The sequence below is a fragment of the Aquarana catesbeiana genome, linkage group LG03, assembly GCF_042186555.1.
Source record: "Aquarana catesbeiana isolate 2022-GZ linkage group LG03, ASM4218655v1, whole genome shotgun sequence".
Taxonomy (NCBI): domain Eukaryota; kingdom Metazoa; phylum Chordata; class Amphibia; order Anura; family Ranidae; genus Aquarana; species Aquarana catesbeiana.
Genome location: NC_133326.1, coordinates 245,813,848 through 245,952,142, shown reverse-complemented (window position 1 = coordinate 245,952,142; position 138,295 = coordinate 245,813,848). Strand labels below are relative to the sequence as shown.

The 138,295-nt window shown below is 44.2% G+C and overlaps 1 protein-coding gene across 2 annotated transcripts; it reads left to right on the top strand.

The window, feature by feature from the left end:
- The first annotated feature begins 28,108 nt into the window (after positions 1-28,108).
- On the top strand, positions 28,109-119,484 carry GXYLT1 (glucoside xylosyltransferase 1). Of its 2 annotated transcripts, XM_073619933.1 has the most exons (8): positions 28,109-28,397; positions 35,761-35,853; positions 66,749-66,923; positions 69,902-70,027; positions 73,741-73,992; positions 79,910-80,033; positions 104,092-104,261; positions 113,950-119,484. In XM_073619933.1, the coding sequence occupies exons 1-8, from the start codon at positions 28,111-28,113 to the stop codon at positions 114,109-114,111; spliced, it is 1,389 nt and encodes a 462-aa protein (XP_073476034.1). In that variant the 5' UTR covers positions 28,109-28,110; the 3' UTR covers positions 114,112-119,484. The 2 variants fall into 2 exon arrangements, with proteins under 2 accessions (XP_073476034.1, XP_073476035.1); XM_073619934.1 differs by lacking the exon at positions 35,761-35,853 and having other exon boundaries at positions 28,111-28,397.
- The last annotated feature ends 18,811 nt before the right edge of the window (positions 119,485-138,295 follow it).

Below are 138,295 nucleotides of genomic sequence, written 5' to 3'. Positions count from 1 at the left end.
GAATTATAGCTAGAGCCAAGAGAAATGGTGTAGGTGTCACGTCGGACAAAGTTGAATACTGAGCTGTGATTAGGTTTCTCCATCTTCAAGGGAAATCTGCCCAAATAATCCATGAAGAGATGTCAGCTGTGTATGGAGAGGATTGTCCATCATATGAGACTGTGAAACGATGCCAGAGAGAATTTAAGTGTGGCCGTACAAATATACAGGAGGAACCAAGGGAAGGTCATCTGTCAACTGCCACAGAATCAAGTGCGGGGGCAAAAGTTGAGCAACTAGTGCTTTGAAGATAGACGTGTGACTATTAATTTCTTAGCTAGGGAGGTGAACATTAGTAGGGGGGTCAGTTTACAACATATTACATAACCTCTTACATATGAGCAAAGTGGCTGCACGTTGGGTTCCCAGGTTACTGACCTCTTTACAAAAACAGCAACGAGTGGAATGTGCACAAAGCATTTTGGACCTGTACCAACTGTCATTTTGTTTGCGATTGTGGCTATGAATCTCTGCCCCATCCACCTTACTCACCTGCCCTGGTACCTGTGGACTTCTTACTGTTTCCAAAGCTGAAGAAACATTTTGTGGAAGACGTTTCCACAATGATGAGGCAGTCATTACTGCGGTTGATAACTGGCTTTCCCTATTTCATCTTTCAGGACAGCACACGAGAGACCTTGGCTCCTCCCTTCTTAGGAAACACCGCCTCCACCAGATCTTTAAGTCGCCCCTTCCCTCCAGCCCATCAGTTTTGGTGTTTCCTCCAGCAAGGAGACATCGCTAGGAACCTGGGCTATTTCAACTGGGGAGGCTGAGGCCGGTATTATCTTGGAAGGGAGAGACAGAGGTCTCTCATACACAGCAGCAGGGCTGGGGAGTCTGTTACCTGCAGTGGCATTGCGCTCCCTGTCCTCCCTTGGGCAATGTGGAGGCCTGGGCGTTCTGTGCCGGGTGACGCCAGCACCAGCCACACAAAGGTAAGTGGAACCCTGGGGTTTTGTTCCCTTACCATTTTCCCACTTAGCTCCACGGGTGAACCCCCCTCTTAGTGGTCTGAGGGAGGAGAGGCAGGTCTGGGACCCTGGTGGTGGTTGGTCCTGGGGGGTGCACTCCTGGTGTTAGTCACATGATTTTTATTTTTTAAACTGTTGCTGATGCTGTGCGGGGCTTGTTTTGTCGTTTCAGGACAAATCGGCTGAAAAGACCAAGCCCTTACATGTGTCCAAAAGAAAGTGCCCATCGTGTAGGAGTACTTTTAGGGGAGTCCTGAGGGAAGGTTTTGTACAATAAGTGCATTGAGGGCTTAGTCAAGAACACTCTACGGAACAAAGCTCTGACCTGGCAGCTTCTGTTAAAGAGCTTTCCAGCACTTTTCAATCTTTTAAAGCACTGTTTGAAAATTTTCAGCCTATACAGCCCACAGCCAGTCCTCTGCCAGCGCAGCAAGATGTCGCACCTGGTCCTTCAGGTCCCTCCGTCAGTGAGGGGTTACCAGAGGGTACCAGAGAGGCTTTGGAGGATGAACCAGATAGTGCATCCTCACATTCCTCAAGAGAATCAGACGGAGAGAAGGTGGGTGGCGAGTCCACCAGAACCTCCCGATACAAACACTTGGAGGAAGTGGAAGAGCTCTTGGGAGCAATCCACACCACCCTAGGTATCCAAGAGGAGAAGAAATCTGTCTCTACATGATCGGATGTACGTGGGTCTTGGAGAGCAGAAGAAAAAGGTCTTTTCAGTACATGAGGTCCTAGTAGACACCATTTAAAAGGAATGGCGAAACCCAGAAAGGAAACCTTTCTTTTCTAGAGCATTAAAGCGCAGATTCCCTTTTTCAGAGGATGAAGCTGCTGTATGGAACAAGTCACCTAGACTGGATGCAGCCTTCTCTCAGGTATCCAGAAAAACAAACTTGGCATTTGAAGATATGGGGGTTCTAGCAGACCCCATTGACAAGCGGATGGATTCTCTACTTAGAAAGTCCTGGGATTCCTCTCTAGGCAACCTTAAGCCTGCCATGGCTGTCACAGTGGTGGCACGTAACATGGAGCACAGGCTAACACATATAAAAGCTCATATTGAAGCTGGGACCTCTAAAGAGACGATTCTCTCCTCCTTCCCAATGCTTTTAAAGGGGATCGCATACATTGTTGACGCCTCAGCGGAGTCGGTCCGCATGTCTGCTAGATCTTCTGCTTTGGCCAATTCAGCCAGGAGAGCTCTTTGGTTAAAAAGCTGGCAAGGGGACAATGCATCAAAAATCAAGCTTTGCGGAGTCCCTTTCACGGGGGATTTACTGTTCGGTCCGGATCTGGAGGCTGTCCTTGATCGAACAGTCGATAAAAAGAAGGCCTTCCCTTTAAAGAAAAAGTTGGGGGAACAGCCTAAAAAGAAGACTCGCTCGCAAAGGAAGTTTAATTTTCGGAGAGCAGAGTCTCAGAAAAAAGTTTGGACCAACAAGGGCAGAGGGTGCCGGGGAGCGATTTTTCGCCCTCCTGAAAACCCCAGTGGGAGGAAGACTGGGGACCTTCCTCCCACTGTAGGAGTCAGTTACCTCCAATCCGTTTATACTAGGGATTGTAAGGAGGGGGTACAGATTAGAGTTCTCAAGCTCCCCCCACACAGGCTGCTAGTTACGGACTTGCCAAAGTGTGCGGAGAAGGCGGCGGCGGCATTACTAGCCTCATTGGAGGATCTAGAAGAGCAGGATGTGATCTCACGTGTCCCACCCGGGGAGATAGGCAGGGGTTTCTATTCCCACATCTTTGTGGTTCGGAAACCTTCAGGGAAGTTCAGGCTCATCCTGAACTTGAAACCCCTGAATCTATCAATCTCCTACAAAAAGTTTCGGATGGATTCCATTTTTTATGTGAAAACGCTGCTTCCTCCGAATTGCTACATGGCGTCCATAGATCTAAAAGACGCCTATCTGCACATTCCGATCGCAGAGGACAGTCAGAGATTCCTCAGACTGGCAGTCAGGTCCGGGGAGGAAATAGTACATCTTCAGTTTCAAGCCCTCCCCTTTGGGCTATCCTCTTCGCCCCGGATATTCACCTAAGTTATGGTGGAGGCTCTGGCCTTTCTGCGACTTTGGGGAATATCAGTGATCGCATACCTGGACAACCTTCTCCTTTTTGCTCCTTCGCCGGAGCAGCTGGTCCAGGATTTGCAGATAGCAAGGAGTATGTTGGGACATCTGGGATGGCTCTTAAATTTGGAGAAATCCAGCCTGGTTCCATCCCAGAGGATTACTTTCCTAGGTTACATCCTGGACTCAAACCAACGGAGAGTTTTTCTTCCCGAAGAAAAAATTTGCAAAGTAGACAGAGCCTTGGCAGTTCTACAGGGCAATCAACAAATCTCCATAAGAAAGGCCATGTCAGCCTTGGGATTGCTGACAGCTGCCCTCCCAGCAGTAAGGTGGGGGGGGGGGGGGTTGCACTTCTGCCCTTTACAGTTGTTCATTCTGGAAGTTTTGGACAGCACTCAGAAGTCCCTGGACTCGGTGATTTTCATTCCAGTGTGGGTAAAAAGATCCCTGTGGTGGTGGAGGAAGGCAACAAATATATCGCAGGGTCTGGAATGGGTACTGCCAGTGTCCAAGATCGTTACAACAGATGCAAGCGGCACAGGTTGGGGAGCACACCTGGGGGTGAGTCTGGCGCAGGGTTTCTGGGGAGTCGAGGACGCAAGACAGTCCTCGAACTGGAAAGAACTGAGGGCCATTTTTCTGCCTCTCAGGGCTTTCCAACAGGAGCTCCAGGGACATCATGTGCAGATCCGCTCAGACAATTCCTCAGCAGTTGCTTACATCAACCGACGGGGGCACCAGAAGCGGTTCCCTTTGGGCTCTGACGGAAACAATTTTCAGTTGGGCCGAGGTCACGGTGCTCTCACTATCAGCAGTTCGCCTAAAGGGGGAGTTAAACCAGAGAGCAGACTTCCTCAGCCCGAGGAAGTTCAGGGAGAGAGCGACTGGGTCCTCAGTCAGGTCATCTACAAGATGATTATCCAGATGTGGGGGGTCCCGTGTTTGGACCTTTTTGCTTCAAGAGAGAACACAAAAGCTCCCCTCCTTCTTCTCCCTGAACCGGTGGGACGGGGCGATAGGGGTGGACGCTCTGTCTCAGAGCTGGCATTTTTCCAAATGCTATGACTTCCCTCCTCCCTGTTCTGTTGCCCGCAGTCTTGAGGAAATTCCAATCAGAGGACACGACCCTGATCTTGATAGCGCCAAACTGGCCCAGGAGGCCATGGTTCTTTGTCCTAAAGAAGCTGGCGGTGGAACCACCTTGGATATTGTCGGTCAGGGAAGACCTACTCTATCAAGGTCCAATCTGTTGCCCTCAGGTGGAGAGGTGGAATCTGGCAGTCTGGCTACTGAAAAGGACATGCTGAGAAGTAAGGGGTTTTCTGAAGGGTTGGTAACAACTCTTCTAAATTCTAGGAAGGAAGAGACGCGCAAGATCTATTTGAAGGTCTGGAAGGAATTCAATTCTTGGTGCGCAGAGCGCTCCTTTAGTGTTCACAGTCCAGTAGCAGTGCTAGAGTCCCTACAGAGTGGGGCAGACAAGGGTTTGGCCCTTAGTACCCTTAAAGGTCAGGTTTCGGCTTTAAGTGTATTCCTTGAACAAGAGTTAGCAGTAAATCCTTGGATATCCAGGTTTTTTAGAGCTTTAGATAGGCAGAGACCAGTTAGCTCTCACTACTTTCCGGTATGGGATCTATCCTTAGTATTGCAGGCTCTTACAGAGGATCCTTTTGAGCCTATTGAGTCTTGTACGGTGAAGTGTTTAACCCTCAAGACGGTTTTCTTAGTAGCTATCACTACTGCAAGGAGTGGGCTACAAGCCCTCTCTAGACCTTTCTTTCAAGTTTTTCCTGATCGGATTATTTTTAAAACCGATCCAGCCTTATTTCCAAAGGTGGTTTCTGAATTTCATAGAAGCAAGGAAATCTGTTTACCCACTTTTTGTTCAGATCCTGTGAAGGAATAGGAGCATGTCTTTCACAGGTTAGATGTCAGGAGATGTGCATTAAAATACCTGGAGATTACGGAACAGTTTAAGAAATCCAAATCCTTCTTTGTTTCTTTTTTCGGGGGCTAGGAAGGGTTCCAAAGCCTCTAGACACACTATAGCCAGATGGCTAAGGTTGGCTATCAGTCAGGCCTATATAGCAAAGGGGGTGGAAGTCCAGGAGGGTATTAGGGCTCATTCCACTAGGGCCATGGCAACGTCACAGGCAGAGTGGGCTGGTGCTACACCCGATCAGATCTGCAGAGCAGCAACGTGGCCAGGTTTTTTAAGACTTTCGTTAAGCACTACAGACTGGACTTATTGTCTGCCCTGGACCAGGCCTTTGGGCTTAATGTTCTACAGGCAGTAGTCCCACCCTAGCGTAAGTGCTCGCTTATCCTCTCAAGTGTGCTGTCCTGAAAGACGAAATAGGGAAAATCGAAGTTACTTACCGGTAACGTTTTTCAGGACGTCTTTCAGGACAGCACCGGCACCCACCCAAAAATTTGTCTTGCTACTAGGATGTGAGAACATCAGGAATATGAAGGTTGTTATGATGTGTTCTTATGTCTCCCTAGACTGGCTGGAGGTTCTCGTGCAAAAACTGACGGGCTGGAGGGAAGGGGCGACTTAAAGATCTGGTGGAGGTGGTGCTTCCTAAGAAGGGAGGTGCCGAGGTCTCTCAAGTGTGCTGTCCTGAAAGACTCTTGGAAAAAACGTTATCGGTAAGTAACTTCGATTTTCCTCCAAATCTGCATGCTTCTACGCAGATGATATGAAAGGTCTGTTCCACAGGTGTGAGAAGTGTGTAACCATAGGAGGTGGATATGTAATGAAGGAAGAGTCGGTGAACTACATTTCAGATCCCTAGCACATCTGGATTTTGGTGAGGGTAAGAACTTATTGGCCTCTCCTCGTATATATCTATCCTTAGGGACTCGATACACAAGTGTTTAAAGCTGCAACTACCTGCCTTGACCTTGCCAAAGGTCACTGGTATATTTGTTCCTTACAGAGACCTTGTTCTGAAAAATTTGATCCTATACACTCACTATATGTTGGCTATTCTCATCCTGATAAGATCTTTACCCCCATCAAATGTTTTGCTCAGCAATACCTTGTTGAGTGGTTCCTAGGCCTATTTTTCACATGGGCTTCAGCTTTTATAAGAGCAGTGTGAACAGTAAACTTTGACAAAGCATTTGCAGAGTTTTTAGCAAGCTTCGTTGAAGCTTTAAAAGTACCATTCAACTCAAATTTGTAAATGTTGAACACAGATCCTAATGGAGTGTTGATTGACACTTTAAGCAAACTGCTTGCAGGTTTTTAACAAGCTTCAAGAAGTTCTGAATCCTGCTAGCAGCTTGTTTAAAGTGGCAATTAATGCTCCCATAAGGATCTGTGTTTAACGTTTACATACTGGAGCAGAATAATTCTTTGCAAGCTTCAACAAAGCTTGCTGAAAGCTCTTCAAATGCTTTGTCAAAGCTTGCTGTTCACACTGCTCTTATATGAAGCCTGTGTGAAAAAAGGCTTTAAAGAGGTGGTCTGTTCCGACTGTAGACCCAGCTGTTTCCTACCATACAGTGACCTTGACAGTTCTTAATGCAGACTTTCCTGTTTATAAGGACTATGTAGACAAAGGGTTAGAAACTCTCTTTTAAGGGCCCTTTCACACTTGTGCGACTTTTCCTGCAGCTTGGGGCTGCAAAGTCACATGACAAGTCGTACTCCATGATTTCCAATGAGTACCGTTCATATCTGTGCGACTTCAAAGTAGACTCTGCACTACTTTGGTCCGACTTTGATGCGACTTGAGGGCCATAGACTTCAGGATTACACAGGCGTTGCTTCAAGTCACGTCAAAATAACTTGACTTTCAGGTTGCACAAGTGTTAAAGGGGCCTAAGGCCTTGCTTGCCACAAAAGAAGGCAAAACCTCTGACTAAAAGGTATACTCATGAATCAGCTCTGCCTCTGACCCATGCAAGGTCTGTGACATTCCCCTCTGCCCATTGGAATATCTCTGCTAAAATTTGAAGCAAAGAAAAACTCCTGGTCCCCCTTGGTTGGCTATGTATGAGACCACAGTCTTGTCCATAACAACTTTCACTTGCACATCCTTCAAAATGAGGAAAAAAGAACTCCAGCACTGTTAGCACAGCTTCAGCTCTAGGATGTTGGAATAATGTAAGAGCCTGTGTTGCCACCTTTTCTAGACCTGACAACGTCGGCAATGAGCGTGCTATCCTAGGAGACTGGCATCTGTCGTAGGGTGGTCCAAACATCAAGACTTATAGGTTTCCCTGTGATAAGTTTCAAGCAATTGTCCACCTCCAAAGATCGTGGCATACAATGAGGGGAAGAAGACTCTGCTGAAACCGTGATTTGTGATCCCACACGTGCCTAGCAAGGGCAGTGTGGGAAACGTGCATGGAAATGCTCCTTTCCCGCATCTGTGTTCTGTTGAGAACAGGCCCTAAGGGCATCCAGTTGCCTGGGTGAGTACGGCTCTCCCTGTAGTACATTGATGTGCTGCTGTGAGGGTCTGTTAGCACTTTCTGTACAGACAAATTGCTATGCATTATGGCAAGGCATGTCTCACCACATTACATAGGTCTGAAGGGGCCCTTAAAATGTAAGTAAACCCTAACAATGAGATTCTCTTATTTGTGCACTATTGGTCAATTAATAAAAACATTTTTTTAAATCTGTTTTGGATACACACTATACAACTTTTGTTGTTAGATTTCCTTTAGATATACCTTCAACTATGTAATGCAAGGGCCTGACTGATTGCACACAAAGTAAAAGTGTTCAGGTGTGACCTCACGAAAATTGTACAGTGTAGCCAGCTTAAGAAGTGCAAAAAGATATTGAATCTACCAGAAATCCACTGAAATCCTAAATTATAAAATAACGTTATGAGTCCTAAAATGTCGATGTGGACTCATGACTCCATGATATGAAGAAGTGAAGAGGGAAAAGTGTTGTGTAGCTCTTGCGCCCCCCCCCCCCCCCCCCCCATGCCCGCCCTAGGGTAGCAATGCTGCTTTTCCATAGAAGAAGTACAATGAGTGACCATTGTTGGCCTAGGACAGGGGGTGTGTCACTAGCAGGATCAGCAGGTGGAAAAAAAAAAGCCTGCAAACAGAAAACCAATGCAGCTACCACATCTAAGGACTGGCAAACTGCAATATGTTTCATTCCACTTCTTGTATTTAGATATGCTTTAAAGTAGCATTCAGCCCCCATTCACACCGAAACGACTTGTCATATGATTTGACAGTTCCAAATCGCATGACAAGTCGTACCCCATTGCGGGCGATGGAACTGTTCAGATTGGCACGACTTTATCTTTTAGGCCTCATGCACATAGGGCATCTGTTTAAGCCTCACTGAATGCCAGAACTCTAGCCATTCGATTGCATTAACATTCAAACATTAGACTTGCCTAAATGTGTCTAGCATTTTTTTAAGCTGTGTGCCTGAGGTCTAAGGCTGGGTTCACACTATTGTGAATTGGATGCGGGTTGCCTTTGCATCCAATTCGCATGTCAGGAGATTGTGACTGGCTCTCTATGGAACTGGTTCACACATCTCTGGAGCGAATTGCACAGGAGTCCTGTGCGTCTTCTGGTCTGTTTCAGGTTTGAATTTAGCCAAAAATTTGGACTGAAGACGGAACCTGAAACGGTGAATGGGGGCACACCAGACCCCTGCTTTGAACAGCTCTGTGCGGCAGTGTGAACTCTGCCTAAATCCTTGCCTATGTTCCAGTATAAGCTGGTGCCATGACCGATGCCCAGTTTCCTGTTTCAGGGTGGCTCCTTTCTCTTGCAGCATCTTGCATTAGAAACGCACAACCTGTAGCCTAGGGTGGTAAGGCATTTTCCTCCTCCTTTCTCTACCCTTTTCCAAGCTAAGAGACTGGCTGAAACTGCACTTTCCACCATAAATTTTCCCTGTGAAGACGGGAACGGGAGACACTTTGGGGGGGGCATGGAACCCAGAATCCCTCCATCTAAGTCACCCTGTGTCGCTAATAGGTGCACAGGGTGACTGAGAAATCCAGCTTGATCTCTACTAATCAGATTTACTGTACAATCATACTGGAATGTTGTGTGTGTGTGTGTATATATATATATGTATGTATGTATGTATATGTGTGTGTATATATATATATATATATATATATATATATATATATATATATATATATATATATATACATGTGTGTGTGTGTGTGTATATATATATATGTGTGTGTGTGTGTGTATGTATATATATATATGTATATATATATATATATATATATTGTGTGTGTGTGTATATATATATATATATATATATATATATATATATATATATATAATGTGTATGTATGTATATGTGTGTGTGTGTATATATATATATATATATATATATATATATGTGTGTGTGTGTGTGTGTGTGTGTGTGTGTGTGTGTGTGTGTGTGTGTGTGTGCATATATACATCACCCACAGTTATTACCTCTTGTATCTTTTGACCTTAGATTGTAAGCTCTAAGGAGCAGGGCCCTCTGATTCCTACTGTATCAAAGTGTATTGCATTTGTACTGTCTACCCTCAAGTTGTAAAGCGCTACGTAAACTGTTGGCGCTATATAAATCCTGTATAATAATAATAATAATGTATATATGTATATATATATATATATATGTATGTATGCATGTACATATATATGTATGTATGTATGTATGTGTGTGTATAATATTTTTTCCAAATCAATTTTATTGTCAATAGAAATCATGTTATACAGAAGCAATACAGAGTGAAGATATATAAGAAGTAATAAAATGAATTGCATTGAAATTCATGGAGCATTGAACATTTAAGCAATACTTATACAGCCAGTGCAATTTCTTTGTTAATGTATAGAGGTGTGACATAACCGTAAGTAACCAAACTCAAACAGTAAACAATCAAACAGGAAAGTCTGCGCCCAGAATTAAGTCAGTGAGTGTGTTTTGTTTTGGGGATCCAGCAAGGTCTTTGAGTGTAGTGTGCGGTGACTTAAAGCTACGGGAGAGTGGATCAATCCAGGGGCTTATGTGTTATTGTTTGTCTCAATCAGGTATCTTATAGGTGGTGTGGGCAGTGACAAGTGTTCATCAGGTATGTGTGTATGTGATTGCGTGAATGCTCCATTGAGTGTTTAATTGTTATTTAGTGGTGTGGTGTCCTGGAAATGTCTTTGTGTGCAATGTCGTTATTCATTGTATATTGTTTCTGGGCGAGTTAACTTGAGGTAGGATTGCGGTCTCCGGACCACAAGCAATCCTACCACCAGTTGGGTATGGGGTGATGAACGTTGTTAACGTGTGGAGAGGGAGGAAGAAGTTTCAAATTAGTAGGTGGGCAAGGAAAGGGTGGAGCGGATATAGTATAATGATTGTGGTGTGGGTATTATCAAGTGTAGGCCTATGTATGGGATGGGGTGATGAGACGGGTGGTGTAAAAGAAGGGGAGATTAACTGAGATATAAGGGAAAAAGAGAGTATATCGAGTATATCAAGTCCGCCTCCGACAGAGTCCCACACGACCGAGAAGGATCTTAGGACAACAGGTCTACATATTCTGCTGTCGTTTGGAAGTGTTGCCAGCACGACCATATGGTTCTGAATTTAGAGGGCGTATCTTTGGCTTGATGAATCAGTTCTTCCATTTCGGCTATTCTTGATATTCGTTTGAGCCAGTCTGCTATAGTAGGGGGTTGGGATGACTTCCATAGAGTCGGGATGCACATTTTTGCCGCGTTTATCATGTGTATGGCAAGGGAGCGGTGGTAGTCTTTTTTTGGGATGGAGGAGTGATGCAGCAACATTTGGGCAGGGGTGAATTCAATCTGGTATGTGGTAATGTAAGCGGTAATACGTTGGACTTCTTTCCAAAAGGGTTGAATGAGTGGGCAGGACCACCATATATGGACCATAGAGCCTTCTCCTTCTGAGCATCTCCAACATGTGGGGGGAATTGCCGGGGAAATTTTGTGTAGTTTAAGGGGTGTTTTGTACCATTTAGAGAAGATTTTGAAACCGTTTTCCTGTACTGATACGTTAATGGAGCCTTTGTGAATGTAGGAGTATATGTTTTCCCATTCTTGGTCTGATAGATCCAATGCTAATTCTCTTTCCCAACTTTGAGTGGCTATGTTGGATTTGGGGCTGTGGTCAGAGAAAAGGAGAGCATAAATTTCTGAAATCATATGTCTCTGTGGTTCCGTCTTGGAGCACAAGGCTTCAAAAGGTGTGAGTCGTCTGGAGTAATCGGTAGATTTTTGGGAGTGGTTAAGAAAGTGCCTTATTTGGTTGTATGTCCACGACGGAAGGGGAATTCCGGACGTGTGTGTAGGTAGACTAGTAAGAGCTAGGAAAGCATTTCCCGAGAAAAAATGTTTTGCTCTAATGTCATCTTGGGGCCAGTAACCCTTAAGGAATGTATTGTGAATTCCCGGTGGGAAATCCGTGTTATTACGGATTGGAGTTAAGGGTCCTGGGACAGAGGAAATGTGGTGTTTTTGGCACATTTTCATAAATGAATGGAGAGTGGAAGAGATCAAGGGGTGTTGCGTGCATTCCATAGGTATCTGTCTCGAGGGAGTCCACGGTAATTGTTTAATTGGAACTTTTGAGAATTCCGTTTCGATTTGCGTCCAGGCTTTAGTGTGGGAGTGGACATTCCAGTCAATTATTCTAGATAGTTGGCATGCCTCGTGATATTTGGCAATGTCTGGGAGAGCTAAGCCACCTTTCGATTTTGGCAAAGAAAGTCTTTCAAAACTAAGCCTAGGGCGTTTTTTACCCCATATAAATTCACTGCACGCCTTGCGGTATGATGCAAAAAAAGCTTGCGGTAAGCGGATGGGGACTGTTTGCAAGACATAAAGTATTCTTGGGAGAATGTTAATTTTAATTATCGACGCCCTCCCGAACCAGGAGAAGATACCCGTTGACCAAGACTTAAGGTCTTTTTGAATTTGTTGGAGGATTGGTATGTAATTTTTGATATATAGATCAGATAGGCGGGCTGGTATACGGATCCCTAGGTAGGTAATTGCCTCTCGGGTCCACTTGAAGGGGAAGTTGGACTGACAGGATGCTAGGGTCTCCTTCTGTAAGGAGACATTCAAGGCTTCGGATTTTGTGAAGTTGATTTGTAAATTGGTTAGGGAGCGGAGTGTGTCGAGGTCTTTAAGTAAATTAGGCAGTGTAGTGTGGGGGTCAGTCAGGAACAGGAGAATGTCATCTGCGAAGGCAGATAGCTTATATGTAGTTTTTGAGATGTAGACTCCTTTGATGTCTGGATTAGAGCGCAGGCGTTGAAGAAGTGGTTCCAGGGTAAGGATGAAAATCAATGGTGAAAGCGGACATCCCTGACGTGTCCCGTTTGACACGGAGAAGGCATCCGACAGGTGTCCATTAACACGGACCCATGCGGTAGGAGAGGCGTAGAGTGCCATTATAAGTTGTAGCATACGGTCTTGTATGCCTATCATTCTGAGTGCTGCTGACATATAGTCCCACGCCACCCTGTCGAATGCCTTCTCCGCGTCAAGAGACAAGAAGAACCCCTGTTGTTGAGTAGAAGTTAGCCATCTGTGGATGTTAATCGCCTTAGTTGTATTGTCTCTAGCCTCCCTGCCAGGTATAAAACCTACCTGGTCTAGTGCGATGAGGTGTGGCAGGAGGGGCAGAAGACGGTTAGCCAATATCTTGGCGTAAATTTTTAGATCAACATTCAGTAATGATATTGGGCGGTAGTTCGATACTTGAGATGCATCCTTATTGGGCTTGGGTATTACAGTTATGTGTGCTGTTAATAGGTCTCTAGGTGGGGGATTGTCTGAGGACAGGGAGTTGAATGCCTTCAGGAAATGTGGTTTGAGGGTTTCAGAGTAGGTTTTATAATAACCAGTCGTCAGGCCATCAGGGCCGGGACTCTTGCCGGTCTTTAATTGTTTTAGAACCACATCTATTTCAGCTGGGGATATGGGTTGTTCCAGGTCAGCAGCTTCTGCCTTGGATATATGCGTGGGACTGTATTTTGTGAGAAAATCGTGGATGGCTTTGGTTCGGTGCGTGTCTGTCTTCTGTGTGGTGGGGGTGTGGAGGTTGTACAGCTGGGAGTAATAGTGTACAAATTGCTGGGCTATTTGGTCATTGGCTGCTATTTTTTTCCCAGTAGCGTCCCTTATAGAGTGGATCATTGTGCTGGCTTTCTTGGCTCGAAGAGCTCTTGCTAAAAGTTTGCCTGATTTATTGCCATATTCATAAAATATTTTTTGGGCTAGTATATAATTTCGTTTCGTTTGCTTGTTTAGGGCCTCTAGGAGGTCAGTTCTAGCTCTAAGCAGTTCCGGGAGGGATGTCAGTGCTTGGGAGGTTTTGTGTGCTTTTTCCAATGATTGTATACGGGAGGTCAATATATTTATGTGTTCTTGTCTTTGCTTCCTGCGTTTAGCCGCGAGTGCTATTAGTTCTCCCCGTATGGTGCTTTTATGTGCTTCCCAACGCATCATATGCGGGATATCAGGAGTGTCGTTTTCCTTGAAGTAAAGCACGAGTCGTTCTTGTATGGCCGTCATTATGGCAGTGTCAGTGAGAAGCGAGGGGTCTAAACGCCAAATTTGGGGCCGGGGATCCGCGTTTGAGAGCGTTATCGTCATGGATATAGGGTGGTGGTCTGAGAGATACATGGGTTCGATTGTGGCTTTACTTAGCAGTGGCAAATCCCTCTGTGAAAGGAATAAGTAATCTAGTCTGGAGTATCTGGAATGGGGGGATGAATAAAATGTGAAATCTTTCACGTTTGGGTGAAGTGTACGCCACGAGTCATGTAGGGACAGTTCTTTCAATTGAGATTTAATTGCACGTAAGGCTTTATACGGTAGGGTTGAGGAGCCAGACGAGGTATCCTGTAAGGGATTCAGAGGAACGTTGAAGTCTCCTCCTAGGATGAGAAGGCCGTCTTGGAATAGGGCTAGTTGTTGTAAGGTGGACCGGAAGAAGGGAACTTGTTTCGTGTTGGGTGCGTATATGTTGGCCAGGGTTATCCGTTTTCCGTGTAGCGTGCCTTTGACAAAAAGGTATCGCGCTTCTGCGTCTATGCAAGTTGCTTTAACATGGAATGGGCAATTTTTAGCGAATAGGATAGAGACCCCTTTTGATTTTGTGGAGTTATTAGTAGCGTGAATGAAGGTTGGAAAGCGGTAATTAGAGAGTTTGGGGATGGAGCCTGTTCTAAAATGGGTCTCTTGAAGAAAGACAATGTCCGCTTTATTTTTTTGTAAGGAGAGTAGTAGTTGGGAGCGTTTTTCAGGGATGTTAAGTCCCCGTATATTTAGGGATATTACTTTAATTGTTTTATGTTTGATAGGTGATGGTTGCGGCATATTGAAGGAGTGGTTAAAGTTTTAGAGTTGCTGGTAAGTGGGGTTAGGTGTGTTTTGTGGAATTATGAGACTCTGTCGGAGGAGGGATAGCAGAGAATGAGAAGGGGGATTAGAATGCGACAGTAAAGATTCTGAGTTGTTCTGAGAGGGGTGTAGGAGGTGCTTATGGGATTGGGTACGTGGATGGGGGATGAACGGTACAATACTTTTGTAATTCAGTCTCGTGTGTCCGTATGTGACAAATTTCTGGGGGTTAGCGTGAGCGTGTGATTGTTTCCGGTGATTAGCGAGAACCTGCTCGCTTATCCGTAGAAAGTAGATACCTGTAATTCGGTATGACCGGAGAAAATCAGTGGCAGGTGGCTGAGTTTGGTATAAATGTCAGGGTATGCGGGTAAGAGTGCCACTGAGGTGAGGAGCGGCTAAAATCGGTAAGAAGAGGTAAGGTTCAGAGAGGAGTGGCTGCCCGCTGAACCGAGAGAAGGTGCAAGCTCATGGAGGAGGTTAAAATTGATGACAAACTAATGTTGAGGTGCAGCCTGAGAAGTACATTGATAGGTGAATGGGACATATCTAGTGGGGATCTAATCGATATTTGGGAGGACAGTAGAGTGTAACTAGGGGAGGTTCTGTGATGTGGAGTAAAAGAGCCTTCCGTGTGTTTGGACCGTGATTCCCTGGTATCTGACCCTATAATCAGTGTACCGTCTAGGCAAGTGTTATTGTAAATATGTTAAGTATTGCATTGAAGGCAGTACGTATTATTTAGAATTTAGTATAATATAGTGGAGCATTGCAGACGATCCTTAAACATGAGAAAAGACTAACGTACTAGTGCTAAACCAAATTCAAAACAGTGGTTTCCAAGTACGTCATGCTGTTAACCGTGTTCTATCTATTACGTGTCGAAATTGCTACAACCCTTTGTGCAAGGTGGTTATGTCAGTACCAGACACCATTACTTGTCATGGGCTAATACGATGCACACAGTATCTGCGGCTTGGTTATCCGGCGTGTCGAGCATTCATTAAGTGAGTATGGACCGGAGATTGAGGGATAGTGGAAACAAGGTCTGCACATTAAGTGTGTCCGGGGCTACCTTGAGATAGATCAGTAAGCTAGGTGACGTTTAATCCCCTATTGTGCCGAGGGAGTAGTAGGAGTTTAGTGATGCAGCTGTCACATGTGTCATAGCTCTGCGGAGGGTGCGTCACGTCGTTAATTCTGTGTTTCTGAGGAGATGATCTGTGCTTTGGTAGTTTCAGGAGTCACTGCTCCGTACCAGAGAGGTGATAGAGGTTTCTTCCTGGTCAAGTGAGGGGATGTTTTCAGCTGAGAAAAGTGCGTTATCCTAATCAGGTGGAGCTAGAATAGAGTAGTGGGACCCGAGCGCCCTTCTGCCTCCCATGGGGAGTGGAGCCTTGGGGAAGGTTCCCAAGTCCACTCGGGCCTGGGTGTCAGTGCCCCAGCGTACTGGGGAATGATCTTGTTATAACAGGAAAGTATATATTCAATAGTGTTATAATAGGGTGGTGGAGAGTGTGGGCACTGTGCAGCACCATGGGCGACACGCGTCGCATGTGGGTATATGATAAATCGGTTAGTCGCCTGTCTGTACAGTATTAAGTGTAGCGATTGTGACGTTTAGTAGTAGTACCCCTTTCTTTAAGTATGTACATTGAAATACGTGGTCTAGAGGTAGAGATGGCGACGATCCGTAGGAGCCCAGTTTCCCTTGCTGTGAAGTCGGAAGTGTGGCAGCCAATTTAGTGGTTGAATTGTGTGTTACATTGCGGTGTGTCATTATGCTAAAAACCAGCTGCGTGTCGGGCAGGAGCCACGTTGAATCGGGCTTGCCTTTATCGCTATGATCTGGCAGATTTGTTCGGGACCTCAGTTGAGGTTTGTACCTTTTGTGGTATTATATCGTGTAGTGCTTTTTTCTATGTGCCCCCACGGATCATCGCCCCCCCCCCCCCTCATTGCATTCATAAGCCCAGCGCGATGATAGTAAGCAGAAAGGAAAAACAAAGAGTATTAGAATTTGGAAGTGTAGAGTATATACATGCATGTGTATACCTACACTCACCCGCACACATACACATGCACACATACATACACATGCATGCATATATACATACTTGCCCATACACATACACACCCACACATACATACACACACACATGCATATACACACACACACACACACACATATATACTTATATGCACATACATACACACATACATACATACACACATACACATACACACACATATATACAGTACACACTATTTCTTGTAAATATGAGCAAATAACTTCCTCCCCTGTCCTTATTAGCAAGCGAGGGGGATAAGGTATTCAGTACCAAGAAGGATACATGGGTGGCGGGACCAAGATCGCCAAAGATGACCATCGTTCTTTAAGCTGAAATGACAGTTCTTGTCAGGGTTTGTGGATACTCCCGGTCTCGAAGAGAATATTGATCTGCAGCTGTCGTGCTTCTCTTACGTCATATTACAGTGTGTTGTCGCTCTTACCGTTCTTGTTGTGGTGTCTGGAGTAAGGTGGGGGAGGTAAGTGTATACACCAAGGGTTGAGGGATGTCCGGTTGATCGCAGATAGAGTATGCGCAGCATGTAGTAGCCAAGGAGAACTCAGAACAGAACCTAGTGAAACCTGTGGAATGAATGGGAGAGAGAGATAGGAATTTCCGGGTACTGCATGTTTTGGCGCTGCTGCTCAGCGGTCTCGGCGTGCTCTCCTGGTCTGGGGAGTATTCAGCGGACTGGAGCCGCCATCCATTCCTGTGTGTGTATAATATATATATATATATATATATATATATGTGTGTGTGTGTATATATATATGTGTATATATGTGTATATATATATATATATATATATATATGTATGCATGTATATATATATATGTATGTGTGTGTGTGTGTGTATATGTGTATATATATATATGTGTGTGTGTGTGTGTGTGTGCATGTATATATATATTTCTTAATTTCTTCCGTCACAAGATTCTTGAAGACTTCTATGTGGGTATTGTCCTTCGGCTTCGGGTTGTAAATCGATCTATTTCTCAGATTACTGTGTAAGAAGAATAAGAATTTAACCTACAAAATAAGAGAAGAACCAAGAAATATCAGGATTGGCATTCAAAAACTCACCAAAAGAAAGAATCTTGTTATTAGGCCCTCAGACAAAGGCGGTGGAATCGTGATTCTTACCACCGAACAATATCATAATGGCATGATGAAATTACTAGAAGGTCAGAATACATATTGTACACTTCCCAATAATCCCATATTTAAATGGAAAAAAGAACTTGAACAAGTAGTTCAACTGGGCCTTAAAAAAGGCATTCTTAATAAAAAAGAATCCAAGTACCTGGTCCCAGAGGCCTGTAGAACTCCGATTATCTACGCATTACCTAAAATCCATAAGGACAGAACAGATCCCCCTCTAAGACCGATTGTTAATGGCATAGAATCAATCACGGCGAGATTGGGTGAATATATTGATAAATACCTCCAACCGGCAGTACAAAGTACAAAGGCTTATCTACGCGACACGAAACAAATGCTCCAGACACTTGAACATAGAGTAGACATCGGCACTGTATGGATGGCAACAGCTGACGTTTCGTCACTGTATATGATCATACCCCTCCCCTCCAGAGGAAATTTCTCGTTAAGTGCCTCGATTTCTGTCTGAAACACAGCCATTTTTGGTACTGTAAACAATTTTACCATCAGAAAACAGGAGTAGCTATGGGGGCTAAATTTGCCCCCAGTGTCGCAGGGCTATTCATGTCCCAATGGGAAGAGGAAGCGGTGTTTACAGGTCCCCCCCCGAAGAACTACGACTGTATAAAAGATACATGGACAACATTTTTATTATATGGGTAGGAGATCGTGATCTCCTAACCTCCTTTTTTCTTCAAACTAAACAATAACATCAAAAACATCGTATTAACCTGGCAGATTGAGGAACAGTCCATTTCTTTCCTCGATCTAGAGATCTCACGTACTAACAATCAATACACCACTAAAACATTCTTTAAAAATGTCGATCGCAACAGTTATTTACCTCTAAGTAGTTGCCATCACAGTAACTGGCTATTTAACATCCCTAAAGGCCAGTTAATGCGACTAAGACGCAATTGTACTTTAGAAGAAGACCTTTATATGCAAGCCAGAATGATTGGAGAGAGATTAACCAGCAAAGGATACGATCAAGAGTTTATAAAAGATAAAATAGTAGAAGTTGGACAAATGCAAAGAAAAGAACTGCTTGAAGATAAAACACCCATGTGCCAGCAAGACCAGGTACCCCTGGTGTTTGATTACAACTTTCAACACAAAAAGATTGAAAGCATTATATCTCACCATTGGCATATTCTAAAATCCGATACTGGCCTAAGAGAGGTACTACCAGATAGACCAATGTTCATCTATAAAAGAGCACCCACCCTGAGAGATCGGCTAGTGAAAAGTGTGATTGATCCCCCAAAAAAACAATTTTCTTTCTTTACGGGTAAAGGGTTTTACCCTTGTAAACGCTGTTATGCCTGTACCCGCACCAAACGTCCGAATGAAAAAGTATTCTCTTTTAAATCAAACAGTAATGGCACCCAATATGATGTCAACGAGTTCATCGGGTGCAACACCGAGGGAGCGGTGTATGTATTGGAGTGCAGCAGTGGCCTCCAGTATGTGGGCCGCACCAAAAGGCTATTGAGAATCCGTATAAAGGAGCATGTGCAAAACATCCAAAAGGGTTTCGACAAACACAATGTGTCCAGGCATTTCGACAAATACCATAAAAGGGACCCCAGTCATTTGAAATTTTGGGGTATCGTACCCTACGCCAGACCATGGCGTGGGGGACACAAAGTAAGGATTTTGAGTCAACTCGAGTCCAAATGGATTTTTTCCATGAACACCCTTGTGCCGAAGGGACTCAACATCGAGTTTGACGTAAATTGTTTCCTTAGTGACTTTTAGGCTTCAATATTCTTCTTAGTGTTCTTCCTCGTTTAGTGGTTTCTTTCCTTTCATCAAGTCAGCCACTCTCTGCTTCTAGTTGCACTAGTTTACTAGATCACATTGGTTGTAATGTTATATGTTTATACATATTTTTATATTTGTATTTTTGTACATTTTTATTATTCATTTAGTAGGTCTGTGACACGTCCCGAGCTCCAGCTTCCTCTTTTTTTCTTTTTTCTTTTTTCTTGCAGTTTTTCCGTCTTCCCCGTCGTGCTACTTTCATTCTTTATTCCTACTTTATTTTTTCTTTTTCCTTTTACTCATTCTTTTTTTTTTTTTTTTTCTATTTTTATCTTTACTTCATTTTTATTTTTAATTTTATTTTTATTTTTAATTTTATTTGTATATGTAATTTTATTTTATTATTTTCATTGTTTTTTTTTTTTTTTTTTTTATATTTTTATTGTTTTCTATTCTTATTCTTGCTTCCCCCCTCCCTTTATTTTATTTTCCTATCTTCAGCTTTTTTCTACTTTACTATCTATTATTTATTCCTATTTTTTTTTTTTTTTTTTTTATTAAGATCCATTTTTATTTACGTTTTTGTGTTTTCCGCATACCTCACATGTTATGCAATTTCAGTACAATTCCATATATGTGATAGTGCGTCTCGGTAGGGCGTTGCATTGTGGTTTTTATTTTTCGGTTTCTAAAATCCAGTTTGAGATTATGTTCTAGCTGATCTGGTCTGTGGCTAAGTACATTTGTTCCAACCTGACCTGTTAGAGCCATCCTGACAACAGGCAACAGCACTGTGTGCTATCCTTTGTATTGATGGGCTTTGAAAAAATGCCCGCCGGGAACCCATTAACATTAGAGCGGGCTTCGAGAAAATGGCCGCCGTGCACCCATTACAAGGGGACTATATATAAGCATTGGCTTTCTATCCCGTGTTATCCTCTGAAGAAGTCACGTGACGTGACGATATGCATTAGGATTGGAGCACGGGACGCTGTCACAGACAAACAGGAGACGAGCTTGGCGCTCGTAGTTACTACACACTGCAGCATTGTTTTAAATGTAAGTTGATTGGACTTGTTTTATTAAATAAATATACCTTTTATATGGGTTCACACTATGTGCGTCTCTTTCCCCCTTACACTGTACATCACTACTCTACCTGACGAACACTGAGGAGAGAGGCACGGGGACATATTCCAGTTTCCAGGCACGGGACAGATTCCAGATTGGTGATACCCCTGGAGGCATACGAGCTCGGTGCTCGTGGATTGATGCCCACACTCACTTCATGAAAATTTCGCTTGGCATGTTCATCATTGTCACTACCTTATACACGGAACGTCTACACCTGCGGGTCATTTGCAACACAGGCTGTACACCTTACAGCTGTAAGGTAAGCGGCTTGCAAACACGGAGGTGTCCTCACTGAAGATCCCCCTTCCCTTTACGATTGGAATTGTTTTGTGTCTCTCATCACGAGTTTTTGTTTTTTGGACTGGATGATAGAACTAATATTCATGTTTGTCCTAGGGATTTGTCACTTGTAGTTCACCAGGATTTGGCACGTTTTTGCTAATGGGGCACTAGCCCACACACACACACACACACACACACACACACACACACACACACACACATATATATATATATATATAAAATATATAAATTTTTATTTTTTTTTTATTGCAGTGTCATTATTCATCCTTTTTGTGTTAGTATATGCATTTTTGCTTTGCTATATTTAAGCAGTCACTGTTTCACAATTACTTTTATATATTAGGCTTTGTCTGCCTGCAACATTATAGTCATGTTGATCAGCTACGTTGCACTGCATCCCCACCATGTTCTTTTAGCATGTAGGATCCATTCATGCATTGGCCCATTTCTGCTTTTTTAGTTCACTTTGCCACTGTAGTCATCTCTGTAGCTCCCCCCCCCCCTTCATCACAGCCCAACTACCATCTTCCTCCAATTTTAATAAACAGTTTATGTTGCGCAACCAAATGAGTACTGCCTAGTTTGTGGTGGTCAGCGGTTGAAATATCTGATATCTATATTCAAACTGAGGAAGTGGTATATGACGAAAGCACTCAAGCAGAGTGTGGGACGTTTCATTACATTGGTGGCAAGCAGTGGGACGCTTCCTGCAGTCTGGGACATCCAAACCTCCACCTGGATCCAAGATCAGGACAGCAGACTTTGGTCACCGCAGTGCAGATATGGATCTGGCATCAGAGTTCCCAGGGCTGCTGCGGATCATCCTTTCAGCATACTCCAGGACTGTATCTGAGGATGAATACCTGGAGCTCAGGCAGCAGATTCAGGTAGGACTCTGGATTAGAGCCCTCCAGGTCGCTGGTATGCAACAGGGCAAATGCTTTCCAACCCCAGAGCAATGGGCCAGTGACCAGTGGGCGTTGCGGATGGCATTCCTGGGAGAGCGGTCCCAGGAGCAATGGGTGACAGGCTGGTCCAGCAGGAGATAGAGCTGGACAATCATTATCGGGCTCTGCAATGGCAAGCAGAGCAGGAATATTTAGAGGAGACAACAAAATGCTCTCCGGAGGGATATGACTTTGGCAGCCCTGGATTGCTGTGGGAGAGCCTTACAGATCGGTTTGTGTTTGGCCATGAAGGAAAACCTATCCTTGAGGACCTGCGAGAATACAGAGAGGCTATGCTCAGTCTTGCAAGGGTCTCAGAGCTTAAACCTGATCTGAAATATTTGCTAAGGAAAGAACAGCATCTGGAAAGGGCATACAGGGATCTGCTAGAACACGTTCAGCAGCATGCCCCAGAATCGACAGTGGAAAATCCGGAGATGGCCGTCCCCAAAGCTGAAGTGCTGACAACAGGGCATCTCTGCTAACCTCCTGCCCAACACCGATAACATCTTCTGGGTTCCACGGACAGGAGTTGGTGAACCTCTATCCCCAGACACCAGTTCCAGAGACTGGGGATTTAATGGACTTGTCTGCTGAGGAAGAACAACCTGGTGAGCCTCCAGCAGAAGAGCTGGTATCAGGGCCAAACTTCACTGAGCTCTACCCAGCACCAACAGCTGCATCTGTGGAGTTACAAGGAACTTCCCCAGCTAAAGCGCTGGCCACCGGACAGAGGGTCCAAGATCTCTGCCCCACATCTGTGGCAGTTTCAGAGGCTCAGGTTGAGAAGGTGCAGTCACTTCCCAGCAGCCAGATGAGGATAAGGGAGATGGAGCAGCCGCCTCACCTTCTCAGCGGCAGACTGCACCACAGCATGATGCTACCAACCCAGCAGAAGAGCTAGCAACCCAGCAGAATGTTACCAACTGCCCAGCACCGGCAACGACTGTGGAGTTCCAGGGTGCCAGGGCAGTCGGTCCCTCTCCTCAGCGCCAAGCTGATGTAGTGAAGCTTCTACTCCCAGCTGAATCGCTGGCAACAGGGCAGAGTGCCCCTGGCTTCTGCCTAGCACAGTGCCTTCACAGCTTCAGGAAGCTGGGGCAATCAGCCCCTCTCCCCAGAAGCAGACCGGGCCCCGGATTGTTAAAAACCACCCAGCTGAAGCACTGGCAGCCGGACAGAGAGTCGATGACCTCTGCCCCACACCTACTGATGACTATTCCTTGCAGCCAAGAATGGGGATCATGCGGACTGACTATGTTCACTCTGCCCGACTAACACATGTCCAGACTAGGTGAAGGTCTGGGATCTTGTTAGTCGACTTTTGATGGGGGAGAAATGTGATAGATTCACCCGGACATAGGTGGAGGGGACTGAATGCTAGACTCTTGCCTACTGATTAATGGCCCTGGATTTTAAAGGAACAATACTCTGTGAGGTGTATGCCTGGGGACCCTTGAAGTAATGTTACTTTGGATTCAAGTCCATGTCCCCCCAAGACACACGGACTCTGAGAAGCCTGTATATGCCCTATTAGAAATAATGACTGCTTCACACTGTTGGGACTCATAGCAGATGCTGATGTCATCAACTCTAGCCACCTGTCTGCCTGTTGTCTGCCATAATGTGTTCATTGTAAATAAGCCTAGTGTGGGGCTCTAAGAGTCTTTCACCCATTGTTATTTGTGCTAATTATCGCTGCTATTGTTTGAAGGAGTCCTGTATTGATATTTATGATAATGTGTATTGTATAGTCAGTGAGCTAGGAGAAGACAAGGCTGCCCTGAAAGGTCATATCTCTGAGTCACCTAGTCTGGTTAAATGATTAGTTAATTAGCTCATGTTAATTAGGATTCTGGTTACAGTTTGTATTGTCATCCTGGTGTATATATTTGTGTTTCCCAAAACAGTTCATGTTGAGCAACCAAACGAGTACTGCCTAGTTTGTGGTTGTCAGCGGTTGAAATATCTGATATCTATATTCAGACTGGGAGGAAGCGGTATATGACGAAAGCACTCAAGCAGAGATTAGGACGTTTTGTTACATTGGTGGCAAGCAGTGGGACGCTTCCTGCAGTCAGGGACATCCAAACCTCCCACCTGGATCCAAGATCAGGACAGCAGACTTTGGTCACCCCAGCAGAGCTATGGATCTGGCATCAGAGTTCCCAGCTTCTGCTTATCTTATGGAAGGTGTCCCATGAGCAACTTTTTGTCCTTCTTTTAGGGCTGCCATTATCCATGTTATATTACTATGATATCATTTTCTTATTTTCTTTATTAAAAAAATCTATGATTACATATTCTCCTATCCAATACCACTGCTGAAGGGCTTGAACCAGAAACGCGTCGGGTAGCGGAGATTTTCAATCGTCGGAGAGTATTTATGATACAACTCTATGCTTGCTATGCAATTTTGTTATGTTTTTGTTCTTTTTGTTTTTTTCTTATGTCCTGTTTTTAACTGATCATTATGTGTTTTTGATCAAATTTTATGTGTAATAAATGCTTTTTTACTCTATACTTGTGTTGTTGCCTTAAAAGTCCCAAGCAAGAGGGTTTCCTTTTTTCCTATGCACATGTACACGACCCGGCATTTCCAGGTACACCTCCCCACCTGCGCTATCATTTGATACAGCGCAAGTCAGTTAGCGGGTTCTGGACAATAATTTATTGCCGGGACCTGCTGATAGGCTTAGCGAATGACAGAACCCTGTGTTTACTAACAACATAGGGCTCTGTACACAGAGCAGAGATGTGGCTGTTTTTTTCGCCCATCAAAGCAAGGCGATAAAACAGTTACATCTCTTAGAAAAATCAGTACATAATACACACATTACACATTTTAGGCACACAGGTAACCCTTTGCCCCTAGATGTTAACCCTTCCCAGCCAGTGTCATTAGTACAGTAACAATGTATAGCATTAGCACTGATCACTGTATTCGGATCAGTGGCAGTTAGTCAATTTCCACTCAGTGTCAGATTGGCAGCTGCACTATCACAGTCTCATTATAAGTCGCTGATCACCACCAAAGGTAGGGGGGGGGAAATTTAGTATATATACCATAGTTTGTAGACACTAAAACTTTCACACAATCCAATCAATATACATTTCTTGGGATTTTTGGTTTATCAAAGACATGTAGCAAAATACATTTTGGCCTAAATTTACCATTACCAACAAAAGTGAAGGAATATTCCAGATTTTGAGTTGTCACCAGAACAGGAATTAGAGGGGAAATCTTCCAATGGGGACACTGTTTCTGATAACACCTGGGTATTATGTCACTTTGGGGAATTTCTCTCACTTCTTTTTTGACTATGGGAAAGGAAGTGAAGGGAAATCCCCCCAATGGGGTCACAGATGGCAAAGAAAACCTTACAGGGGTTAAAGCCCTCCCTTACTCAGTCTAAAAGATGGTGCAGCATATTACACATGGGGCTATGGGGGGGGGGGGGGGGGTGTAGTGTCTGCAGACACGAACAACTGCCACTGCAAGACGGGGAGGGGTGAGCACTCAGTCATTTTGAGGGTCATTTGAACCCTTTCACTGTTGGACATTTTTGCACATGTTCTAATTTCTGATTTCTGCTCTCCGAGCATTCCATAGTGTGTGAAACAATGAAGGCCCCAGTCACACCTCTGACATACACCTGGATGACAAACACCACACAAGCACAGAGCAGCCCATTGATTTCAGTGCGCTGCCATATGCGCCACTAGCGTGGCAAAGTAGCTCATGGTGCGTTACGGTTTGGCAGGGATATTGTCCATAGTCAGTACAGGCAGCAGGCAGGGATACTGTCCAGATTGGCCATTATAAGTCGCTGATCACCACCAAAGGTAGGGGGAAAAAAAATTTCAGTATATAGACCATAGTTTGTAGACACTAAAACTTTCACACAATCCAATCAATATACACTTATTGTGATTTTTGGTTTATCAAAAACATGTAGCAGAATTCATTTTGGCCTAAATTTTTGCCATTACCAACAAAAGTGAAGAAAAATGACAGATTTTGGGTTGTCACCAGAACAGGAATTAGAGAGGAAATCTTCCAATGGGGACACTAGTTCTGGTGACACCCAGGGATTATGTCACTTTGGGGAATTTCTCGCACTTCTTTTTTGGCTATGGGAAAGGAAGTGAAGGGAAATCCCAGGCAGCGATATTGTCGAGAGTGCCAAAATATTGGTCCTGGTAGTAGGCAGGAATATTGTCCATAGTACAGGTAGCAGGCAGAGGTGTGGTCAGTTCATGAAGCAGGCAAAGCATGGTGGCAGTAAGTCAGCAGCAGGCAGAAGTATCAGGCGTAGGGCCTCGGCCAGGAAAGAACAGGGACAGGGGTAGAGGCTTCTCCCACCCAAATTTGTTTGAAGCATCTGGTCTCCAAACCCTAATCCAGGGATAAGAAAACCAAAAAATGTGTTTTCTCCATCCAGCCAAACAATTCTGAAGCCCCTCACATATGTGAGACCACAGTGTGTTATCATTAACCCCACTACTACAGTAGCAGGGTAAAAGATGTGGTCAATAAACAGTTCAGGGTCAGAGCAGGGTCCAGAGCAGGCAGAGGTATGTACAATTTAGGCGGTTGGCAGAAGCGTGGTCGTATAACAGGCCAGGGTCAGTTCCAGAACAAGCAGAGGTATGTACAGTTTGGGCAGTGGGCAGAAGCATGGTCATATAACAGTTCAGGGTCAGTTCCAGAGCAGGCAGAGGTATGTACAGTTTAGGCAGTGGGCAGAAGCGTGGTTGTATAACAGGCCAGGGTCAGTTCCAGAACAGGCAGAGGTATGTACAGTTTGGGCAGTGGGCAGAAGCATGGTCATATAACAGTTCAGGGTCAGTTCCAGAGCAGGCAGAGGTATGTACAGTTTAGGCAGTGGGCAGAAGCATGGTTGTATAACAGGCCAGGGTCAGTTCCAAAGCAGGCAGAGGTATGTACAGTTTGGGCAGTGGGCAGAAGCGTGGTCGTATAACAGACCAGGGTCAGTTCCATAGCAGGCGAGGTATGTAGTTTAGACGTTGGGCAGAAGCGTGGTCGTATAACAGGCCAGGGCCAGGGTCAGTTTCAGAGCAGGCGGAGGTATGTACAGTTTAGGCGGTTGGCAGAAGCGTGGTCGTATAACAGGCCAGGGTCAGTTCTGGAGCAGGCAGAGGTATGTAGAGTTTAGGCAGTTGGCAGAAGCGTGGTCGTATAACAGGCCAGGGTCAGTTCTGGACCAGGCAGAGGTATGTACAGTTTAGGTGGTGGGCAGAAGCGTGGTCGTATAACAGGCCAGGGTCAGTTCCAGAGCAAGCAGTGGCATAAGGGGTGTGAAGGTAAATGGAAAGAATTGAGAATTACATTTACCATACTTCACTAATAATGTAGAGAAGTATGGTAATGGCAGAAACAGTCACCTATGCAGAGGCCTGGTTAGGAAGGACACTGGGGACAATAATAAGTGGTGTGTCTTCTAACTCCTCCTCTGGAACACACACTACATTTTTTTTTTATGTCTTTGATCTGGTTGTCTGGGAGGGATTTTCTCGGGAAAGTGGCGTTCGTGGAGTCTGTTTATCACATCTGTTTGAATGTTTTCTTGTGGGCCGTTCGGGTATATAAGGGCAGTGATGATTTCCTCCTGATGGCCAAAGAAGGATACGGGTCTCTCAGTGGATGTACGGTATATTACGTAAGTACTGTATATGGCAAAATTAAAAAGATAAATTGAGACTTTTTTATACCAATAATGGGTTCTTTTTGTGGCAAAGTAGGGTTGGATAATTTGATCATTGAAGTCGCCTACCTAGGTGAAACTGGTTCTGGTGACACCCATCCAGGGCATTCTGTCACTTTGAAAGGGATTTCCTCTCACTTCCTGTTTTGGTTGTAGGACAGGAAATGATGAGAAATCTTTCCAATGGGACATGAATGGTGAGAAAAAAAACTGACAATGGTTAGTTTACTTTATTAAAAACAAATAAAAGTTTTGCCTTTAGTTCTAAGTTAGTGAGGAGAGCGTCTCCATTAAAAAGCTTGCATCTTCACAAACTTTGTTTTTTAAGTTTCACTTTACAGGAGTTGTCTTTGGAATTAATTCTCCGATTTGTAGCATTAATGGAGGTCATTGCACTGTTGGCATACCGAGTTCCCGTCCAGCACAGAAGCTGAAGATCTTCAGTAGATCGCCAGAGGGCAGCCGAGAGAAGGGAGCGCTACACGATGTTGTCTCCGCGCTTGCCCCGGAAGTGGTGGATGCTGGTATCTCCCGGAAGTGGTGGATGCTGGCATCTCCCGGAAGTGGTGGATGCTGGGATCTCCCGGAAGGAAGCGGCTCGGCTTTGGGCTGAGGCCGGGGAGCAGCCTAGACGGAAGGAATGTGTGATGAGGCGCTCGGTGTCCCGGCTGGTATGGCTCTGCTTGGTGTGCGGGTTCTGCTCTCTCCTCTACGCCCTCACACAGAGGGGGAGCGGAGACACCGAGACCCGGCAGCCGCTCATCTCCCCTCCCCGCTGGCGGCCGGAGCAACCCCAGAGAGCCAGGTACGTGGACCTATCCCAGTCTGCTGCCAGAGCTGTGCGCCTAGTCCTCTCCGGAGAGGGCCTTATGTTGTAGACATTCAGTGATGTGTGTGAGGGGGATGGAGGACCTCATGGTGCTGAGATCTGATCATTGCAGTTTATTATGTGGAGGATCTTCACCAGAACAAATCATCAGCCTCAGGTACAAGCCCACTTGCCCGTCGTCGGCCTCAGGCACGCGCCCACTTGCCCGTCGTCGGCCTCAGGCACGCGCCCACTTGCCCGTCGTCGGCCTCAGGCACGCGCCCACTTGCCCGTCGCCGGCCTCAGGCACGCGCCCACTTGCCCGTCGCCGGCCTCAGGCACGCGCCCACTTGCCCGTCGCCGGCCTCAGGCACGCGCCCACTTGCCCGTCGCCGGCCTCAGGCACGCGCCCGTCGCCGGCCTCAGGCACGCGCCCGTCGCCGGCCTCAGGCACGCGCCCGTCGCCGGCCTCAGGCACGCGCCCGTCGCCGGCCTCAGGCACGCGCCCGTCGCCGGCCTCAGGCACGCGCCCGTCGCCGGCCTCAGGCACGCGCCCGTCGCCGCCCTCAGGCACGCGCCCGTCGCCGCCCTCAGGCACGCGCCCGTCGCCGCCCTCAGGCACGCGCCCACGTGCCCGTCGCCGCCCTCAGGCACGCGCCCACGTGCCCGTCGCCGGCCTCAGGCACGCGCCCGTCGTCAGCCTCAGGCATGCACGCCTTACCTATCGGAGCCCAGCAGAGGCCTCCTGGCACTTTAACCAAGTTTCATCACTGTTTCCTTCCCAAGTCATCATCTTGTAGTTGGGTGCCCACTGTCACTTCCTGGTCACTCAGCCTTCACTTCCACTTTAAAGCCCAATTCCTGCCTTGAAACTCTTCACACTACTGCAACTTGTCCTGTGACTTTGGACACAAAACGTCTCATGACAAGTCGCAGTCCATTGTTTTCAGTGGCACCTGTTCCAATCTGTGTGACTTAGAAAAGGTTCCTGCACTACTTTGATACAGCTTGAGTGCCAGAGAGTGTAAAGTCGCACAACTTTGGTGTTGCACTAATGTGAACCGACCCTTAAAGTGATACTAAACACAAACACTGTTTAATTTACATTGTCCCTTCTATTTCTTTATGTGGATGATGGCACTGTAAGTATTTCAATAAAAATAAATACATCTAAGTACCTTTTTCCTAATCGATATACAGCTGTCATATGACCCAGATCTTTCCCAGCCTGTCTACAGGGAAACAGTGGCAGGAGGAGCTTCTAGTCCTCTGCGCTGGTCCCATGTTTAAAAAAAAAAAAAAAAAAAAAAAAAAAAAAAAACAGCCTTTGGAATACAGAGTAAAAATAAAATATCAAACTGTTTTAAATTGTCGTACAAATTTTTTTTTATATCATTTAAAAAAAAATATATTTTTACAATAACATGGTGTGACCAGATTTCTGCCACTTTAGCTAGCCTGTGCTTAGAATAACAGGGAGGTGAAGCCTCCAACAATCTACAAGTAATATCCCACCCTCATTGTGTTTAGCTGGTTTGTGAGCATGGAGGGGAGGTAGTGGGCTGTTATTTACCACTGTGTATACACTCACGTGTGACTCTATAGTCACATGGGATGCACAGAAGTGATGGGAGGAAATGCTTAGCATAGAAACTCACTGAAAACTGAGCACGTGCAGAGTTGCCACCACAGCTACACAATCCCTAGCTGAATTGGGGACACAAATGCTGTAGCTGCTGACTTTTAATATACGGACACTAAGGCCCCATACACACTATTAGATTTTCTGCAGATTTTTGTCTTCAGATTTATCAAAGCCATATAATATGAGGTCAAACCTTAAGGCCCCTTTCACACTGAGGCGGTTTGCAGTAGAGGTCGACCGATATATCGGCCGATATTTGGCGTTTTTTACTTAATCGGCATCCGATTGTGCTGATAAAAAAGGCCGATTATAACTTCAGCTGTGACTTGCAAATGACTTCTGTAATAGAAGTTAATGCAAGTTTCCTTAAGTTATCTGTGGAGAGGATTCTCTCCTCCTCTGGGCAGCCTGCCAAGTCTGATAAGAAGATACATTGTATCTTTCAGGTTCTTTTATCAATAGACTGAACTCCGTGTGTAGAAGTTCTCAGTTTAACCATTTAAAGACTAAATCTTTTCTGACACTTGTTGCTTACAAGTAAAAATCCTGTATTTTCTGCTAGAAAATCACTTAGAACCCCCAAACATTATATATATTTTTTTAGCAGAGACCCTAGGGAATAAAATGGTGATTGTTGCAATATTTTATGTCACACGGTATTTGCGCAGCGGTCTTTCAAACGCAATTAAAAAAAAAAAAAATACAGTAATGAATTAAAAAAAAAAAAACCTAAGCAGTAAAGTTAGCCCATTTTTTTTTCGTCCAAAAGTTTTGATTACCTGTTTTTGTGTATTTATTATTTAAGATATTTTTTTGTTTTGTTTTTTTTGTTTTTTTTTTTGTTTTTTTTTCTAAATTATACATACAAGTGAACTGATTGAAGGTTTGTTTTGTTTAATGTTTAAATGAAAAAAAATTTCTGTATTACTTAAGGCTGCTTTCACACTGGAGCAGGCATGCGTTGATGGTAAAACGCTGCTAGTTTTAGCGGCGCTTTACCGTCATTTTAGAGGCGCTATTCGGCTGCTAGCGGGGCGCTTATAACCCAGCTAGCGGCCGAGGAAGGGGTTAAATGCGCCCCTGAAGCGCCGCTGCCAAAACGCTTTGCAGGCGCTTCGGCAGTGGTGCGCATTCATTTCAATGGGCAGGAGTGGTGGAGCAGCGGTATACACCGCTCCAAAGATGCCGTTTGCAGGACTTTTTTTTACATCCTGCCAGCGCATCGCCTCAGTGTGAAAGCACTCGGGATATCACACTGAGACTGCAGGGGAGCCGTTTTACAGGCGCTATTTTTAGCCCAAAAGCGCCTGAAAAACGCCCCAGTGTGAAAGGGGTCTAACTGTTAGATTTTATGAGATGAAGGGAAAAAAGAAAGGAAAAAAAAAAATCGGCCAAATATATCGGCCCAAAAAAATCGGCATCACATATCGGCCATCGGCCACCGCGATTTCTAAATATCGGCATCGGCCAGAGAAAAACCCATATCGGTCGACCTCTAGTTTGCAGGCGATTTTGCGCTAAAAATAGCACCTGCAAACCTCCCTGAAACTGCCGCTGCTAGGAGGGAAAAAAACTCCTGCAAACAGCATCTTTGGAGCTGTGAAGAAGTGGTGTATACACCGCTCCTTCACTCCTCCTGCCCATTGAAATCAATGGGGCAGTGCCGGCATAGCGGCGCTTTGCGGGCAGTTTTAACTTTTTTTCAGCCACTAGCGGCCGAATACCACCGCTAAAACTACGGTAAAGCACCTCTAAAAATAGCAGCGTTTTACCGCAGACGCCCCCACCGCCCCAGTGTGAAAGGGCCTAAAAGTTTTAATTTGTATGCATTCAGGCAGGCCCTTGCACTACATGCTTTTGGTAAATCTGAAGACCAAAATCTGCAGAAAATCTAATAGTGTGTATGGGGTCTTAGCTGTCCATGGATCCAGTGCTGTCCTCAGCCAGGCCGTTAATTCATTCGACTTTTGGGGGAAGGTACAGGTATCTTAACTAAGGGATACCAGCCGTAAAGCCTTGCAGCTTCACAGCTGGCTTCCCACTGCTCATGTGCAAACTGCTCTTTGTGAATGGTCCCACAGTCTTTTGGGACTTGTGATGTGACCCAGAAGGCTGCGGGGGAAGGAGAAGGGGGCCGAACATCCACTCAGACTGCCATGGTGTTCCAACTGGAAATGTGTCAAATGTTCAGGAGGAGTGGCAGGAGGAAGAGCAAAACTTTCCCTTTTGGGTGACATTCTGCTTTAAAGCAATATTTAATCCAATACCAAAAATGGAATATTTTGCAGCTTACCAAATGATTGGATGCGGTGGCTGTTTCCACCTGGTGATCTGACCAGTAACACACGTCCTGTATTAGAACGCCCCCACTCTTTCAGGTCCTGTACACAACACTGGGATTGGCACCCACTTTCTTTGCCGTCCCTTGCCTGTTGCCAAGGCCAGAGAGATTTTCTTTGTGAGGCTGTTGGCTCTAATGTTCCTCCATAGTCCACAGTACCTACCTACACTTTGTGAGTGCAGTTTTACTGTTCAATAAATGCATATGCTTTTATTACTGCACTATGGCGTGTTTACACTGGTTTTTTCACATTGATTCCATACCAGATAGAGCGTTCTTTTCTGTACTGAAAGCAGCCTTACATAGTTTGTGTAATTGGGTGTTCGTTTTGGGCTACCCGCTTTTATCATTGTGGTTCTTTTTTTGTGTTTAAATTGTCACAGTTCATAGTTTAGGTTCTTTTTTTGTGTTCAAATTGTCGCAGTTGATAGTTTAGGTTTATTTTTACTTTTATTCTTGTCTTGGGGCCCTCACTCCTTGCCACATGCATTGGGGGCAACTAAGGTTGAGTGCTGTGGTCCCTGGGGGAATCCTTCAGGTTTTTTTCCCTCGTCTATTTGCAATAGTTGCAAACACTTGCCAGGATAATAGCATCAGCGGTTGAAGGAAAATGTAACCATAATTTTATTGGATGCAGTTTAAGTGGTCATAAAGCTAGATGCTTTAAATTAAAGCTTAATCCGTATGGATTAAGGTAAAAAAAAAAATTCTGTGATCTGTTCCCTTCCCTACCCCCTCCCATACCTACCTGAGCTTGAGAGCAGAAGCTCTCTCAGCATAGGCTCAAAGACAGCAGCGGGAGCCATTGGCTTTTGCTGCTGTCAATCACAGGCAGTGAGGAGAGGGCGAGGCAGGGCAGAACCATGCTCTGTCAGTGGACACACACACAGCACACTTCGGAAGCAAGCCTGCGACTTGCTATGGGGGCACTCGGCAGGGGGGAGGAGCTAGGGGCTGCACTATACAAAACCTGCACAGAGCAGGTAAGTATGATTTGTTTGTTTATAAAAAATAAAATAAAAAATTATAGGTTTGTAATCACTTGATATTGGTTGTAAAGGCTCAAGGTTTCTTACCTTCATGCATTCTTTGATTCATACTGGCTGCTGCCTGTGGCTGTACGGAAAAGCAGTTGTGACTCGTGCCGAAATGCGCTCTGTGTGTGAATGAGATCTTGGGGCTCATTCACAAGGGTGCTGTGGCCTGTAAACTGTGATGAGACAGTTGTGCGTTCAGTGTCACACCTGTCAAATTGGGATCTGTAGCTTTGTTTGTACAGCTGCTATATCCCCATAGATTGACATAGGCTACCTGCATACAGCTCCAGGCAATTCTGGCTACATAAACAAACCACGTATTAAGGCTGTATGGACCAGCACTTGTATGAATGAGCACTTAAGCCTTGTTAACACAGGCATACTGTAGCGCATGTGTGTGTGAGGGCCGTGTTTGCTGCACTGTCCCCATGCATGCAATCCCATTCATGTCAATTGAGATGCAGTGACTGCATGGCCTCTGCTCACAGTCTGACAGCCGTGCGTGTGCACGACCCTGAACACAGACTGTGTGCGTACAAAACGTACACTTCATTCAAAGCAATGTCAGGTGGCACGATGTGCTGCCCCAAATTGCAGTGCCATTTGAGCTGGTGCGCTGTGATAAAATGCAGCACTAGGCTGCATTGCAGTGTGAATGAGACCCATAGGAAACCATTATTTCCTTGTGTGTCCCTGCGGTGACAGACGTTTTACAATGCAGTAAAATGTCTATCACAGTATATAGGGTGAATTGATTTGATATGGGATTTGTATTGCGCCGAATGCGCTCTGTTAGGAGCGAGTCTAGGCGCACCAAGAACCTAGAATCAAGTGAGATTTCCAAAAGAAAGTTAAGCTTTCTTTTGGAAGCTGCTGCACCCCAATTGACATAAATGGGACTCCCTGCAGGGATGCACCTGTCCAAACTTGGCCCTCACATGGGTGTATGTCCGAGTGCATGAGACCTCCTCTTCCTTTTTTTTTTTTTTTTTTTTATCTTTTAAATGATCTTTTACTATTTTATTTGTTTTTTTAACAGCACTATAGAGACAGGTGGTGTGCTGCAGGAAAAATTATACTTTTTTCCTGGCGTGTAGTACTGCTGCCAAGTGTAGAGAAGGATTCCCGCTCAAAGTCCACACTCCTGTACCCCCTGAAATGCGATCCTCAGTGAATTACTTTTCAAAAACTGCTGCAAGTGTAAACGAGTCATTACAGTGCATGATTACCTTGGCCTTGCTCCATTCTATCCTCTTCCCCAAAATACATTTTAAATGTAGTAGCCATTGAACAATTGGATGGTTTGTGAAGAGGGAGAGCCAACTTTGATTGTTACAAGAGAAGCCAAAATTTGCATATAACGTCAACTGCCTATTTCTCTGGATCTACTGACCGACTGTACACATCAGGAGTCTGCCAGCAAGGCCCAGCCAATGATTCATAGCCGGGATCTACTGATCGGCTGTGTCTTATCACAGCCCAGAGTTGACAATCAACACAGGGCTCTGTACAGAGGGAATTTCTCTCTGTTTCTTATCCCTGCAGAGCAGGGATAAGAAACAAATAGATCTGTTAGTAAAAGTAGCACATAATACACACATTACACATTGGTAGGCACACATTTAACCCAATTGATTGCCATGTTAACCCCTTCTTAGCCAGTGTCAGTACAGTGACAGTGTATAGTATTATCACTGATCACTATATTCGTGTCAGTGGCTGTTAGTCAGTACCCGCCCAGCTCCAGTGTCAGATTGACCTCCACATTATTGCAGGCCCATTAGTAGTATAAAAAATTCCAGTATATATATATATATATATATATACACACACCATAATTTTCAGAAGCTATAACTTTCACTTTTCACACAAACCATCAATTTATTTACACTTATTTGGATTTTTAAATCAAAATCATGTAGCAGAATAAATTGTGGCCAAAATTAAGAAATTCAATTTCTTTTTTTTAATTATTACATATGTTTTAAAGGCAGAAAGTAAAAATGATTGGGTTTTATTTTCATCATGTTTGTTCTTTTTTTCTTTTATATCTAAAAATAAATAAAAAAAACAGTGGTGACCAAATACCACCAAAAGAAAACTCTATTTATACAGTGTTGCATGACCACACAATTACCAGTTAAATTAGTGCAGTGCGGTATAGCAACAAATGGCCTGGTCTGGGAGGGGATGAAACCTTCTGGAGCTCAAGTGGTTAAAGAAGGGGACTAGTCTTCACTTTTTGTTGCATGGTGGGATTTACATCCTTTTTTTTTTTCTTTTAAAAGCACTACATACTAATAATAGCTGGAAAACTTTTGTGTTTCATTCTGTCAGGTGTAAGAATTTCTCTGTTTCTTTCTGGAATCCCTATTGGATGCTACCCTCTGGTGTGTGTGGAAAGGACTGCTTTTGGGAAGCTGCTTTTAGGTAGGACTTGTTTTATGGAATGGATCTGTTAAATAGAGGAAAGCTAGCTGTTAAATGACTTCATTTTCAGAGGAGCACATTTTCTAAAGAATCTATAACTGTCTATAAATATGGAATTTTTAGTAGAATCAAAAGTTGTGCATTAAAGCGGATCTTCACCCTCAGTATAATAATTCCTCCTCTCCACCCCTCCTCCAGTCTGCTGTGCAAGCAGTTTTTTTTTTTTTAAATAAGAAACCCCTGACCTGCACTTTACATATCCCAGGAGGCATAGTCTTTCGCTGAGAAAGGAGTGACGCAGGCCTAGTGGTGGTGTGTCATCAGAGTGACCAGCTGAACGCGGAAGCGCCGGCAGTTTCCAGATGACATCATGCTAGAAAATGTCAGCATGTGGGGGGCAAAAGAGAATCAGCAGGACAACACTGGGATCCGTTGGGTGGATTAGTACCTTATGTGCAGGACCCAGAACCAGGTATGCCGGGGTTAAAAAAACAAAATGGGGTGGGGAAGGGTGGCGAAGGTGTGAAGATCCACTTGCTTCATCATAATCTAGTTACAACCTTGCTTTTTAAACCCCTCGCCAACCACAATACATATATATAAGTTGCGGTTTGCAAGTGGTTTACGGGGGTTATTAAAGACAGAGTAAAAATAAAATTAAAATGTTTAAAGCATCCCCTTTTCCTCCATGCTTTTGCGCAAAAGCGGATGCACATGTAAGTCGCGTGCGCATATGTAAGCGGTGTTTGCACCACACATGTGAGGTTTTGCAACAAATGTTTGAGCGAGAGCAGTAATTATAGTGCTAAACCAGTAACCTGTAAACAATTTTAAAGTGTCGCCTATAGATATTTTTAAGTACCATAGTTTGACGCCATTCCATGAGGGTGCGCAATTATAAAGAGTGACATGTTGGGTATTTACTCGGAGTAACATCATCTTTAATATTTTACAAAAAAGAATTAGGGTAGATTTTGTGTTTTTTTTTTTTTTTTTGTATTATTATTATTCATTAAAATGTGTTTTTTGCCAAAAAATTACATTTGAAAAACCGATGCACAAATACCGTGTGACATAAAAATTGCAAAGATCGCCATTTTATTCCCTGGGGTCTTTGCTTAAAAAAAAAAAGACACACCACAAATGTCTCCCGCTGCTATATCTCCACCATTAAGGTGGAAGAGACCCCAGAGAGCTGTGCTGTCTTCCATGCAGTTTTTTATTGAGATGGGACACGGGTAAATATTAGGGGAGTTGCGGGGGCAGCTGCACATTGAAGTAGAGCTGCACGATTCTGGGAAAAATGAGAATCGCTATTCTTTTGCTTAGTATAAATATCACGATTCTTTAAAATGGTTAATTTAAAAAAGAAAAATCAGCTGTTGACGGCGCATGCGCAATCAACACGCCGCTCGCTCCCGATGCTAGGTTCTGGTTATTCTTTTAATACAGCAAGGGGCGGATGCTTTTCTCAAAGGGGCGGATGTATGGTTATAAAGACAGCAAGAGGAGGATGCTTTTCTAAAAGGGGCGGATGTATGGTTATACATTGAACACAATCAACACGATGCTCGGGGCTGGTTATTTTGAGAAAAGGGGCGGATGTAATATGGGAGCGAGTGGCGTGTTGATTGCGCTTGCGCAGTCCAGGCCGGGCACTATGCTCTCTGCTGACTGACGTCAGTTCCGATATCGGTGTCATTTGCGTTCCACGCTGGTTCCGTGGTTCCGACAGGGAGATCCGGAAAATCAAGCTAATCCAGCCTGGAGATAGCGGGGGAGGGGGTGAATCGTGATTGCGATCTTTATACGATTAATCGTGCAGCTCTACATTGAAGGTAAAAAAAACCTTCGCTATTTTACATCCACTTTAATTGGGGAAAAAATAACTGTATTGAGAAATATATGCATGATACATACATAAAGTATTAATAAACTGATACAAAACAAAGTACATACAAAGGCACGACGTCCTTGGTTGTTTGACATATCAAACTCATATAGTCTCAAATACCAGGCGTGATTACAACATAAAAACACCAAGAAGAGAGAGACCACGGGCTATGTAGTCTGTTATTGTGAAACATAAAGGAGATTGTCAGGTCAAGTACACGTTTTCCCCATCTGCCAACCATCTATCCCATACTTTCTCATATTTGAGAGGACATCCTCTGTGTGTATAAATCAATTTTTTGTATGGAAGAGTGTCATTGATCTCTTTTTTCCAGCCCTGAAGTACAGGGGGCAGGGCCTGCATCCATGTCCGAGCTACGGTCTTCCTAGCCAGAAATAATGTTTCATGCAGAAAGGTGGCTAGGGACTTGTCTATGTTTGGGTCTGGCAATAGTCCAAGTAAACATAGTTTTGGCTCTAGAGTGCTTGGTGAGCCCATTTGATCATGGAGTAAGTGGATCACTTGAGTCCAGAATGCCTGGATAACTGGGCAGGTCTAGATTAGATGATAGATCCAGGCATCTTACCACATAACCAGCACCCTGGGTTATATGTAGGCTGAAAATGGGCAATTTTCTGGGGTGTTAGATATGTCCTGTGTATAATATATAGTTGTGTTATGCGGTCTGATAGCTTAGAGGATACCTTTTTAACTTCCTCCAAGATTTCCTCCCAATCCTCTCTTCTATCGCTCCAATGTCCGCTTCCCATCTAGTTTTAGCTTTATAGGCTAAGGTTGTGGTGCTAGGGAGGCGAATGGCAGAGTAAAGAGTGGAGATTAACTTGGATGGTTCAGCGCCCTGCACAATTTCCACTATGGAAGGAGTGCTTAGAGGGGGGTTTGTGATGGAGAACTGGGCCTGCACGGCTTGATGGAATTGAAGATATCTAAACAGGAGATGATTAGGGAGAGAGCATTCGTCTTTTAATACTTAAACTGTTTTAAGTCCTGCAGGGGTCATAATTTGGTACAAGTGCAAAATATCATATTTTATCCAAACAGCGGGGTCCGGAATGGTCAATAGTTCAGGTAATTGTGTGTTGAACCACAGAGGGGTGTGGGAGTGAATCTGGGGGGCTCTAAATTTACGCAATGCCATTCTCCATACACGTTGGTGATGTGTAAGCATGCCGTCTTTGTGTCGGGATGGTCTCTGGGTGGATGGGTCTCTAAATACAGATTGTAACGGGATATGGGCTGGGTTACCAGAACTAGCACAAAGCATAGATTGGTACCTTGGGAGTTTATTTTTGTCAAAGTAATAAAAGTGGGATAATTGGGAGGCTAGGTAATAGTCTTGAAAATCTGGGAAGGCTTTACCTCCAAGTGTCGCTGGGTTCTTTAAGACTATCCAAGACAGTTTGTGTCAACTGTGGCCCCATACAAAAGAGATCAGAATAGAGTCTATTGTTTTAAAGAATTTTAGGGAGATATATAAGGGGGCATGCTGCACTAGATGCAGTATCTTGGAAAGGAGTATCATTTTAACAAGGCTCATACGCCCCATGACACCCAGAGGCAGTCTAGCCCATGTCTGTGTTTTAGTTTTGATCATGGCTGTATAAAGGTTCAATGGTATATAATCCTTAAGTGACCTAGTGACCATCACTCCCAAGTATTTAATAAGGAACACTCTAGGGAGGGGAGGGGGTAAATGATCAATAGGTAAAATTTGGGATTTAGACCAATTAATTCTTATACCAGAGTGGCTACCTATGCATTCTATAGAGTGCAAGGCTGTTATTAGAGAGGGTCCTGCATCTGCTAAATATAGAATCGTATCATCAGCCAACATGCCGATCTTTTCTTCTATATTCCCTATCTGTAGACTCCGAATATTAACGTCCGAGCAAATAGAAATTCCCACCGGTTCAGCCACCGAGGCGTAGAGGGGAGAGGGGGCAACCCTGCTGAATGCCTCTCTCTAAATGGAACTGTTCTGACAGCCATCTATTAACCAAGACCCTGGCTTTTGGAGATTGATAGAGGAGATGGACCCAGCTAATAAAGTTGGGGCCGAACCAGTATCTAGAGAGGCACTCCCACAGGTAATTCCATTCTTTGGAATCAAAGGCCTTGGCGGCATCCAAAGCCACTACAACACGTGTGCCAAAGCCTGTTTGGTCCGGGTGGATAAGGGACAGGATAACCTAATTCAAACGGGAGGCCAAGATTTTGGCAAAAATTTTGATTTCCACCTGCATTAATGAAATTGGGCGGTACGATTCCGGGTACCTAGGGTCCTTCCCTGGTTTGGGAATTACTATAATTTGGGGCTTCTCGCATGTAGGGAGGCATAACTCCCAAGTCAAATATAAATTGGTAAAGGTCGCGTAGTCTGGGAATACGGATTTCAGAGTAGGTGGCATAGAATTCAAGTGGTAGGCCATCCGATTCCGGGGCCTTAGATGTAGCTAGACATGATACAGCCATGGAGATGTCATCTACAAATATGGGCGCTTCTAAGATTGCTACCTGCTCATCTGATAATCGGGGAAATCGAATACTCGACAGTCCCTAGTAGCTTGCAAGGGTTGGGTAACCTGAGAGGAGTATAACATGCAATAAAATTTCCCAAATTCGTCAGCCACCCGTTGGGGATCATTTATATCATTCCCGTCCGGACCCGCCAGTGAAACCACTACTGGAGGGTTCGAATCCAAGTGAGCCAAGTATGCAAGCAGTTTCCCTGATCTTTCTCCATACACGAACACTCTTTGTTTACGTAAAAAAACGTTGCTTAGCTTTTTCAATATGCAGTTGTGTAACCTGAAGTGTCTGTATTTTAAGATTATTAGCGGTGTTAGGTTAGAGGTTTCTATGGAATGCATCCTCTAGTTCATGTAAACGTTCTGTAGCTTGTTGGACTATGGCTTTGGAGGATTTTTTAAGTCTGTTTATGTGGGTAGATAGCAGTGTAAGAACATGTAGCTTGAACATCTCTCACACCATCTCATATGAGGACAAATCTTGATTAACTGTAAAATAGTGTTGTATTTCATTTGGTGTATCATCCTGATCTTCCAGGGCCGACAACCAAAATGGATTCAGTCTCCACGTTGGAGCGGGAGATGCCACAAGCAGTTGTACAGTGTTCCAATAAGGAGCATGGTCTGATTATTCTAGATGCAAAACCCACGTCAATTAGTTTGGGTATCAGGGTCAGTGACAGGAGGATAAAATCAATGCGTGACATGGTATTGTGACTAGCTGAGAAGCATGAGAAAGCTTTAACAGTCGGGTGCTTATATCTCCACATATCTATCAAGGCAAAATCAGTAAGTATACGATGCAATCTGGTATGTGTGAGGGGGTCCAGAGCAGGGTCTGACTGCCCCATCCAATCTAATGCAGGGGTTAGGGTCATGTTGAAGTCCCCCATCTATACAACCGGTATTGTAGGATGTTCAGACATGAAGACGAGACCTTCCTTAACTACGTTCGAGTTGTACGGAGGAGGGATATAACAGGCCAAGATTAAAATAGGAGAACCATCAACAGTGGCGTGTAAAAATGCATATCTGCTTTGCTGGTCTGTCTGTAGTGATACCAGGTCAAAAGGAACCTTTTTGGCAGTAAGGATGGACACTCCCCTAGATTAAGAGGTGTGGGTTGCATGGTATGCCCAACCAATCCAGGGCCGTTTCAGGGTTGATTGTAGGTGACCGGTTACATGTGTTTCAACTAACATAATGACATCAGCCCGTTGAGATTTAAGGAACGTTAAAATAGCAGTACGTTTGAGTTTGTTACGCAGGCCTCTAACATTCCACGGGTTTTGTTCATTAGGATATGGTAGGATTTGGACCAGCAAGGCAGGTCTAATCATACCAAATAACATGCGTAAAGTCCTAAGTTGGAATATTAACTTTTTCTCTGGTCAAGCGCAGTTTCTTGTCACGGTCTTTGAAGTTCAGGAACATCACAATAGCCCCATACACACTATCAGATTTTCTGCTGATTTTTTCCTTCAGATTTACCAAAACCATATAATATGAGGTCAAACCTTAGGAGTTTCAATTTGTATGCAATCAGACAGGCCCTTGCACTACATGGTTTTGGTAAATCTGAAGAAAAAAATCAGCAGAAAATCTTATAGTGTGTATGGGGGCTAAAGGTACGAGGTGGGGCCCCTTGAGGTGGAAGACGTGCAGGGATGCGATGTGCTCATTCCATAGTAAACATCACTGAGAATGCCTTTCTGATGTAGGTGGAAATTAGTAGGTTCTCGAAGAAGCCTGCTGAATTGATGCCCTCTGTGGATTCCGGGAGACCGATGAATCTGAGATTACATCTGCGGAGACGGTTTTCCATGTCATCTTGTTTTGCACTGAGTTGCTGTAGTTGCCGCTGTACATTTTCTGTGGTGTGCTGGAGGAGATGCAGAATATCTTCCGTCCTACTGATACGGATCTCAGCTTCGGTCACATGGTCTTGGAGGATAGACAGATCTTGTCTGATTAGGGAAACGTCTATATTTACCTCCTCTATTTTCGTTGTAAGCGTACTTTGGCACAGGGCGATGGCTTCCAGTACGTTATTTGCGAGCTTGTCACTGGCCTCTGTGGCTTTTTTTGGTGGAGACATATCCCGAAGGTAGGGTATCCCCCGGGGAGAAACAGGTGTGAAAAATTCACCAGGATAGTGTCAGGATATGGAGTACAGGAGTATCAGAATGCCCCCCATTTGCATCCACTTTAATTTGTACTCAGTTTTCTACCCTGTACTAGTACACCTAACTAGAAGAGAGTAAAGTGAATGTTTTACAGGTTTCATATTATGATGACTTTCTAGCGACCTTCCAGTTTTTCATTATCCGGTACAAAACCAGAAATGGAATACTGTATCGAATTTAACTCCGTATTTTTGTAGCTCTTATTAGCAGAGCCTAGAATAAGAATATTCCTGCTTCTAGTCAAGAGGCTATTGCCTGCTTTTGTCCTGTATATCAAGTAGTCATTGTCTTAGTTTGTGGCAGTGGCACAACAAGAAAGTCAGGAGCTTAATCTCTGCCTACCTTGGTAACTGGTTTGTAAGCTAGCAGATCCAGATATTCTGTTTGTGCATAGGCTGGTGGCTGTAAGGAAAGCCAAAAAAATTCATTTGAAATGTGCTCAACACTTTGAAGTGACTTTACACTACGTTAATGCGGTATAGCATGTGCTACATGATAAACTAGTGTGTTAGGTTGCTGTAAATGAAAGATGATTGCCATATTTTGTTGAAGTCCGCATCTGTGGCAACATTATGTAAGATGGCGAATGAGGATGGTGGTACTGTTTAGACCCCTTTCACACAGGCATTTTTCAGGCGCTTTTGGGCTAAAACTAGAGCCTGTAAAGCGCCTGAAAAACACCTCCCCTGCAGTCCCAGTGTGAAAGCCCGAGTGCTTTCACACTGGGGCGGTGCGCTGGCAGGATGTTAAAAAAAAAAAAAAAGTCCGCCAAGCAGCATCTTTGGGGCGATGGAGGAGCGGTGTATACACTGCTCCTGCCCATTGAAATGAATGGGCACCGCTGTCGAAGCACCTGCAAAGCACTTTGGCAGCGGTGCTACACGAGCGCTTTTAACCCTTTATTCGTCCGCTAGTGGGGGCTAAAAGCGCCGCGCTAGTGGCTGAATAGCACTGCTAAAACTAGCAGCGTTTTACCGTCAACTCCCGCCCCAGTGTGAAACCAGCCTTAGAGTCAGATGTTTAAACATAGTGCTACTAATGAACACATGAAGGATAATACCTATTTGTACAAGCTCCTCTCCTTTGTGTTGGGGAAGTATGCTGTATGCTTTATATTTACAAATACTTTTAACTATAGAGAAATACAGACGAGAGAAAGGTCTTTCATGAACTATAGCGATTAAGCTAACTCCTCTCAAAATCCTCTTCATACCTTTTCCCCCTGTAGGTCATTTGATAAATTTAGCCTCAATGGTTCAGAGATGGCTAGAGGACTTATAAAAAATCATAATCTGTAAATTTTTCTGCCTCACCCAGTAAATTGTTTTTAAAGTTACATGTAAAAATTATAGCTAACAAGTGAAAACCAGAATCCAGTAATGCTACATTTCATATACATTGGTTGTTGCCCTCAGTAGACGGATTAAGGAGTTAGCAGATTACATTTTTGCGATGTTGCCTACTTCACTTTAAAAGATTCCCTGTTAGTCTATTAGAAAGAAGAAGAGAGCAATGCTGCAAAAAAGTGGGGGTAGACCGAAAGCCAGAGCTGTCAGTTTCCTTAGGGTAATATGTGGTGTTGCAGTGTGATGCCTTGATCAATTTATACTATTGAGAAGTCAGTAGAATAAAGGTGTCGCTACAAAATAGTAGCACAATAGTACAAAGTACTAAACAAATAGTACAAAATAATGTACAGTTTCATTAATCATGGGTCCAGAAGGTGGTTGAGAGAGGGGTAGAGAAGGAAACGCCACCTGAGTGTACTAAAATAAAAGAATTATTCCCGCGCTAACAGGTATATGTTCAAATAATAATCTTAAGGACCAGCTGCATGCACCGAATACAGGTGCAAACCAAACCTTAAAGTGACATAGAAATATTAAATGGTGCTGCGCTAATCCTAGACACCCTTATTAAGAGGCTAAGAGTGATAATAAATAATTAAAAGGTGATGTAAACAGCAAGGAGGTGTTATCATTAATCATAAAAAATCGCACTAATAAATAAATAAACGTTAGCGGTGCTAAACACAGATAAATGTGAAAGATAAAATCGCTAGAAATTCACTCATCATAAAATAGTGCCATACAGTAAATCATCAGTCCATAACTGTAATCATGTGCAAAAAAAAAAAAAAAAAACAGTGGTGTTCGCAATCATCACATAGTAACAGCAAATCTATGTGATCCAAATTGAGTAACAATCAGATTAGCACACAAAGTGACCAGGTGCAAGGTGAAAAAAAAAAAAAAAAATATATAAAGGGAATAAGTAAATAAATAAGTGTAAACCAGTGCAATGTTCAGGGATTGTCCGGAACTATAGCAGGCAATATTAATAAACGATGTGACTTGGATAATTTAACATGCACCAGATGTGACAATAAAATAAGTCCTTTTTAAAAAATAGTGATAGCGTCCTAACATGCAACAGTCTCTCCGTGGTGCATGATGTAAATCACACGGTGCTCAACTTCGTGTAAACACACTCATGTAAGAGATGGCCCCTTACCTGAAGGCAACAGGGCAAGCGCATATAACCAGGGGTCTTTAACCACTTAAGGACCGCCTAACGCCGATTTACGTCGGCAAGGCGGCACGGGCAGGCAAAATCACGTACATGTACGTGATTTGCCTCTCGCGGGTGGGGGGTCCGATCGGACCCCCCCCCCGGTGCCCGAAGCGGTCCCGTTCTGTTCCCCGGCGATCCGAGATGAGGGGGAGGCCATCCGTTCGTGGCCCCCCCCTCGCGATCGCCGCCGGCCAATGGGAACACTCCTTTGCTGCTGTATGCTAAACAGCAGCAAAGGAAATGATGTCATCTCCCCTCGGCTCGGTATTTTCCGTTCCAGCGCCGAGGGGAGAAGACATCAATGTGAGTGCACAACACACACACACACAGTAGAACATGCCAGGCATACAAAACACCCCGATCCCCCCCCCGATCGCCCCCCGATCCCCCCCCAATCACCCCCCCCCCCCCTGTCACAAACTGACACCAGCAGGTTTTTTTTTTTTTTTTTTTTTTTTTTTTTTTTTTTTCTGATTACTGCATAGTGTCAGTTTGTGACAGTTACAGTGTTGGGACAGTGAGTATTACCCCCCTTTAGGTCTAGGGTACCCCCCTAACCCCCCCTAATAAAGTTTTAACCCCTTGATCACCCCCTGTCACCAGTGTTGCTAAGCGATCATTTTTCTGATCGCTGTATTAGTGTCGCTGGTGACGCTAGTTAGTGAGGTAAATATTTAGGTTCGCCGTCAGCGTTTTATAGTGACAGGGACCCCCATATACTACCTAATAAATGTTTTAACCCCTTGATTGCCCCCTAGTTAACCCTTTCACCACTGATCACCGTATAACCGTTACGGGTGACGCAGGTTAGTTCGTTTATTTTTTATAGTGTCAGGGCACCCGCCGTTTATTACCTAATAAAGGTTTAGCCCCCTGATCGCCCGGCGGTGATATGCGTCGCCCCAGGCAGCGTCAGATTAGCGCCAGTACCGCTAACACCCACGCACGCAGCATGCGCCTCCCTTAGTGGTATAGTATCTGATCGGATCAATATCTGATCTGATCAGATCTATACTAGCGTCCCCAGCAGTTTAGGGTTCCCAAAAACACAGTGTTAGCGGGATCAGCCCAGATACCCGCTAGCACCTGCGTTTTGCCCCTCCGCCCAGCCCACCCAAGTGCAGTATCGATCGATCACTGTCACTTACAAAACACTAAACGCATAACTGCAGCGTTCGCAGAGTCAGGCCTGATCCCTGCGATCGCTAACAGTTTTTTTGGTAGCATTTTGGTGAACTGGCAAGCAAGCACCAGGCAGCGTCAGGTTAGCGCCAGTACCGCTAACACCCACGCACGCACCGTACACCTCCCTTAGTGGTATAGTATCTGATCGGATCAATATCTGATCCGATCAGATCTATACTAGCGTCCCCAGCAGTTTAGGGTTCCCAAAAACGCAGTGTTAGCGGGATCAGCCCAGATACCTGCTAGCACCTGCGTTGTGCCCCTCCGCCCGGCCCAGCCCAGCCCACCCAAGTGCAGTATCGATCGATCACTGACACTTACAAGGCACTAAACGCATAACTGCAGCGTTCGCAGAGTCAGGCCTGATCCCTGCGATCGCTAACAGTTTTTTTGGTAGCATTTTGGTGAACTAGCAAGCACCGGCCCCAGGCAGCGTCAGGTTAGCGCCAGTACCGCTAACACCCACGCACGCAGCATACGCCTCCTTTAGTGGTATAGTATCTGAACGGATCAATATCTGATCCGATCAGATCAGATCTATACTAGCGTCCCCAGCAGTTTAGGGTTCCCAAAAACGCAGTGTTAGCGGGATCAACCCAGATACCTGCTAGCACCTGCGTTTTGCCCCTCCGCCCGGCCCAGTCCAGCCCACCCAAGTGCAGTATCGATCGATCACTGTCACTTACAAAACACTAAACGCATAACTGCAGCGTTCGCAGAGTCAGGCCTGATCCCTGCGATCGCTAACAGTTTTTTTGGAAGCTTTTTATTGAACTGGCAAGCACCAGCGGCCTAGTACACCCCGGTCGTAGTCAAACCAGCACTGCAGTAACACTTGGTGACGTGGCGAGTCCCATAAGTGCAGTTCAAGCTGGTGAGGTGACAAGCACAAGTAGTGTCCCGCTGCCACCAAAAAGACAAACACAGGCCCGTCGTGCCCATAGTGCCCTTCCTGCTGCATTCGCCAATCCTAATTGGGAACCCACCACTTCTGCAGCGCCCGTACTTCCCCCATTCACATCCCCCAACGAAATGCAGTCGGCTGCATGAGAGGCATTTTTATGTGCTCCCGAGTACCCCTACCCAACGAACCCCCCCCAAAAAGATGTTGTGTCTGCAGCAAGCGCGGATATAGGCGTGACACCCGCTATTATTGTCCCTCCTGTCCTGACAATCCTGGTCTTTGCATTGGTGAATGTTTTGAACGCTACCATACACTAGTTGAGTATTAGCGTAGGGTACAGCATTGCACAGACTAGGCACACTTTCACAGGGTCTCCCAAGATGCCATCGCATTTTGAGAGACCCGAACCTGGAACCGGTTACAGTTATAAAAGTTAGTTACAAAAAAAGTGTAAAAAAAAAAAAAAATATATAAAATAAAAAAAAATAGTTGTCGTTTTATTGTTCTCTCTCTCTATTCTCTCTCTCTATTGTTCTGCTCTTTTTTTACTGTATTCTATTCTGCAGTGTTTTATTGTTATTGTTATTGTTATTGTTATTATGTTTTATCATGTTTGTTTTTCAGGTATGTAATTATTTATACTTTATTGTTTACTGTGCTTTATTGTTAACCATTTTTTTGTCTTCAGGTACGCCATTCACAACTTTGAGTGGTTATACCAGAATGATGCCTGCAGGTTTAGGTATCATCTTGGTATCATTCTTTTCAGCCAGCGGTCGGCTTTCATGTAAAAGCAATCCTAGCGGCTAATTAGCCTCTAGACTGCCTTTACAAGCCGTGGGAGGGAATGCCCCCCCCCCCCCCCCCCACCGTCTTCCGTGTTTTTCTCTGGCTCTCCTGTCTCAACAGGGAACCTGAGAATGCAGCCGGTGATTCAGCCAGCTGACCATAGAGCTGATCAGAGACAAGAGTGGCTCCAAACATCTCTATGGCCTAAGAAACCGGAAGCTACGAGCATTTTATGACTTAGATTTCGCCGGATGTAAATAGCGCCATTGGGAAATTGGGGAAGCATTTTATCACACCGATCTTGGTGTGGTCAGATGCTTTGAGGGCAGAGGAGAGATCTAGGGTCTAATAGACCCCAATTTTTTCAAAAAAGAGTACCTGTCACTACCTATTGCTATCATAGGGGATATTTACATTCCCCGAGATAACAATAAAAATGATTTAAAAAAAAAAAAAATGAAAGGAACAGTTTAAAAATAAGATAAAAAAGCAAAAAAATAATAAAGAAAAAAAAAAAAAAAAGCACCCCTGTCGCCCCCTGCTCTTGCGCTAAGGCGAACGCAAGCGGCGGTCTGTCGTCAAACGTAAACAGCAATTGCACCATGCATGTGAGGTATCGCCGCGAAGGTCAGATCGAGGGCAGTAATTTTTGCAGTAGACCTCCTCTGTAGATCTAAAGTGGTAACCTGTAAAGGCTTTTAAAGGCTTTTAAAAATGTATTTATTTTGTTGCCACTGCACGTTTGTGCGCAATTGTAAAGCATGTCATGTTTGGTATCCATGTACTCGGTCTAAGATCATCTTTTTTATTTCATCAAACATTTGGGCAATATAGTGTGTTTTAGTGCATTAAAATTTAAAAAAGTGTGTTTTTTCCCCAAAAAATGCGTTTGAAAAATCGCTGCGCAAATACTGTGTGAAAAAAAAAATGAAACACCCACCATTTTAATCTGTAGGGCATTTGCTTTAAAAAAATATATAATGTTTGGGGGTTCAAAGTAATTTTCTTGCAAAAAAAAAAAAACTTTTTCATGTAAAAAAATAAGTGTCAGAAAGGGCTTTGTCTTCAAGTGGTTAGAAGAGTGGGTGATGTGTGACATAAGCTTCTAAATGTTGTGCATAAAATGCCAGGACAGTTCAAAACCCCCCCAAATGACCCCATTTTGGAAAGTAGACACCCCAAGCTATTTGCTGAGAGGCATGTCGAGTCCATGGAATATTTTATATTGCGACACAAGTTGCGGGAAAGAGACAAATTTTTTTTTTTTTTTTTTTTTTTTTGCACAAAGTTGTCACTAAATGATATATTGCTCAAACATGCCATGGGAATATGTGAAATTACACCCCAAAATACATTCTGCTGCTTCTCCTGAGTACGGGGATACCACATGTGTGAGACTTTTTGGGAGCCTAGCCGTGTACGGGACCCCGAAAACCAAGCACCGCCTTCAGGCTTTCTAAGGGGCGTGAATTTTTGATTTCACTCTTCACTGCCTATCACAGTTTCGGAGGCCATGGAATGCCCAGGTGGCACAAAACCCCCCCAAATGACCCCATTTTGGAAAGTAGACACCCCAAGCTATTTGCTGAGAGGTATAGTGAGTATTTTGCAGACCTCACTTTTTGTCACAAAGTTTTGAAATTTGAAAAAAGAAAAAAAAAAAAAGTTTTTTCTTGTCTTTCTTCATTTTCAAAAACAAATGAGAGCTGCAAAATACTCACCATGCCTCTCAGCAAATAGCTTGGGGTGTCTACTTTCCAAAATGGGGTCATTTGGGGGGGGGTTTGTGCCACCTGGGCATTCCATGGCCTCCGAAACGGTGTTAGGCAGTGAAGAGTAAAATCAAAAATTCACGCCCTTAAAAACGCTGAAGGCGGTGATTGGTTTTCGGGGCCCCGTACGCGGCTAGGCTCCCAAAAAGTCCCACACATGTGGTATCCCCATACTCAGGAGAAGCAGCTAAATGTATTTTGGGGTGCAATTCCACATAGGCCCATGGCCTGTGTGAGCAATATATCATTTAGTGACAACTTTGTGCAAAAAAAAAAAAAAAAAAAAAAAAAAGTGTCACTTTCCCGCAACTTGTGTCAAAATATAAAATATTCCATGGACTCAATATGCCTCTCAGCAAATAGCTTGGGGTGTCTACTTTCCAAAATGGGGTCATTTGGGGGGGGGTTGTGCCACCTGGGCATTCCATGGCCTCCGAAACTGTGATAGGCAGTGAAGAGTGAAATCAAAAAGTTACACCCTTAGAAATCCTGAAGGCGGTGATTGGTTTTCGGGGTCCCATACGCGGCTAGGCTCCCAAAAAGTCCCACACATGTGGTATCCCCGTACTCAGGAGAAGTAGCTGAATATATTTTGGGGTGCAATTCCACATAGGCCCATGGCCTGTGTGAGCAATATATCATTTAGTGACAACTTTTTGTAAATATTTTTTTTTTTTTTTTTTTTTGTCATTATTCAATCACTTGGGACAAAAAAAATAAATATTCAATGGGTTCAACATGCCTATCAGCAATTTCCTTGGGGTGTCTACTTTCCAAAATGGGGTCATTTGGGGGGGGTTTTGTACTGCCCTGCCATTTTAGCACCTCAAGAAATGACATAGGCAGTCATAAACTAAAAGCTGTGTAAATTCCAGAAAATGTACCCTAGTTTGTAGACGCTATAACTTTTGCGCAAACCAATAAATATACGCTTATTGACATTTTTTTTACCAAAGACATGTGGCCGAATACATTTTGGCCTAAATGTATGACTAAAATTGAGTTTATTGGATTTTTTTTATAACAAAAAGTAGAAAATATCATTTTTTTTCAAAATTTTCGGTCTTTTTCCGTTTATAGCGCAAAAAATAAAAACTGCAGAAGTGATCAAATACCATCAAAAGAAAGCTCTATTTGTGGGAAGAAAAGGACGCAAATTTCGTTTGGGTACAGCATTGCATAACCGCGCAATTAGCAGTTAAAGCGACGCAGTGCCAAATTGGAAAAAGACCTCTGGTCCTTAGGCAGCATAATGGTCCGGGGCTCAAGTGGTTAAAAGGGTCCTCCTTAGAGCAATGAAGCAAGCACATATGGCCCAGAATCTTTCAAAGGGGGTCCTCCCAGGTGCAGAGACCTCTCCTCGCGGTCCTAGTTATGGGGGGAGGTTCCCTCGGTAATACAGGGGGATAAAAAACACGGGGAGCCCCAATAGTGTAATACTATTCAAACAGATGCTTTTATTAGGTAAAACAAGGGTACTCACATAGATATCAACAGTAATATTCCTATCTCCGACGAGCGGCGAGCTCGTAACTCTATTGCAGTATGTAGAGCCTGTCCCGTCCGGGACAGGCTCTACATACTGCAATAGAGTTACGAGCTCGCCGCTCGTCGGAGATAGGAATATTACTGTTGATATCTATGTGAGTACCCTTGTTTTACCTAATAAAAGCATCTGTTTGAATAGTATTACACTATTGGGGCTCCCCGTGTTTTTTATCCCCCTGTATTACTGAGGGAACCTCCCCCCGTAACTAGGACCGCGAGGAGAGGTCTCTGCACCTGGGAGGACCCCCTTTGAAAGATTCTGGGCCATATGTGCTTGCTTCATTGCTCTAAGGAGGACCCTTTTAAAGACCCCTGGTTATATGCGCTTGCCCTGTTGCCTTCAGGTAAGGGGCCATCTCTTACATGAGTGTGTTTACACGAAGTTGAGCACCGTGTGATTTACATCATGCACCACGGAGAGACTGTTGCATGTTAGGACGCTATCACTATTTTTTAAAAAGGACTTATTTTATTGTCACATCTGGTGCATGTTAAATTATCCAAGTCACATCGTTTATTAATATTGCCTGCTATAGTTCCGGACAATCCCTGAACATTGCACTGGTTTACACTTATTTATTTACTTATTCCCTTTATATATTTTTTTTTTTTTTTCACCTTGCACCTGGTCACTTTGTGTGCTAATCTGATTGTTACTCAATTTGGATCACATAGATTTGCTGTTACTATGTGATGATTGCGAACACCACTGTTTTTTTTTTTTTTTTTTGCACATGATTACAGTTATGGACTGATGATTTACTGTATGGCACTATTTTATGATGAGTGAATTTCTAGCGATTTTATCTTTCACATTTATCTGTGTTTAGCACCGCTAACGTTTATTTATTTATTAGTGCGATTTTTTTATGATTAATGATAACACCTCCTTGCTGTTTACATCGCCACCTGAGTGTAGTAGCAACAAGTGATGTTTAATGGCACCAGGTAAAAACACACTTACAGGATAAAAACATATAAAAGGCTCATCTGTATAGGTATGTGGTCCTCGGTGTTCCCTCTGATCCTGTGGTGCTGACGCTACCAGCTCCCGGCTGGTAATCCACCTTCTGCAGCCCAGCATCCCTGCAGCGTCACCACCACAGGATCAGAGGGAACACCGAGGACCACATACCTATACAGATGAGCCTTTTATATGTTTTTATCCTGTAAGTGTGTTTTTACCTGGTGCCATTAAACATCATTTGTTAATACTACACTCAGGTGGCGCTTCCTTCTCTACCCCTCTCTCATCCATCACAGAGCCAGCTCTCTGAGGACAGCAGCAGCCGCCTAGCCTACCAGCCTACTTTAACCATTACATTACCGGTTACCACTTAACCCTTGAACTTCCAGCCTGTCCCCTATGGACTAATTTGCTCAGCCCTTCATATCTCCTGTTATATATGGACTTGTGTGTTTGCGCTTACAGTTACCTATACTCTGTTGGTCCAGAAGGTGGTGTCAGGGGCAGGGAGCATGGAAATGACATCACTGGAGAGTAAATCTGAAGGCAAGTATGATGTACACACTAGTACATTACAGGAAGTATCCACCCTGCTCACCAGAGTTTTAGCTCCACCTTAAAGTGGTGTATATCTGCTGTCAGTGGAACAGACATGTAATTTTACCAGTTATTTAAAGCCCATTTGAAACCTCATTTTAAATGCCGGTAATTTCTAGGTTAAATCACTCCCAATCTTGCTTAATTTGGGTGCCACTTGTGAAAAGAATGCTGGTAATTTTGAGGGAAACCCCATGCCAAAAAAAAAAGGTGTTGGGTCCCCCCAAAAACTATACCAGACCCTTATCCAAGCACGCAGCCTGGCAGGTCAGGAAAGGGGGACCCCAGATCCCCCCCACATGTGAATTAGTATGGGGTAGTTTTTGACAAGTCCTTTATTTAAAAAATAAACTGTCCCCCAATGTAGATCCAGCGTCATTCATGCCGCCCACTGCCAACCCGGAAAAAAAAAAACCCTCTGGCCCTGACGAAGGCTGTGTCACCTCCCCCAAAGCCCCCCCCCCCCTTTTTGCAAGCATGTGGCCTGGTATGGATCGGGGGAAGGAGAAAGGGCATGCTCGCTCGTCTGCCCCCCTCCCCCCCTTTTCTGGCCTGCCGGGCTGCATGCTCGGATAAGGGTCTGGTATGGATTTTGGCTGGAACCCCAAATTTTCATTTTCACACGAGGTTCCTTAATATCCATCCCAGACCCGAAGGGCCTGGTATGCATGGGGGGAGGGTACCCCACATCATTTTTTTTTTTCATTGCGAGCATTTTTCTTTCTTTTTTTTTTTTTTTTAAGTTCAGCTGTCAGTGGGGAAACTCGCTGACTACTGATGAGTCAGTAGTTGTTAAGGATGCGGCAGCCGGCTTACCAGCCCGCTCCTTGACAACCAGCTATTCTTCACACAGAAATCGAATCCGTCTATCAATTTTTGACCGATGCAAATTCAAATCGTTATGAAAATTTGGAATTTGTTAGAAAATAGAGATGTTAAACAAAAATTTTCTGCTCTGCATATGTCTAACGACTTTGTAGAGCACAAACAAAACGATCACATTGGTCAAAGCTCAAGTCGCAGGTTAAAGTCGAAATGGAAATCGCACGATTTTTAAGTCTCACAAGTGTGAATGGGCTCTTATTGCGAAAGCTTAATTGAATAAGCTGAAGTTAGAAGCTGATTGGTTGCCATGCACAGCCGCACCAGATCCAAATCACAGGATACTGTTGGTTGGAGATCTGGTAGGGGGTCAGTGATCATGTGAACAATGCTTGGCATAAAAATTTGAATTAAGTAGAGGGGAATTTTATAAATAAAAAAAAAAACAAATACTATACGAAGGGAACAGGAGGGAAAAAGATTCTTTTTTTTTTTTATTGGGCTTTAAAACTTCTCATTTGATAATCCTGGCAATTTTAAAGCACCACAAATGTTAATATGCGGTATATTGTAAGTTTTTAAGCAGACCTAACTTCTATTAATAGTTTTTCTGAGATGGATAATAGGTTAAATAGTTCAAAATGCAACTCCTGGATCCCTACTGTGCCACTCACGTGACCAAAACCTGATAAGAAGGGTCAGGTAGTCAATTGCCATTGATGCTTCTTTCAATCAAAAATCACATGTCCAACTTTGGTAAAATGACTTGGCAGCAGAGAAGGGGAACCCAGTGCAGAATTTTCTTAAAGCTGACCTTTTAGCAAAAATAAAAGTTTCGCCTCTACTTTGTCCTTCTCCCCCTTATTAAAACGCTTAGTTTTGGGTTTTTTAATCCGTTTTAATACATCTTTTTATCAATTACAATTTTTGGATTGTTTAGTAGTAGGGATGCACGATACCATTTTTTAATGTACAAGTGCAAATACTCGCCGATACCCATGTTGCCCTTAGATGGATTTATTTTTTACGGGATCACACTAGAGCTGCATGATTTTTTTGTTAAAGATCTTCCCCCACCGCGATCTTAAAGCATTTTCCTGGTTCTATGCAGAGTTCTCTGCTTACAGCTTACAAAAAAAAAAAAAAGTTTATGACAACATCCCTTAGATGGAGATAAGGAGAAACATTGTAACAATTTGCCTATTTAGACCAAAGGAATGAACTTCGCTCTGTAAATGAGGGACATTTAACCACTTAAAGACTAAACCTTTTTCTGTCACTTGTTTACAAGTTAAAATCAGTATTTTTTGCTAGAAAATTATTTAGAGCCCCTTAATATTTTATATATATATATATATATATATATATATATATATATATATATATATTTATTAGCATAGACCCTAGAGAATAAAATGGCGGTTGTTGCAATATTTTATTTTACACTGTATCTGCGCAGCAGTCTTTCAAACACAATTTTTTAGGGGAAAAACACACTTTAATAAAAGGATCAGGAAGGATAAGGATCAGGAAGAGACAGCCAGCTGCCAATGACCTGAAAACAAAGATGGTAGTGTGCAATGGGATCTACTAGGGGTGTTGAATATTATCGCATCATCGCAATTCAGACGTTCGCAGTGCTGCAAGTTGCCTGAATCGATCTCTGATGACGTCATCCGTCGCTCCGTGCAGTGCTCTGCTTCTCCGGGAGAAACAGAGGCAGAGCCTGCCTGGTGGATAAAGCCCCCTCCCCTTTACTGAAGCAGAAAGTCAGCTGAGGCTTTATTGGAGGCACCAGAAGGGGGAAAACAAACTGAGCAGCATGGAGGAGGGGGAATCCACTGACACCGAGAGCTGGTGAGTGCCAATGTCACTGATCCCATCCCTCCACTACCCCTCTGCCTAAACCCATCTATCCCTCTGCCACTGATCCTGCCACCCCTCTGCCACTGATTCTGCCACTGATCCCATCGGATCCCCATCCATCCCTCTGCCTCGGATCCCCATCCATCCCTCCCTCTGCCTCGGATCCCCATCCATCCCTCCCTCTGCCTCGGATCCCCATCCATCCCTCCCTCTGCCTCGGATCCCCATTCATCCATCCCTCTGCCTCGGATCCCCATTCATCCATCCCTCTGCCTCGGATCCCCATTCATCCATCCCTCTGCCTCGGATCCCCATCCATCCCTCTGCCTCGGATCCCCATTCATCCATCCCTCTGCCTCGGATCCCCATCCATCCATCCCTCTGCCTCGGATCCCCATCCATCCATCCCTCTGCCTCGGATCCCCATCCATCCCTCTGCCTCGGATCCCCATCCATCCCTCTGCCTCGGATCCCCATCCATCCATCCCTCTGCCTCGGATCCCCATCCATCCATCCCTCTGCCTCGGATCCCCATCCATCCATCCTTCTGCCTCGGATCCCCATCCATCCATCCCTCTGCCTCGGATCCCCATCCATCCATCCCTCTGCTTCGGATCCCCATCCATCCATCCCTCTGCTTCGGATCCCCATCCATCCCTCCCTCTGCCTCGGATCCCCATTCATCCATCCCTCTGCCTCGGATCCCCATCCATCCCTCTGCTTCGGATCCCCATCCATCCCTCCCTCTGCCTCGGATCCCCATTCATCCATCCCTCTGCCTCGGATCCCCATCCATCCATCCCTCTGCCTCGGATCCCCATCCATCCCTCTGCCTCGAATCCCCATCCATCCCTCTGCCTCGGATCCCCATCCATCCCTCTGCCTCGGATCCCCATCCATCCCTCTGCCTCGGATCCCCATCCATCCCTCTGCCTCGGATCCCCATCCATCCATCCCTCTGCTTCGGATCCCCATCCATCCCTCCCTCTGCCTCGGATCCCCATTCATCCATCCCTCTGCCTCAAATCCCCATCCATCCCTCTGCCTCGGATCCCCATCCATCCCTCTGCCTCGGATCCCCATCCATCCCTCTGCCTCGGATCCCCATCCATCCCTCTGCCTCGGATCCCCATCCATCCCTCTGCCTCGGATCCCCATCCATCCCTCTGCCTCGGATCCCCATCCATCCCTCTGCCTCGGATCCCCATCCATCCCTCTGCCTCGGATCCCCATCCATCCCTCTGCCTCGGATCCCCATCCATCCCTCTGCCTCGGATCCCCATCCATCCATCCCTCTGCCTCGGATCCCCATCCATCCATCCCTCTGCCTCGGATCCCCATCCATCCCTCTGCCTCGGATCCCCATCCATCCCTCTGCCTCGGATCCCCATCCATCCCTCTGCCCCTGCAGTGCTCTGCTTCTCCGGGAGAAACAGAGGCAGAGCCTGCCTGGTGGATAAAGCCCCCTCCCCTTTACTGAAGCAGAAAGTCAGCTGAGGCTTTATTGGAGGCACCAGAAGGGGGAAAACAAACTGAGCAGCATGGAGGAGGGGGAATCCACTGACACTGAGAGCTGGTGAGTGCCAATGTCACTGATCCCATCCCTCCACTACCCCTCTGCCTAAACCCATCTATCCCTCTGCCACTGATCCTGCCACCCCTCTGCCACTGATTCTGCCACTGATCCCATCGGATCCCCATCCATCCCTCTGCCTCGGATCCCCATCCATCCCTCCCTCTGCCTCGGATCCCCATCCATCCCTCCCTCTGCCTCGGATCCCCATCCATCCCTCCCTCTGCCTCGGATCCCCATTCATCCATCCCTCTGCCTCGGATCCCCATTCATCCATCCCTCTGCCTCGGATCCCCATTCATCCATCCCTCTGCCTCGGATCCCCATCCATCCCTCTGCCTCGGATCCCCATTCATCCATCCCTCTGCCTCGGATCCCCATCCATCCATCCCTCTGCCTCGGATCCCCATCCATCCCTCTGCCTCGGATCCCCATCCATCCCTCTGCCTCGGATCCCCATCCATCCCTCTGCCTCGGATCCCCATCCATCCATCCCTCTGCCTCGGATCCCCATCCATCCATCCCTCTGCCTCGGATCCCCATCCATCCATCCCTCTGCCTCGGATCCCCATCCATCCATCCCTCTGCCTCGGATCCCCATCCATCCATCCCTCTGCTTCGGATCCCCATCCATCCCTCCCTCTGCCTCGGATCCCCATTCATCCATCCCTCTGCCTCGGATCCCCATCCATCCATCCCTCTGCTTCGGATCCCCATCCATCCCTCCCTCTGCCTCGGATCCCCATTCATCCATCCCTCTGCCTCGGATCCCCATCCATCCATCCCTCTGCCTCGGATCCCCATCCATCCCTCTGCCTCGAATCCCCATCCATCCCTCTGCCTCGGATCCCCATCCATCCCTCTGCCTCGGATCCCCATCCATCCCTCTGCCTCGGATCCCCATCCATCCCTCTGCCTCGGATCCCCATCCATCCATCCCTCTGCCTCGGATCCCCATCCATCCATCCCTCTGCCTCGGATCCCCATCCATCCATCCCTCTGCCTCGGATCCCCATCCATCCATCCCTCTGCCTCGGATCCCCATCCATCCATCCCTCTGCTTCGGATCCCCATCCATCCCTCCCTCTGCCTCGGATCCCCATTCATCCATCCCTCTGCCTCGGATCCCCATCCATCCATCCCTCTGCTTCGGATCCCCATCCATCCCTCCCTCTGCCTCGGATCCCCATTCATCCATCCCTCTGCCTCGGATCCCCATCCATCCATCCCTCTGCCTCGGATCCCCATCCATCCCTCTGCCTCGAATCCCCATCCATCCCTCTGCCTCGGATCCCCATCCATCCCTCTGCCTCGGATCCCCATCCATCCCTCTGCCTCGGATCCCCATCCATCCCTCTGCCTCGGATCCCCATCCATCCATCCCTCTGCCTCGGATCCCCATCCATCCATCCCTCTGCCTCGGATCCCCATCCATCCATCCCTCTGCCTCGGATCCCCATCCATCCATCCCTCTGCCTCGGATCCCCATCCATCCATCCCTCTGCTTCGGATCCCCATCCATCCCTCCCTCTGCCTCGGATCCCCATTCATCCATCCCTCTGCCTCGGATCCCCATCCATCCATCCCTCTGCTTCGGATCCCCATCCATCCCTCCCTCTGCCTCGGATCCCCATTCATCCATCCCTCTGCCTCGGATCCCCATCCATCCATCCCTCTGCCTCGGATCCCCATCCATCCCTCTGCCTCGAATCCCCATCCATCCCTCTGCCTCGGATCCCCATCCATCCCTCTGCCTCGGATCCCCATCCATCCCTCTGCCTCGGATCCCCATCCATCCCTCTGCCTCGGATCCCCATCCATCCATCCCTCTGCTTCGGATCCCCATCCATCCCTCCCTCTGCCTCGGATCCCCATTCATCCATCCCTCTGCCTCAAATCCCCATCCATCCCTCTGCCTCGGATCCCCATCCATCCCTCTGCCTCGGATCCCCATCCATCCCTCTGCCTCGGATCCCCATCCATCCCTCTGCCTCGGATCCCCATCCATCCCTCTGCCTCGGATCCCCATCCATCCCTCTGCCTCGGATCCCCATCCATCCCTCTGCCTCGGATCCCCATCCATCCCTCTGCCTCGGATCCCCATCCATCCCTCTGCCTCGGATCCCCATCCATCCCTCTGCCTCGGATCCCCATCCATCCCTCTGCCTCGGATCCCCATCCATCCCTCTGCCTCGGATCCCCATCCATCCCTCTGCCTCGGATCCCCATCCATCCCTCTGCCTCGGATCCCCATCCATCCCTCTGCCTCGGATCCCCATCCATCCATCCCTCTGCCTCGGATCCCCATCCATCCCTCTGCCTCGGATCCCCATCCATCCCTCTGCCTCGGATCCCCATCCATCCCTCTGCCTCGGATCCCCATCCATCCCTCTGCCCCTGCAGTGCTCTGCTTCTCCGGGAGAAACAGAGGCAGAGCCTGCCTGGTGGATAAAGCCCCCTCCCCTTTACTGAAGCAGAAAGTCAGCTGAGGCTTTATTGGAGGCACCAGAAGGGGGAAAACAAACTGAGCAGCATGGAGGAGGGGGAATCCACTGACACTGAGAGCTGGTGAGTGCCAATGTCACTGATCCCATCCCTCCACTACCCCTCTGCCTAAACCCATCTATCCCTCTGCCACTGATCCTGCCACCCCTCTGCCACTGATTCTGCCACTGATCCCATCAGATCCCCATCCATCCCTCTGCCTCGGATCCCCATCCATCCCTCTGCCTCGGATCCCCATCCATCCCTCTGCCTCGGATCCCCATCCATCCATCCATCCCTCTGCCTCGGATCCCCATCCATCCATCCCTCTGCTTCGGATCCCCATCCATCCATCCCTCTGCTTCGGATCCCCATTCATCCATCCCTCTGCCTCGGATCCCCATTCATCCATCCCTCTGCCTCGGATCCCCATCCATCCATCCCTCTGCCTCGGATCCCCATCCATCCATCCCTCTGCCTCGGATCCCCATCCATCCATCCCTCTGCCTCGGATCCCCATCCATCCATCCCTCTGCCTCGGATCCCCATCCATCCATCCCTCTGCCTCGGATCCCCATCCATCCATCCCTCTGCCTCGGATCCCCATCCATCCCTCCCTCTGCCTCGGATCCCCATCCATCCCTCCCTCTGCCTCGGATCCCCATTCATCCATCCCTCTGCCTCGGATCCCCATCCATCCATCCATCCCTCTGCCTCGTATCCCCATCCATCCCTCTGCCTCGGATCCCCATCCATCCCTCTGCCTCGGATCCCCATCCATCCCTCTGCCTCGGATCCCCATCCATCCCTCTGCCCCTGCAGTGCTCTGCTTCTCCGGGAGAAACAGAGGCAGAGCCTGCCTGGTGGATAAAGCCCCCTCCCCTTTACTGAAGCAGAAAGTCAGCTGAGGCTTTATTGGAGGCACCAGAAGGGGGAAAACAAACTGAGCAGCATGGAGGAGGGGGAATCCACTGACACTGAGAGCTGGTGAGTGCCAATGTCACTGATCCCATCCCTCCACTACCCCTCTGCCTAAACCCATCTATCCCTCTGCCACTGATCCTGCCACCCCTCTGCCACTGATTCTGCCACTGATCCCATCAGATCCCCATCCATCCCTCTGCCTCGGATCCCCATCCATCCCTCTGCCTCGGATCCCCATCCATCCCTCTGCCTCGGATCCCCATCCATCCCTCTGCCTCGGATCCCCATCCATCCATCCCTCTGCTTCGGATCCCCATTCATCCATCCCTCTGCCTCGGATCCCCATTCATCCATCCCTCTGCCTCGGATCCCCATCCATCCCTCCCTCTGCCTCGGATCCCCATCCATCCATCCCTCTGCCTCGGATCCCCATCCATCCATCCCTCTGCCTCGGATCCCCATCCATCCATCCCTCTGCCTCGGATCCCCATCCATCCCTCTGCCTCGGATCCCCATCCATCCCTCCCTCTGCCTCGGATCCCCATTCATCCATCCCTCTGCCTCGGATCCCCATCCATCCATCCCTCTGCCTCGTATCCCCATCCATCCCTCTGCCTCGGATCCCCATCCATCCCTCTGCCTCGGATCCCCATCCATCCCTCTGCCTCGGATCCCCATCCATCCCTCTGCCCCTGCAGTGCTCTGCTTCTCCGGGAGAAACAGAGGCAGAGCCTGCCTGGTGGATAAAGCCCCCTCCCCTTTACTGAAGCAGAAAGTCAGCTGAGGCTTTATTGGAGGCACCAGAAGGGGGAAAACAAACTGAGCAGCATGGAGGAGGGGGAATCCACTGACACTGAGAGCTGGTGAGTGCCAATGTCACTGATCCCATCCCTCCACTACCCCTCTGCCTAAACCCATCTATTCCTCTGCCACTGATCCTGCCACCCCTCTGCCACTGATTCTGCCACTGATCCCATCGGATCCCCATCCATCCCTCTGCCTCGGATCCCCATCCATCCCTCTGCCTCGGATCCCCATCCATCCATCCCTCTGCCTCGGATCCCCATTCATCCATCCCTCTGCCTCGGATCCCCATCCATCCCTCTGCCTCGGATCCCCATCCATCCCTCTGCCTCGGATCCCCATCCATCCCTCTGCCTCGGATCCCCATCCATCCCTCTGCCTCGGATCGCCATCCATCCCTCTGCCTCGGATCGCCATCCATCCCTCTGCCTCGGATCGCCATCCATCCCTCTGCCTCGGATCGCCATCCATCCCTCTGCCTCGGATCGCCATCCATCCCTCTGCCTCGGATCCCCATCCATCCCTCTGCCTCGGATCCCCATCCATCCCTCTGCCTCGGATCCCCATCCATCCCTCTGCCTCGGATCCCCATCCATCCCTCTGCCTCGGATCCCCATCCATCCCTCTGCCTCGGATCCCCATCCATCCCTCTGCCTCGGATCCCCATCCATCCCTCTGCCTCGGATCCCCATCCATCCCTCTGCCTCGGATCCCCATCCATCCCTCTGCCTCGGATCCCCATCCATCCCTCTGCCTCGGATCCCCATCCATCCCTCTGCCCCTGGAGAAAAATTTAGTTTTTCTGACAGCTTGATTTAATTTTTGTATAAAAAGTTCTTCGCTATGTGCACTTGCGCAGTAATCAAGATGCTTCCTGATGCATCGCGGAATCAAATCGAATCCTGGACAGGATAATCCTAATTGAATCATGAGACCAGTGAAGATGCACACCCCTGAGATCTACAAAAGATAAGCAGTGGGATGTGTAATTCACTGCTGCATAAACAAGCACTACAAGTGGGAAATTATTTTCTTGGGGAGGTGCAAGGTTTGCTTTGAGGAAAAGCGTATATTACAGCCCTTCTGGTAAAGTGATACTAAACACACACTTTTTAATTTATGTTGTCCCTTCTATTTCTGTATATGGATGATGGCCCTGTAATTATTTTAATAAAAGAAACATCCAAGTACCTTTTTCCTAATCAATATACAGCTGTCACATGACCCAGATCTTTCCCAGCCTGTCTGCAGAGAAACATAACGAGCTTCTAGTCTTCTGCTGTTAGTAACAAGTTCAGAATGGAAAAAAAATATCAATAAACGGTTTTAAAGGGGTTGTAAAGGTAAATTTTTTTTTTTTTTTTAAAATAACAAACATGTTATACTTACCTTCACTGTGCAGCTCGTTCTGCACAGAGTGGCACCGAACCTGGTCTTCTGGGGTCCCTCGGCGGCTGTCTCAGCTCCTCCCCGCAATAACTAACCACCTTAATGCGAGCTCTCTCGCATGGTGGTTAGTTATTGCGGGCGCGCTCCCGTGATAAAGCCGGCGGCTATAGCCGCTCGCTGTATCACTCGGCCCCGCCCCCGGCGCGCCGCGTCATTGGCTGTGATTGACAGCAGCGCGAGCCAATGGCTGCGCTGCTTTCAATCCATCCACTATAGCCAATCAGCGACCAGGCTGATCGGCTGAATGGAGGTCGGGAGCGAGCGGCCGAGTTTCAAGGTGTCAGGTAAGTAAAACGGGGGGGCTGGGGGCGGCGGTATTTTCAAAAGTTTTTTCACCTTAATGCATAGAATGCATTAAGGTGAAAAAATTTATACCTTTACAACCCCTTTAAGTTGTCATACAAATATATATTTAAAATCAAATCTTGATTAATTTTTGGCAATAACATGGTGTGGGCGGATTTCGGCCAGTCACAGGACATGTCACGCCCCTTCAGCCTGTATCTTAGAAGAGGTCGGTGAAGCCTCCAATAATCTTCATGTAATTTTCTACCCCCATTGTGTTTAGCTGGTTAGTGGGCTTGGAGGAGGAGGGAGAGAGTGGGTTGTCATTTACCACTGTTTATACACCCACATGTGTGACTCTATAGTCACATGGGCTGCTCAGACGTAATAGGGAGGAAATGCTTAGCATAGAAACCCACTGAAATGCGTAGCGTTGCCACCCCAGATGCAAAATCCGTAGCTGAATTGGGGACATGAACAGAAGGTGGCGATCTCATGAGTATGAGTATCACTGAGTATGAACAGCATGTAATACAGCATTTATTGAGAGGGTTTTTTTTTTTTATATATGCTGTGGTTTTAGTGACACTTTAACCACTTCTGGACCGCCGCACGCCAATATACATCCTAACTTTGAAGAGGAATATCGTTGTTATGGCAGCAGCTAGCTGCCATAACCCTGGTATCCTCTTCTTCGACCGGCGGTCCGGTTTCTGGTAATAGTGGTCTCTGCGGTGGATTTTCCGCAAGATCACTTTTATCGCGGCGGGAAAAGGACCCGCCGCGCTCTGGTGCCCTCCGCCGCTTACTGGAGCCATTGGCACTGGCAGTGGTGATCGGATGCTCTTCCTTGCTGGGTATGGAGTCAAGTGAGGATAAGATGGCCCCCACCCGTCTCCATACCATTGCAGGGCGAAGCGACGTCAAAACGTCACTTCCGCCCATAGTTCTTAAAGGGCCATTTTTTTTATTTTTTTTTTTTAAATGACAGAATTATTATTATTATTTTTTTTATTATTGCATTTTAGTGTAAATATGAGATCTGAAGTCTTTTTGACCCCAGATCTCATATTTAAGAGGTCCTTGTCATGCTTTTTTTCTATTACAAGGGATGTTTATATTCCTTGTAATAGGAATAAAAGTGACACAATTTTTTTTTTTTTTTTTTAAAGAACAGTGTAAAAATAATAGGTAAAATAAGACAAAAAAAAATTTAAAGCATGCCCCGTCCCGCCGAGCTCGCATGCATAAGCGAACGCATACGCGAGTAGCGCCCGTATATGAAAACTGTGTTCAAACCACACATGTGAGGTATCGCCATGATCGATAGAGCGAGAGCAATAATTCTAGCCCTAGACCTCCTCTAACTCAAAACATGCAACCTGTAGAATTTTTTAAACTTCGCCTATGGACATTTTTAAGGGTTAAAGTTTGTCGCCATTCCACGAGCAGGCGCAATTTTGAAGCGTGACATGTTGGGTATCAGTTTACTCGGTGTAACATTATCTTTCACAATATAAAAAAAAATTGGGCTAACTTTACTGTTGTCTTATTTTTTAATTCAAAAAAGTGTATTTTTTTCCCAAAAAAGGGTGCTTCACACTACGATGTGAAAAAAAAGTATTGCAACGACCTTTTATTCTCTAGGGTGTTGGGGAAATGTGTAATGTTTGGGGGTTTTAAGTAATTTTCTGGCAAAAAAAAAACTGCTTTTAACTTGTAAACAACAAATCTCAAAAAGAGGCTCGGTCCTTAATGTCTAGTAATCCATTCCAGCATAATTACATAGCTTAACATTAACCTTGGAATATTGGACCACTTTGAAAAATTTCTCTTGCTATGAAATAATCAAACATGATCCGGGTTGACCATCATTGCTGCACATAGTCCACATTCCTAAAATTGTAAGCTATTGGATCTATGGACTGCGCATTGGAAGAAGCCGGGATGAGCTGCAAAAAAATCTGGCGAAAAATCTAGTTGCTGTTTTTCTGAATATTTTAGACTACTGTTCGTGGTAACTTTTTTTTATTTGCTCTAACATACAATATTTCAGAACAAGCTTTTGGGGTATGTCCCCTTCTTCAAGGTCCAAGCAGTACTAATTCACAAACATTTGTTGTGAATTAGTACTTTAAGAATATTTTAAGAATCCGGGATTGAATCAACAGAATCCACTCAAGCGGAGTTAATTTTCTTTAGACTTTTTTTTGTAAACTACAATGTAATGAGAAGTCCAGCCTGAGCTTTGGGTCACAGGAGTGCAATTTGTTTTGCACTCCTGTGACCCGTTTTCAGTGAAGAGTGGTCTGAAGTCCGCTCTCCGCTGACGCCGCTGCAATCAGTCGAGGCACCACGTCTTAGGAAGTCGGGATCCGCCAGCTGCCTGGACTGATGGCAGTCTTAGCCTCTCAGCGAGTCGCTGAGACGGCCACTCCCCGCCCCTCCACAGATCAGTGCTCCAGTGAGCGTGGAGGAGCAGAGCAGGGGAGCTGCTGACTGACAGGCAGCATCTCTCCGCTCAGGGAGGTGAGCGAAAACCCGAGCTGGCGATGTTCGGTGGCTCGGCTCTCAGTGCAGAGGCGGCGGGGGACAGATGCAGCATTGCTGCATCCACCTAGGTAAGTATGAATTTGGGAAAAAAAGAAAAAAGCATACTTCTCTTTTAATGCTGCCTCTTCTGTTTACTACTGCTATGTTTTGGTTTGTAATCAATAACATTTGGAAAACAATGCAAATATATAGGCAGGGCATATTTACAAGGTTAGAGGTCAATCTAACTGTTTATATTGCTTGTTAGAAAATCATTGATCAATACAGATAGAGCCCTTTCACACTGGGGCGGTTTGCAGGCGCTATTGCGCTAATAATAGCGCCTGCAAACCGACCCGAAAGTGCCGCTGCTTGCATTTCAGTGTGAAAGCCCCGAGGGCTTTCACACTGGAGCGATGCGCTGGCAGGACGGTAAAAAAAGTCCTGCCAGCAGCATCTTCGGAGCGGTGAAGGAGCGGTGTGTATACCGCTCCTGCCCATTGAAATCAATGGGACGGCAGAGGCGCTTTGCGGTGGTATTTGACCCTTTCTCGGCCGCTAGCGGGGGGTAAAACCTCCCCACTAGCGGCCGCATACCGACGGTAAAACTCCGCTAATAATAGCTGCGTTTTACCGCCGACGCCGCCCCCCGCCCCAGTGTGAAAGGGCTCATATAGTAATTTACATTGTGTGACCGTTTTTTTGTTGTGATGGGCAGATAATCGTGTCATTTTTTTAAACTTCTGGATCTCGGTGCCTAGGCTTCCACTTATACAAACTAAAAGTCAGTCACTAGGAGTTATGTGTCTGTACAGGTCATGAGTCGTTGCTTATAATTCTCTATTTCAGCCATTCTCAACCAGGTTTTCTCCAGAGATTGCCAGGGGTTCCTTGAGCTTTGGCTGATTTACTACCTGTTTTATGGTGCCTGCATGGGTCCGGGGGGCCAACACCACTTGGCATAGCCAGATGTTTGACACCAGTAATCTTTTTAGCTGTCTGTAACAGGGGCATTTTCCCACTGAGTCTCAATGAATTGGTTTTAACAGGGGTTCCTCAAGATCTGTAAATTATTTCAGAGGTACTTGAAAAAGTAAAAAGGTTGAGAAAGGCTGGTCTATTTGTATTTTTAAAAGATTTCTTACACTCAGCTTATATTATAAGGTGGCATTTGTTGTTTTTGTCTTACAGATACAGTCTTCCTGTAAAACGTGGCCTGGACACTATGCACTTAGCAGTTGTGGCTTGTGGTAGTAGACTGGAAGAGACTGTTACGATGCTGAAATCTGCACTTCTGTTTAGTAGAAAACCTCTTCAGTTTCACATCTTTGCTGAGGACCAGTTGCAAAGTGACTTCACTATTATTGTAAGTGATCATCCTAAATGGAAAATTTGAGTATGTATTGATCAACCTAGCAATGTAGTGCAAAACATGAACACTGTAGCCCTCTTCGAGACAAACTTTCCATGAAGGCCCGTACACACGTTACGAAAATCAGATGAAAAAATGTGTACAACGAGCTGTCTGATCGTTAGTACAGTGCTTTTGATTTCGCTTTTTCTTCAGACAAAAACTGGATGTGCAGACTATAAAATTTTTGTCGGTTGTGAACTTAACGTCCGATTTTTAATTTCATTAGTATGGTTTTTGTATGAAAAAAAACTTAAGAGCAAGACTACGCATGCTCAGAAATGAAAAAATACATACAGAACTATTACGTCACTTCTGAAGTTGTATTCTGTCAAACGAAAATTTTTGTATTGTGAGTAACCTCTTCACTTTCGACATGAGACTAGCATGCCACAAAAAAAAAGGGCATTCGGTCATCCGAAAATTTAAGCGTGTGTACAAGGCTTTAGAGTTTCATTCATTACTTTTGCCACCATGCTCAAACATAGCTGTGCATCCATATCATAACAGCTGTCAAAAATGCAGTGACAGATCTAGCTGTCAAGGACTGCGGCAATGAGGGTAAGAAACAGTTATAATAATTCTGTTAGGTAATGGAGATGACTTCGATCCCCTGCCAAATCTTTATGCTGTATGCGTCCCCATTTGGTAATTTTTTTTTTTCACTAGTTTATATGATGGGTATCTAATTTCTTGTTTAACCAAAGACATTATTAACGCCAAAGACGTGCTGGTATGGTAATTTGTCTAAATTGGCCCTAGTATGTGTATGTATGCATGTAAGATTGTAAGCTCCTTGAGATCATGGACTAATTTGAATGTACAGTATGTAAAGTGTGGCATAAATGGTGCTATGCAAATACCTGTAAAGGAGTCATCTAGAAATGATGTAAAGTCAATCCACCTCCCATTAATTCCCCTCAATGGGTCACACAGCAATAAAAACACAATAACTAGTAGAGTGATATGTTTAGAACCTGTCAGATGTATTGCTCTCTGTGTCCCTATGAGGGATTTTTCCTTTTTATTGTTGGACAGAACAGGAAGAGAAGCAAAATCTCCGCTATGAGGAAACTTTTATGACATTTAAAACTTGACAGAGATTTTAAACCTTTCCTGCTCTAAATTAAATGTTTTCGCTGGATTTGGACTTGTAAAATAGTTACAATTTACTTATACCTAAGACCCCTTAGGCTGCTTGTGTGTTAGCTGTAAAGCACCGCTAAAAGTAGCGGCGCTTTACCGCTGTTTAAGTGGCGCTTTTCAGCCGCTAGCGCCAAAAGAAGGGGTTAAAAACGCCCCTGGTGCGGCGCTTCGGAAGTGCTGCCCATTCATTGCAGTGGGCAGGGGCGTTTTGGGAGTGCTGTATACAGCGCTCCCAAACCGCCCCAAAGATGCTGCTTGCAGGACTTTTTATAACGTCCCGCAAGCGCACCACCCCAGTGTGAAAGCTCTTAGGCTTTCACACTCGGGCAGCATGGGAGGCAGTTTTCAGGCGCTTTACAGGCTATTTCTAGCGCTAAAACGCCTGAAAGCTGCCTCAATGTGAAAGGGGTCCTAAAGTGGATGTAAACCCAATTCATTAAATTTTAGCTGGGCTCATAAATCTGCAGTGTTTTGTTATTTTTCATCAAAGCATAGCTGTCTTCTGTTCTTCTGTTATTATTAGCGTGATAACTCCTGACAAGCTCTCCACCACATATGATAAAAGCAGCAGCAGTTTTGTGTTGGGGAGGTTGCTATAAATAGATTAGCAAAACCATGAACTATTAAACGATCAGCTCTGAAAGTCTCCACCTTGGAGACTTTCCCTTCCTAAGAGCCTTAGGAGCATGTTACACCCACGTTTAACCTGTAACATGCTCCTATACACCAACCTCCCGCCACCAGCGCTTGCCACTCTGTGACAGTGGGCGGGAATCTTCTTCCCACATCCACTATCATTTTTTGAAAACCGAATGGCTGTGTGGGATCCCGCTCCCACATCTAGCGTCATTCATTCACAGTTTTCTATGAATGAATGAACTACAGGTACCATCATCAACAGCGGCAGATGGCTTGTAGTTCTCAGTGAGCTGTTGAGGCTGCTATTGTGCGGTCTTTTTCATTGATTCTTCCTGCAGTTCAATAATGGTCTGCCCGTGCGGGAGATACGGGCAGACAGTTGTCTAATGCCCTGTACACGCGACCGTTTTTGCTGTCGAAATAAACTCCAAAGGTTTTTCCTTGACGGAATTCCGCTCAAGCGGTCTTGTCTACACATGGTCACACCAAAGTCCGACCGTCCAGAACGCGGTGACGTACAACACGTACGACGGGACTAGAAAAAGTAAGTGCAATAGCCATTAGCCAATAGCTTCCGTCTTGTACTTGCTTCAGAGCATGCGTCGTTTCTGGTCCATAGAACAGCATACAGATGAGCAGATTTCCCAATAGGAATTGGTTCCATCAGAAATATTTATAACATGTTCCATTTCTAGGTCCGTCAGAATTTTCAAAAAAAAAAAAAAAAAAGGCCGATGAGGCCTACACACGATCGGAATAGACAATGAAAAGCTTCTGTGGGACATTTCGCTCGTGTGTACGCAGCATAAGAGTCTGAAGGATCCTGGCTGATCTGCTGATCACGGGTGCAGTGTAACAATAAAAAAATGCACGTTTTGTACCTGCAAAAATGTTACTTTTTTTTTTTTTTTTGTGGAAAGGTGAACTTACTGGTTAATCTTGAACATTGTCCTGCATAGTAATTTACTGGGATATACATTTCATTGTTTTGTGTTTTTTTTTTTTTTTTGTTTTTTTTTGTTTTTTATTCATATTGGATTAATTGCAATGGGTCACTGTGCCTTGCAGACATCTTTGCTATCAGCACCTGTTTGTTGAATAAGCCTGATAAGTTTTGCTCAAGTTCAAATACTCTTTTTGTCTTTCAGTTAAACAGCTGGGGGAATGCAAAGAAATTTAAATATACTTTGTACCCGATATCTTTTCCCCCTGAAAATGCAGCAGAATGGAGAAAACTCTTCAAGCCCTGTGCATCACAAAGACTGTTCCTGCCGGTAATCTCCAGTTTATTTCTGTATCCAGAATTCAGTTAAAGTGTAATTTTGCTTAAAAGATATAACTGGAAGTGTGGGGAAACCCTCAGATCACCAGAACACGTTTTCCCATTGGAAGATTTTCTCACCTCCTGTTTAGTGACTATAAAATATCAGAGTTCCCATTACTTGATAATGGTCACCAAGATAGAGACGTTGACTATACCCTGTGAAACACACAGCAATATAAACCTTCACCTTCTCCACTCCAATCCAGAACTGAAAAAAAAAGTTTGACTATAGATGTACAAATACAGTATATGAGGTGGGAGATTTTCCTTGAGATTGTGTTTGTTTCCAAAAAATTGGAAAGATGCTTGTGCCTGTAACCCTAAAGTAACCGAAGTTAGTTAAAGTTGAACTCTAGGCAAAACTTTTTTTTTTCATTTTGGATAGAGCAAAGGAAGGTTATAACCTCTGCCTGTGGTTTTTTTTTTTTTTTTTTTTTTCATTTATTTATTTATTTATTTTTTGCCATCTGTGTCCCATTGCGGAGATTTTCCTTCACCTCCTGTCCCATAGCAAAACAGGAAGTGAGAGGAAATCACTCCAAATTAAGGGAAATCCTTGGGGACCCCAAAGTCACCAGAACTAGTGTCCCAAATTTCTCCTCCTATTACTTTTCTGGGGACAACCCAAAATCTGGGTTTTCTTTTACTTTTACGTTCAATTATAATTTTAAACAGGACAAATAGAGAGGATGAATCTCCCTAATGGGGGGCACAGACTACAATACAAACTGACAATTTTGTTTTCATTTTTTTTTTTTTTTTACAAATATGTGAAAATTGTGGCGTGCATTTGTATTCAGCCCCCCTTATTCAATACTTTGTAGAACCACCTTTTGCTGCAATTACAGCTACAAGTCTTTTTGGGGATGTCTCTACCAGCTTTGCACATCTAGAGTGACATTTTTGTCCATTCTTCTTTGCAAAATAGCTCAAGCTTTGTCAGATTGGATGGAGAGCATCTGTGAACAGCAATTTTAAAGTCTTGCCACAGATTCTCAATTGGATTTAGGTCTGGACTTTGACTGGATCATTCTAACACATGAATATGCTTTGATCTAAACCATTTCATTGTAGCTCTGGCTGTAAGTTTAGGGTCGTTCTCCTGCTGGAAGGTGAACTTCTGCCACAGACTTTTGCAGACTCTTACAGGTTTTCTTCTAAGATTGCCTTGTATTTGGGTCCATTAATCTTCCCATCAACTCTGACCAGCTTCCCTATCCCTGCTGAGGAAAAGCATCCCCACAACATGATGTGCACACCACCATGTTTCACGGTGGGGATGGTGTGTTCAGAGTGATGTGCAGTGTTAGTTTTCCACCAGACATAGTGTTTTGCTTTTAGGCAAAAAAGTTAAATTTTGGTCTCATCTTTCCAGAGCATCTCCTTCCACGTGTTTGCTGTGTCTCCCACAAGGCTTCTCGCAAACTGCAAAACGGGACTTCTTATGGCTTTCTTTTAACATTGGCTTTCTTCTTGCCACTCTTCATAAAGGCCAGATTTGTAGAGTGCATGACTATTAGTTCTCTTGTGAACAGATTCTCCCACCTGAGCTGTGGATCTCTGCAGCTCCTCCAGAGTTACCATGGGCCTCCTGGCTGCTTCACTGAATAATGCTCTCCTTGCCCGGCCTGTCAGTTTAGGTGGATGGCCATGTCTTGGTAGGTTTGCAGTTGTGCCATACTCTTTCCATTTTCGGTTGACGGATTGAACAGTGCTCCGTGAGATGTTCAAAGTTTGGGATATATTTTTAGACCCTAACCCTGCTTTAAACTTCTCCACATCTTTATCTCTGACCTGCCTGGTGTGTTCCTTGGCTTTCACGGTGCTGTTTGTTCACTAAGGTTCTCTAACAAACCTCTGAGGTCTTCACAAAACAGCTGTATTTATACTGAGATTAAGTTACACACAGGTGGTCTCTATTTACTAATTAGGTGACTTCTGAAGGCAATTGTTTCCACTAGATTTTAGTTAGGGGTATCAGAGTAAAGGGGGCTAAATACAAATGCACGCCACACTTTTCAGATATTTATGTGTAAGAAATTTTGAAAACCATTTATCATTTTCCTTCCACTTCACAATTATGTGCCACTTTGTGTTGGTCTATCACATACAATCCCAATAAAATACATTTGCATTTTTGATTGTAACATGTGTAAAATTTCAAGTGGTATGAATACTTTTTCAAGGCAATGGTAGGTATATGATCTGATTGTACAGTCTTCTTTAGATGTACCATCTACTATGTAATACAAGGACCTGCCTGCTTTTTGCTTAATTGTATGGATTTTTCTCACATTACATAATTTTGGTAAAGCTAAAGGAGATTTTACAGAGACGTTTTATTTCCTGATTTTATAGTGTATGGCAAGCTTGTCCCAGAGCAAGAGGTGAGGGTTAATTACCAAATTGGGACAAATGTGATAACCGTGTAACATGGAAGCTGCCCTCATTTTTGGGAAATTTCCTAATTTCCTGTTGTGTCTGCACAACAGGAAATTAAGGGAAATCGCCCCATTGTGACAGAGACTGCAAAAAAAAATACCCTGATACTGTTTGCCCATCCCTACTGTATTCAAAAATTAAAAATGTTTTGGTTGTGCTTACTTTATTTTCCAGTTGTAGTTAATAGTTAATAATGTAATACTTTAAAGCATAGTTCCACCCAAAAATGGAGCTTCCGCTTTAAGGAAAGGTGACCCCTGACATGCCACATTTGGCATTTCATTCTTTTTTTGGGGGGGCGCGGATCCCCACTTTCTAGAGGGTTCCAGCTCCCACTTCCTCCTGGCACACCGCGGCACCGGAAGGGAGATCACCTCTCCCCCTCCCTCTCAGCAATCATCTGGGACTTGCGACGTGTCCCAGATGATTGCTGAGAGGGAGGGGGAGAGGTGTCCAGTCACGGCGTGTGGTTCGCGCATGCGCAGTGCGTGCCCAGATGTGAAGCCACAGCCAGGCACCCACAGTGACTATGATGTGGGATCCTCCGCTCAAAGAGGGGCTTGTGTCTCATTACCTCCAGGAAGAGAAGAGCCCCAGGTGCTGGCTAAATGCTGATGCAAGTAGAAGAGAACAAGAAGACCTGGACAGCCGCACACCGGAATAGATAAATCCGTCTTTTTATTCAAAATACAGGATCATGGGGTACACAACACGACTGTGGGGTGGTACAAGAATAACTGGCGCGTTTCGCACTTACATCATGAGTAAGCACTTGGTGTAAGTGCAAAACGCGTCATTTATTCTTGTACCACCCCACAGTCGTGTTGTGTACCCCATGATCCTGTATTTTGAATAAAAAGACGGATTTATCTATTCCGGTGTGCGGCTGTCCAGGTCGTCTTGTTCTCTTCTACCCACAGTGACTATGCCAAGCCGCAGAGAGGAGGAAGAGAGGAGCGGAGCTTCGTATGCTCGCATCGCTGGACCCTGGGACAGGTAAGTGTCCGATTATTATATTATTTACAGTATTTGTAGCTGCTGCCTTTTATTTATTTTTATTTTTTTAAGCGGAACTCCGCTTTAAGTATTATGATGCAGACTTGCCTAAGAAAAGGTTTTCCCTTTTTATATTTTTTATTTGGTTTCTCTTTCTTACTTGGATAACTCTTTTCGTAGTGGTTTTAAAACATTTCTGTTAACGGTGTTTCTTTTGCATTGCAGTTAATACTAAAGGATGTGGATTCGTTATTGTATGTTGACACAGACATACTGTTCTTGCGTCCTATGGATGATATTTGGTCTTTCTTGAATGAATTTAATTCTACGCAGATTGCTGCTATGGCTCCTGAACATGAAGAGCCCCGCATAGGATGGTATAACCGCTTTGCTCGGCATCCTTATTATGGAAAGACTGGCATTAACTCTGGAGTTATGTTAATGAACATGACTCGTATTCGAATGAAACACTTTAAGGCAAGTATATATGCTGTTTCTGACATTTCTCCCGAACTGAAATAAGTAATCCTGTTCTAAGTTTCATTAAAGCAATTTTTTTATTTATTTTTTTGTTACTGGAACTTGCTGAAAAGGTAACTTGCTTAGAAAACCAAAAAGTGATTTGAAGCCTAGGAATTGTAAAATAGGAGACACATACGGACACATGGGTGTATACAAGGTGTATAGGAAGGTTGTATACCCATCAGTGTTCTAGGAAGTACAACTAAAAATCGGATATTAGAATCCAGACAGTAAGAATGGCATGCACACACAAGTCTTACTGTCTGTTTACAGTTCTTCAATCTGTTTCATTACAAGCAGTCCTTTGAGTGATAGAATTTTCCATCAGAAAACAGCTTTTGGCAAAGTTTTGGGCATGTAACATCTTTTCTGGATGTAGGTGGATGTTTTTTCCTGTCCGTATTGAACAACTGCATAGACTTGTTGGTGGATTAATCTCTTTTCCTTCCACTCAGAAAAGTGAAATGTATTTGTTTAGTGTTTTCCGTGTCCCTACTATGTTGTATAGAAAAGGCAAGTGCGTTTATAAAGCCAAATTTTGTTTTGATTTTTAGTATGGAATTTTCCAAAACTCCTGTCTCTTTTTACTTGCTGTCTGTGTGCCCACTGGGGAAATTCATACTTGTCACTTGTACAGAGGACGACAGTGATATTTATAACAATGCAAATTTTTATTCAATGAAGTTAACCACTTAAGGACTGGGCCTCTTTTTTCAATGTGTTTACAAGTTATAAACAGGTTTTTTTTGCTAGAAAATTACTTGGAACCCCCCGAACATTATACATTTTTTTTCTAACACCCTAGAGAATATAATGGCGGTCGTTGCAATACTTTCTGTCACACCGTATTTGCGCAGCGGTCTTACAATCGCTCTTTTTTTTTGGAAAAAATACACTTTTTTGAAAAATAAGACAACAGTAAAGTTAACCCAATTTTTTTCATATTGTGAAAGATAATGTTACGCTGAGTAAACTGATACCCAACATGTCACACTTCAAAATTGCACCCGCTCTTGGAATGGTGACAAACTTTTACCCTTAAAAATCTCCATAGGCGAATTTAAAAAATTCTATAGGTTGCATGTTTTGAGTTACAGAGGAGGTCTAGGGCTAGAATTATTGCTCTCGCTCTATCGATCGCGGGGATACCTTACATGTGTGGTCGCTACTCACATATGCGTTCGCTTCTGCACGTGAGCTCGGTGGGATAGGGAGCGTTTAAAAAAAATTAGTTTTTATTTTTTATTTTTACACTGTTTTAAAAAATAAAATAAAATTGTGTCACTTTTATTCCTATTACAAGGAATGTAAACATCCCTTGTAATAAAAAAAAAAAAGCATGACAAGGACCTCTTAAATATGAGATCTGGGGTCATAAAGACTTCAGATCTCATATTTACATTAAAATGCAATAAAAAAAGTCATTTAAAAAAAGATTTAAAAAAAAATCCCTTTAAGAGCTATGGGCAGAAGTGATGTTTTGACGTCGCTTCCACCCTGCAATGTCATGGAGTCGAGTGGGGGCCATCTTCCCCTCACTCGTCTCCATGCACAGCCACCGAGAGTACCGGATCGCCTCCACCGCTGCCGACGGCTCTGGTAAGCGGTGGAGGGCATCGGAGCACGGCGAGAGGGGGGGTCCCTCTCTCGACTTCGATAAAAGTAATCTTGCAGCGAATCCACCACAGAGACCACTTCTATCTTGTAGCCGGCCGAACACGAGGATACCGGGGTTATGGCAGCTAGCTGCTGCCATAACAATATCTGTCCTCAAATTAAGGACGTATTTCGGCGGTCGGAAAGTGGTTAAAACTACATTTATAAAAGAAAAGGGGCATATGTGCAAAAACCTCCTATAAATCTGCATCTCTCAAAGTTTGTCAGTACCACATTACATAGTATGCAAGATTTCACCTATCATATGGTCCACAAGGTCGACGCGCCTTGTGTAAAGATTTTTCAGGAACTTTTCATTGGGATCCGGTGAGGGGCAGACATACTAGACAGAAAATCACTAAAGTTACATAATTCTGTATATCAGTATCTCCTTTTTTTAAGTGTCTGCAATATCTTGGTAGGATATGGTATACAGGTACATCTCAAAAAATTTGAATATCATCAAAAAGTTAATTTATTTCAGTAATTCAATTCAAAAAGTGAAACCCAAATATTATATAGATTCATTACACACAGAGTGATAATATTTCAAGCATTTTTTTTCTTTTAATTTTGATTATGGCTTAAAGCTAGTGAAAACCCAAAATTCAGTATCTCAGAAAGTTAGAATATTGTGAAAAAGTTTAATATTTTAGACTCATGGTGTCACACTCTAATCCAGCTAATTAACTCAAAACATCAATAAAGGTTTCCTCAGCCTTTAAATGGTCTCTGTCTGGTTCAGCAGGTTATACAATCATGGGGAAGACTTCTGACTTGACAGCTGTTCACAAGGAGGGTAAGTCACAAAAGGTAATCGCTAAAGAAGCTGGCTGTTCAGAGTGCTGTATCCAAGCATATTAATAGAAAGTTGAGTGGAAGGAAAAGGTGTGGTTGAAAAAGGTGCACATGTAACAGGGATAACTGCAAACTTGAGAGTATTGTAAGCAAAGGCCATTTAAAAATTGGGGGGGAGATTCACAAGGAGTTGATTACGGCTGGTGTCAGTGCTTCAAGAGCCACCACACACACGACATATCAAGGACATGGGCTACAACTGTCGCATTCCTTCTGTCAAGCCACTCCTGAACCAGAGATCACATCAAAAGTGTCTTATCTGGGCTAAGGAGAAAAAGGACTGGACTGTTGCTCAGTGGTCCAAAGGCCTCTTTTTCGGGTGAAAGTAAATTTTGCATTGCATTTGGAAATCAGAGTCTGGAGGAAGAGTGGAGAGGCCACAGGATCCAAGTTGCATGAGGTGCAGTGTGACGTTTCCACAGTCAGTGATGATTTTGGGAGCCATGTCATCTGCTGGTGTTGGTCCACTGTGTTTTATCAAGTCCAAAGTCAGCGCAGCCCTCTAGCAGGAAATTCTAGATCACTTCATGCTTCCCTCTGCTGACCAGCTTTATGGAGATGCTGATTTCATTTTCCAGCAGGACCTGGTACATGCCCACACTGCCAAAAGTACCAATACCTGGTTTAATGATCATGGTACCACTGTGCTTGATTGGTCAGCAAACTCGCCTGACCTAAACCCTATAGAGAATCTGTGGGGTATTGTCAAGAGGAAGATGAGAGACACCAGACCCAACAATGCAGACAAGCTTAAGGCTGCTATCAAAGCAACCTGGGCTTCCATAACACCTCAGTAGTTCCACAGGCTGATCGCCTCCATGCCACGCCACATTGATGCAGTAATTCATGCAAAAAGAGCCCCGACCAAGTATTGAGTGCATACTATACTGTACATGGACATACTTCTCTGTAAGCCAACATTTCTATATTAAAAATCTTTTTTTTATTGGTCTTATGTAATATTCTAATTTTTCTGACACACTAAATTTTGAGATTTCACTGACTAAGCCAAAATCATCAAAGTAAAAGGAAAATGCTTGAATTATATAACTCTTAATGAATCTATATGAATCTATATAATATAGGAGTTTCACTTTTTGAATTTAATTACTGAAATAAAATTTTTGATGATATTCTAATCTGTTGAGATGCACCTGTGTAACGTTGGTAGCAATTACCTAATATTCTTTATGGAATGCTTCAGAGTGCGGTTATATGATTCTTTTTTGATACATGTTTCAGGTGGTGGGGACACACACAATACTTTAGTGCTAGCATCCGTAGTGGAGAGGTGGAGCTGATTAGAGACCTACAGTGGAGCATTGTGGGATGAAGTTTAAAAGCAACTAGTGTGAAAATTATGCATATGACATGCCTTTCAATCAATTGACTGACTTGTGACTGGCAGGTACTACATATCCATGAAACTAGGAGAGACAATAAGTTTTTTCATTAACAGTAGACCTCTGCTTATAATGGACTGCCTTTTTATTAAAAAAAAATTATATATATATATATATTTATATATATATATATATATATATATATATATATATATATATATATATCATACTAGTGTGCTTGACAATCTTTGTTCTTGCCACAGTTCACTTTTCACAGTAGTTCTGTAGATGTTTTATAGTCAACATATCCTCACAGTGCCTTTCCAGCACAGGCAAAATGTTTAAGGCTGGGTTCACACCATTGCGAATTGAATGTGGGATCCCCGCATCCAATCCGTAATAACAGGAGATTTTGACCGGCCCTCTATGGAGCCGGTTCACATATCTCCGCAGCGGGTCTCTGTGTCTTTTGGTCCATTTCAGGCCTGAATTCAGCCCAAAATTCAGGCTGAAATCGGACCTGTAATGGTGAACCAGCATGCACCAGACCCCTGCTGTGAGCCGCATGCAGCTCATATGTGTACCGAACCTAAAGAAAAGACAAACCAATGATTTTCGGTAGAATCTTTTCACACCGATTTATGACGTTACATTTGAAAGAATTTTCACATGCTGTGCTTTGCGCTTGACTGCAGTTTACCATTCCAATCGGCACAATTCCTTCATAAATGCAGCACATGTAAAACACACGGATGCACCTCAATTTAGGTGTTTCATTGAGAGTAAACTTTCAGTTTTGTAGTTAAAGACACTGATTTTTGATTCACCTTGCAGTTGTAAGAACTGTAGCTAAATATTCAACTGTGTAGTTTATAGGAATGTCCAGAAGGTGGTGCTGTGAGAGCATGTCATGATTCATGTTCTTGCTGCCATTATGAACACTGCATGTTTCATTTTCACTAGCATTGTAATAATGTAAGGTTGGTAGATGGAGGCCTAATATGCTTGATGAACATTGTATTACATTGGCTGTAAGTGAACGCACTGCTACGTACAAATATAGTCCAGCCTTTTTATTTAACTGCATTCAATTATTATAGTGATACCTTTTGAAGTGCTTAGGCACACTGGGCTGGTAGGTTCACAGAAGCGCTTGTAGCTTAATATACATTTACTATTTATATAAAGCTCCATGCACACTGGCTTAAAAATTTATACTTTTGCCTGTAGAAGCAGCTCAGTGTATTCCTATATGTCCATACACATTAGGACGATTAGAGGCATATTTCGAGCTCAGCGTATAGTGGCAGGAAAAACCCCTTCTGGTTTTCGCTTCCGATTGAAGCTTTCTGTAAAAAAAAAAAATAAATAAATAATAGATAAAAAAAACACTAAACTCGCTTAAAAGTGTACAAAAATGTTTGTGTTTTTTATTCTGCCAAGGGAACTGGCATTTTTTAAGCCCAGTGTGCACGGAGCCTAAATGTGCAGATATCTGTCAGTTTCATTGGAAAAACATTCAGCTATTGCTTGACATGGCAATGAGAAAGGTGTGTAATTGTTCCCATCGTTCAGTAGTCACAGAAAAGCGCATTTTGGTTTTGCTGATCAGTGAAGCTGGTTCAGCCTCTTCAGGAGGTGCCACAGTTTAGACTTAACTTCTGTAGGAAACTGTAATGTGCTTCGCTATATAGTTTAATATATTTTCATATAATGTAGACAATGGGGGTTATTTACGAAAGGCAAATCCACTTTGCACTACAAGTGCACTTTCAAGTGCAGTCACTGTAGATCTGACGAGGACATGCAAGGAAAATAAAAAACAGCATTTTTGCTTGCACATGATTGGATGATAAAATCAGCAGAGCTTCCCCTCAGATCTTCGGCATTCTACAGCGACTGCACTTACAAGTGCACTTGTAATGCAGAGTGGATTTCCCTTTAGTAAATCAACCCAATTATCTAATACAAAAATAAATCTTTATACAGATGTCTCTTTTAATTTTCATCTACAGAATGACATGACAACCATTCGTCTGCATTGGGGAGAAATCCTGATGCCATTGCTGAAAAAGTACAAGCTAAATATAACTTGGGGGGATCAGGATCTGCTCAATATTATCTTCTCTCACAACCCAGGTACTATTTTTAGATTTTTCTCTGAAAATCAATTTTTACATTTGTATTTCCTGTTTAAATCTAATGCATTCCTTTTACTCAGCTCTCCAATTCTTTATTTTTGAGATACGTTCTCTGCTACTGGTACCATACACATATTTGATGTTTTGTTTAATTCCACACAGATCAAGAATTAAGATTTGATTAACAAATAAAGTCTAATTCAGTCAGATTTTTTGTTTTAGAGCCGGTTCACACTGGGACGACTTGTCATGCGACTTAGCTGCCGGACAAGTCGCGTTCCGTTCTGTACAATGGAACCCTTCTAATAGGAGCGACTCAAATTGCTCCGACTTAGAAAAAGGTTCCTGTACTACTTTGGGGGCGACTTGAGGCGACTTGCATTGACTTCTATATAAAAGTCATTTTGTAAGTCGCCGCTGCTGTCGTGTGCAGGTCGCCTGAGGCAGTCGCGCTGCAAGTCGTGCTGCCTCAGTGTGAACCGGCTCTTAAACAGTCATTTGCTTTGATGGGATCTGCAATTGAATGTAGATTTACCCTAGGTTCACATCTATGTGGCTGTGGTTGATGCCTTTTACTGGTGTGTTTTGCAATGCCTTTTGCCTTATTGCATGCAGTTTTCATACGTTTTGCATTCGTGTTTTTTTGTTGTTTCTCTTTAACAAACTGTGAATAGCTGGTTGTTAACCAACTCAATACAGGGCACTTTCACCCACTTCCTGCCCAAGCCATTTTTCAGCTTTCAGCGCTGTCGCATTTTGAATGACAATTGCGCGGTCATGTTACACTGCACCCTAATGAAATTTTTATCATTTTTTCCCCCACAAATAGAGCTTTCTTTTGGTGGTATTTGATCACCTCTGCGGTTTTTATTTATTGCGCTATAAACAAAAGAAGAGGGACAAGTTTAAAAAAAACACAATATTTTTTACTTTTTGCTATAATAAATATCCATTTTTTAATTTTTTTTTTTTTTTTTCCCTCAGTTTAGGCCGATACGTATTCTTCTACATATTTTTGGTAAAAAAATCGCAATAAGCGTATATTGATTGGTTTGCGCAAAATTATAGCGTCTCCAAATAGGGGATAGATTTATAGTATTGTTATGATTTTTTTTATTTTTTTTTTACTAGTAATGGCGGCGATCTGCGATTTTTATTGTGACTGCAATATTGCGGCGGACATAACGGACACTTTTGACACATTTTTGAGACCATTCACATTTATACAGCAATCCGTGCTATAAAAATGCATTGATTACTGTGTAAATGTGACTGGCAAGGAAGGGGTTAACACTAGGGGGTGATCGAGGGGTTAATGTGTGTCCTAGGGAGGTGATTCTAACTGTGGGGGGAGGGGACTGACTGGGGGAGGTGACCGATCGGTGTCCCTATGTACAAGGGACACATATCGGTCTCCTCTCCTCTCTGACAGGACGTGGATCTGTGTGTTTACACACAGATCCACGGTTCTGCTCGGTTGCTGGGCAATCGCGGGTGCCCAGCGGACATCGCGGCCGCCGGGCACGCGCATCGAGTCCCCAGTGACGCGGCGCGCTCCCCCCCTAGTGGCTCAGGAAGGCGGTCATGTCATATGACGTCCGCCCAGAACGAGAGCTGCCTCGTCCCGCGGTCATATGACAGTGGGCGGGCAGCTAGTAGTTAAAGAGCGGGCAGGGAAGCTGGCCCGCCGTGTTCTTTAAAGTGGATGTAAACCCTCACATATACACAGTGAATTGAACAGCCTCAGGTGATACACAGAGATGAACCCAATCTCCCTACATTCGTTTTATTTGTATATCTGCTGTCTTCAGCTTTCTAGACTCTTTAGAAAGTGCACATCATGTTAGAAATCTTGTGGGAGGGAAGTCTGGGCATACACTTTGTGAGAGCTGATTGGAGGAAAGGCACCCCCCCCTCCACATAGGCACGAAGAAACTTGCAGAGCTGTGAATAGACAAGCACTCTGCTTATCTATCTCTAAGTTTCTCCCCGACAACTTTCCAGCTGCTTTTATCTCCTGTGTGTGCCTTGTCAGAAGTTGTCATGCTGATAACAGAGGACTGGGGCATCAGAACAAAAGATTATAGCGCACACATACAAAAATGTAATTTAAATCCTACAAGGCTATTTAAAGCACCTGAACATATTAAGCAAATATGGAGATTTGGTTACGCCATAGGGGCCATACAGTGCTTAAGCCTACTACTGCGTCAAAGTACCCCATTTTCAGTGGGTCCTACACTATTCATTGAATGGAAGATCCCACTTCTCAACCATGGAAGAAATACTCTCCTCTTTATGGGAGAACTAAAAGGACTCTTCCTAAAACTCAGGTGGAAACTGATTAGAAGTACTGGTGGGGGATGATGGGGTGCTCCATCCCATATAATGGACAAACAAAGACTCGAGGGGCACACTCTAACTATGCATCACATTAAAGATGGTGCTGCTCAACTATCCTACCGCAATCAAGCCACGGATATGGAACTTTCTCCTACCCAACAGAGCACTTCGTCTAACTTCCAGATAAGGTACCTATGACCTCCTTTGCAATATCCATCTGTATGTCGCGGTATACTCTCAATGGCTTATGATGCTGAGGGATTTTGACTTGCCTACACTCACTCCTCTATGAACAATACGGCCGAGCAGCTATTTTGTGTTAAGGCCTATTATAAGCATCACACACCTTGGTGATATTCTCGGAGCGGCTGGGCCGTGGGATATAGAACTTTTCCTCGTGAGCTCGGAAGAGGATCCCCCGAGACACCCTCTACTACCGGCCCGCTTATCCAGATCCCTCTCCCCTTCTTCTCCCACGCTCCTAGTTTAGACATATTATCTCTATCTCTACTGACCCTTACTTACCCTGAAGCCATCTACTGTGCTTGTCGATTGTTTGGAACAACTTCGAGCTATCTCACACCCGAAAGTTTTGTGATTGGGCATACAATGACTGTTTTATGTTTTTTTATTTTTTTCCTTCTTATTCTACCGCCTTTCTTGTCTGACCCGATCCTGAGGAAAGCTTTCCTCGCACGGATGCTGGCTTTTCAGCGGATGTTCGCCCCACTAGTTGCGGGTACTATGTTAGACCCCGCTGTTTCAATACAGGATCATACTGTAAATGTTACACAAGCTAAGTTTCCCCGGTCCGTCTGGGAGCACGCCCTCTGCGAATACTTGCGCGGGAGGTGTGAGGGGCCCAGCCGGATCGGTGCAATGGTTCACAACACTGTTTTGTTTAATTTTAAGTTTATTGTTCTTATCATTATTTCTGTTGTTATACATGGTATTATACAAAGGCACGCAAACCCTGCGAAAAAATGTGAAATGCATATGATAAACCTGTCTGCATGCCTCCGGGTCGTTTGCTGGGCGCCTCCCAGCGGCATCGAGCGAGTAAGCCATGTTGCTGGGACGGGTCGACGCGAGCTGGGGGCTATGCACGTACTTTGATTGCAAGCCTATGTTGTCTTTAAAGTGTTTAGTATGGAATGTTCGGGGACTTAGAGACAAATCCAAGAGGAACGCTGTTATGACATACCTTAAGGCACAACGAGCACAGGTGATGGTCTTGGTAGAAACACACCTAACTGGTCAGTTAATGCTATCTCTTAAAAAACCTTGGCTGGGATGGGTGTACCAGGCCCCATACTCGGCCTATTCTAGAGGGGTGGCGATATTAGTAACCAAAACAACACAGTTTGTTATGCTGACACTGCGGTCTGATCCCCAGGGTAAATTTTTATTTATACACTGCAGACTAAATGGACTGGAAATACTTATACTGGCAATATATATACCTCCCCCTTTTCAGTTTCAGGTCATTAATGAGGGACTGGACTTTATGGCACAATTTCCCACAATCCCAGCCCTGTAGATGGGAGATTTTAATGCGGTGTTGGACAGCCACATAGACAGGACCTCCCTGACATCCCCGATTGACAGCACTCCCTCTCCCACACGCCTCGGAAAATTATTAGGTGAGATGGGACTGATAGACACATGGAGATCCCTCCACCCCATAACAAAAGCATTTACATGCTTCTCTGCGACACATAACACCATGTCGAGAATTGACTTAATCCTTATCTCCAACACTTTAGCACCAAACCTCAAAAAAGCGGGGATGTCCCCTCGCATTCTTTCTGATCACACCCCTTACTGGATAGAACTTGAGATGGGCCCCCCCTCCTCTTCTTATGCATGGAGACTCAACCCCTTCTGGCTGTCAGTTGTCCCTGGATTGGAGGTTATGGGAGAGGAATGGAAGTTTTTCTTCCACGTCAACACTGGCACAGCCCCCCTTGACATAGTTTGGGACGCGTTTAAAAATCACGCCCGTATGCTTTTAGCACAAAAAATCTCCAGACACAAACGAACGTCAAATGACATTATCCGGCAGGCAGAACTAGCAATGGCAGATGCGGATAAAGCCTTCTCAGACCATCCCTCTAATGAAACAGCGAATCGGGTAAAACTACAAATGCGTATAGTGAACGGGCTCCACTTTGAAAGAGCAGAAAGAAAGATATTTTACACCAGGCAAAAAGTGTACGAATGTGGAGAGCGAGCGGGACGTTTATTGGCATATTTGGCCCATATGGAGCACAGGCCACCCACTGTTGTTGCCCTAAGAGACCACATGGGGGATCTGATACAAGATCCTGACAGGGTGGTGGATGCGTTCCGCGCCTTCTACGCCTCTCTATATTCGTCCAAGACCAACAAATCTAAACAAGAGATAACAGACTTCCTATCCAACATAACCTTCACGCAATTAACCGGTTCCCAAATAGAGACATTGGAGGCGCCCATCTCTAAAGATGATGTTGCGGAGGCCATGTCCCACCTTGCCTCTTCAAAAGCTCCTGGATCAGACGGCCTCCCACTGGAATTCTATGATACCTATAGTGAGATTTTGACCCCCAAACTCCACGAGTTATTTAACTATATGTTTGATTCTGGCTCCATTCCCAAATCAATGAATGAGGCATTCATTGTACTCATACTAAAGCCGGGTAAAGACCCCGCGCTCCCCGAGTCTTACCGCCCCATCTCGCTATTGCAATTGGACATAAAAATATTGGCCAAGGTCCTGGCGCTACGCATGAATAGGGTGATCTTGAACCTTATACACCCTGACCAGACCGGATTCATGCCGACAAAAAATACAGCGTTCAATCTTCGGAGGCTGTACATGAACCTGCAGGCCAGACACGACCAAATGGGTACAAGAGTGGTAGTGTCCCTAGACGCTGCCAAAGCATTCGATTCTGTTGAATGGGACTACCTTTGGGGGTGTCTGGCCAGGTTTGGGTTTGGTCCTAAATTCATCCGCTGGATCCAGCTTCTATACCAGGCTCCAAGCGCCAGGATCTTGGTCAACGGTAAAACGTCTCAGGCATTCCCATTGACTAGAGGTACGCGGCAGGGCTGCCCCCTCTCCCCTTTATTATACGCCCTGGCGGTAGAACCCTTGGCAACAGCACTGAGGGAACATCCCGGGGTTAGAGGGCTGGAACGCGGTCCGTTGGTTGAGAAGATTAGTCTATATGCGGACGATATGCTTTTATACCTAGAAGATTCAGGCGACTCCCTGCTAACGGCCCTCGATATTATTAAACAATTTGGAACCTACTCAGGTCTAAATATTAATTGGGAAAAGTCTCAGATACTCCCCGTGGACCTTAGTGTCCCAACCGAGATACAGGTATCCTCACCGTTACTGCGAGTCAGCGAAATTACATATCTAGGCATAAAAATTACACGCTCCCCAATAGATTATATCAGACTTAACTTGGAACCCCTATTTCAAATACTAAAATCCAAAACACAACTATGGTCCAGACTGCCACTGGGTATCATGGGACGAGTAAATTTGACAAAAATGATCCTGTTACCTAAATTCCTATATGTATTCTGGCATGCTCCTGTCCATATACCCCTGAGATTTTTCAAATCTATAGAAGTGATCTTAAACACATTTGTGTGGGGAAAGTCACGGCACAAGTTGTCCTGGCGGGTGCTGAAAAACCCCACTGATTTGGGGGGCACGGCACTGCCAGATTACAACTTGTACTACCTGGCAGCACAACTGTCCCACTTCTTTCATATCGACAAAGGTGACAAGGAGCGGTTCATGCTCCTAATAGGCTCTCAGGCTGCAAAAATGCATATTCACCCCTTTCAGCTCATTCTTAGAGAGAATAGAGGACGAAGTGGGACAGAGGGAGGTGTAGACAGGGGGTTACTGTATACCTACCGTAAGATATGGGAGACTGTTGGACGCAAACTTAAAATTCCCCCAACACATAGTCAAACACCAATGTGGGACAATCCAGGCCTACCTGAACTATTACACTTACCTGACAATGAGCTGTGGATCTCTAGGGGGGTTGTATTTCTAGCAGACATGTACACTGGGACGATACTGAAATCATTCCAGCAATTGAAAGACCAGTTCGGGCTTCCAAACTCTATGCATTTCCGATACCTCCAGCTTCGCCACGCTCTAATGACCCAATTTCAGAACTCTCCACCCAACCTAGAACAACTGGACGTTCTGGCTGTGATAAACGGCCCAGATCAACAAAAATTAATATCTATATTGTACTCGCAGTTAACACGCCCTGATGCAATAACAATCGCTTATAAACTAAAGGAGTGTTGGCAGGGAGACGTGGGTGAGATGGAGGACGAGGAATGGGAGGAGGCTCTGGACGCTTGCAAAAAAGTCTCACACAAACTATCAGACCGCCTCACGCAGTTATTTATTCTACATCGCTCATATCTGACCCCCACACGACTAGCCAAATTTAAACTTAACTATAGCCCATTCTGCCCTAGATGTGCAAGCCCTCAAGGAACATTCTTTCATCTCTTTTGGCTCTGTCCCATAATACATAATTATTGGGCCCAAATTGTTAAATTTATCCATGATACTATGGGTTCCCCTTTAACTCTATGCCCGAAACAGTGCCTATTGGGAATATTCCCAGACCCTGAATCAGACAAATTTCATCATATTTTTCTCCAAGAAACATTGTTCTTGGCCAGAGTGCTTATTGCAAAGAAATGGCTGAGGGCAATGCCACCTTCTGTCAAGGAATGGGTTACACTAGTAAATGCTGTCCTGCCATACAAAAAAGAAATATATGCTCATAGGGGCTGCCCCGCTAAATATAACAAGATATGGGATACTTGGCTAAATGAAGCCTCCACATGTGATGAACTAGATGATACAGCACCTGCCTAAATAAAACTAGAAAACTAACCATGTTAGTAAACTATAACAACTGAGCGTATTGATATGCAATGAACAAACCTACATACTGATCTATACCTGGTGTATTTCCATCAATTTGCCTGTTCTCAACAAATGTAAGATCTTGATGTACTCCTCACTTGTCATGTAATGCCTGTGCCTGCCACATGTACTGTGAAATTATTGCATTGTACACCTGTATAATACTTCAATAAAGAACGTAAGTTTGTAAAAAAAAAAGATGGTGCTGCTGGTGGCATGTCCAAGATGGCCATCGGGGCAGCAGCACCTTGAGAGAGCTCTGGACTCCATCTAGCACTAGCTGATTTTTCCTTGCAGATCGTACCTCAGAAACCACCTGTAGTGCCGATCTTATTGCCGGGAATAGCATGACCAAAGGCAGGATGTCCTCTGCTTCTCGCAAACCGGTAACCCTTCTCCTCCCCGAGCTGAGAGCATGACCTTCCCGCCAGCAACACCAATATGGCGATGCAGACGGAGGACTTTGAGCCTTTGCTGCTGGAGCAGACTAACTGCCCTCATGTAGGCGATCACGGACTGCAAGTCCACCCTCACGGGGATAATCTACTCCCTACAGATGGAGGTCGAGCAGGTGACTCAGAGGACTTGCTAAAGGATCACGCGGCGGATCTGCTCACCTTAAAGACTAAGGTAAAGTCCCTTAAATCTAGAGCGGAGGATACTGAAAATAGAAATGGGAACAACCTCCGCATCATGGGTTTACCAGAAGGGGCAGAGGGGTCTGATCCCACGGCTTTCACAGAAGACCTACTCCGTTCCCTGCTCCCTCAGGCCTCATTCGTGGTGGAAAGGGCACACAGGATGCCTGCGACACAAGGCCCTCCAGGGGGCCCGCCCCACCACCTTCATACTGCGGCTCCTTAATTTCTGTGACAGGGATCTAGTATTGTGAGATTCCAGGAAAATTCACACCCTGCGATCTGAAGCTACTAAACTAATGATTTTCCCGGATTACTCGGTTGATACCCAAAGGCTAAGATGATCCTTCGATCAAGTCAAACTCAACCTCAGGAATAAAAAGATCAAATATAGTATGCTTTTCCCAGTAAGATTGAGGTTGCAGGATGGAGAAACAGTCTGTTTCTTCGCATTCCCTGAAGATGCTACTGGATGGCCTGAAACTCTCCCTAGAGAATGAGACTTCTTATGTCCCATACTTTGCCTGGATGCTATTCAATCCTTATAGTAAGTAACCCATAGAACTGATTAGCCCCTGTTGTACTTTTTTCTATGTTGCCATGGGAGCTTGGGGCTTTACTTGCGACCCGACTTTGACTTCTGCTTACCGACCTGTTGCCTGGCTGGATATGACCGCTCTGGCTTTGAAGTCCCTACTATTCCTCCACACCTGAATAAGCACTACTCTGAGCGATTCCCAGCTCTACAGGGAACCTATGCTGTGGGAAAATTCACATATCTCATGTTGCTGGAATGGCGGCTTTGTGTACACAAGTTTATGATTTCCCTACAGACTTTTGGGGTGTCTAAAATCCCAGCCACCTTTCAGTTTTTGTTGCGGCCCAGCAAACATTGTTCCAGTTTGTAACATGTTCTAAGTATAGTGCCCCCAGAACTTGCTGGGTGATCCTCAGATCTGTTTATCCTATTTTTTTTACAGGCGGACTCTTATGGATGGACTGTGATAGCTTATTACTGCTATCGCTTCTGGTTCTCCATTGTGCACATCCCCACTTGTCAGTTGCCATATTTGGTTTTGGGAACAAAGCGCACCCTGGTTTGAGGGGGGGGCGTGGGATGGGGGGGTTTTGGTTCTAGTTCTTAATTTCTTTTTATGTTTTATGATGTTTTTGTCTAAGGCACACAACCTTACTATATGTCTACTAATGGGGAATGGGCGATTCTGCTCACCCCCCAAAACTGACTGTCATATTAAGCTCATGATGTGTTGTATATTTGCTTACAGCAGGTCTAAGGTGGAGATCGGGAGTATAATTATATATACCCTATACCCAATATGGCTTCTATTTTTGTAATTGCCTGGAATGTCAGGGGCCTGGACTCCAATATTAAGCGCTCCCTTATGTTTAATTACTTGAAAAAGTACCATTCCCATATCTGCATTCTGCAAGAAATACACTGTGGGGAGAAGAACACTGGTGCTTAAAAAACCCTTGGTAGGCTCATACTATCATTTTACTTACTCCTCTTAGGGGGGGTCAGTGTTTTGGTTCACAAATCTTTGCACTTTAACCTCCTTGATCTCTGCCTGGATTCTGAGGGACGTTATGTTGTGCTCCATGCGATTTGTGATCGGCTTGAGCTGGTCCTTGTGGGTATATATATTCCTCCTCCGGCCAATATATTGTTAAAAATGGCACCAATTATGGCGCAATATCAAGCTGTGCATATCTTATTGGCCGGAGATTTTAATATGTCCCCAAACCCCAGTTTAGGTAGGTTTAACTCTGATTCCAGTGTCGATGGGCGGAGTCATATGGGCTGTGTGGCGCTGGTGACATCCGAGAGCGACAATTTACCTGTCAATCTAGCACTTATGCCTCCTATCCCGTATAGATTTTATTTATATGAGTAACCCTCTGTTATCTCATGCTCTGGATGTCTCCATCTTGCCCCGAGGTATCTCAAATCATGCCCCCATACTCTTGAAGCTTATAACAGATTCTGTCTCTGGTCCCTGCCTATGGCGACTGTCTTGCTTCTGGGTGTCGGATGAGACGGTGACTCCCTTAATGACCTCTGAACTAGTGGAATTCTGGTTACATAATCGGGGAACAGCAAGCTCAGCAATGGTCTGGGACGCCTTTAAGGCCCACACTAGAGGCCAATACCAATTTATTATCGGCAAGGTCGGGAGGGAGTCATCTCAAGCTCTTGAAGAGGCAGAGGCCAAGGAAGCTCAATATGTGTACACTAGAACACACACAGACCTACAGGTGCTACAGACCTACAGGTGCTATACAAAGAAATGGCGGTCCCCCATACCGCCTCCTCTCGGAAACTCCTCTTATCTCAGTGTCAGAGGAGTTTTGAGCAGGGGGAGAGGACGGGTAGACTTCTGGCCTGGCTTGCTAGAGAGCGCTCCAGTACCACTCACATAGCACACATTAGCGATAACGATGGGAAATTACATTCGGACCCAGATCAGATTAACATTCAATTTAAGAAGTTTTATAAACACCTGTATTCTTCTTGAATAAACTATAGTACGGATAGTTTGACGGGGTTCCTAGTAGGGTTGTCCCGATACGATACTAGTATCGGTATCGGCACCGATACCGAGCATTTGCCCAAGTACTTGTACTCGGGCAAATGCTCCCGATGCTTCCCCCGATACCTGGACTGTCAGCAGTGATCGGCACGTGGGGGAGTTACAAGCTTCTCCCCCCGCGGCTTTCAGCTGCTTTAGTGACATACAGCGGTGATCGGTGCTTGTAACTCCCCCACACGCGATCACCGCTGACTGTCACTGCATCCTCCTCCATGCCCCCTCTGTTCCTCTGTCCCCCTGCGCTGTCCCCCTCAGTTCCTCCATCCCCCTCCGTTCCGCCGTCCCCCTCTCCTTCTCTGTCCCCTCCGTTCTGCTGTGCCTCGCCGCTGTCCCCTCCGTTCTGCTGTGCCTTTCCGCTGTCCCCTCCGTTCTGCTGGTTCCCTCTCCTTCTCTGTCCCCTCTGTTCTGCTGTGCCTCTCCGCAGTCCCCCTCTCCTTCTCTGTCCCCTCCGTTCTGCTGTCCTCCTCCTCCTTCCTTTGTGAATGGACAGAGTCAGCTGACTCTGTCCATTCACATAACTGAAACATTGTAATCTCCTGTGATTACGATGTGTCAGTTTATGAATGGAGAGGAGCCGCTGTCTTCTCTCCATTCATTTTCAGTGCAGCTGAGGCTGCAGAGAAAGGGACTGGGGAATCTCTATCCTCGGTCTCTTTCTCTGTCTCAAGGGGGAGATATCAGAGGTCTGTTAAGACCCCTGATATCTCACCAAAGCCCCCCAACAGGGCTGATTAAAAAAAAAAAACACATATTGCAATAAAGAATAAAAAAAATTATTGTAAAAAATAAAAATTGTAAATAAAAAAAAAAAAAAAACTCACAGACACCTTTCACCCCCTCCCCCCCCCCCCGAAAAAAAAGAAAGCATTGTTAAAAAAAAAAAAAAAAACTGTCACATGACATTAAAAAAAAAAAAAAAAAGTATCAGTACTTGTACTCGGTCCTAAAAAAAGTGGTATCGGGACAACCCTAGTTCCTAGACACTATAGACTTTCCAGAACTCTCATTCACAGCTTGCCAACATCTAGAAGGTCCCTTCCCTATGAAGGAGGTACAAACTGCAATAGCCTCACTCCAGATGGCAAAAACCCCAGGCCCAGATGGCCTACAGGCCGAGTTCTACAGAACTTATGCTGAGGTTATAGCCTCTCACTTCCATGCACTGCTGCAGACTGTGCTGAAGAAAGACTCTATCCCTTTCTCTATGACAGAAGCGGTAATTGTTGTGGTGCCCAAGCCGGGGAAGGACCCCGAATTATGTGCGTCTTACCGCCCAATCTCCCTGCTCTAATGTAGATGCTAAACTATTTACCAAAATTCTTGATAACCGCCTTCGGGTGATACTATCCTTGGTACATGGAGATCAGACTGGGTTCATGGCAAGGGTTCCGATATCAATATCTGTCGCCTATATACTAATATTGATCACCTCAGGATAATCCCTCCTCAGGAGTTGTGGCCTCGCTTGATGCAGAGAAGACCTTTGACACTGAGTGGGGTGTCCTGTGGCAAGTGTTAAAGAGATTTGATTTTGGTCCCCGATTTATCTCATGGATACAGTTGCTCTATAGGTCCCCACAGCTAGCTCCCTTTTTATGAAACTGAATCAAACTGTTACCAATTTCATTTGGGCTGGGTCAACTCCTAGAATAGCGAAATCTACCCTGCAGCTGCTGTTATCACTGGGAGGTTTGCAAAAAACAAGGAGAGAGGTGCTTCTGGGTGTAGACGTTTAAAACTTTTAATAGTACATAAGATAAATAACTCACATTTAAGTGGAACATATAGGCATGTGGGTCCCAACAGGGGTATGTTCTGGTGTGGACGGTCCTGCTATTCCTGGTCCATCGTGCTCAGGCGCTGACTGGATAGAGTCATTGGGAGGTTTGGCATTGCCCTTCTTTCGGCAGTATTATTGGGCAGCGGTCTTGGTGACAGTTTGGTGGTGGTTTGAACATCTTAAGACTAACCCAGCAGTTAATCTGGAGGCAGCTATCCTAGGATCATATTTCGCTTTGAGCAATCTAGTATTCAGAGGCCTGAAGACACATGACAACGTAACCATGCCAATGCCTACCAGAGTTAGTGTTGCTTGCTCGCTCGCTCATTCTCTGCCTTTCCTGACCTGCCGGGCTGCATGCTCTGATGAGGATCTAGTAGCCGGCCTGCTCCTTAACAACCAGCTATTTACAGTTTGTTATGGAAGAAAAAAAATGCAAAATGCATCAAAAACGTAATACTTGCTTTTTTGGTGCAAGTCTATTACATGCAAAGCGCAATCTACTGCAGGGAAAAAAAGTACCTTTCCAAAAAATGCACTGGCTGAAAAGCACATAGATTTGAACATGTACTATAGGAAACCATGTTAAATGGACTGTAGTGTGTTTGTGTTGTCGTGCGAACTGCAAAGCGCACTAAAAAATGCATAAGTTTGAACCTAGTGTTATTCCTGTTGAGTGTGGCTGACATTTTCATTCCAGATCCACCAGCATAACATATTTAACTTTATTCACTGTCTTGCTGCTGCTGCATTCTGCTGAAAAAATACTAGTTACCGTATTTATCGGCGTATAACACGCACTTTTTTCCCCTTAAAATCAGGGGAAAATCGTGGGTGCGTGTTATACGCCGATCCCCGCTAATTGTGAGCTATCGGCGGTGATCGCCGCCGACATTCACATAGCGAGTAGTTTTAAATATGGTGCCGTGGAGTTCGGAGGGACTCGGCGGAGCTGAACGAGCGCCGCCGAAATCACAGAGCCAAGATACACATAGTCGAATGTATTCGGCTCTTTCCGGCGCCGCTCACAGTCACGCCCAGTCCCACCATTGGACCTGTGTTATGTCCATCATTGGGCGGGACTGTGAGCGGCAACGAGAAGAGAATACACTCGACTATGTGTATCTCGGTGGCGTTCGTTCAGTTCCGCCGGCGCCGAGTCCCTCCGAACTGGGGGCAAGGCTGCACTGACAAGACTGCACTGGGGCAAGGCTGCACTGACACTGAAAAGGCTGCAATGACACTAACAAGGCTGCAGATGAACACTGATAAGGCTGCATTGATGGGCATTTAAATGTAAGTTTTTTTTCCTTAAACTTCCCTCCTAAAAGTTTTTTTCCTTAAAATTCTCTCCTAAACTTGGGGTGCGTGTTATATGCCGGCGCGTGTTATACACCAATAAATACGGTACTTCAGGTGTGGGGACCAGGTAACTCACCCTACTTTCTTCCATGTGACGGTACTGGGGATTAGTAGCTCAGGTATCCCATGCTATTACATGGGGATGGGGAGAGAATGTTGATCCCTGTCTGAGCTCCAAGCTATAATTCTTTGTTCCCACCAGTAGAGCAGAAAAGCCAGTTTTTACATTTGGAGGGTTCAAACTTGGTGCACATTCCACGATAGATGTTTGTGTTTAATCCAACAGGCCAAGCTCTTGCTTCTCTAGGTGGTAGGTATAAGGGCAATTTCAAACATGTTTTTTTTAATGCTTTCATACATGATATGTACTTTCACTGAAATAAGGTATCTACTATGCAGTAGTGTGCACTTCAATATTTCATACATTTTGGTGTGCTGCATATATAGTCTATAGAAATTAGAGAGATATTTCAAGCTGTGTAAAACATTTAAAATTAACATCAGGGACTTCTTTCTCTTTATTTCTTTCCTCTGTCCAAACTTCAAACTAATTAACTAGTGTTATGTGCAAAATTAAAAAGGTTAAATTTATATTTTTATTTTTGATCTCTGTGTACAGTGGATATAAAAATTCCACACACCCCTGTTAAAGTGCCAGGTTTCTGTTATGTAAAAAAATGAGACAAAGAAAAACCATTTCAGAACTATTTTCGCATTTTAATGTGGCTTATAAACTGTACAACTCCATTGAAAAACAACTAGGTTAGGTTCACACTAGTGCGAACCCAGACATCGCATGTGATTCACTGCAGGGCTGATTGCATGCGATGTCTGTGCAATGCAAGTTCAGCCATACAGTTGTAAGGTGCAGGCACTTTTTATTCCCCGTACTGGAATCGGATCGCATGAGTGTTCTCACCCATGCGATCCGATTCCTGTGCGAATTCACAGTTAGAGCGATCTGTGAACTGATCTGGGGGTTTCATTAACATTATATTGACACCCGCAGCGGTTCGCAGAGGGTAGTGTCAACTGCCTGTGGGAGAGTAGTAATCGCTCCAGTTCCCGCATCGCATATGTGTGAACCAAGGCTTGGGTGCGGGTCGAAAAACTAAAATAAGGTGGTTTCAAAAGTGTGCATACCCTCTTATAACTGGGGATGTAGCTGTGTTCAGAATTAAGCAATCACATTCAAACTCATGTTAAATAGGAGTCAGCACACACCTGCCATCATTTAAAGTGCCTCTCATTAATTCCAAATAAAGTTTCCTGACATGGTCTGCAGAGCTTCCAAAGCTTCAGAGGGATCTCATTGTTAAAAGGTATCAGTCAGGAGAAAGGTACAAAAGAATTTCCAAGGAATTAGATATACCATGGAACACAGTGAATACAGTCATCATCAAGTGGAGAAAATATGACACAACAGTGACATTACCAAGGACTGGACGTCCCTCCAAAATTGAGATGAAAACTGGTCAGGGAGGCTGCTAAGGGGCCTATAGAAACATTAACCACTTCAGCCCCGGAAGGTTTTAACCCCTTCCTGACCAGAGCACTTTTTACAATTCGGCACTGCGTCGCTTTAACTGCTAATTACGCGGTCATGCAATGCTGTACCCAAACGAAATTTGCGTCCTTTTCTTCCCACAAATAGAGCTTTCTTTTGATGGTATTTGATCACCTCTGGCGTTTTTATTTTTTGCGCTATAAACGGAAAAAGACCGAAAATTTTGAAAAAAAATGATATTTTCTACTTTTTGTTATAAAAAAAATCCAATAAACTCAATTTTAGTCATACATTAAGGCAAAATGTATTCGGCCACATGTCTTTGGTAAAAAAAAATGTCAATAAGCGTATATTTATTGGTTTGCGCAAAAGTTATAGCGTCTACAAACTAGGGTACATTTTCTGGAATTTACACAGCTTTTATTTTATGACTGCCTATGTCATTTCATGAGGTGCTAAAATGGCAGGGCAGTATAAAACCCCCCCAAATGACCCCATTTTGGAAAGTAGACACCCCAAGGAAATTGCTGAGAGGCATGTTGAACCCATTGAATATTTATTTTTTTTGTCCCAAGTGATTGAATAATGACAAAAAAAAAAAAAAATTACAAAAAGTTGTCACTAAATGATATATATTGCTCACACAGGCCATGCGCATATGTGGAATTGCACCCCAAAATACATTTAGCTGCTTCTCCTGAGTACGGGGATACCACATGTGTGGGAATTTTTGGGAGCCTAGCCGCGTACGGGGCCCCGAAAACCAAGCACCGCCTTCAGGATTTCAAAGGGCATACATTTTTGATTTCACTCCTCACTACCTATCACAGTTTTGAAGGCCATAAAATGCCAAGATGGCACAAAACCCCCCCAAATGACCCCATTTTGGAAAGTAGACACCCCAAGCTATTTGCTGAGAGGCATGTTGAGTCCATGGAATATTTTATTTTTTGACACAAGTTGCGGGAATGTGACAATTTTTTTTTTTTTTTGCACAAAGTTGTCACTAAATGATATATTGCTCACACAGGCCATGGGCATATGTGGAATTGCACCCCAAAATACATTCTGCTGATTCTCCTGAGTACGGGGATACCACATGTGTGGGACTTTTTGGGAGCCTAGCCACGTACAGGGCCCCGAAAACCCAGCACCGCCTTCAGGATTTCTAAGGGCGTAAAGTTGTGATTTCACTCCTCACTACCTATCACATTTTTGAAGGCCATAAAATGCCCAGATGGCACAAACCCCCCCCAAATGACCCCATTTTGGAAAGTAGACACCCCAAGCTATTTGCTGAGAGGCATGGTGAGTATTTTGCAGCTCTCATTTGTTTTTGAAAATGAAGAAAGACAAGAAAAACATTTTTTTTTTTTCTTTTTTTAATTTTCAAAAGTTTGTGACAAAAAGTGAGGTCTGCAAAATACTCACTATACCTCTCAGCAAATAGCTTTGGGTGTCTATTTTCCAAAATGGGGTCATTTGGGGGGAGTTTGTGCCATCTGGGCATTCCATGGCCTCCGAAACTGTGATAGGCAGTGAAGAGTGAAATCAAAAATTTACGCCCTTTGAAAGCCTGAAGGCGGTGCTTGGTTTTCGGGGTCCCGTACGCGGCTAGGCTCCCAAAAAGTCTCACACATGTGGTATCCCCGTACTCAGGAGAAGCAACAGAATGCATTTTGGGGTGTAATTTCACATATTCCCATTGCATGTTTGAGGAATATATCATTTAGTGACAACTTTGTGCAAAAAAAAAAAAAAAATTGTCTTTTTCCCGCAACTTGTGTCACAATATAAAATATTCCATGGACTCGACATGCCTCTCAGCAAATAGCTTGGGGTGTCTACTTTCCAAAATGGGGTCATTTGGGGGGGTTTTGAACTGTCCTGGCATTTTATGCACAACATTTAGAAGCTTATGTCACACATCACCCACTCTTCTAACCACTTGAAGACAAAGCCCTTTCTGACACTTTTTGTTTACATGAAAAAATTATTTTTTTTTGCAAGAAAATTACTTTGAACCCCCAAACATTATATATTTTTTTAAAGCAAATGCCCTACAGATTAAAATGGTGGGTGTTTCATTTTTTTTTCACACAGTATTTGCGCAGCGATTTTTCAAACGCATTTTTTGGGGAAAAAACACACTTTTTAAAATTTTAATGCACTAAAACACACTATATTGCCCAAATGTTTGATGAAATAAAAAAGATGATCTTAGGCCGAGTACATGGATACCAAACATGACATGCTTTAAAATTGCGCACAAACGTGCAGTGGTGACAAACTAAATACATTTTTAAAAGCCTTTAAAAGCCTTTACAGGTTACCACTTTAGATTTACAGAGGAGGTCTACTGCTAAAATTACTGCCCTCGATCTGACCTTCGTGGTGATACCTCACATGCATGGGGCAATTGCTGTTTACATTTGACGCCAGACCGACGCTTGCGTTCGCCTTTGCGCGAGAGCGGGGGGGACAGGGGTGCTTTTTTTTTTTTTTTTCCTTTATTAATTTTTTGATTTTTTTATCTTATTTTTAAACTGTTCCTTTCATTTTTGTTTTTTTTTTTATCATTTTTATTGTTATCTCAGGGAATGTAAATATCCCCTATGATAGCAATAGGTAGTGATAGGTACTCTTTTTTGAAAAAATTGGGGTCTATTAGACCCTAGATCTCTCCTCTGCCCTCAAAGCATCTGACCACACCAAGATCGGTGTGATAAAATGCTTTCCCAATTTCCCAATGGCGCTGTTTACATCCGGCGAAATCTAAGTCATGAAATGCTCGTAGCTTCCGGTTTCTTAGGCCATAGAGATGATTGGAGCCATTCTGGTCTCTGATCAGATCTATGGTCAGCTGGCCGAATCACCGGCTGCATTCTCAGGTTCCCTGTTGGGCCAGGAGAGCCAGAGAAAAACATGGAAGACGGTGGGGGGGGGATCCCTCCCACTGCTTGTAAAAGCAGTCTAGAGGCTAATTAGCCGCTAGGATTGCTTTTACATGAAAGCCGACCGCTGGCTGAAAAGAATGATACCAAGATGATACCTAAACCTGCAGGCATCATTCTGGTATAACCACTCAAAGTCCAGCAACATACCAGTACGTTGCTGGTCCTTGTATTGTAAACTTTTTTTTCATGCAGCCTGTGGGCTGAACGAAAAAAAGATATTGATCGGTGGGTATGCCCACCATTAGAATACCTCCCTTCATCCACCCTCTTCTAATGATGGGCATACATGCACCATTTATATATGCCGAAGCATGGGGGCATCCTCCCGCAAAAGGCAGGAGCAAATTGCTCCTCCACCCACTGCTGCCCCCACGCTTCGGCATATATGCTGAAGTATGTAACTGTGGTGGTGAAATCACCTCCGACAGCGCTGGAGTCACGGCTTTATATATCGTGGGGGCAAACGCTGTTGCTGTCAAGATAAATAAATCCGCGCTGCAACTGAATGGCGTACCTGCTAAGCAAATGATGGTTAACAAAAAAACAAAGTAACATTACAGTATAACAGTAATACTTACCATACCTGCAAAGCAAATACAAAAAAAAACATAGTAAAAAATAAAACATTTAACGCAACCTGTGCCTACCTAAAATATATATATGCCGAAGCATGGGGGCATCCTCCCGCAAAAGGCAGGAGCAAATTGCTCCTCCACCCACTGCTGCCCCCACGCTTCGTTATATATGCTGAAGTATGTAACTGTGGTGGTGAAATCACCTCCGACAGCGCTGGAGTCACGGCTTTATATATCGTGGGAGCAAACGCTGTTGCTGTCAAGATAAATAAATCCGCTCTGCAGCTGAATGGCGTACCTGAAAACAAAAAAGTGGTTAACAATAAAAAAAACAAAGTATAAAAAAATTGCATACCTATAAAGCAAACATGATAAAAACATAACAATAAAACATTGCAGTATAGAATACAATAAAAAAGAGCAGAACAATAGAGAGAGAATAGAGAGAGAGAACAATAAAACGACAACTATTTTTGGTTTTTTTATTTTATATTTTTTTTGTATTTTTATTTTTGTATTTTTTTTTTATTTTTTAACACTTTTTTTAGTAACTTTAACTTTTAACTGTAACTGTACCAGGTTTGGGTCTCTCAAAATGCGATGGCATCTTGGGAGACCCTGTGTTAGTGTGCCTAGTCTGTGCCGTGCTGAACCCTACGCTAATACTCCACTAGTGTATGGTAGCGTTCAAAACATTCACCAATGCATAGACCAGGATTGTCAGGACAGGAGGGACAATAATACCGGGTGTCACGCCTAAATCCGCGCTTGCTGCAGACACGACATCTTTTTTGGGGGGCTCGTTGGGTAGGGGTACTCGGGAGGACATAAGGAAAATGCCTCCCATGCAGCCGGCTTACTGCATTTGGTTGGGGAAGGTGAGGTGGAGCACCGTTTGGATACAGAAGGGCTCTGACGATCTCTTCCTGGAATTTAAGGAAGGATCCAGTCTGTCCTGAAGCTCTGTATAGCACATGAGCATTCAGCAAAGCCAATTGAAATAAATAAACAGACACTTTTTTGTACCAGCGTCTGGCCTTACGGGCAACTAGGTACGGCGCCAACAACTGGTCGTTGAGGTCCACCCCTCCCATATTAAGGTTGTATTCGTGGACACAGAGGGGTTTCTCCACAACACCAGTCGCCGTAGTAATTTGGGTCGTCGTGTCTGCATGAAGGGAGGTAAGAACGAAAACATTCTTATTGTCCCTCCACTTCATAGCGAGCAAATTATTATACTGCAAGCAGGCTCTCTCCCCCAGCCTAAGACGGGACTCTACAAGCCGCTGGGGAAAGCCCCGGCGATTAGGTCGCACGGTGCCACATGCTCCAATCTGATGATCAAACAAGTGACTAAAAAGTGGCACGCTCGTATAATAATTGTCCACGTACAAGTGGTACCCCTTTCCGAATAAGGGTGACACCAAGTCCCACACTATCTTGCCAGCGCTTCCTATGTAGTCAGGGCAGTTTATCGGCTCTACGTGACTATCTTTGCCCTCGTAAACCATAAATCTACATGTATAGCCTGTGGCCCTGTCACAGAGCTTATACATCTTGACCCCGTATCTGGCACGCTTGCTGGGAAGGTACTGTTTGAATGACAAACGGCCAGAAAACTTAATCAGGGACTCATCAACGCAGACAACTTGATGGGGAGTAAACAAGTCTGCAAAACACTGGTTGAAGTGGTTTACGAGGGGCCGAATTTTGTAGAGCCGATCGTATGCAGGGTCTCCACGAGGACGACAGAGTTCATTGTCGTTGAAGTGCATGAACCGCAAAATCTGCTCGTATCGTGCCCTGGTCATGGAGGCAGAGAACACGGGCATATGGTGAATTGGGTCAGTGGACCAATATGACCGCAACTCACTCTTTTTGGTTATGCCCATGAGGAGGGAAAGGCCCAGAAAGATCTTAAATTCGGAGACTGTAATTGGTCTCCAATCTCTGGCAAGGGAGGACTGGGGAATAGTGGCGATGTGTTGACCAGCGTACAAATTGCTTTGGTCCACAATAGATCTATAGAGATCTTCGGTGAAAAACAGCGAATAAAAATCCAGTGGCGTAAAGTCAACTGTTTCCACCTGAATTCCGGGTTGGCCAGTGAAAGGGGGAAGTACGGGTGCTGCAGAAGTGGTGGGTTCCCAATTTGGATTGGCGAATGCAGCAGGAAGGGCACTATGGGCACGACGGGCCTGTGTTCGTCTTCTTCTTGGTGGCAGCGGGACACTACTTGTGCTTGCCACCTCGCCAGCTTAAACTGCACTTATGGGACTCGCCACGTCACCACGTGATACTGCAGTGCTGGATGTACGACCAGGGTGTACTAGGCCGCTGGTGCTTGCCAGTTCACCAGAAGGAGTAGCGGCACTAGTACTTCTCTGCTCCATACGAGAGCCCTGCGGTTCTTGCACTTCAAGGACAGAAGAAGTTCGGGGTCTGGTACGCCTGACCCTAGCAGGGACCACAACTCCGTCGTCAGAGCTATCTGTCATGGAGCCGCTGTCCTCTACAGGTTCGTATTCTGAGCCTGAACTTGATGAGTGACTTCCTCTTCACTATCTGTCATACTCAGAAACGTGTAGGCCTCTTCACTAGTGTACCTTCGATTTGCCATTTTGGCCTCTAAATTTAGGGGTACACTAGTGAGACTCACAGGCAAAAAAGCTCCTGACTGTTAGCGACTGATTCAAAACGCTACCAAAAAACTGTTAGCGATCGCAGGGATCAGGCCTGACTCTGCGAACGCTGCAGTTATGTGTGCTTCGTGTTTTGTAAGTGTCAGTTATCGATCGATACTGCACTTGGGTGGGCTGGGCTGGGCCGAGGGGCAAAACGCAGGTGCTAGCAGGTACCTGGGCTGATCCCGCTAACACTGTGTTTCAGGGAACCCTAAACTGCTGGGGAGTATAGATCTGATCGGATCAGATATCGATCCGTTCAGATACTATAGCACTAAGGGTGGTGTATGCTGCGTGCGTGGGTTTTAGCGGTACTGGCGCTATCCTGGCGCTGCCTGGGGCGACGCAGACCTTATCAGATCCTAAAAACTTAACTTATAGCACCGCCGGGCAATTAGGGGGTTAAACCTTTATATGGTAATAAACAGCGGGTGCCCTAAAACTATAATAAACTATAATAAACTACAAAAAACAAACTAGCTAACCAGCGTCACCCGTAACACTTATACGGTGATCGCTGGTGAAAGGGTTAACTAGGGGGCAATCAAGGGGTTAAAACCTTTAGCAGGTAGTATATGGGGGTCCCTGTCGCTATAAAACACTGACAGCGAACCTATATACTTACCTCCCTAACTAGCGTCACCTGTGTCACTAATACAGCGATCAGAAAAACGATCGCTTGGCGACGGGGGGTAATCAAGGGGTTAACTTTTATTAGGGGGGGTTAGGGGGGTACCCTGGACCTAAAGGGGGGTACCCTAGACCTAAAGGGGGCTAACCTAACTGCCCTAACACTTGTAACTGACACAAACTGACACCAATGCAAAAAAAAAAAAAACTGCTATTGGTGTCAGAGTGACAGGGGGTACAGGGGGGTGATCGGGGGGTGACTGGGGGGTGAAAAGTGTGCCTGCGTGTTCTACTGTAAGTGTAGTGTTGGTGCACTTACTTGGATGTCTTCTCTCCTCTGCGCCGGGACGAAAAGACCGGCTCGAGGAGGGATGACATCACTTCCTTTCCCTCTGTTTACATTACAGAGGGAAATGAAGCGTTTTCATTCGCCGGGAGCGATCGGGAGGGGGTGGCCAACAATGGATGGCCTCCCCCTCACCTCTCATCGCCCGCGAACGAGAGCCGACCGCCTATGGCACCGGGGGGGGGTCCGATCGGACCCCCCCACCCGCGGGAGGCAGATCACGTACAGGTACGTGTTTCTGCCTGCCCGTGCCATTCTGCCGCCGTATATATGCGTTAGGCGGTCGGCAAGTGATTAAAGGAGCTACAGCAATATCTGGCAAGTACTGGCTGTGTGGTACATGTGACAACAATCTCCCGTATTCTTCATATGTCTGGGCTATGAGTGGCAAGACGAAAGCCTTTTCTTGCGAAGAAAATCATCCAAGCCCAGCTTTTTGCATTTGCAATTTTGCAAAAGCATGTGGTGATGAAACCAAGGTTGAACTTTTTGGCCATTTATTCTAAAAGATATGTTGTGCAGTGTTGTTTTTGTGCCAATCACCAAAAGAACACCATACCCACAGTGAAGCATGGTGGTGGTAGCGTATTGCTTTGGGGCTGTTTTTCTTCAGCTGGAACAGGGGCCTTAGTCAAGGTAGAGGGAATTATGAACAGTTCCAAATACCAGTCAATATTGGCAGAAAACCTTCAGGCTTCTGCTTGAAAGCTGAACATGAAGAGGAACTTTATCTTTCAGCATGACCATGACCCAAAGCATACATCTAAATCAACAAAGAAATGGCTTCACCAGAAGAAGATTTAAAGTTTTGGAATGGCCCAGCCAGAGCCCAGACCTGAATCCCATTGAAAATAAGGGGGGTGATCTGAAGAGGGCTGTGCAGAGGAGATGCCCTCTCAATCTGACAGATTTGGAGGGTTTTTGCAAAGAAGAGTGGGCAAATATTGGCAAGTCAAGATGTGCCATGCTGATAGACTCATACCCAAAAAGACTGAGTGCTGTAATAAAAGCAAAAGGTGCTTCAAGAAAGTATTAGTTTATGTGCCGGTTCACATAGGGGCAATCCGACTTACAGTGCGACTATGCAAGGCGATCTGCATGCAACTTCAGCGGCAGCTTGCAAAATTACTTCTGTATAGAAGTCAATGCAAGTCGCCCTTGCAGAACGTACAGAACGGAGCGCGACTTATCAGGCGGCTAAGTCGCCTGACAAGTTGCCCCTGTGTGAACTGGCACTTGGGGTGTGCACACTTCTGCAACCATATTATTTTAGTTTTTTGTTTTTACTTCCCTCCACCTAAAATATTTCAGTTTGTTGTTCAATTGAGTTGTACAATTTATAGGTCACATGAAAGGTGGAAAAGTTCTGAAATTATTTATCTCGGTCTCATTTTTTCACATCATAGAAACCTGACATTTTAACAGGGGTGTGTACTTTTTATATCCACTGTAAGTTACATTTTTGGTAGCAATAGTATAATCTTTACGTTAGCATAATATTAAATATGACTTTCATTTATTCTTCTGCCTATTACATTGTTGTGCTGTTGCTTAATGAAGCATTGCATCCATGTGTCTTTCTCTAATGATCAGCTTGTTCAGTAGCTTAGCTCCAATTCTGCTTTGATCAGCTTGTTTTTGTTTTTAATTCAGAAAGCCTTTACGTCTTCCCGTGCCAGTGGAATTATCGTCCTGATCACTGCATCTATGGAAGTAATTGTAAAGAAGCTGAAGATGGTATTTTTATTTTACATGGGAACAGAGGCGTATACCATGATGATAAACAGCCAGCCTTTAGAGCTGTGTATGAAGCACTACGTAATGTAAGACACAATTCTAATAATCTTTTACCTGCATTAAACGAGCTTCATTTTATCTCTGTAGAAAAACCTATGCATCTTTTTTCCCCTTCTTTCTTTTTCCTCTTTTTTTTTTTTCCCCCTCTTTCTTTCTATTCTTCTCATGCACGTTGTTTTTTAATGTTTATTTAATGCTATATCTGCATGGCAGTTTCTGTGCCAGGGGTGGCCACCAACAACAATCAGTAGATTCTTGGCCATTTTAAATGCTGCTTGCACACACTGTGTGAACAGCTGCAGCTGTCGGATTTGTACTCTGTACAAATCTGCAAATTTGCACTGCCGCTGTTAGCATATAACCGTTTGTGGTGACCCTGTACACAGCCAGTTTGCATCCCGGGTCAGCGTTTCTTTGGCGTTTTGGCCACAGCTATATGTGGATGAACATAATTGGGCACAAAATATGCCTGGTGTATAAAAACATATCTTCCCGGGGCTGGGGAGCCGCTGATAAGGCACACTGCCTGCCATAAAAATAATTGGCTGTACACTCCTGTACTCGTATAAATGCTGATGCTTCTGTTCATCAGTAATTAACCATGCATATGCATATAACTTATTTGTGAAATGATGTTGTACACACTCATGCATGGGTAATTGCCAATGCAAAGAAACATTGGGTGTTTACACAAATGAAGGGGCCTACAGTCATTCACTTCTGTGACTTGTCTGTACACCCAAATTGTGGCTCCCTAGCTATGAGAAAAGAATGTGTCTTAACTATAGGCATAGTTCATGCCTCACTACATTGTGTGCATGAGGCCTTCAAGAGAACCCATGAGTACAAAAATACGGGCGCTTACCATTAATGATTTTATTTTTCTGGCTTCACCACCTAGTGACTCTCTGACCTGGAACAATAATGCAGAATGAAAGTTTAGGCACTGCACATTTGAAAACAGGGTTTTAGCACTGGCCGTAACCACATTTCTAGCCTCTCCACTTCACGTAAAGAGAACCAGGCACAGTTGTGCTTATAATCTAAACAGGCTTAAATAGTACAAATAATTCTTCAGGCTTACTTATGAAAGATTTATTCCCGCTTTTTATTCAGCTTTACTTAGTTTGAGTCAGGTGAAATGTTCCCTGAGATATTACAGTCGTTGCCCTATAAACTCTCTGAACTCTTTCCGATAAGTAAGCCCTTGCAATAACAGGATAAAATACATTCATTTTGAAGCTGAAGTTTATCCAAATGATTTTGCTCCTGTAGCTGCAGTCACATCACTTACCTATAATGAAGTATGTCCCATGTCAGCTTTATTTTTGACTAAACTTCAGGTTTAACTACAGGGGCCTGTTATGTGATACTGTTATTCACAAATCTTTAACACACGCTATTTTCATTATGTCACTTTTTTTCAGTCATGGCACTCCTTTGAAAGTATTTTCAGTCTCAAAACACTCCAGTCTAAAAAAAAAAAAGCAGTCCTGCTAGCTTAGAAAAGCAGTTCTGTACATACAGAATGTAGGGTTTGGGGGTGTAAGAGTCAGGAGTAAGGCCTTGTTCCCAAGCGTACGCCCGTGTGAGGGCCATGTTCTGTGCATCTCCATGCAGGCAGTCCCATTTAATGTCAATTGTGTCAACGGTATCTGTGCAGCCACTGATCCCAATTTGTCATCCGTGTGGAAGTGTGTCCTCAAAATCACACTGTCTGCATTTGGGGACTCACAGCAACACCCACACAGATGTCATATCGGGAGCAGTAGTTGTGTTCATGCAGCCGCTGCATCCCGATTGTCATGAATGGGACTGCCTGCATGGGGGTGCACAGGACACCTATGCATCCTTGTTCAGGCAAACACGGCCCTTGCACAGGTCTGTGCTTAAAGTAGAGTTCCACCCAAAAATGGAACTTCCACTTTTTGCATTCCTCCCCCCCTCTGGTGTCACATTTGGCACCTTTCAGGGGGGAGGAGGGAGCAGATACCTGTCTAATACAGGTATTTGCTCCCACTTCCTGGCATAGATCACTGTGGCGCTTGCAGTGACCTATGCCACTTCCGGCGCCTACCCCGTCCTCCCCCGCTGCATTCTGGGAGAGACACAGGTCCCAGAACACAGCAGGGACCTGAGAGGACGCGTAGCGCGACTCGCGCATGCGCAGTAGGGAACCAGGAAGAGAAGCCGCACGGCTTCACTTCCTTATTCCCTTACCGAGGATGGCGGCGGCAGCAGCAACCGAGAGCCGAAGGACGGGTCGGCTTCGGCTGCCGACATCGTGGGCTCCCTGGACAGGTAAGTGTCCATATATTAAAAGTCAGCAGCTGCAGTATTTGTAGCTGCTGGCTTTTAATATTTTTTTTTCAGCGGACCTCTGCTTTAAGTAATCCCGTGATAATAAGGCCCAACAGTAACCTAAATATGCATACACACATTTACACATGGATAAACTCATGAACACACGCACATTTACATTTACATTCACATACACACAAACTCACATACATACAGTCTTTTCAAAAAAACAGTTTACGATACCTGGCTGATGCAGACACCTTCTGTGCTAGGCTGCCTTTACTTTCAAATTCACATTTGGCAACTGCACTGCCAGGCAAAATTACTTACAACAGTACTGGTAGGAGAAAGGGGACAAGTCAGGATTCAGAAAGCAGACTTCCCCCATCCACGGCGCTGCCTATTATTGCCCCTATCAAGCTCTTACTCTGCCGTTCAGCATTTCTCTGCCTTCACAGCCTTTTTCAACCAGGATGCCACAACACCCCTGATGAACCCAGAAGGCACCCCGGTTGAGGAAGGCTGCCCTATGTTATTTGATCAACCATGACATACAGAGCTACGTTTGGGCAGCAGCAGTATGAGACATAAATATGAAGCTATAATCATCTAGTATGTCTGACTCCCAGCTTCTGTTTAACACTGCTCTACTGTGTGACGAGTTACATTTTTTTATACTATATAAATTGTTTACTTTAGGGATTTAGCATCTGCACCAACTGGGTCAAGGAAATTTTCGCATTGCATTTGACCCACAGATGCCATCTCCTTGAGATTATGCATGTGTATCTGTTCCCATCTGTCTCTAGATGTATATAAGCACCAGTTCCTATGTACTAAGATTCTCCAGAGAAAATGTCTTTGTCGTTTCATGTAGGTTTGCAGTTTGGGAATATTGTCGTAGCTTAGCCTGGTTATTTGCCAACTTTCCCAGAGGTTATTACATCAAATATATGCATGGTTTCAGCCAAGCAGATCTAATTTTCTTTCTTTCAGGCTACAAATAAGCCTTCTAATAAACAATTTATTACTTGTAAACCCACGGAAGAGCTGTAAAATGTGTTGGCACTCATTGTAATATAAGAGACTGACTTGTATATAACCTTCAAAAATCAATACTATATTTTACTGGCTGTCATGTCGAAGTAAAAATGAGAGAGAGGACTTTTGGGGATGTAAGATTGCTCTGCACTCACTCAGATTGATCCCATAAAATCCTTTTTTTTCCCAATTGTTCTTTTATATATAGATCTGCCCTTCTCATGTCATTCTTCTAGCTAGACAGTTTGATACCATTTGCAGAGAACTTTTTGATATAGATAGATATAGATATATATATAGAGATATATATATATATCTGTATGTATAGATAGAGATATCTCTCTCTCTCAATGTGCTGTTTTGACTTAAAATGTGAATAATACAATGTAAATGATGCTATAAAGTGCCAAAGTGCAAACAATAACCAACCAAAGTCCCAACAACTCTTAAAAAAAAAAAAAAAAGGTCTCCACTTGGCGGGCATCTGAGTGTACACCCTAATCTATGAGTCCATGTAGTGAATTCCACCACCGTGCATTGATTCGTCACCACAGGTACGCTTACCGGAAGGTATGGACCAAAATACCCTATGGCAATGAGTCAGCAGAGCGATTGATTTTAAATCAAATCGCATTTTCTATGGATATATCCAAGTCCTCCAGAATACCCTGGCATGGGTGCACCCCGCTTTCACAGATCAGTCTCCCATTTGGAAACACATCAAGCATCTACACATAGTGTAAAACCATAGCTTAAAGTTTTATTGAAATGTATAGAACACTCACACAAAGTTGAAAGAGACAGCGCTGTTAAAAATCATAAATGTGGTCTCAGAAATCCAATTTTTTCGTTTCCTTGCACGTGATTAGCTATTCTAACACATTCACCAAGCTAAGAAAGTTCACTTGTTTGCCTTCAGTAAATCAACCCCTTGGTGTGATGGATACCACAATCACACCACCCATAGGTTGCCCAAAAGTATTGCTTATAGAACAAAGCGAGTAAAATGCATTGCTTTAATAAAGACAAGGAGAAAACTACATCAAAAGAATACATGAAAATAATTATTTTTTTACTCCATTGATAAGTCACGAAATGAATATGTGAATAGCACCTGTGATTGTATTCATGCCTTCTGGTAAGGTCAGTCAATACTATGCTTATAAAAATAGGGCAGCCTTTCTAAACCTTTTTAACTTAAAGCAGTGGTTCTCCGCTCCTGTCCTCAGGACCCAGTAACAGGCCAAGTTTTAAGTATTACCTTGGGGAGATGCAGACTAGAATACTGCAATCACTGAGCAGCAAATGATATCACATGTGATGTATTTCAGTTATCTTGTAAACCTGGCCTGTTAGTGGGTTCTGAGGACAGGAGTTAAAGGGGTTGTAAAGCTTCGTTTTTTTTTTTTTTTTTGTTTTTTAAATAAACATGGTATACTTACCTCCTCTGTGCAAGGGTTTTGCACAGAGTGGCCCCAATCTTCCTCTTCTGGGGTCCCCCAGTGGCGCTCCTCCCCACATCGAATGCCCAATTGGAGACCCGCATTCCAAAGGTGCACCTGTGTGGGCGTGCTCCCGAGTCCTGCTGCTGCTGCGTCTGACACAGACAGCAGGACTTGGGACCGACTGCCCTGTCACTGGATTTGATTGACGGCAACGGGAGCCAATTGCTGATGTTGCTATCAATCTATGCAATGAGGACCCGAGACATAGGACCCAAGACCTAGAATGCATTAAAGTGGATGTGAACCCTCACGTATACCCAGTGAAGTGAACACCCTTAGTTGATACACAGAGATTAAACAACTCTCCCTACATAAATTTTACATGTATATCTGTTGTCTTCATCTTGCTATATTCTTTAGAATTCTTACATCAGGTAAGAATTTTCGCTTCCTCATTCTGCACTGTTAGAGAAGGCTTGGATTACACTGGGAGCAGTTGATCAGAGGAAAGTCTATCTTATAGACCCCAGATCTCTCCATAAAGAGGACCTGTCGCGCCCTATTCCTATTGCAAGCGATGTTTACATTCCTTGTAATAAAAATTAAAGTGATCAAAAAAAAAATGTAATGAGAAAGTGTAAAAATAAAAGTAAAATAAGAAGCTCACGCACAGAAGCGCACGTATACGCAAGTCACATCCACATATGTAAACGGCGTTCAAATCACACATATCAGGTATTGCTGCATGTGTTAGAGCAAGAGCAACAATTCTAGCCCAAGACCTCCTCTGTAACTCAACTGGTAACCTAAAAACAATGTTAAAGTGTCGCCTATGGAGATTTTTAAGTACCAACGTTTGGCGCCATTCCACAAGTGTGCGCAATTTTAAAGCGTGACATGTTAGGTATCTATTTACTCGGCGTAACATCATCTTTCACATTATACAAAAAAAGGCTAACTTTACTGTTTTTTTCTAATTCATGAAACTTTTTTTTTTTTTTAAACGCGTTTGAAAAATTGCTGCGCAAATACCATGTGATGTGAAAAGTTGCAATGGCCGCCATTTTATTCCCTAGACTGTCTCTGCTAAAAAAAACATATATAATGTTTGGGGTTTATGAGTAATTTTATAGCAAAAAATTATGATTTTTACATGTAAGAGAGGAATGCCAGAATAGGCCCGGTATGGAAGTGGTTAAGGTGAAAAACCTTGAGGGTTTACAACCCCTTTAAGAACCACTGCCTTAAAGGACCCCCTTATTCAGGTCTTTGGGATTAAATTCATATTGGGTCAGTGGGAAGACAGCCCCTTGCATTGCTGGTCAGTGGGAAGAATACAGTGCTAGTCAAAATGCAACCCTTACAGACAAATTAAATAGATTGATGTCATGCTGGTGGGATTGGACCCAGAACCATGCACACTATCAAAAGGAAAGTCAATCAGCCTCACCTAAAAGAACCACTAGCAATCTCTGAAGGAACCTTATAATATTAGGTCAAACTTAAACACTTTCAATTTGTCTGCACTCAAGCAAGCGCTTGCACTACATAGTTGACGGTAAATCTAAAGCAAACCGAATAAGAAGGTGGTAAAATGTATGGCCAGCTTTAGCCTCGGTTCACACCAGAGGCGGCACGACTTGCAGGTCGCCTCACCGAGACGACCTGCACACGACTGCCAGGGCGACTTGCAAGACGACTTCTGTATAGAAGTCTATGCAAGTCGCCCCCAAAGTAGTACAGGAACCTTTCTTCTAAGTCTAAGAACGGTTCCATTGTACAGAACGGGAGGCGACTTGTCAGGCGGCTAGGTCGCCTGACAAGTCGCCCCCGTGTGAACCGGCTCTTAGGGTTTCACTCAGTCCTGGTTGCAAGTGGCTGATCAACCTTTTTCCAGCTGAATGACTTGCTTGCCATACTACTATACCAGAGTACATTTAATTGAGTAACCAAATACTGTATTGTTAAGAATGGTAAGGAATCGAGATGGAGGTGACTTTTTTCTTTTCTTTTCTTTATTTTTGTTATATATTTTGTCACAGTAATGATTTGTCCAGTGGCAATCCTATTGCTATGACTTTATGTAATGCATGTCGTAACCTCTTTTGATGGTACTGTCTAACAAGAAGACACAAAACTGTATGTCAATAAAAATATATATTTTTTTAATAAAGTTTTTTTTGGGGTTACCTTTGCACTGATAGCTAGGAAAAATCCATCTAAACACACGTTTAACCCTTCAGCAGTCACATGTACAGCATGTGGCAATGAAAGGGTTAAAGAGAAAGGCTTACAGTGACAGTAGTAGCCACGTGCTTGTTTTATATGTAAAATTTAACTAAAAGCAAAATAATTTTGGGTAGAGTAAGGGAGGGTTATAACACTTGTTAGTTTATTTTTGTTATCTTTGTCCCATTACGGAGATTTCCCTTCACTTCCTGCCCTATAGCCAAAAAGAAAGTGGGAGGAAATCCCTGTAAATGAGGTAACCCTGATGGGCACCCCAGGTCACCAGAACTAGTGTCCCTATTGGAAGATTTCCCCTCTATTACTTTTCTGGGGACAACCCACAATTTGGGATTTTCTCATACATTCACTTTCAGTGATAATGGTAAACAGAGCAAATAGAGAGTGAGAATCTCCCTAACTGGGACACAGACAGGAATAAAAACTGACTGCTGTTCTAATCCATTTCCACTCTATCCAAAATTAGAAAACAAAGTTTTGCCTTTAGTTGTACTTTAATTTGGAGGCCCTTGGTAGTAATATAAGTGATTTAGTTCCAGAAAAACCGCCAATTGCAGGTACATGCAATTTTAAGGCTTGGCATACAGTATTTGGTATTTGATTTACTCAACAAATAATAAACAGTTGTGCAAATTTTGCAACTCCCACCATGTTATTCTGTAGAACCTCAGCTTTAAAAAATATGTTTTTGAAGATTTGAAGTAATTTCCAGGCCAAAATGCAGATTTTTAACGTGAGAAAAATGGAAAGGGGGAAGCGGACGGTCGGGAGACAGGTCCAGCAGCAAAAGGGTTAAGACCACCCACATCCCATTAAAAGCTCTGGCTCCACAAGTGGCACATCTAGCCTACTTTTGATTAGTGCTATAAGCAAGATAATGTTTTAAATATTGCCCTTTTATTTACCAGGCCCTGTGTTATAGTGATAAAAATGTGAGTGTGTATATCTCAGTGTAGAAGCAGGGTAGCCAAACTTCAACCTTTGAGCTGTGCGTAACTACAAGTCCAATTACAAGATTCTGTCAGTCACAAGCATTACTCCCAGAGGCATGATGGGACTTAGCTCAGCAACAGCTGGAGGGCAGCAGTTAGGTTAGCCTTGGTGTAGGGTATTACATGTTGTTTGCAGCTGTTGTGTATTGATTACACAGAAGTTTTAAAGAAAAGCTCCAGGCAAAAAAAAAATTTCCCCATGCAGTGGGGCTGTGCCTGCACTGCATGGGTTAACTGCCTGTTTTTGTCTAGGGGATTGCAGAGTGGAGATATACTTAATCCTCCTATCCTTCGAGAGCAAGACCATTCCCCTCCACTTCTGCCCCCCTGTACGCTAGCGGTCTTGTGAAAGGACTGTTCCTGACGTCATCACGCCCTTAGACCTGGACGTGCGAACGGCAGGAAGAGTGAACTGCTGACTGTTCCAGAGGAACAAAGGATATGGTAAGTATAGCTTTTTGGTGCACCCCTAGACAAAACGAGCAGCGGGCAAAGCCCCACTGCATGGGAGGAAAACATTTTTTCATGCAGTGCTGCTTTAACCACTTGCCAACCACCTAACTGTAAATGTACATCATTACTTTGAAATCAAATACCAGAGTTATGGCAGCATAACCCTGGTATCATTATTTACAGCAGGCGGCCAGCTTTCAGATAAAAGTGGTCCCAGCGGTGGGTCCACTGCGACTGCCATTTTATTCTCTAGGGCAGGGATATGCAATTAGCGGACCTCCAGCTGTTGCAAAACTACAAGTCTCGTCATGCCTCTGGGTGTCATGCTTGTGGCTGTCAGAGTCTTGCTATGCCTCATGGGACTTGTAGTTCTGCAACAGCTGGAGGTCTGCTAATTGCATATCCCTGCTTTAGGGTCTCTACTAAAATATATATATATATATATATATATATATATATATATAATTGGGGGTTCTGAGTAATTTTCTAGCAAAAAAAATGATTTTTACTTGTAAACAACAAATGTCAGAAAAAGGCCTGTTTTTTAAGTGGTTAAGATAGCCATACACAGATCAATCTTCTCTAGTTCATCACGTGGGTTGCACAAGCGAGAATTAATCTATTCCAACATCATCATTACCAGGAATCTTCCACCCGACTCAGTATATTTTAAAATATACTGAGATTTAGCAAAAATCGGCCAAAATTTGAGCCATCCACGGTTAACTTTAGTGCTTGTGTACACAAGCTTATGAGATTAGGTTCTTTGCTTCTATGCTGAATTCATGAATTCATGGTATAGTAAAGGCAATGCACAAGCACATCTTAAACTCCCATGTGTACTAATGTATATAGGATATACAAATTTTGCAAGACTTTTAAGCCTTACACATTATCTTGCTTCTTCAGATAGACACCATCTCCTGTCTCAGCATGCCAGCATAGAAAGATAATATAAATAATCATTATACTGAGAGGGAATGGTTGTCAGGAGGTTGCTTTCTAGTCCTTTTGACCAATACTGCATTCCATAAGAGAATCCGAAATGCTCAAGGTAGATTCATACAGTGTATGTATATGTATATATATATATATATATATATATATATATATATATATATATATATATATATATATATATCCGTTACAGAATGCTAATGGGTTATGCAAATATGATCCTATGTTCGTATTTGTATTTGTTTCACGATTGTAATTTTTTTTTTTTCTCCCCATAGTATTCCTTTGGAGATGACCTCATCCGCTCTTTATTATATCCTTTAGAACTGGAATTGCAGAAAACTGTGCACACATACTGTGGCAAGATATACAAACTGTTCACCAGACAGCTGACAAATAGCATTGACGACTTTTATGCACAGAGATCAAATGCAAGGTGATGCTTTTGGCATAGCTCTATTATGTGTGGACTAAATGGAATTGCACAAAGAACAGAACGGCAGCAATCATACGCTTCTGTTCAGAGGAAGCACTACATGCTGTGTACACTGTTACTGGAAACCATTGTGTCAGGCCATCAAAATGAACAAAAGCTTTCAACATATCCTTGTGTGTTCTCATAATATAGTACAGATAGCGAGCGGGATATGTTGTACATTTAAGTGTAAATAATTTTTACTATTTCCTGTAGCTTGTATTCAAGCCAAATAAAAGGTAATGATGGTGTTTGTGGGAAAGGAAAGAATATTAGAAAATTCTACTTGTATAAGAACTGCAGCTGTTTAACACCATATTTTACTGCTGTACAGCAATGTTGTGTGAATTTTTCTACCATTACACGGTTAGCCAGACCTATCCACAGGGACCACTAATAATGTTTGTGTTCCATCTCTTCTTAGGATCAGAAGGGTGTTTTTAAGAGTGATGGTTTTACACACTAAACAAGTTTCTGTGTCTCCGCTACGTGTAGCATGGTATTGCGCAGAAGGCAGGATTACACCTCCCACCTTTTACAAAGAGACTTTAATGGGCTCTGAAGGAAGAAAATAGAACAAATAATGTCCTTTAAAGGTTTCTGTGTATACTGCTCATGTTCCATCACAACTGCCATTTAATAAAGCTCCATTTCCTTTCTAAACAAATCAACAGGGAGACGCAGTATATACCCACAAACATGTTTTGCTTCCAGCAAATCTGGAAAATAGATTTTAATGGTGTTGGAGAAAATGTTTGAAGAAAATACCATATTATGAATGTGGGAGGAGACATTGTTAGTATATGAGAAGACTTAAAACTCCACTCCAGGCACATTGATAATTTACATTTTTATAAGCCCTAAAGTGGGTGTAAACCTCTGACGTGAAAAATGAACAAAGCATGTCCTTTTATAGTGTACCTCAATCCAGAGCACTTAGGCAGGGTTCACACACACACATGCAATTGGATGCATCGAATTCCCATGATAGGATAGTGTGACCTGCTCTCAATGGAGCCGGTTCATACAGCTCCAAGGGCGGCTGTGGTCCACTTTTAAAATGGGTCCCGTGCGTCTGTTTCGCATTTCAGTTGGTAATTCAGGCAAAAATTTGAACCTGATTCACACTTGCAGCAGCATATGTGAACTGAGCTTGAGTGTGATTTTTGTCTGCTGCCTGCCTGCTCCACTATGTGTATGAGTCATTTCTGGCAGCTAATGCGATGTCCAAGAGGGATACAGGGCTGGGGAGCTCCAGAACACAGCCTGCGATTGACAGCCTCAGCTATGCATGTTTACGGAGAGGGGTGTGTCTTTTCCCTCCACTCAGGTCGCATGTTAGTCATCTCCCTGCTCTATGCTGTGCAGTGTGTGACCACAGATCCCCATCCCCAGCATGCTAGAACTTAGAGATGCTGTGTAAAATATGTGGTTTAGGAGGCTATAAAGAAGAGATTGCTGCAGATAAACAGGTACAACTTATGTTGGAGGATTTGTTTTAGCTCTGTTTATCATTTGAGGCTAGTCATTTCAATTATATGTAGGGGGTTTACAACCACTATAATATATATATTTTTTTTTTTTTACAATTCCCCTTTTAATAATCAAGCATTTTCTTACTTGAATACTCATGTCTAAGCTACACTGAGGGCCAACAGCAGTCATATTTCAAGCTCTTAGTCATACCGGAACAGTTTCTACTATTAAAACTGGTCCAGTATTGTACTTCCACCTCCTCTCTCTTCTTACATTCACAAACTAAAGCCTTGCGATAATGCTGCGTATGCAGGTAAGAAAACACTTCTTTAATAAAGGGGAGTTGCATTAAATATTAATGCTTATTAAATATAGTAAAACTTTAAATGTACTTTTTAACTGTTTAACTTGTATTGAGGCAATGTTGGTGTATTTAATTATTTTGTTAAGAATTGCAGGACCTGTTTCTTAGTATGCCAGCACCCCCTATGTCACCCCAAATATAGGTGGCAGATGCTCATTTATTTGTTTATATAATTCAAGTGAGAGCAGATTCATGGACCCTGGAAAGCAGCTACAGGTGTTATTGCTTTTAGCATTGCTGCAAATATGGTGTTTAGTATGCGGTTGAACCCTCCATTATATTTCATGGTTAGGGACTGCATTAGGCACACATAAATATCTAAACAATAGGATAACCTTAGAGTTCTGGATTTAACTGACAAATATTTATGAATATGAAAGGAGAAGTGTGGGCTACATAAAAAAAAAAAAAAAAAAAAAACAAACAAACATACTTGCCCGTATGGATGCAGCTGTCCTCCAATGGTTCTAACACTGAGAACTGAATGATGACATGACCGCTGATCACTCGTTCTCGGTCCTCTCTGAGCTCTGCTCTGCCCCTCCAGCGCTCACTGGCGCGCTTGGCTAGGAAGGGGGTGGGAGCGGCTGGCCAGTCAGGCATCTTGGTGGATCCCAACATTATTGTGATCCTGACATTATTAGCGGCTCTGTGATGACAGTGGGCTTTATCCCACTGTCCGCTGATTCTGGTTCACAGAAGAGCACAATTAAGTGCACTCTTGTGATCCAGGTGAGAAGTATGGCTAAAATAAACCATGGACTATACTGCTCTTTTAACTATAGTTACCACTGCTAATTATTGATTTCTTTTCTATTGAATTCTACAGTTTTACCATCTCTTTTAATTAAAGATGGTTTTGTTTCTGATCAAAATATTACCAGGCTCATTTAATACAGTGCAGCGACTGCGCAAAGTACAGTAACCTACAGCAATTACATCTGTGGTTTCAACATTATGAGCGATGTATTTCATTGCTGTGGGTTACTGTGCTTTGCACTGCGTTATTGTACTATTCATGTCTTACCTAATAAGCCTGTATGGTCACCAGCATATATAAGTAAGCACAGAGGTAAAGTGGTTATAAAGGCTGAAGGTTTTTTTTACCTTGATGCATTTTATGCATCAAGGTAAAAAAAAACTTCTGTGTGTAGCCCCCCTAATACTCGCCTGAGCCCTCTCTTTATCCAGCGATGTGCACGAGAGCCTCAGCTGTCCCGGGACTCCCTCTCCTCATTGGCTGAGACAACAGCAGGAGCCATTGGCTCCCACTGCTGTCAATCACAGCCAGTAAGCCAATGAGAAAAGGGGGGTGAGGTGGGGCTGAGCTGCAGCTCTGTGTCTTATGAGTGGGGCTCAGCAGTGAGCACGCACGTTTTGTTTGTTTTTTTTTTTTAAAGCTGAACCTTTAATACCGTTTAAGATATTCTGATTTTTGTTAACTGCATGCTTGTTCTGAGTATGTGACTGGGAAATTATATAAATCCAAGAAACCTATTTTTCTGATTAAGGTTTACATTGGAGCAAGAAAATCTAGTCACGTTGGCCCAGTTGCATTCACCCTGTGCGTGGTGACAGGTGGATAGGGCCAAGGCAGATTAGGATTTTAAGGTTAAAACTTTCATTTGCAGGATGTCAGACGTGAGGGAATGTATTTTTGTTTTACCTTCTTTAAATTGTATATGTATATGTCAAACTTACCGTATATACTTGAGTATAAGCCGAGTTTTTCAGCACATTTTTTTGTGCTGAAAGTGCCCCCCTCGGCTTATACTTGAGTCATTCACTTTTCTGCAGCAAAAAATTTTATTTTCCGAACTGACTTTGGGGCCCCATATCTCGGGCCTTTTGGTAATAGGAACCCCAAATTTGGTATGCAAACCCAGTTGAACTAGTACCACAACATATCCAAAGCTGGGGTTCCTAACTCAAAGTGGCCCCAAAATCGGTTCGGGAAATGTCATTCTCTGCTGCAGAAAAGTGCTTGACATTTTCTGAACCGATATTTGGGGCCCTGTATCTCAGGGCCACTTGGTGCTAGGAACCTCAGCTTTGGATATATTGTGGTGCTAGTTCCACTGGGTTTGAACACCAAATCTGGGTTGCCTAGCACTACGTGGCCCGGAGATACAGGGCCCCAAAGTCGGTCAACTGTGTCCATCTGCAGCAATGTCATTTGGGTCCAGAGACCCCAAATTTTGGCTGCAGCTAGGGGGCATCTAGGAACCCTTAACTACCTAGTTTGAAGTTCGGGGGACCTATGGCTGCAAATGGGCACAGTAAGGCATGCAAATGGGCACAGTGAGGCTGCAAATGGGCATTGTTTACCACTTACTTAATCTTTTCCACTTACAGTAGCTGCGCATTTCTCACCCTAGGCTTATACTCGAGTCAATAAGTTTTCCCAGTTTTTTGTGGTAAAATTAGGTTCCTCAGCTTATATTCGTGTCGACTTATACTTGAGTATATACGGTAGATCAAATCCAGTGTCTAACTTTTGCTGAAATATAAATGTAGCAGATTTTACTAACACCTGTTCTTTCTTTGAAAGGATGTATACCTCCATAAGTCCATAATTTCTCAGAATGCCCTTGCTGCCTCATGTCTGTCTCTGAAATCCGCTAACATACTGTTCCACCTTCAGGCTAGGTTTGGTGTTCACAGCTCTAGGTTCTGGGTTATCAAATGAGAAGTAGCTAGAAAGGGTTCACATTTTTCCTGGAAAAGCTCTGATTTTTTTTTCTTTCCTTTTTACAATCCTTTTTTTTTTCTCCCATCCTTCAAACAGATTTTTATGGTCTGTTAAAAATTGAGGATTTTTTTTTTTTTAACATAGTCTGCTAAGCTGCACACAACCCATATGATTCAGGTTGCTGTTTAATAGGTGACAATACATCAGTAAAAGCATGGGAGTCTTCTTTTATTCTCTGCCTAACTGGGACCACAAATTTTCCCCTCTCTGTAAATCTGATTTTAAGCTCCACTGATGAGCAGTATAGGGGCCAAGCACAGCGTGTATATTAGTATATAGCAAATTTGACTATTTTATTATAACAGTGATGTGCAGCCCCAGGACTCTACACATCTAACAAGAATTCTCTGTCCTGACTGTTTTTCTTAAAAAATGCGATATACAGTTTTGGTTTTGGGGGCATTTTAACTGTGAGGAAAGACTTTTATTTTGTCTTGTGACATTATGTGCCTTGTATGTTATGTTTTTTCATGTGTACTTTATATATGTTTTGACAATCATTGTTAACTTTTTGTGAAGAACTGTGAATGCAGATGTCTTTTCTATCAAACATTTTAGTTGTTTTTTCATATATCAGCCATATTGTATGGAAAAATCATTTCAAGTCTGTTTTACATGACATGGCATTTCTCACGTCTTCCTATCTACTGGCTCATTTTAAAACTATTCAGCTCTTGAATTCTTTCCTGGGTCTTCTGGAATGGAAATATATTTTCAATTGTTTTATTAAATGTTCATGAAAAATGCTTATCTTGTGTGTTTTTTTTTTTTTTTGTTTAAAGCATATTAACCACTTGACGACCGCCTCACGCCGATGTACGTCGGCAAAGTGGCACGGACAGGCAAAATCACGTACATATACGTGATTTGCCTTCCGCGGGTGGGGGGTCCGATCGGACCCCCCCCCCCGGTGCCCGAGGCGGTCGTCTTTTGTCCAGCGGCGATCGGTGATGAGGGGGAGACCATCCGTTCGTGGCCCCCCCCTCGCGATCGCCGCCGGCCAATGAGAACACTCCTTTGCTGCTGTATGCTAAACAGCAGCAAAGGAAGTGATGTCATCTCCCCTCGGGTCGGTATTTTCCGTTCCGGCCCGAGGAGAGAAGACATCAATGTGAGTGCACCAACACACACACACACAGTAGAACATGCCAGGCACACAAAACACCCCGATCGCCCCCCGATCCCCCCCCAATCACCCCCCCCCCCCCCCTGTCACAAACTGACACCAGCAGTTTTTTTTTTTTTTTTTTTCTTTCTGATTACTGCATAGTGTCAGTTTGTGACAGTTACAGTGTTGGGACAGTGAGTATTACCCCCCTTTAGGTCTAGGGTACCCCCCTAACCCCCCCTAATAAAGTTTTAACCCCTTGATCACCCCCTGTCACCAGTGTCACTAAGCGATCATTTTTCTGATCGCTGTATTAGTGTCGCTGGTGACGCTAGTGAGTGAGGTAAATATTTAGGTTCGCCGTCAGCGTTTTATAGCGTCAGGGACCCCCATATACTACCTAATAAATGTTTTAACCCCTTGATTGCCCCCTAGTTAACCCTTTCACCACTGATCACTGTATAACCGTTACGGATGACGCTGGTTAGTTCGTTTATTTTTTATAGTGTCAGGGCACCCGCCGTTTATTACCGAATAAAGGTTTAGCCCCCTGATCGCCCGGCGGTGATATGCGTCGCCCCAGGCAGCGTCAGATTAGCGCCAGTACCGCTAACACCCACGCATGCAGCATACGCCTCCCTTAGTGGTATAGTATCTGATCGGATCAATATCTGATCCGATCAGATCTATACTAGCGTCCCCAGCAGTTTAGGGTTCCCAAAAACGCAGTGTTAGCGGGATCAGCCCAGATACCTGCTAGCACCTGCGTTTTGTGCCTCCGCCCAGCCCACCCAAGTGCAGTATCGATCGATCACTGTCACTTACAAAACACTAAACGCATAACTGCAGCGTTCGCAGAGTCAGGCCTGATCCCTGCGATCGCTAACAGTTTTTTTGGTAGCATTTTGGTGAACTGGCAAGCACCAGCCCCATGCGTCAGGTTAGCGCCAGTACCGCTAACACCCACGCACGCAGCATACGCCTCCCTTAGTGGTATAGTATCTGAACGGATCAATATCTGATCCGATCAGATCTATACTAGCGTCCCCAGCAGTTTAGGGTTCCCAAAAACGCAGTGTTAGCGGAATCAGCCCAGATACCTGCTAGCACCTGCGTTTTGCCCCTCCGCCCGGCCCAGCCCAGCCCACCCAAGTGCAGTATCGATCGATCACTGTCACTTACAAAACACTAAACGCATAACTGCAGCGTTCGCAGAGTCAGGCCTGATCCCTGCGATCGCTAACAGTTTTTTTGGTAGCATTTTGGTGAACTGGCAAGCACCAGCCCCAGGCGTCAGGTTAGCGCCAGTACCGCTAACACCCACGCACGCAGCATACGCCTCCCTTAGTGGTAAAGTATCTGAACGGATCAATATCTGATCCGATCAGATCTATACTAGCGTCCCCAGCAGTTTAGGGTTCCCAAAAACGCAGTGTTAGCGGAATCAGCCCAGATACCTGCTAGCACCTGCGTTTTGCCCCTCCGCCCGGCCCAGCCCAGCCCACCCAAGTGCAGTATCGATCGATCACTGACACTTACAAAACACTAAACGCATAACTGCAGCGTTCGCAGAGTCAGGCCTGATCCCTGCGATCGCTAACAGTTTTTTTTGTAGCGTTTTGGTGAACTGGCAAGCACCAGCCCCAGACAGCGTCAGATTAGCGCCAGTACCGCTAACACCCACGCACGCACCGTACACCTCCCTTAGTGGTATAGTATCTGATCGCATCAATATCTGATCCGATCAGATCTATACTAGCGTCACCAGCAGTTTAGGGTTCCCAAAAACGCAGTGTTAGCGGGATCAGCCCAGATACCTGCTAGCACCTGCGTTTTGCCCCTCCGCCCGGCCCGGCCCAGCCCACCCAAGTGCAGTATCGATCGATCACTGACACTTACAAAACACTAAACGCATAACTGCAGCGTTCGCAGAGTCAGGCCTGATCCCTGCGATCGCTAACGTTTTTTGGTAGCGTTTTGGTGAACTGGCAAGCGCCAGCAGCCTAGTACACCCCGGTCGTAGTCAAACCAGCACTGCAGTAACACGTGGTGACGTGGCGAGTCCCATAAGTGCAGTTGAAGCTGGTGAGGTGACAAGCACAAGTAGTGTCCCGCTGCCACCAAAAAGACAAACACAGGCCCATCGTGCCCATAGTGCCCTTCCTGCTGCATTCGCCAATCCTAATTGGGAACCCACCGCTTCTGCAGCGCTCGTACTTCCCCCATTCACATCCCCAACCAAATGCAGTCGGCTGCATGAGAGGCATTTTTATGTCCTCCCGAGTACCCCTACCCAACGAACCCCCAAAAAAGATGTTGTGTCTGCAGTAAGAGCGCGGATATAGGCGTGACACCCGCTATTATTGTCCCTCCTGTCCTGACAATCCTGGTCTTGCATTGGTGAATGTTTTGAACGCTACCATTCACTAGTTGAGTATTAGCGTAGGGTACAGCATTGCACAGACTAGGCACACTTTCACAGGGTCTCCCAAGATGCCATCGCATTTTGAGAGACCCGAACCTGGAACCGGTTACCGTTATAAAAGTTAGTTACAAAAAAAAGTGTAAAAAAAAAAAAAAATATGAAATAAAAAAAAATAGTTGTTGTTTTATTGTTCTCTCTCTCTATTCTCTCTCTCTATTGTTCTGCTCTTTTTTACTGTATTCTATTCTGCAATGTTTTATTGTTATTGTTATTGTTATTATGTTTTATCATGTTTGTTTTTCAGGTGTGTAATTATTTACACTTTACTGTGCTTTATTGTTAACCATTGTTAACCATTTTTTTGTCTTCAGGTACGCCATTCACGACTTTGAGTGGTTATACCAGAATGATGCCTGCAGGTTTAGGTATCATCTTGGTATCATTCTTTTCAGCCAGCGGTCGGCTTTCATGTAAAAGCAATCCTAGCGGCTAATTAGCCTCTAGACTGCTTTTACAAGCCGTGGGAGGGAATGCCCCCCCCCCCCCCACCGTCTTCCGTGTTTTTCTCTGGCTCTCCTGTCTCAACAGGGAACCTGAGAATGCAGCCGGTGATTCAGCCAGCTGACCATAGAGCTGATCAGAGACCAGAGTGGCTCCAAACATCTCTATGGCCTAAGAAACCGGAAGCTACGAGTATTTCATGACTTAGATTTCGCCGGATGTAAATAGCGCCATTGGGAAATTGGGGAAGCATTTTATCACACCGATCTTGGTGTGGTCAGATGCTTTGAGGGCAGAGGAGAGATCTAGGGTCTAATAGACCACAATTTTTTCAAAAAAGAGTACCTGTCACTACCTATTGCTATCATAGGGGATATTTACATTCCCCGAGATAACAATAAAAATGATTAAAAAAAAAAATATGAAAGGAACAGTTTAAAAGTAAGATTAAAAAAGCAAAAAAATAATAAAGAAAAAAAAAAAAAAAAAAAAAACACCCCTGTCGCCCCCTGCTCTCGCGCTAAGGCGAACGCAAGCAGCGGTCTGTCGTCAAACATAAACAGCAATTGCACCATGCATGTGAGGTATCACCGCGAAGGCCAGATCGAGTGCAGTAATTTTTCCAGTAGACCTCCTCTGTAAATCTAAAGTGGTAACCTGTAAAGGCTTTTGAAGGCTTTTAAACATGTATTTATTTTGTTGCCACTGCACGTTTGTGCGCAATTTTAAAGCATGTCATGTTTGGTATCCATGTACTCGGCCTAAGATCATCTTTTTTATTTCATCAAACATTTGGGCAATATAGCGTGTTTTAGTGCATTAAAATTAAAAAAAGTGTGTTTTTTCCCCAAAAAATGCGTTTGAAAAATCGCTGCGCAATTACTGTGTGAAAAAAAAAAATGAAACACCCACCATTTTAATCTGTAGGGCATTTGCTTTAAAAAAATATATAATGTTTGGGGGTTCAAAGTAATTTTTTTGCAAAAAAAAAAAACTTTTTCATGTAAACAATAAGTGTCAGAAAGGGCTTTGTCTTCAAGTGGTTAGAAGAGTGGGTGATGTGTGACATAAGCTTCTAAATGTTGTGCATAAAATGCCAGGACAGTTCAAAACCCCCCCAAATGACCCCATTTTGGAAAGTAGACACCCCAAGCTATTTGCTGAGAGGCATGTCGAGTCCATGGAATATTTTATATTGCGACACAAGTTGCGGGAAAGAGACAAATTTTTTTTTTTTTTTTTTTGCACAAAGTTGTCACTAAATGATATATTGCTCAAACATGCCATGGAAATATGTGAAATTACACCCCAAAATACATTCTGCTGCTTCTCCTGAGTACGGGGATACCACATGTGTGAGACTTTTTGGGAGCCTAGCCGCGTACGGGCCCCCGAAAACCAAGCACCGCCTTCAGGCTTTCTAAGGGCGTGAATTTTTTATTTCACTCTTCACTGCCTATCACAGTTTCGGAGGCCATGGAATGCCCAGGTGGCACAAAACCCCCCCAAATGACCCCATTTTGGAAAGTAGACACCCCAAGCTATTTGCTGAGAGGTATAGTGAGTATTTTGCAGACCTCACTTTTTGTCACAAAGTTTTGAAAATTGAAAAAAGAAAAAAAAAAAAGTTTTTTCTTGTCTTTCTTCATTTTCAAAAACAAATGAGAGCTGCAAAATACTCACCATGCCTTTCAGCAAATAGCTTGGGGTGTCTACTTTCCAAAATGGGGTCATTTGGGGGGGTTTTGTGCCACCTGGGCATTCCATGGCCTCCGAAACTGTGATAGGCAGTAAAGAGTGAAATCAAAAATTTTCACCCTTAGAAATCCTGAAGGCAGTGATTGGTTTTCGGGGTCCAGTACGCGGCTAGGCTCCCAAAAAGTCCCTCACATGTGGTATCCCCATACTCAGGAGAAGCAGCTAAATGTATTTTGGGGTGCAATTCCACATATGCCCATGGCCTGTGTGAGCAATATATCATTTAGTGACAACTTTATGAAAAAAAAAAAAAAAAAAAAAGTGTCACTTTCCCGCAACTTGTGTCAAAATATAAAATATTCCATGGACTCAATATGCCTCTCAGCAAATAGCTTGGGGTGTCTACTTTCCAAAATGGGGTCATTTTGGGGGGTTTTGTGCCACCTGGGCATTCCATGGCCTCCGAAACTGTGATAGGCAGTGAAGAGTGAAAGCAAAAATTTACACCCTTAGAAATCCTGAAGGCGGTGATTGGTTTTCGGGGCCCCGTACGCGGCTAGGCTCCCAAAAAGTCCCACACATGTGGTATCCCCATACTCAGGAGAAGCAGCTAAATGTATTTTGGGGTGCAATTCCACATATGCCCATGGCCTGTGTGAGCAATATATCATTTAGTGACAACTTTATGAAAAAAAAAAAAAAAAAAAAAAGTGTCACTTTCCCGCAACTTGTGTCAAAATATAAAATATTCCATGGACTCAATATGCCTCTCAGCAAATAGCTTGGGGTGTCTACTTTCCAAAATGGGGTCATTTTGGGGGGTTTTGTGCCACCTGGGCATTCCATGGCCTCCGAAACTGTGATAGGCAGTGAAGAGTGAAAGCAAAAATTTACACCCTTAGAAATCCTGAAGGCGGTGATTGGTTTTCGGGGCCCCGTACGCGGCTAGGCTCCCAAAAAGTCCCACACATGTGGTATCCCCATACTCAGGAGAAGCAGCTAAATGTATTTTGGGGTGCAATTCCACATAGGCCCATGGCCTGTGTGAGCAATATATCATTTAGTGACGACTTTTTGTAAATATTTTTTTTTTTTTTTTTTTTGTCATTTTTCAATCACTTGGGACAAAAAAAATAAATATTCAATGGGTTCAACATGCCTCTCAGCAATTTCCTTGGGGTGTCTACTTTCCAAAATGGGGTCATTTGGGGGGGTTTTGTACTGCCCTGCCATTTTAGCACCTCAAGAAATGACATAGGCAGTCATAAACTAAAAGCTGTGTAAATTCCAGAAAATGTACCCTAGTTTGTAGACGCTATAACTTTTGCGCAAACCAATAAATATACGCTTATTGACATTTTTTTTACCAAAGACATGTGGCCGAATACATTTTGGCCTAAATGTATGACTAAAATTGAGTTTATTGGATTTTTTTTATAACAAAAAGTAGAAAATATCATTTTTTTTCAAAATTTTCGGTCTTTTTCCGTTTATAGCGCAAAAAATAAAAACCGCAGAGGTGATCAAATACCATCAAAAGAAAGCTCTATTTGTGGGAAGAAAAGGACGCAAATTTCGTTTGGGTACAGCATTGCATGACCGCGCAATTAGCAGTTAAAGCGACGCAGTGCCAAATTGGAAAAAGACCTCTGGTCCTTAGGCAGCATAATGGTCCGGGGCTCAAGTGGTTAAACTCAAAAATGAATATATTGCGGTTTACTAGTCCTTACCAGGAACTGTAGCAGCTGCATTTGTTTTTCCTTTTTGGTCTTTTTTTTCCCCCTGGTGATCAGGCCAAAAACACACTTCCAGTCCTAGGCAATGCTTAGGACGCTACTGTATCTGTGGAGTAGCATTAGTCACCCTTGAACAGCAGCATTATCAACCTGTGAAGACGTGTTAGACAAATTAAAGTCCAAATCAAGCTTTTTAAGCCAATACAAAAAATACATAAAATAAATACAAAAATATATATTTTTTGGAATAGCATTTTTAACTATTCTTAAATGCTGACCATTGTAAGTACCCGGCAGTGTTAAATGGTTTTTCTCGACCCACTAACTATCACTTTTGCTGGACAGCTTAGTCTGTTCAAGGAAGTTGAAAAATAACCAAACTACTGGCAGGATCAGTGGCTAATTTAACGGAGGACTCGAGAAAAGACTTGTGTTATTGCAGACTGCGTCATATATGAAAAATTTTGCCCATAGTTCCAGTAGAGCTTTGTGATTGGTGAGAGGTGCAACAACATACAGCATATTGTGTGCAATAGATATTTGATAATCCGGCTGTGCTTTGGGAACACCTTGTCTATTACTGTGGGTTTTTTCTTTTTTCTTTTCCTTTTTTCTTCTTCCTCCTCCGGCCTTCTCCGTGATGGCCAGCTGGGGGTGTTCTCATCTGGGTGCTTGGAGGCCGCAGGGTCAGCTTGCATGCCGAGAGACAGTCCAGAGCTCTTGGCATATCGGATCTGAGTCCCAGAAGGTGGGTGATGTAATTCCGGTGGGCAGGACCTCCGGCGCAGGCAAGCAGCATGTGGTTTCCGGTCGCTGAAACGCAGTCGGAAGAGGCGGGTCTTCCGGTTGGTGCCTTCCTTCCAGGCCCTCATGCTAGGGACACTGGGAGGACCATTTAAAACTCCCAGAATGGTGATTAGCAGCCACTGTGCACTCTGCTATGGTGGAGACAGTCGACATGGCAGAAGCAGTCGCCCAGGGCACCAGCCAAGCCCAGGTTAGAGAGGTGCTGCTTTCTTACTGGGAGCTTTTTTCTGTGCATTTTCCTTCCTCCTGGAAGCCTTCAGTTGTCTGCTAAAGTGATGTCTTTTGGCAGGTCAGCAGAACAGTGGGGCTCTGTGTTACAGGGGGGTGTGTACATATCTTTCTTTTCTTGGTGGCACCTGTTTCAGTTTGGTCACGAGGGTGTTCTTGTGGTTCAGCCCACCCCTGGTGGGGGGGGGTATGTTTTGCAGGGTAAAGTCACCGCCATGTCAGAGAGCTCCTTCTTCTGGGAGAAAATTCCCCCTGTAATAACCTGTTAAGGGACTCCTAGTCAAAACCGCTCTGTAGGTTATGCGTTGTGGGGCTAGTAAAAGGAGAATCTGCACAACAATGTAAAGAGTATTGTTCCTCAGTCAGGAAAGAATTGGCATAAACTTTGGGTTTAGTGCTTAAAGAGAAAAACAGCCCAGGAGTCAGAGCTCCCATTCCGGTCCTTTACCGTCCATTTCAAGAGCAGTGGAGAGTGAGTCGGAGGAAGAAAGAGAGAGTATCCCCCCTTTCACGCTGGATTCAGAGAAGTATGAGGAAGAGGAGGTTAGGGCTTCTTGTTACAAACTGTCCCTAGAAGAAGTGGATGATATCCTAAAGGCAATTTATACCACCCTTGAGATTCAAGGGGAAAAGGCGCAGCTATCAATACATAAGATGTATCAAGGAGTTGAGGAGGCTAAGCTACAGGCTCTTCCCAGTCCTTAAAGTGCTAACAGGAACCGTTGAAGAGTGGAAGGATCCAAAAAGGGTCAGTTTTTTTTTTTTTGTGTCTAAGGTGTTGGTCACGATTGAAGGTGTGCTCTGAAGAGCTCCGCTGGAGGGAACCTTACTGGATTTAAATAACCTCCACAGACCGGATCCATCCAAAGTGCCAATGAGGCCAAGGTGGATGGTACCCGGGCCTCGTATTAGAAGAACAAGGTTTTGCCTTTAACACCTCTTTGGAGGACTGGACCCCGGGATCCAGTGCTTTGGTCATGCTCACATTACCTAAAGTTTTTCCTGGTGGGGTGCTATATGGGTCCAAGGGAGTGGAACCCTGATAAAAAGGGACCCGGTCCTTGAAGGTTTGTTAAACATAACCCGCCGTGATGGGTGAAGGTTGGATCTGTCTGATAACAGCAGAATCCTGCGGCGGGGATAAAGTAAGTGAAGAAGCCTAGGAACTGTAAAAAGTCCACCTAGGATTTTCTTCTGAGAGTGGAAGGTTGTAATGCCTAAAATGCTCAGCTATCAGGAGCAATTCAAGGGGGGGAGTCCTGGATTGCAGGGAAAGTTAGCAAGTGGGTAAACCTTACTGCAGCTTCTCCCTCCTGGAAAGGGAGAAGGGGTAGGAGGCTACAACAGCTGCTTTGTACGACCCCCGCACACACCCCCTCCGGGGAGACCGGCGGCTTTCCATGGGTTTTTCCTCCTGAGTATCCCCTTCTGTGTCCCCTCCCTCTCATGGAATCTGCCGCAAGGCAGATGCGAACAGCGCCGCGTGCGGGAACTGGGAGACTCTTAAATTAATGGAGGGGCATGTTAGAGGATGGAGGGGGCGTGGCCTAGCACAGCGCCTTGTACGGGATGCGGCGTCCACGTGGATTACACAGCGCAGAGCTCAGAAAACAGACCGCTGTCAGTTTGCAGCTGAGAGCCAGCAGGCAAGGCACAGGAGCGGTGGGAGCACGTAAGGGGGATGATACAGGCATTGCCAAAGGGAACACATTTCACTCAGCATCAGGCTGAACTTTATTAGCGGCATTTTCATTTGCTAGACTGTAGTTCAGCGAGTGGTGCGTTTATTTAGTACCTCTGCTTTTGTGCTTAGGACTATGCCTCCCAAAAAGGCCGGTACAAACACCTTAAAAAAGGTACCTAAAGCATCAACCCCAGGCAATGAGGATTCTAGTCATGCCTCCACATTGTCATCTTCTCCTGAAGTACCAGAAGTGGCTAGCCAGAGTGAGCCAGTGGGACCGGTGGGAGTTTCAGCTGCTGGCATTTCAGCCCCTGTTTACATGACTGAAGATGCTTTTTCCACTGCCCTGCTGGGGCTAGAGGAGAGACTAGCGGCTTTAGTCGCATCCTTCATCCAAAGAGAGAGGAAGCTAGGTAGATCCCCCTTCCCACCTCAGACCCTTTATCAAGGGAACAGTGGGTGGAGGATGAGGTATTCCCCTCATGGGATCAGGAGGAAAGGCAACCCAATGACTCCTCTTCTAAGGAATCAACAGGGGAAGAACCCTTTTCAGCCTCACAATCTCAAAAATTGCTGGTACAATCTCAGAGATGGTTCGTTCCACTTTCAAGCTGCCCCTGAGTCAGCCGAACGTTCTGTTTCTCCTTTGGGTTCATTAAAACCTCCGCAGACTTTGCATGCGTTTCCCGTCCATGCATTACTAGAACAGTTTATGCTGAATGGGATCACCCGGATAAGCATTTTCTCCCTCCTAAAAGGTTTTCAGTGCTTTATCCCATGGAGGAGAAATTCACCAAAAGATGGAATGTGCCAGCACTTGACGCTGCTATAGCCAGTATGAATAAAAGTCTAACTTGTCCAGTAGACAATGCTCAAATGCTTAAGGATTCAACAGATAAAATATTGGAATTCCTGCTAAAATCCTCCTTTTCTTTGGCAGGCACAGTTACTCAGTCTGCAGTGGCTGCGATAGGCATCTCAGTCCCTGAAGGACCACTTTAAACAGGCCCTTAAGGAGGTTCCTGTACAACAGGCCCAGGACTTGGCCAAACTGCCAAGAGCATTATGTTTTGCCATTGAGGCCATCAAGGATTCTATCCACCAGGCGTCTCACCTTGCGCTTGTGCAAAGGATGCTGTGGTTAAAAAATTGGTCAGCTGAAGCACCATGTAAAAGGCTCCTGACTGGTTTCCCTTTTCATGGGGATCGGCTATTTGGGGATGATTTAGACAAATACATCCAAAGGATTTCAAGTGGGAAAAGTACTCTTTTGCCAGTCAAAAGAAGGAATAAACGCCCTTCATTTAAGCAGACTCTTTCTCCAGGGCCAGGGGCATCTGCCTCTAGGCAGTCACGACGGCTTCCGCCATCAGAGTCTAGAGGAAAGCCTCAGGGTCAGGCTTAAGCCCAAAAGAAGTCCTGGGGACGCAAACCTGCAAATCAGAACTCTAAAGCCCCCTCTCGTTAGGGTGGGGGGAAGACTTCTGCACTTCTCAGAAGTCTGGCAGGAGGAAGTCCAGGACAGATGGGTCGTTTCCACAATAGCTCTAGGTTACAAACTGGAGTTTCGAGAGTTGCCACCTCCTCGTTTTCTGAGGTCAAACGTTCCCAAAGATCCAGAGAAAAGGCAATCTCTGTTTCGGGCGTTAGGCCGATTACTGGCTCAGGGGGTGATCATGTAAATCTCCGCAGAGGAGCAAGGTTTGGGGTTCTATTCATACCTCTTCACGGTACCAAAACCAAATGGAGATGACAGACCCATTCTAGATCTAAAAAATCTAAATCAATTCCTGAAGGTCCGCTCTTTTCGCATGGAGTCGATCAGGTTGGTGGTTTCTATCCTACAAGGAGGAGAACTTTTGGCGTCTATCGACATCAGGGATGCATATCTGCATGTTCCTATATTTCCCGCTCACCAAAGGTTTCTGCGGTTCAAGATAGAACAGCACTATTTTCAGTTTGTAGCCTTGCCCTTCGGGCTGGCTACAGCACCCCGGGTATTAACAAAGATTTTGGCTCCACCTCTAGCCAGGCTAAGGGCGCAGGGCATAACAGTCCTGGCATACCTGGACGATCTATTACTAATAGACCAGTCGGTGGTCCGTTTGGAGCAAAGCGTGCACATTATAACCAAATACCTGGAAAATCTAGGTTGGATTCTCAACCTAGAGACTAGAGAAGTCTTCCTTAAGACCACTAAAAAGGCTGGAGTACTTGGATCTGATCATAGACACAGCCCAGAAAAAGGTGTTCTTGCCTCAGGCAAAGATCAACGCCATAAGAGAACTGGTGCAGATGGTCAGGTTGAAAAGAGATCCCTGCATTTGCCTTTGCATGAGGTTGTTAGGAAAGATGGTGGCTTCATTCGAAGTGGTTCCCTATACTCAGTTGGTGGTTGGTAACCCGGAATCTGCTGAACGGAAAATCCTTCAGACCAGTTATCTGGAAGGTGGTAACAACAAATGCCAGCCTTTCAGGTTGGGGAGCAGCACTAGAAAAGACAACTGTCCAGGGACAGTGGTCAAGAACCGAAAGAACCTTGCCCATCAACATCCTAGAGATTCGGGCAATGCATCAGGCTCTGAAGGCCTGGACATTCAGGTTACGGGGTTGTCCTGTCAGGATCCAATCTGACAATGGCAGTGTGGCTTATATCAATCACCAAGAGTCTCGCAGCACAGAGGAAGGTGATCCATATTCTAACTCGGCAGTTTTCATTCCGGGAGTAGAGAATTGGCAGGCAGACTACTTGAGCCGCCAGCAGCTGCTCCCGGGGGAATGGTCCCTTCACCCCGACATTTTTCTGGCTGTTTGCCAAATATGGGGGACACTGGACGTAGATCTTCTGGGTCCAAGTTCAGCATGAAGTTGGTCAACTTTGTGTCCAGGACAAGGGATCCACTCGCAGGCAGAAAAGGTGCATTGGTGACCCCGTGGGATCAGTACTCACTGATTTATGCATTCCCCCCTATTCAGTTGCTGCCACGTTTTCTTTGTAGGATCAAACTGGAAAGAAAGTCGATAATTCTTGTAGCCCCAGCATGGCCAAGAAGGTCCCGGTATGCAGAAATCGTAAAGATGGCGGTGGGGGATCCATGGTCCCTTCCACTACGTCCGGACCTGCTCTCACAGGGGACGATATTCCATCCTACCTTACAAACTCTAAATTTAAAGGCTTGGCCATTGAAACGCACATTCTGAAGAAACGTGGGCTATCCGGGTCAGTTATCTCTACCTTGATTATTGCAAGGAAGCCAGCTTCCAGAATCATATTATAGAGTCTGGAGGGCTTATGTTTCCTAGTGTGAATTCAAGGGTTGGTACCATTGGAAGTAGCATAGGCAGAATTATTGCCTTTCTACAATTAGGGGTGGAGATGAGGCTGGCCTTGAGTACTATTAAAGGCCAAGTCTCGGCCTTATCGGTCTTATTTCAAAGACCGCTTACTTCACATTCTTTGGTCCGGGTTTTTATGCAAGGGGTGATGCGGCTTAATTCGCCAGTTAAATCACCTTTGAACCCTTGGGACTTGAACTTAGTTTTGTCAGTGTTGCAAAAACAGGCCTTTGAACCTATACAGCATACTCCCTTAGTCCTTCTGACAAGGAAGTTAGTGTTCTTGGTTGCTATATCCTCAGCAAGGAGTGTTTCAGAATTGGCTGCTCTTTCTTGTAAAAAGCCACATTTGATTATTCACGAGGACAGGGTTGTGTTGAGTCCCTTGTCCAAGTTTTCTGCCTAAAGTGGTCTCAGTTTCACCTGAACCAAGATATTGATATTGTCCTACAATCGTTTTTTCCAAAACTATGTTCTAGAGAAGAGAAGTCACTACATTGTCTTGATGTGGTGAAGAGCGGTCAAGGTCTATTTAGAGAAGACTGCTCAGATCCGGAAGACTGTCTTATTTGTGCTGCCAGAAGGTCCTAGGAAAGGACAAGCAGTGTCGAAATCCACTATTTTTAAGTGGATTTGGCAAGTTATAATTCAGGCTTATGGTTTAAAGGGTAAGATTCCGCCTTTTCAAGTCAAGGCGCACTCTACCAGAGCAGTTAGTGCTTCTTGGGCAGTGCATCATCAGGCCTCTATGGCTCAGATCTGTAAGGCCGCAACTTGGTCTTCAGTACATACATTCACCCGGTTTTATCAGGTGGATGTAAAAAGGCTTGAGGATATCGCCTTTGGGCGCAGTGTGCTGCAGGCAGCAGTATAGGTCCTCAAGTCTGTGGGCGCCCTGCAGGTTATTAAATAAAAGATATGTGGCGCTAATCCATCAATCAGTAGTACCACTTGAAATATAAAATAATGGGCCGATCAAACCCCACCTTCTACAGTAAATATCCGGAGAAAATACCCAATAAATAATAGCATACCAAGTGAATAAAAAATATAAAATGGTGGAGATACAATTCTAAGGTATGGGAAAATATAAAATCTATCAAAATACTATCAAGTGCTTAATCAACAATACCAATTTCCCCTCGTTAAGTAAAAACCCAAATATTGTTGTATGTGGATCTGTGAAAAAATAAAACTAACTTCTCAAATAAGATGCTCAAAACCAAAGTATATGTGATAATGATAAATCAGTGCCTTACAAACAAATCAATACCTCATACATATTCACTGTGAATAAAATAAATAAATATATGGATATAAATATGACTAATATGGTAAAGTGACCCTTAATCGTGAGTATGCATATACAGATATTCAAGTGACAAAATAGTGCAAAGATGTTCAGCATAAAATGTGCAATAATTGATACATAGCCAAATGCAAATTTCAATCGTACCATAAAATTATAATAAATAAATAATAAAAATAATAAATAGGGCAGTCAATCCCACCACAGGGATGCTGTCCCAAACAGTGACAATGGTGTAGTAAAGTCCAAAAAAGTGCAGTAGTGGTAGGTGGTTTCCACAGCAAAGTCTTTACACACAGTGCTAAACCAATGTGCAGTGATTTTTTCTTTTTTCTATGCACGTTTTAGTGCATCTCCCAAGTGTTTCCCCCAGCCTCTCACCTCCAGAAGCGGCCCCCAATGGGCCAAGTAGAGCGGGTGGATAATAACTAGAAAAAGCTGTGTTCCCTGCAGCGTGTCTTTAAGCATCAAATGAGTCTGTCTCTCATCCCCAGCTTCCAGCGCTTTCAGCGGTCCCAGCAATTTAATCAAGAACAGAGGAGAGATCTCATGGTGTAGTATTTAAAACATTTATTTGAAAAAAACGTAATAACTTACATTAAAAATAAGCAGCAAACGGTAGATGTAAGCAAAGCTTCCGGGTTCGGCCGTCCCCGTGAAGCGTCGGCACCTGACTCCTCCTACCCTGACGCGTTGCGTCACAGCACGTGACTTTATCAAAGGGATGAGGAGTCCGGTGCCAGTGATTCCATTTATACGTGCGCCGTTGTCACAGCAACGGATCAACAATTCTTGAAACCAAGCTACTGTGTTCAACGCCGCACCGAAGGGAGGATTACAATAATATATTCATAAATAACAAAAAATATATATAGGTTCACATGATCAGTAAATACCATCTCTTGTTCCAGACTATGATTAAAAAGCATCTAAATGCTAATACTTTTTAAAACCACTAACTTTATAAATTCCTGTAGTAAAAATAGGTCCTAGATAAAATCACAAGGCTGACTTCGCCATCTTGTGGTGACTTATAAAATGTCATTTAAAATTTTTTATCATGCAGTACATTCTAATTCCATAAAAACCATAATGTTCCTATACCACCACTGGTCACTATATTGTTGCACCTCCAAAATACACAGTCGACCAGTACATTAAGTCCAGATGCATCAACTTCATTTAAAATTGTCATAAAGATATAAAGACAGTATTATAATATAATACAAGGAGGAGATGTATCTATCTGCAAATGTAAAAATAAAAATAAAAATATCCTCATATGTGGAAAAGATAAACGTGTTGATATACATGATCCTGGGTTAAATAATGCTATATAGGAAAGGGAGGGGAATGATCCAGGAAAATGGGAGGGGAGGGAAGGGGGGGGGGGGGGGGCAGGGGGAGGGGGGGGGGGGGGAGGGGTGGGCGAAAATGTAACTAACAAATAATGAGCTATATTATAATAAGTGAACCGACCACTAAAAGTTGGAAATAAAGCAATTTAAATCAAATTCCACGTTGTGTCCTAGGGGGGATAAAGTCTGTAATTTATGAATCCATCTGGATTCAGCCTGGCTAATTTTAATAATCTTGTTGTCTCCCCTCCAATGCGGTTTGTATTTTTCAATTCCACATATTTTCAGGGATGAGGGGTCACCATTGTGATATTCTGCATAGTGTCGGGATAGACTGTGCTTGTCAAATTTTTTCTTGATATTTTGCACATGTTCTTTCAGTCTAATCCAAAGTGCCCTCTTGGTTCTGCCAACATATTGGATATGACAGGGGCACTCCAAGAGATATACAACCCCCTCACTCCTGCATGAAATAAAATCCTCTATTTCATAATTCTGTGTAGTGACAGTAGACGTGAAGCTTGATTTTTTCTTTTTATTTTCTTTTGTATGTCTGCAAGCGTAGCAATTTTTGCATGGGTAAAACCCCTTTCCCTCAAAGAAGGAGAATTTTTTCTTCTGAGGTGGATCTAAGACATTTTTTGCTAAACGATCCCGCAATGTTGGAGCCCTCCTATATATAAATTTAGGTGTTTTTGATAAAATGGGGCCCAGGTGTCGATCTGTTTTGACAATGTCCCAATATTTTTTAATAATTTTTTCAATTTGTTTGTATTGCATATTATAGTCCATAATAATGGGCACATTGTCCTCTTGAATAAGGTTTTTTTCTTCTCCATCTTGTATTAGTTTATCTCTCTCCAGACGTTTTACCTCAATAATTTTTTCCTCGATGAATTTGGCGTCATAACCTTTCTGGATAAACCTCTCTCCAATCATTTTAGCCTGTTCCATAAAAGTTTCTTCTTTAGTACAATTTCGCCTTAGTCTGACCAGTTGTCCTTTGGGTATATTATTCAACCATAGTGAGTGATGACAACTGTCCAGAGGCAAATAACTATTTCTATCCACTGCTTTGAAATAGGTTTGAGTACATAATTTAATTCCTTCTTTTTTAATTTCGAGATCAAGAAAATTGATTTTCTCCTTATTGATCTCCCAGGACAGTTTTATATTTTTATTATTATTATTCAAATAAAAACAAAAATCACTAAGGCTTTCTTTATCTCCCTTCCAGATAATAAAAATGTCATCAATGAACCGTTTATATACTAACAACTGGTGTGGTCGATTCTTGTATAATACTTCTTCCTCCCACTCCGACATGTATAGGTTAGCCACACTAGGTGCAAATTTAGCTCCCATTGCTATTCCCCGTATTTGTTTGTAATAGTTCTTATTATGCCAGAAATAGCTGGACTCCAGACTAAATTTTAGACAGTCTAATAGGAATCTTCTTTGTTTACATTTTAAACTGCTATATTTCCTTAGGGCCCATTTGGTTGCCTGTAAAGCTTCATCATGATTAATAATCGTATACAAGGACGAGACATCGGATGTTGCCAAATATATAGGTCCATCACTCAAGGTCACATCATTGAGGAGTTGGATAAGGTGCTTAGTGTCTTTCAAATATGATCTAGTCATCTTTACCACTGGTTGTAAAAACCAATCAATGTATTCGCCTATTCTCGCACTTACTGAATTAATACCATTCACTATAGGTCGTCCTGGGGGTTTATCCTTATCCTTGTGAATCTTTGGCACCGTATAAATTACGGGGATCTTACAAGTTTTTGGCTGTAGGTAAAGAGCCTCCTTTTTATTTAAGAGGCCTTTATTAATCCCTTTTTGGATGACTTTTGCCAATTCTTTCTTCAGGTTAGATGTTGGATTACTTAATAGTAAACGATAGGTATCCCTATCATTCACTTGTTTATTCAGCTCCTCATAATAATCATCCTTGGATTGGATGACAATTGCTCCTCCTTTATCGGCCTGGCGAATTACAATGTCTTTTCTCGTTTCCAATTTTTTTATACCATTCTTTATACTTCTTGGATCCTGCACGTTTTTCACTTTTAATTCTTGTAAATCTTTTAAAACCATTTTTTAAAAACTTCAATATGTCCATCTTTGCCAGTAGGTGGATTAAAAAGGGATTTATTCTTTAAATTACTAAATATAATTTCATTATTATCTGGTATACTTTTTCTTCTTTCCAGTGGATTACTGATCATGTGTTTCTTTATACTTAGGCTTCTGATAAACTTGTTAATGTCCACATACGTATTGAATTTGTTCAAATTCTTCTTTGGGGCAAATTTTAATCCCCTATCCAGTACTTTAATTTCCTCTGGGGTGAGTTCTACCCCACTGATGTTAATGATACCCTCCCCTATTGTTCTCTTTTTCTTTTGCTCCTTGATTCCTGCTCGGCATCCTCTTCTCGTTTTTCGTTTTTTCCTTTCTTTTTTTCGACAGATCTTCTTGGGGTGTTTCTTTGGTATTCTCCCCTGTCTTGATCCCTCTGTCCTTCCTGTCTCCTGTCTTCTCTCCTCCTTGTTCTCTTGTCCGGGCTGGGATCCGGGGTACGTTTGTATTGTCTCCTCGGGGGATCCTCGTGATAATAACGTCTCGGAGATACTCGATGTCGTTGATCTAAAAAACGGTAAGGTGTTCTCTCTCGTTCCTGTCTTTCCGCTTGTCTTTGTTTCTGATACCAAGGTGATCTCCCTCCATCATCGTGCCCCTGTAGTTGTTCATATCTATTATATGTAGGTACAGCATAATGATCAAAGTGAGGACAGGAAAGACAGGAACGAGAGAGAACACCTTACCGTTTTTTAGATCAACGACATCGAGTATCTCCGAGACGTTATTATCACGAGGATCCCCCGAGGAGACAATACAAACGTACCCCGGATCCCAGCCCGGACAAGAGAACAAGGAGGAGAGAAGACAGGAGACAGGAAGGACAGAGGGATCAAGACAGGGGAGAATACCAAAGAAACACCCCAAGAAGATCTGTCGAAAAAAAGAAAGGAAAAAACGAAAAACGAGAAGAGGATGCCGAGCAGGAATCAAGGAGCAAAAGAAAAAGAGAACAATAGGGGAGGGTATCATTAACATCAGTGGGGTAGAACTCACCCCAGAGGAAATTAAAGTACTGGATAGGGGATTAAAATTTGCCCCAAAGAAGAATTTGAACAAATTCAATACGTATGTGGACATTAACAAGTTTATCAGAAGCCTAAGTATAAAGAAACACATGATCAGTAATCCACTGGAAAGAAGAAAAAGTATACCAGATAATAATGAAATTATATTTAGTAATTTAAAGAATAAATCCCTTTTTAATCCACCT

Coding starts and splice junctions, on each gene's coding strand:
- GXYLT1 (XM_073619933.1), top strand. CDS start 28,111: ATGCTGGTATCTCCCGGAAGTGGTGGATGCTGGCATCTCCCGGAAGTG. Junction 73,993..79,909: donor TTCGAATGAAACACTTTAAG/GCAAGTATATAT, acceptor TTTCATCTACAG/AATGACATGACAACCATTCG. Junction 80,034..104,091: donor TATCTTCTCTCACAACCCAG/GTACTATTTTTA, acceptor TTTTTAATTCAG/AAAGCCTTTACGTCTTCCCG.